Genomic DNA, 144,179 nt, shown 5'->3' on the forward strand with positions numbered 1-144,179 from the left:
ACCAATCTCTTAAGACATCAGAAAGTCCCTCTTTGAAATCACAATGCTGCGAGAGTTTGCGCAGTTCAGCCATATACTCAGATATGCTTTCTTCCTTTGTTTGATTCCTTTTATGAAATCTGAATCTTTCCGCTATCACTAGTGGTGCGGGGTTTAAGTGCTTCTGCAATGTCTCAACAATGTCTTTGTATGACTTGCTCGACGGTTTGGCAGGGCTCAGGAGATTACGCAGGAGATTGTAAGTTTTCGCTCCCATTAGACTGAGGAGGACGGCACTTTTTTTTCTCATCCTCGATATCATTAGCGTCGCAGTATAACTCCACTCGCTCTATCTATGAATCCCAGCCTTCACTTGAGCTATCAAACTCCTCTACTTTCCCAACGTAAGCCATTTCAGACTTGAAATCCAGAATGTTATCCGTTTATCTGAGTTATTTCACTGTGTGCTATGCAGTTACTCACGGATCCTTTGCTAGTTTTCATTTCGCCTCTTGCTTTCGTTTCGCCTCCTGCTTTGTTTCGTCGTTTCTCCTTCCCTCCGGTTTAACTTTTCATTTCGTGCAGTTGTTTAGGGTCCGAATTACTCGTCGCCAATTTGTTGTGTCTTTACTCCAACATAATAAATTATCCAACTCGGAGGTAGCATGAACAATGACTTTTACTTGGCTTCAAGTCTCTATTACATATCACTGCGCTGGCAGATAACCTATATGTAAACATGGTGGCTAGGGGAGTGGTTCCGCTGAAGTAAATAGATCCACTTATATACTACACTCCTCCCCTTTTAGATTAATGCTACATAACTAAGGTAACATATCCAGAACATTGCCAGTGCATTTAACACAATGTGGTATTCAGTTGACATACAGTACAACCCCTGGCAAAAATTTTGGAATCACTGACCTCGGAGGATGTTCATTCAGTTGTTTAATTTTGTAGAAAAAAAGCAGATCACAGACATGACACAAAACTAAAGTCATTTCAAATGGCAACTTTCTGGCTTTAAGAAACACTATAAGAAATCAAGAAAAAAAATTGTGGCAGTCAGTAACGGTTACTTTTTTAGAGATAGATCCACTTACGAGGCCTGTGAGAAAAGTAACGGACCTTTTTAATTTTTTCAAAAACTATATGGATTTGATTCATATGTTTTTACGTCAGCCAAGCTTGAACCTTTGTGCGCATGCGTGAGTTTTTCCATGCCTGTCGGTTGCGTCATTTGCCTGTGAGCATGCCTTGTGGGAGGAGTGGTCCAGCCCCCTCGTCGGATTTTCATTGTCAGGAAATGGCGGAATGATTTGGGCTTTTTTTCCCATCAGAATTTTTCAGAAACTGTTAGAGACAAGCAGCTGGAAACCATTCGAAAAATTTATCTGCTTGCGGTGGAAATTTTACGGGCTTCACAGAGAATCAGGACTGTTACTACAGCTTTAAGGATGCCCCACAATGGCGCACGGCGCGCTGCGCTCCGAGCCGCCATCGAGAGGCAGAAAACACCACATAATTTCTAAACGGATGGCTGTGTGGAGCTGGGACCGTCGTGAGCAATTTCTCTGGTTATCACAAGAGCTGGACATCAGCCATTTTCTGGCAGATTTCACTTTAACAAGAGATTTTGTCATGGAAAGCCACGCAGAGGCTTTGTGCGTCAGGGCCGATTCGCTGATCGAGCGAGACAAAGGAACACCTCTGTTTCGGAGTGCCAGGGGACAAGTTGGGACATGCCCAGCTCTCCACAATTTCTCTTATACTCACTGGGCTGGTAAGCATTGAAAGCCGAGATAGGCATGTCCCAACTTGTCCTTTAACACTCCAAAACGGAGGTGTTCCTTTGTCTCACTCGATCAGCGAATCGGTCCTGACGCGCGAATCCTCCGCGCGGCTTTCCATGACAAAATCTCTTGTTAAAAGTGAAATCTGCCGGAAAATGGCTGATGTCCAGCTCTTGTGATAACCACAGAAATTGCTCACGACAGTCCCGGCTCCACACAGCCATCCGTTTAGCCTCTCGATGGTGGCTCGGAGCGCGGTGCGCCGTGTGCCATTGTGGGGCATCCTTAAAGCTGTAGTAACAGTCCTTATTCTCTGTGAAGCCCGTAAAATTTTCACCGAAAGCCAGATAAATTTTTTGAATGGTTTCCAGCTGCTTGTCTCTAACAGTTTCTGAAAAAATTCTGATGGAAAAAAAGCCCAGATCATTCCGCCATTTCCTCGCAATGAAACAACGACGAGAGGGGTGGAGCAGTGCTCACTCAAAGCCTGCCCACAGGCGAATGACGCAAGCGACAGGCGTGGAAAAACTCACGCATGCGCACAAAGGTTCAAGCTTGGCTGACGAAAAAACATATGAATCAAATCCATATAGTTTTTGAAAAAAATAAAAAGGTACAATACTTTTCTCACAGACCTCGTATATATATATATATATATATATATATATATATATATATATATATATATATATATATATATATATATATATATATATATATATATATATGTGTGTGTGTGTGTGTGTGTGTGTGTGTGTGTGTGTGTGTGTGTGTGTAATAGATCCACTTATATACTACATATATATAATAGATCCACTTATATACTACATCTACAAATGAGTTATAAAACAAATTTAACCTTCACTTTAGTTAAGCTCACATGAAATACTTTACTAACAGCTTGTAAAGGCTTTATAATAGTATTTTTAAGTTTACTAATGCATTAATAAGGATTTATAAATGGACAAATAAAAGTGAATTGGTCAACTGTTTGAGATTGTTATTAAAATATATATTAAGCATATACAAATGCGTTATAAAACAAATTTGTACTCTTTACAACTGCATACTTATAGTGATGGGTAAAGAGACTTGGTACAAATGGTACATAAAGGATACTTTGAGCATCAACTAATGGTTTGTTAATGCTTAGTAAAGGCTTAATAATTTGTGAGGAGAAAATGTAAAGACAATAAAAATATGATTTGTAAAGTATTTTTTATCACTAATGAATAATGTCTGATTTTACATTTGTAAAGGATGAACTATTAATCATCAACTTTTCTTAAATGGTTTATAGAAAAGTAAAAGAAACATGTAAATGTTTTATAAAGACATTACATATTTTGTTATTAATAATTATTAAGCCATCTATTTATGTTCTTACCAATGAGTAACTAATAAAAAAGCTTTGTAAATGTTTTACAAGTAGTTACTTAAACATTTACTTACACTTTATAAATGCTTTACTAATGCTTGTCAAGAAAGATGACTTTAAGCTTACTTTTAGCTTGTTTTCATCTTGGAATATAGTACGTGCCATTGGATTAATATACATGCTGTTGGATTAAACTGGACAGTGTTTGGTACTTTCCCGGAGTAAGTGAGGTCATACTGGACTTTTCCATTGCAGATGGGGAGGCCCATGGAATGAACTCAGTGGTGAAGACGATGGAATATGTCTAAGATGATTCTAAAATGACAAGTATGATTAAATGAACTATTAATGTAATAAAATTAAGAGTTGATTAGAAAAAGTATGTTACATATAAGTGAAATGAATGATTGAAGAAGTTGTTTTTCATTGCAGTCAGAAGAAAGAGGAAGTGAAGTTGTTTTTCATTGCAGTTAGACAGAAAGAGGAACTGAAGAAGTTGTTTTTAGTGCAGAGTTAGAGAAAAGAGGAAGTTAGTGATGTCGTAAGCAAAGCAAGAGAAGCTGATGATAAACAACTGATCAAATGATTAAGATGAAAATGAATAATAAGGAATGAAAATGTTTGTACATGATCATATGAATTGTTTTTATGTGAAAGAGAGTTGTAATGAAATGATTGAATATGATTGATGTGATTCTAAAGACATGATTTAGAAAAACGAATTCTCAGAAAAGTTGAAGTGTTAACAGAAAAGAGGAACTTGAGAAATAAGTTACTGGCAAAGGGCTGCAGATGGCTTCCAGTAAGGGACGGAGAAGGGAGGAGGTTTTGAGTCACCAGCGTCCCCATGGTAACCAAGCTCATCTAAATACAAAGAATCAACCTCATATATAAACTGTAAAACACCAGGAAACGGGGTTATTCATCCAGGGAGAGGTGCTGTTGTCACTTCTCCCCTGCTACGAGGAGATCACAAGACTTGACCATCTTGTGAGCAGCAATTGGAATCGTGGAGTGAGAGGATTGGAGCCATAAGAGATCATTTGAGAGAGTTTTCAACTCCCACTCAGGCCGTCCAGTCACGGAGTAGCAGAGCATTGGAGAATAATCACTGGCCTTAAGTCTGAGTGAGGAAGTTTCAACGTTTTCTCTCTCAAGGAACATCACATCATACCAGAATGGATTAGATCAACTTTTGGTTGATTGAAGAAGGAATAAATTCTTATGTGGATTAATTTCCTGAAGGATTACAACATCCCACAAGGATCGTGGTCAGCTAACAACTAATAGCTGATGAAGAGGAAATCAAGTTCATTGAACTGGGGATTTTAACATCAAAAACCTCCTTCCCTCACTCCTAGAAAAATTGTTAAGAAGTTAATCCAGTCCAGTCAGAGTGAGATCAGACAGCATTATTGAATCAAAAACAAAAATCTCTGCCAATCATTATTCTGATTATATTTGAATTTCTGTTGTGAAATTATCATCATATAACCTATTTTGATTATGTTGTCGGCACTTGCAAAACCTGCAATAAATTTCCAAGCATGCAGTTAAAGTGTTAAGGCTCGGACATTGGATTTATTGATTCTTCTTAAGGTGTAAAAGTTAAAGTTTATTGGGTGTATAACATCAAAAAGTGCTCTAAAAGCTTAGTCTGGTTTTTAATGAAATTAACGCATCCTGGGGACTCGCTGTACGAGTCACTAAATTCAAAATCTAGCAACATTCCAAGAGCCCTGATCCATAAGAGGAGAGCTGCCGTTAACGGGCGTGGCCGGCTCATATCCTGGTTCCAGAGAAGGCTATTCGACCGGGGTGCGAGATCAGCGTCAGCGGGGTGGACGTCCGGATGGAGGCAGTGAGCGGCTAGATGAATCTCCTCGCCACCAGCTTGAACAGCCTTTGTGCAGCCCTGCCGGGTAATACCCGTGGAGACACGAAGGTCGGACCCCAGAGACGGAGAGCTGGTTTTTAGTACACAAACACATTCATTGGAGGGTGAACGTGTGCCGCGTGTATCTAAAAAAATAATAACGGGATCTGACACGTGGCACCCGAACAGGGACCTGACGAAGTGTAGTCGGGTCTGAGGAAGAATCCTGGCCAAAGGAGAGTCTTTGCCATTGGATAGGTGAAAAGCCCCTGAGTGGATCACCAAAGGAGACAGTGTTGTGGAGAGTGTCGGCTGATGGCCTGTATAGGTCCAGTAACGGCTTGAAACATATCTGTTTTCCAGAGGTGTGAAAGTTTGGAGGCGACCACCAGAAGGACGAAGTAAAGACAACAGGAGCAAGTATCCCAGGGAGCTGGGATCAAGGACGAGAAGCAGACGTGTCACTGCTGGATCGTCTGAACTGGGACGAGAAGCAGACGTGTCACTGCTGGATCGTCTGAACTGGGACGAGAAGCAGACGGAGATAGCCCGCTGGATCGTCACGAAACGACGAGGAAGGGAAGCAGGCGAGGGAGCCTGCTGGATCGGATCGTCAAGAGAGCAGGTATGAGAGTATACCGTGCAAAATGGTGATCTACAAGAGAGAATAGGATCATCAACCCGTGAGGTTCCTGAGGGGAGAAGCGGGAAAAGGAGCAGCTGATTTGGAATTAACCTCTGGAATTAGCACTGAATAGCCAAGTAGTCTGTCACTCATCCCTGACTCAAGGCGCCAAGAGAGGCTTTGAGAGGCAGATGACTCAAGACGACAAGGACCATAGCTGAAGTCAAGGAGACGACAGTGGTGGAATCGACAATCTCAGCAACCGAGAGAATAAAGGGAGGATAATCATTACGAAACAGTAAGGTTAGTGTTAAAAACAAGCAGTGAAAATATGGCTGAAGAAGAGTCAGGACCTGTAGCAACCCGTGAATCCGAACATGACGAGGAAAAAGAAGTGAATATTCGGCCACACAGAGTGGTATTGTATGGACGAGGATATGATTCTTGGGCAGAAACAGTTCAAAAATATGTCAGAGATCAAAGTGTAGAAACTGATGAAGAAAGTTTCAAAGAAGCTATGGCAGGAACAATACACACATTAGGGATATATTATCCAGGTCAGCATAAGGAGGGGCAAATCCTGGCCGTTTTGGAAAGCCCACCAGTCCCAAAAGACAAAATGGGGACCAGAGTGTGGCTTGAGTGGTGGTGTAAACTTCTTGGAGAAGAGTGGAAAAGAGGACAAATCACCACCTTAATAAGTCCTGAGAAAAGTTATGACTCCGTAGTAAAAATGACAGCTGGGTTGTTGGGAGTAGAGACGGTCCTGGTTGATGTTAAAGCAAAATCAGCGTCCATGTATGCTGAGTTTAAGTCCATGGCAGAACGGCTAAAAGGGTTAGGAAGAATGCTTAAGGAACAATATCCTATAATGGAAGATAGGAATGGAAGTCAGTTCTTCGACAATGAAGACGAGAGCAAGATAAATTTCCAGGCCGAACCCGAACGAAGTGATGAGGAAAACAAGCCAGAGGAAAGTGGAGGTGAATTGACATCCCCGGGAGGTCCTAATTCTGGAGTAAATGGTCAAGAATATAAAAGCCCGGACCAGCTCCACACAAGCTTTGACCCGGTGTGGCAAAATTTGCCCTTAGGAAGTGTGAGAGGAACAACCTCAACAGTTAAAAAACAGACAGAACGCCTGATTGAACAGGATAAAAGACGAAGAAGCGTTCAGGGAGTATCTGGACAGATATTCCATCAATCGCCGGAATGTGGGCCCAGAAGCTTGGGACAGCTTAAATCTGAAGAATGTGCTGCCAGACCAAGTTACCATATTAAAGAGGAAGGGCGCTCGCAGGAAATCTTTAGAAAATCTAAAGCAAAAACCCACCATGTATACATTGAATCTGACTACATGGAAGACTTGAACCCTATGCCCGAAGGAACCAAAAAAATGGTGACCCAAGATGGAAGATGGGCATATCATTATTTTGGCAGTCCTTGGGATATAGATGGAGATAGTCTCATTGTCTTCACAAATCACAGACTGAAAATCGCCAATCGAAAATTCCGAGCAAAGCTCAAGAAGCGGGCAGGCAAAGAATATCAAGAGGAGCTTAAGAACATAAAGGGGAGAAGTCTGGATGGAAAATCGATGGTGATAACAAGCGCACCACGAATGGATTATCATGCACTCATACATGTGCCCTTTGAAAGCTACCCAGGGAGAGAAAATTCAATCGAATACATGGAGAAAATGTTGAAAACTCTGGGAACAGCTATTGATTTGGCCAAAGAACGCCAGCATCGGCGAGTGGTGATATGTGTGGACGGATTACGATCTGGACATATGACGTGGGAAGAGGCAGAAAAGGTTGCCATGGCAGCCGTGAACCTACACATGCGTACCCCAGGAGTATGGGGATCAATGAGAGAAATAGTGGTGATCACTAGCAATGAGCAGGAGCAAGATCGAGTGAGAAGGGCACTTGAAGCGGTGAACCTAGGACCAAATAGAGCAGGTCCAAAGAAGGGTGCAGCTGGAGCAAGTGGAGTGGCAACTAGTCCCCCATTAGTGATGCAGCCCATTCCCATGGCGACAAGTGAGAAAAGATCAGTACATGCTGTAGGAGTGCAGCGATTAAGGATTAAAACCCCACGACCAACATTAAAACAAGTTGCAAGTGGGCTCCAGACTATCATACACCCCACAGGCTCCCAATCTCAGATGAGAGAGCCTTTCCGGGCTCCTCCACCGGATAATGGAGAAGAGGATCCTATATTCATTCCTTTACCAGTCGGAAATACTGAAGCAACCGGGTCACCCCAAAAGTCAGAACAAAACGGGGACCCACAACCACAAGACCCAAGTCCTCCCCATGAATCTGATATGGATGAGGACCAGGAAAGAGAGTCTGAAGAGGAGATCAATCCACAAGACTCAGAAGAGGATGAACCGCTATCTGTGGTAGGGGAAAGAGAAGTCTCACGCCCAGAACTACGAACTGGACGCTATAGAGGACGAAAGAAAGAAGTTGGGGTGTATAATGTGCGTGTAGCCTCAGAGAGAATTGCAAGAGATGTCAGGGTCAACCCAGTGGAGACCCGAGATAAGCGACAAACCTATGCTCCAGAAGTTGGACAAACTGGGTATGACATCCCAGAAGAGTGGATAGAGCGACAAGAGGAAAAGAAAACTCTCGAGGTAACAGCTACTGTTGGAGAGTGGGCTAATATACTAATGTGGCCTTTCTATCCTACATTAACTGCCTGTAAAGAGTTAACAAATAACTTCAGAGTCGCCTATTTAGGCGTTGCCCATGATGTGATGTTGAGAAAACTAAAAACAGCAGCTTTACGCTGGTCACGGCAAGTGTTGAGAGAAACCAATGAAGAAAATCTGGATGATGAGGGAGAAACAATTCCACCATTGTCAGGATTACAAGCAAGCCTCCCACATCAGAACTTTCCCGCTGGATCTAGAGAGCAAAGTCTGCCAGCAATTCAAGCTGAAATTCAAGCAGACGGCAGGGAATTCCGTGAATTCAAGAAATTAAAAATGCTGGTGAGAGAGAAAGAACCAAATGAAGACCTAAAGGACTATTTGAAAGACGTGTGGCCCCTTATTGACAGAGCTTCGAACAGTGAAGAGGGTAAATCTATGTGGCTAGCCCAAGTTACCAGTCAACCCATCAGTCGGGGTGAACCAGCACGAAACCATTATGCCAGGTTAGTGTTGGAAGATCCCAACGATGAAGATTCCCATACTGCTCGAGCTAAAGCTGGACTAGACAAAGGTCAAACATTGGTTCAAGTTTGGCATGGGCTGAAACAGACGATTTTGCCACAACGCTATGTTAGGGCACTGAGAGAGGTCACTAAAGGAAGAAGAGGGGAGATAACTTTTGTAAAAATGCCCATAGACGGCACTACAGTCCCACAAATGGATGTGGTGGTAAAGAGCTGGGATTTGGAGCAGCAGTTCTATGAAGAAAAGAGGAAGAAGGAGAGCACACCGAGATCAGGACAAAAACAGGTGGGAGTGGAGAAAAGAAATTCAGTGCCTAAACCACCACCTCCTCAGTCACATCAAACACCACAGAGGAATAATCAAAGGCCTCCAGCTGGACAATGGAGCTCTCAGCCGAGAGGTCCACCACCTCCACCACCACAATCGTGACCTACACCTGCACCTCGTAGTGGTGGCTATCTCCCTAAAGAGGAGTACGACAAATTAACTCCAGAACAAAGAAAAACCCTCCAGGAAGTCCGCCAAGCTACAGCGGCGGCTGGAGGGCAAAAGAAGTAATGGCTTCGGAGGCGCGGGTCACGCTAGACCATGCCTACTGGGAAGGGGACGATATCTACACTGATGTGGATGGAGAACCGTACCTAGTGGACACGGGAGCAGAGGTGTCCATGACCCGCAGAAACCTTGTCACCATAGGATACCTATTGATACAGTATGCAAATGGGGCAATGGAGAGAACACCATTTGGAATATGGAAAGGGATAGTTTGGTTAAAAGGCCCCTTTAATTTGATATCAGTCAAGGATTTGAGAGAATTGCATCGGCCCAAAAGACTTCGAACTCTAATAAGACGACGAGTGAAAAAATTACAAGCAAGAGTTGTACGAATGGGTATAACTCCAATTGGAAAGAGTCCGGTAAGCTGGTACAAAGAAGTGGATGTACCAGCTGTCACAGAAGAAAAAATTGAAGAATGTGATTTCTCTGAAGTAGGGAAAGAAAAATTGAGGGAAATTATCTCCGAAGCTAAAGTAGCACAATTTAAAAATGACTGTGGAGATTTGGGGACTAAACACATTCATGTCATCGAAGGAGGAGTACATCCACCGGTGCGACAATATCCCTTGAACCCTGGAGCGGTTGAGGAAATGGATAAAATAGTAAAAGAATTGGAAGCTTTGGGGATCATTCGAGTAGAATTGAATCCGATCACTAACAGCCCCATCCAAGCAGTTAAGAAGCCAGAGTCGGCAGGAGGAGGCTGGAGACCAGTAATCAACTTCAAGGCTCTCAATCGACGAACAATAGCCAATAGAGCGAGTTTGATAAATCCCCAAGGAGCACTGAAAACGCTCCAAATTAAGAAATACAAATCATGCATTGATCTGGCAAATGGATTCTTTTCCCTGCGATTAGCAAAACAGTCACAAGGGAAAACAGCATTCACACATAAGGGGAAAAGTTATGTGTGGCAACGACTCCCGCAGGGATACAGAAATTCACCAAATGTGTTCCAAGCAGCAGTAATGGAAATATTGAAAGATTTGGGAGTAACAGTCTACATCGATGATGTGTTTATCGCAGATGATGATGAAAATGAACACCTAATGCGGCTGCAAAAGGTGATACAGAAGCTCACAGAAGCTGGATTAAAACTCAACCTGAAGAAATGTCAGTTTGGACAATTCAAGGTTAACTATTTGGGATTCCAGGTATCATCAGACTTGGGACTCTCAGAAGTATACCGAGAAAAATTGAGTCAGATTAAACCACCTCAATCTGAGAATGACCTACAGAAAATATTGGGACTGTGTAACTATGTGAGAGATCACGTTCCACACTATCAGAAATACGCAAAGCCCCTTTATGCTCGTCTCAAGAAGAAACCTAATGGACAAGAGAAAAAGCAATGGATTTGGACAGCTACAGATCAGAATTGCTTGGAAAAGCTAAAGCAAGCCATTCAAGACGCAGTTAGGCTGGAGCCGCGTAGTCTGACTACTCGTCTGTTAGCCGAAATAAGCTGTGAAGAAGAGGATTCGGTGGTAAAAGTGAGCAATGAAGGAGGGGGTATGGTAACATTGTGGAGCTATACTCTGTCTTCGATTGAGAGAAAATATCCACCGGAAGAAAAAGAACTGGCAGTCCTGGCTAGATATTGGAGTGCGTTGAAAGAACTTGCACAAGGTCAGGGAATAAAAGTTATCACTCAAAGCCAAGTTCACCGGTTCCTAAGGAAAGGAACTATTGAGAGTACTGAAGCCACAAATGCCAGATGGGGAAGGTGGGAGGACATCCTGCTAGACCCTGAGCTGGAAATTGGGCCAAAACAGTCGGCGACAAAAAAGTTACCGAAGGAGAGGCAACTCCCTATGGAGCCATATGACTGGACTATGTACACTGATGGGTCGAAGAAGGGTACAGACAATATAGCTTATTGGGGCTATATTCTGAAGTATCAAGATAAGGAGAAATATCATCGAAAAGGTCAAACGCCAGGGAGTGCCCAAGCTGGAGAAGTAACAGCAATACTGGAAGGACTCTTGGAGTTAAACAAGAGGAAAGTAAAAAGGGCTAAAGTGGTTACAGACAGTCATTACTGCGCACAAGCCCTGAAAGAGGACTTATCCATTTGGGAAGAAAATGGATTCGAGGGAGCTAAGGGGAAGCCTGTAGCTCATATGGATTTGTGGAGGAAAATAGCCGAGTTGAGGCTAACAATGGACTTAGATGTGGTACATCAGAAGGCCCATGTAAAAGAAGGAGCACATTGGAGCGGGAACAAAGAAGTGGACCGCTATGTGCAGCTGAGAAAAGTCGTCGTTGTCGGGATCGAGAAGTGGGAACAGACACCCAAGGGAAGGGTAGTTCCAAAAGAGTCCGTGAAAGAAGTGGTGCTGGCCGTACATGAAGCGCTTGGCCATGCAGGCACCATTCCCACACGGAAGGAGCTGGAGAAGCTGCAACTTTGGATTCCGAGAAACCAAGTCTGCCGAGTTCTCAAAGACTGTGAGGTATGTGGTCGATACAATGCAGGACGACGAGGACAAAGGGTGGATGGTTTCACCATAAAGAGTACTGTTCCATGGGGATCAGTATGTATGGATGTTGCCGGGCCCATGGGGGTGACTGGTAAGAAAGGAGAAAAGTATCTGTTGGTGCTTGTGGACTCTATGTCAGGCTATGTGACTGTTAAGCCTGTGAGAAAAGCCAATGGCAGCAGTGTGATCAGCATGTTGGATCAAGTGTGTTCAAATCTGGGGATACCTAAGGAGCTGAGAACGGACAATGGGACACATTTCCGTAACGCTCAGGTCGACCAGTGGTGCCAGAAAAATGGAGTAATGAGAATTTACTCGCCCCCATACACCCCACAAGCAAATGGAGTTGTGGAAAGGGCTATTGGACTGGTGAAAAACTGGATTGGAAAAAATGCTAACACGAAGGAATGGAGTACTAAGGCCCTGGAAATTGGACAGGCCCTGAATGACCGCCAACGTGCTGGCAGGCCCACCCCTTCGCAAGAACTGAACCAACGCCCATTTTTGACACCGGAAGTGGGGCGGAGTCAGACTGAAAGGGACAGAGAACCAGAACCAAAGATCCCATTCAAGGTTGGACAGAAGGTGTGGGTGAGAGCTCGAGATCACCCAACCAACACTGCTGTTAAACCTAAGTATGAGACCACAGATACAGTAGTGAAGATACTGGACAGTAACACAGTAGAGTTGAAGAGGAAAGGAATCCAAGGAGTGGAGCAGCTGAAGCCAACTCCTAACTAGACGAAACCAGGAGCTAAACATGGCCAAAAACACCCAAGATCTTCCACCCTTCGTCAGAATGGCCACTGTCAATGGGGTGGTTGCCTTAAGAAGAACAAGAGAAGGCCTCTGGGCAGGCAGAGCCCTGAGGATACTATATCATGCAAAGAAAGGATTTTTATCTAATGAAAAGGAGTTATTACAATGGAAAAAAGTTGAGAATCACTGTGTGGTTTGCCGCGGAGAAGTACAGCTGACGGTCCAATGGTTGGGACCTGGGGTTAGAAAACCCCCAATTCCAAATGGGGCAAAAAATGAATTCAAGCAATTACTTCACAAGCCGGTGAAGGTTTTGGATGCCCTTGTATGTGGGTTATGCCGACTAACCCACTTGCCAAGAATGGTCTTTTACACCCAGTGGGACTTAGGTGGAGACAATGTGGATATGCAGGTGTGTTCATGCTATTGGAATGGACGTGACATTGAGTATTGCCTGGTGTGTAAAGCAAGAACTCATATGGGAAGACTACTGCATGTGGCAAAAGCAGATGGATGGCAAGTGAGAAGGTTTTTGGACCCTCTGAGGACCTTTCACACCAATGAAGCCTGCTGGGCTAATCCTGCAGCAACAACTGCGCTTGATCAAACTGAGGGGAATCAAGGCAGCGGTGACGTGAGTCCAACGGCACCAAGTGTCTATCTGATGTTGGACACAACTAGAGCAGGAGGAAGTGATCAAGCTGCAGGAGGCAGTGAGCGGCTAGACGAATCTCCTCGCCACCAGCTTGAACAGCCTTTATGCAGCCCTGCCGGGTAATACCCGTGGTATCAGAGATGTGAAGGATGCATACCAGATAAAAATAGAGAGACACCTCATGGACAACAACTCGCGGCAGGTGTGGCGGGGAATCCAGAGCATCACAAACTACAAGGGCCGCAACACCCCCACCATTAGTGCTGCTGCCTCACTGGCAGAGGAACGAAAGAGCTTTGCAGGTTTGGAGTCCTGAAGACAACCGACGCCCCCACCTGCCTATAGCAGAAGCTCAGTGACTCTTCAACATGACGTGAGGAGAGTACAGTTGGTAAGTCAGAGGGAAGCCACCGGACCCTGTGCAAGTCAGCTTTCCGGGATCCTCACTACAATCGTCAAACTCTCCCTGACTCAAGCCACTGTCCCTACCTGCCTGAAATCAGTCACCGTCATCCCTGTCTCCAAGGCATCAGGCAACAATGACCTCAACAACTGCAGGTCCATCGCCCTAACATCAGTAGTGATGAAATGCTTCGAGGGGGCATGGTTCTGCAGCACATCAAAGCCTGTCTCCCTGTTACATTTGATCCCCACCCGTTTGCCTATAGGAGCAATTGCTCCACTGATGATGCTATTGTCATCACCTTACATACCATGCTGAGCCACCTGAAGCATCCTGGCAACTATGTAAGATTACTCTTTATAGAATATAGCTCAGCAATCAACAGTATCACTCTGGATATTCTGATAAACAAACTAGACCAGCACCTTCTAACTGTGCCCGGATTAAAGGCTTCCTCTCAAACAGACCACAGCATGTGAAGCACGGCCTCCCGCCCCCGCCACCCACACAGGCTCATCACAGGGCTGTGTGCTGAGTCCACTCTTGTACACTAATGACTGTATACCCCATCATTCCACAAACACTATCATTAGGTTTGTGGATGACACAACAGTGATCGGACTCATATCGAGGGGCGATGAGACCGCCCACAGGGAGGAGGTCCAGCACCTGTCAGAGTGGTGTCAGTGCAACAACCTAGTACTGAACACCTCAAAGACAAAGGAGGCCATCACAGACTACAGCAGAAACCGTGGGGATTATGCCCCTATCAACATCAACAGAGATCCGGTGGAGAGAGTGTCGTGTTTTAGGCTTCTGGGAGTCTACATCCAAGAAAAATTCTCCTGGTCTACCAACACCTCAGCTGTTATAAAGAATGCCCAGCAGGGACTGCACTTCCTGAGGCTTCTGAGGAAGACCAGACTGGAGCAGAAGCTGCTGGTGTCCTTCTAGCATGCCGCCATTGAACGTGTGACAACATATTGCGTGACAGTGTGGTTTGCCGGAAGTACAGCCATGGACTGAAAAGCTCTGAGTGATAAACACCATCCAAAAAAAAAAAAAAAAAAAATCAACCCATTGGCTCCTCCCTACCTCATCTTGAGGAGATAGCTACCTCCTGCTGTCTCAAACGATCCAGAGCCATCCTCTGAGACCCCTCTCACCCAGCATATCACCTGTTCAGCCTGCTCCCCTCAGGCAGGAGATACATGTCTATCAGAGCCTGAACTTCCATGATGACAAACAGTTTATTTCCCTGGGCTGTGAGAACATTAATCACTCATGTGCAATAACTTGACATTACATATGCAATAACTCTGAACACCATGTGCAATAACTGGGCTACACTCAAACAAATATGTGCAATCTTTTTCCGTGTCTTATCTAAAATGTATATGTATTCTTTTTTATCTTTTCTGTTTCTCAAACTCAGTTGTGGAGTGGCACCCCTAATCACGTATGCGTACAATGACAAATAAAGCTTCTGTTCTAACAGCCAGGCAGGGAATCCTAGCCAACTACTAGTACAGACTGACTAAAATGGTCATTTTAAAAAGGTAAGAATTCATAGTCTTTAAAATGGTTAAAAATTTATTTTCTACATTTGGCTATTTGTTGTTCGGTCAAGCAGTATAAAGTGTTTATCTCAGATCCACAGGGTGCTGTTAACCTGATAGGATTGTTATGTGTCGGACGCAGCCCGGAGAACCGACCAGCGTTTGAAGGACCCAGTATAAAATAAGCAGAGCACGGTACAAAGGATAACAGAGTTTAATGAACATAACAGTGATGTGAAAAATATAAAAGTGCGCGGTCTGGCGTGGTGGATTGCGGTGCGCTCCCAGCAGCGCTAACGGTCCGGAGCCAGAACTGGTTCGGACCCAAGGACCCCGCCGACACCCCCCAGGTGGCCGCGACAAACCGAGTCTGTGAAAGAAGGAATCATTATGTGAGTCCACACTCAACACACAGAGAGAACGCTCAAAAGGTGCACAAACAGCAAACACTTCCTGGCTTAATTACTAATCAGCTTCCCACCCTGCAGGCATGGAACATCCAGTTCACAAAACTCCACTGCAGTGGAAGCTGATTTAAACGACCAACATACAGCTCAATATAATAAGGTGTGAGGGACACCACATTTACTGACTGTATAAATGTTAGTCACAAAATCTAACGTACCTCAGGAAGTGTGCTGACGAGCGTGAGACCTCACCCCCTCCTCTTTCACAGACCATGCATCAAACCTGGACGTTCTCTGCATCCACTGATGATGAGATGGCTCCCGAGACGACGATCTCACCCGTCTGGTCACAAGGTCGAGTCTCTGGCAAATACACACTGTGTACTCCAGTCTTAAATGCCACCATGTTCCAATCCATGAAGATGCACCACAGCTGTGAGTCCTGACGAGCCGCAGGTGATCAGGGTGAGGTCCTGATAAACTCAGCTACACAGCCACTCAGTCCCAAATGCAAGCCACCTGGAAGGAAAAACAAAAGACAGAAACAAAAAGGCAGCCAGGCCCCCCAGCCATACAACAAGGATGAGATTAACTGCTTTTGTTTCTGGCCACATACGAAATCACTTATTCACTTTATCACTTATTTTCCTCATTACAGTAAAGTCGTCACTGAGGAAACATCACTATGTCACTCTGGTGATTTTATTTCTCTCCACATTTGAGGGGCGTAACACACCTGTTGCTCTGCTCATTATACATCACCATTTAATTTCATCACTGGTTTGCTGGTTTGCTATTCTTGTCTCGCTCTGTCATGATGCATATTACAAAATGGCCAATGCACATCCAAAATGTCCTTGTAGCTAACTGATCTTTACCTAACTGCTTTCCAAAATGGCCGACGCATATCCAAAATGTCCTTGTATTTGGCAAGACCGTCTGATCTTTTTATAGCTATCAAATTGGTAAAACCATCTGATCTTTTTTATAGCTGTCTAATTGATAAAACAAAAGTATTCACATCTATTTGGATGGCATGATGTAACGCTATGATTTGTTGCATGACACGCAGACATAAACTATAAAATTTTTACATACCGCCTTTAACACAATGTGAGCACACCTGTAACTGCCTACTTCACTTTGCAGCCAATCACATAGCCACTGATTCAAGACAGGCTAAGGACCGCCCACATGGGGCCGGCCCTGACTCAGGAATAAAAGTTAGCGCAGAAGAAAAATCTAGGCTCTTTGTCCAGATCTTGCATGTGATCTGTTCGAAGACCCCAGTGCTGCTAGATGACTCTGTAATCAGTGTAGACATCTTTCAATGCAACATCTAAACTTTGAAGTCCATTTCCTGTCCAAATCTTTTTGAGATTACTCACCACAGAAAAGAACCAGCTCTATTTGCCTGTGTTCTGCGGTTCTACCTGTGTTCTTGTGCTTGATTCTCCACTCAACTCATTGCCTCTGTCAGGTTGAACAATTTCTTCAAATTTTTTTTTTTTTTTTTTTTGGTGGGGGGACTCTCATTGTCCACTCCACTAAATAAAATCACTTTTTTCCACTTCAATTTTGCAAGGTACCGTCTGCTTTTTTTTTGCTTCAATAACTGCTAATCACAACAGGTGCAGCTCTTTCATTTGCCTGGTACAAGCCAGGCCTGTATGGTAGGATGGCCAGATGGAAGCCACTACTTAGTAAAACACACATCGCAGCCCGCCTGGAGTTTACCAAAACACACTTGAACTACTCTCAGGCCATGAGAAACCAAATTCTCTGGTCTGATTGAACTCGTTGGCGTGAATGCCAGGCATCATGTTTGGAGGAAGCCAGGCACCATCCCTACAATGAAGCATGGTGGTGGCAGCATCATGCTATGTGGATGTTTTTCAGCAGCAGGAACTGTGAGACTAGTAAGGATTGGGGGAAAGATGAATGCAGCAATGTACAGAGACATCCTGGATGAAAACATGCTCCAGAGCCCTCTTGACCTCAGACTGGGTTGATGGTTCATCTTTCAGCAGGACAATGACTCTAAGCACACAGCCAAGATATCAAAGGAGTGGCTTCAGGACAACTCTGTGAATGTCCTTGTGTGGCCCAGCCAGAGCCCAGACCTGAATCTGATTGAACATCTCTGGAGAGATCTGAAAATGGCTGTGCACCAACGCTCCCCATCCATCCTGCTGCAGCTTGAGAGGTGCTGCAAAGAGAAATGGGCAAAACTGCCCAAAGATAGGTGCACCAAGCTTGTGGCATCATATTCAAGAAGACTTGAGGCTGCAATTGCTGCCAAAGATGCATCAACAAAGTATTGAGCAAAGGGTGTGAATACTTATGTATACAAGACTTCTTAGTTATTATTTTTAATAATTTTGCAATGACAATAATTAAAAAAAAAAACCTTGACATTATAGGGTGTTGTGAGTAGAATTTTTATGAAAAATGTATTTACTCCATTTTGGAATAAGGCTGTGGTATAACAAAATGTATTAAAACTGAAGAAGAAGATTGTGGTGTCCAAAGGAGACCAGTAGAGGGTGCTCAGCCCAAATGTTTAAAACAGACTGGTCTACTGTGCTTCAGTGAATGGATGTAGACACACATACAGTAGTGGCCGCACTGAAGATGGCGTAAAGTTTATTCGATGGAGGAATGGAGTTTCGAATGGGACAACGAAAGCTTCGACGAATACGTCAACAGATTGGAGCAGTTCTTCCTGGCAAACAGCTTGAAAAGTGAGATAAGCAGTCAAAGGCAGTATTCTTGACAGGGGTGCGTCAGACGATGCACAACTTACTGTGATTTGACTGTGCCGAAAAAGCCAGCTGAATGTGAGTTGAAATAATTATTTGACTTACTGAGAAAGCATTACGTGCCAAAGACGAATTACATTGCAGAGAGATACAAATTCAACACCAGAAAGTAAATGGGCAAATCAATCAGTGACTTCATGGCAAGTTGCGCAAATTGGCAGCACCAGTCAATTTGGGACTTTTCTGATTGAGGTGCTGAGAGACAGATTCGTTTGTGGTGTGAAAAATGAAAAATTACATGAATGCCTGCTAACCATTACTCAGGAAAGAATTATCACTCACCGAGCCTGGTTTTTGAGATGACTGAACAGAATGCAGTAAATTGGTCCGACAGAACCGGCAGAGCTAAAGTGTTTTTTAAAGGAGAAAAACAAAGCCAGCTGTGTTTCAGGTGTCAGAGAAGTGAACACACACCAGATAACTGTTGTTTTAAAATGGTACAGTGCAAAGGATGTTTGAAGTTGGACATATTGAAAAGGCATGTTTCAAAAGACAACCTAAAATGGTGGGAACTTCAGTGAAAAAGAAGGGTGGAGCCAGACAGCTGAATGCCAATCATCTATCGTGGACTGAGTGAGGAGAAGGAGGCATGGAGCAGATGACAGGACCTGCCCAGACTGACAGCTCACCAGAGGAGGAGTCCGTGTGAGACAGCCCACAAAGGGAGAGGTTTCTGCACCACGAGTTATCTTAAAATGCTAAACAAAGGAGGTGTGATGAAATGCATGCAGGAGAGGCAACACTCAGCAAGAGGCGGAGATGAGAACAATTCAACGATGATACCATCAACTCTACAGCTGCACCAGAGGGGGCGCCAGACCTACAGCTACAGACATTAAGAGCACCAAAGGTCAAGGTTAAGGTTAAAGTAAAATCAGAACCACATGGTAAAACAAAGAAAGGTACAAAGAACAGTTTGAATTTATTTGATGGAAAAACAAAGGGTGATGACAAACCATATTTTGTGTACCTTGAGTTAAATGGTAAGAAGCTGAAAATGGAATTGGACACTGGAGCATCCGTGTGAATAATATTTGAAAAAATGTACAGATGCAGATTTTCGAGGTGTAAACTGGTACCAACCAGCTGTGAGCTAAAACATACAATAACCAACCATTGGAAGTGAAAGTTCTTTTTCAAGTGTCTGTAAAGTGTCATGGTAACGCTTCATGTGCTGTGTGGGACTGTGGGATGTACTCTGAGGTGTTTAGTCATAACCTGGGGAAAGTCAAAGGCATCAAAGCCAAATTGCAGGTTGCACCAGGGGCTGTTCCAAAGTTTTGCAAAGCTTGGCCTGTGTCCTACATGATGAAGGATGCTGTGGAAGCTCAGTTGAATAAAATGGAAAAAGAAGGGATCATAACGACAGTAAGTTACAATGAGTGGGCCTCACCCACTGTGAACATTTCCAAAGTGAATAATTCTGTTGGAATTGTAGGGATTACAAGGTATCAATCAACCCATGGTTGGAAGTCTATCAATATCCCATTCTGAAACCACAGGATTTTTTCACAAAACTAGCAGGTGGTGACAGATTTACGAAGTTACACTGTAAAAAAAAGACTGTTGTTTTTACAGGGAAACACTGGCAGCTGTGGTTACCAGGGAATTCCTGTAAAACAATACAGCAGTTAAATGTACAAAAAAGAGAGCTCTTGTTTGTATATTTAAGTTTGTTTAATGTGAGTCAGCCGTGGTTCATTCACTGTAAATCCATTTACATATTATGTCTGTAATGTTATCTACTGTGCTGCTGCATTTTTACAGGAATTCCCTGGTAACCACAGCTGCCAGTGTTTCCCTGTAAAAACAACAGTCATTTTTTTTACAGTGTAGACTTGTCCCAAGCGTATCAGCAGGTGGAACAGGATGATAATGATTCGAAACAGTTCTTGACCATAAACACTCAAAGACTTACACAAAGTGAGTAGGTTCCTTATGGGGTTGTGAGCGCATCTGTGACATTCCAAAACCTAATGGATCAAGTGTTGCAAGGGTTAGACGGAGTCATATGTTACTTGGAAGACATATTGATTATTGGAAAGAACCATGAGAGGCACAAGAAAAATTTGGAAGAAGTGCTAAAAAGGCTGAAAACTCACAACCTGCAAGTAAACAGTGACAAGTGTGATTTTTTTTTTTTTAACACTGTGTGTCATGTTTGGGACACATGATTGATGATGAGAGGATATACCTTTTGCAGGAAAAAATGTGAGGCTATTTCCAAAGCAAAGACTCCCAGTAACATGACAGAGTTGAGGTCATTTCTTTCCTTATTAAGTTACTATGGGAAATTCATACAGAATTTGTCAACAGTGACAGCACCAATGACAGTGTTGCTACATAAAGATGCTAAATGGCATTGCGATTCGTGTGATAGGGCTTTTGAGGAAGCTAAAAGCTGATTTCAAATCTAGTCTTAGCACACTACAGTCCGTATCTGCCACTTATCACGCATCACCTATAGGGACGGGTGCTGTGATTTATCAAAATGTTGGATGGAAGTGAGAAACCCTTTTGCTTCTTGAATGCTAACTAAAGCAGAGAAAAACTATTCACAGATTGAAAAAGAGGCATTAGGCTGAATCTTTGGAGTGATAAACTTCAATGATTATCTTTTTGCACATAAATTTATGCTGATCACAGGTCATAAGCCATTGTTGAAGATATTAGTTTCAAAAACTTAGGTACCACCACTGGCAGCTGCAAAAATGCTGCTTACTCTTATGAGATAAAGTACAAACCATCTGAACAACATGGAAATGCAGATGCATTGTCGAAATTGCCGATCAAAGATGATGATTTTATTAGGTCAAGTACTGTGATTAGGGTTTCGTACATTGACACCTTATCGATCACAGCGCAGCAGATTGCCAAGGAAACTATGAAAGATCCTATACTTAATGCGCTAATTGTGAAAGTTTGAGCATTAACTAACACGCGCTCAGTCTTTTTCTGAGCGTCCCACACATTTAAACATTTCTAAACATGTGCAATATGTGTTTCTGTTTGTGCGGTATGTGGTTCTGAGTGAAGCAGTGGTCAATGTGAAACCTTTCCTGATCTCATAATTCCAAGATCTTTTCTCATGCTTATGAGATGTCGTAATTACGAGAAAAGATTTCATAATTATGAGCCCCTCTATGTCATGACAAAGAGGGGCTCATTGCAGGGCATATTTAAATATTAATACCAGTACCATCACCAGCTGACTGAAGTCTATTGAGAGGTCTTATATTTTCTTTATATCTTATTTATTTACCTCACATTTTATGTTTAACTGTTTATTGCATGGCAGCACAGTAGCTTAGTGGTTAGCACCGTTATCTCACAGCAAGAAGGTTGTGGGTTCATGTCTCACCTGTGGTCTTTCTGTGTGGAGTTTGCATGTTCTCCCCTTGTTTGCGTGGGTTCCCTCCAGGTGCGCCGGCTTCCTCCCACATCCAAAGACATGCAGGTTAGGTGGATTCAAAACTTGTCCGTAAAGGTGCGTGCGGGTGTGAATGTGTTTTTCCAAAATGTAGCCCTGCGATAGACTGGTATCCTGTCCAGGGTGTACCCTGCCTCACGCCCTATGACTGCTAGAATAGGCTCTAGTCCCACCGTGACCCTGAATTGGAGTGAGCGGGTTTAGTGAATCCATGGATGGATATTGATTGCATTTCCATTGCATCTTTAGTACATACTACCCCAGTGTTTTTTTTAATTGCACTTTATTGCATTTAATGGACCTGGCTACTAAGATAACTTAATTTCCCTCAGGGGATTAATAAAGACAGCAATCAAATGAATTATACATGCCCCATCATGAATCAAGGAGATAAAATTCCCTTTTAAAATATGTACTCATACATACAAACATACATACAGCTGCCTATTGTGTACAAGATTAATTGAAGTGATCAGACAAAACATGAAATACAAGTCTGCAATGAAATAGAAGTCAAAGTAATGGGCCTTTCACATTGAACGCGTCAGCGCAATGCGCCAAAGCTTCCCAACGTGTCATGACGTCAGACGTGTAGAAGCATTTTTAGGTCCTTATTTGAACTGTGTATTCTCTGATGAACTATCAAGTGTCCTGATCTAAAGTGTATATCCTCTGGTTGAACTAACAGGTGTTCAACCTAAAAAGGGCTCCATTGGTCACTCGGCCTGTCAGGTACTTTCCAAGTTGGCAGCAGAGTTGGCTGATATCCCAGCAGTAATGAGCCAGCAGGCCAGGTGCGGCGAGCCTCAGGCCAGCTGCACCTGTGGCAGATGGTGTTTTTTAAAAAAATCAGTTGTAAATCCTTCAAGTTTTAATGGGAGCATTTGTCACATTGAAATAATGACCTAACACCTGCTTAGGGTTCACCAGAGGACGCTTCCAATAGAAAACCATGTTTTGGGAATGAAATAAATAAAAAAGGCGAAGGAGGAGTGATGCCCGCGGGTCTCCAATATATAGATGAGCGCGGTTGGAGCATATTCAGTCTCTCTAGAGGGCTCAGTTTGTACAAGCTCTGTTTTGAAAGCTTGAATAAACTTAACAACTCTGTGCATTTTGTCTTGCTTGAGGCTGAATTATTCTAAAGTGTTGTATCCTTTTCTTGCAAACCACCTGCAACCCGGTTTGGGTTATCTAAAGAAGGCATCCTGAGACGACCAAAAAGAAGGGCCACGTCAGACGCTTCGCTTCGGAAGCGGCAAGGTTGCAGAGTTTGCTTCATCACACTCTGGCTGTTTCCACAACCTGAAAAAAGCACTCAGCACTTGAGCAAACCCACTCAGTCCGAAATCTCCCACTTTTTGGATATATGCGAAGTCCCATTTTGCCCAACGGAGTTTAGTTCTGCAGCTTTATCGAGGTAAGAATAATATAAAAATAAAACGTGACGTTTACTGAACTGCTGTGAAGGTTTAATGATCAGCTAACATTAGCTTAGTCTTTTAGCACAGTTGATCTGAGTGAACGCTTTAATTTGTAAATGGTTCAGTCTTTTTTATTTTTACCAAATAAAGCTACAGCTTTTTTTGGAGTCTACAAAAGCTCAACTTTAAATAGCTTTTTTTTCCCATCGTTTTTTCTGTTTTTTTTTTTTCTTTTTTATATATAACGAACCCCGACTATAAATACATTTATTCTATATGACTTGTTGTGATATTGGTAACATAACTATGGGACAAAATTTGCAAAAATAATGTCAAGTTTTTGATATTTTAAGAAACTTTATTTCTACGTAGGTCGCCATTGTTGTTTGTTATGCAATGCATTCTGGGAAGTGACGTCAAATGGGGGTAGAGCTTCCCGTGTTTACATAACAACTAGCGGTGATTAGCAACGATGAGCTCCTCTGTTCACCCTTTTCAGTTCGAACCAGAGCGTGAGCTGCAGTGTGAGGAAGAGAACTTTGAAAATACTGTCAGAAATGAAGATCAGCGCTCTGATCAAGCAAGAGTTGGCCATTGTAGGTGGTGTCTGTGTGGGGGCTGCTTGCCGATGCTGACAGAGAATGAGAGTGTTACTCGTGGATGATTTTTCTTCTTGCGGGGAAATATGATGGGCACTGCATCTGGTTTAAGACGTTGTTTGTATCCAGAAGTACCAACAAGCTCCCTCATTAGCTGAGGTCGATGAAAAGCCTCAAATGCATCTGCGTTGAAGTGACGTGAGCACAGCCGCGGGTCTTTCGGCAACTGCACTCTTCCACAAGCATCCTCCCACTTTTTCCTTAACTTTCTTTCTTTTGGAAAGCAATGAAGGCTTACCTCGCTTTCTTTGTTGCCCTTAGACTGAAAATTGCATCCAAAGCCGCGCAATGCGGCATTTTATCTCGGTAGAAGAACTAGCTTTAACACTGTTTTCGCTTGCATGAAAGATTTCAGAAACCTTTCCACGTCATCACCCCCAGAATGCCTTGCTCAGGCAAAAACATGGCGGCCGCGTTGTATTTAAATACGTGATAAATAAATGCTATTTTTATATCATTCAAGACTTGTTTATGCACTTGTAACTATATATTATACTGTAATAGCAGACGTCAGTGTTTCAATTTTTTGACAAATTTGATGTTATAGTCGGGGTTCCTTTTTAGTGTTTCTTTATATTTTAAGACAGATTTTTATTTGTCCCAATCAGGAACATTTGCTGTGCAGACAACCTAAATATAGATGCACTTCAAAAACTTCCATTGATGAGATGAACACCATGAAGTCCAGTCAAAGGAAAACATCTCTGCTCTTCAGCAAAACCACCAGAGTTCAAAGCTGCAGAAGAGACCTTCATCTGGTCCCGAGAATCCAGCATAACATCATCTGCTTCTAAATAAAAGGCTGTTTCAACAGCAACTATTTTATTATTTTTTAAAAAGCTGATCATTTTATATTTTAACAATAAATGAACAGTTCATTAAAAATGTCCATGACAAAGTCAAAAGACATTTACACAAGTAGAAGCTCTCCACTTATTGTGCTCAAATTCATATTTTAGAAATGACTCTGTCCTGATAACAACATTAAAGGCAATTACATATTTTGATGTAATTACAAGTTGAAATGACAAAAAAAAAAAAAAAAAAAAATCATAAGGTTTATGTCACAGAAATCCTACTTTACAATCTCACTGCAGTCATTGTTAAATTATTTCCTGTTGCATTTATAATAAACATTTGTATTTTCTTACAAACAACAAAAAACATTTCCAAGCATTTTCTTCAGAAAACTGCTCTATAAATGAGCAGTTCTGTGACACGTTTCTGTTTCGTACAGATCAGTGGTTTCTGCACCGATCTGTTTCATACAGATCAGTGATTTCTGCCACTAGTTTTCCGTGTTTTGGCCCGACGCGTCGTTCCTATTGGACAGCGCGAAGCTACGTCACAGCTCGGAGTGTCGAAAGTTGGACTGGGTTGAACTTTAACTACATCAGCCTGTTGACAAGAGGCAATACGTGCTCCCGTCAGAAGTGTCGCTTTAGCTCAGCTTTTGATGCGACGCTTCTGATGCCTCTAAACAGCAATGCGTCTCATTGAAAATAATGCTTTTTAGACCGATTCCTGACGCCTCTGACGCTTCTGACACTTTCAGTGTGCAAGGCCCATAAATGTAAGAATCCCTGCCTTTTTTTCTTTTTCCATACTTCCTCAACCTTTTCTGATTTGAGGTTATAGAATAATAATAATCATATATTATATAACTGCTGAGTGGATCTTTGTAATTTGATTGGTGTTTTTTATGTCACATGACATGGATTATTCGTCACATTTGTGTTGCATTGCATTTAGAGTCCAATGTGGTTCCATTTAGAGTGCAAATTTGGTTCCATGCGTTTGGTACCATTGCACTCTGCACACACACGTGTGCACACACACAACGCATTGCATGCACATACAAAACAAATCCACTGTGCTGTCTGGAGGCTGTTAGCAGGAAGTTAGAATGAAAAGCTGGACTAATTTCTAATGTGATTTTTTTTCATTGCACTGAGGATGTACACAGTCTTTCTTTTTTGTAGTACATGCGCACACAAGCGCCAACCCGGTTGTGTGAGTGAGCGCGGACATGCACGGGACAACAACACTAGAGACATGACGATTTGATTGAGCGAACTGACAGTGTTAATTCTTGTAACACACACACACACACACACGCACACACACAAAATCCAATCCACTGTAAGCCGTCTGGATGCATGAAGAGCTGTTCAGATGAAAAGCGGAAAAACATGTGATTTTTGGCTGGACTGAGGAACGACACACAGTCTTTTTATGGAAGTCCGAAGTCAGTGCACTGCATCACCGGACTACATGTCACAATTTGGACTTCTGTTTCTAAATTAATAAAATATCAAATGACAAGGATCTATTTTAGCCTTTATATAAAACAAATGTCAGGATGTGTGTTTCTGCCTGGTCTTGTTTTCATGCTTTTGCCACATTTCTGTTTCTCTTTAGGGTTACTCTCTGGCTGGGGTCCTCCTGCTTCATCCTGGACCCTGGTCTCATCCGTGCCTTTCATGTTGCCAATTCTGCTGCTCCTGGGCCATCTGGAGCTGGCCCCCATGGGGGGGGGGGGGGGGGACTGTCAGGATGTGTGTTTCTACCTGGTTTTGTTTTCATGCTTTTGCCACATTTCTGTTTCTCTTTAGGATTACTCTCTGGCTGGGGTCTTTTTCCTGCTTGAGTTTATCTATCCTTGTCTTTCTTGTCTGTCCCTCCTGTTTCTTGGTGGTGGGCGTTTCCCTCTTTCTGGTCACACCCTCATTCTGGTGCATTCCACACACACCTGCTCCCAATCTTCACCTCATTACCTGGGTGTATTTTAGCTCCTCATTTTGCCCTGCTTTCTCAACAGATTGATGTGTTCTATGTCTTCTCTCCAGCTCTGTATCCATTGTTCTCGGCCTGCTTGCCACCCGTGTTTTTTGACCCCCTGCCTGTACTCTCGGCCACACGCTTGCCTGATGCTCTTGCTTTTGCTTATCTTGTTGGACTGCCTACCTGTGTACCAGATCCAGTTTTCCGTCCAAGTAAACTGCTTTTACTTACAGAGCCTTGAGTCCGAGTCCTGCATTTGCGTCCTGCCACAACTGTTTACCAGCCCTCTGCACTCAGCTCTCCCACCCGGAGTGATTCTCCGGGGAAACTGGTGACGTCCTGCCGTTCATAACTCAGTGCGATTCTCTGGGGAGACTGGTGATGTCCTGCTGCTCATAACTCAGTGCGAACTGCATTTCAAATCAATGTCCTCTATGTTTCCGCCAGACAAAACCAAGATCGCATACATGATCTCACATCTATCCAGCCGGGCTGCAGGGTGGGCAACAGGAGAGTGGAGCCATCAGGCGCCATCTAGCTCCTCCCTCCCGGCTTTTACTACAGCCTTACAGCAGGTATTCCAGCATATGTCTCCGGGGCACAAGGAGGTGCGCTCCCTTCTAAGGCTTCTACCAGGGGCTGGCCCCCGACATCCAGGAACAGCTTATTTCCACCGACCTTCCCCAGGATTTGGATGAGCCGATTGCCCTCACCATCCGGATCGACCGGCACTTATCGGAACGTTCGTGCCGCGAGCCTCGTTATGCACCTCGATGCACCTTTACACCTAACCCCAGACCATCGAGCACCCACCACGCTGACACTGAGACAACTCGTCAGGGACCCAATGAAGTCATGCAGCTGGGCCGAACACGGCTTTCCCAGGAGGAATGTCACCGCAGACGGGATGATGGACTTTGTTTTTACTGTAGACAATCGGGTCATGTGGTCTCTAGCTGCCCAGTCAGGGGTGCCGCTGTGAGGTCTTAGGTGTCTGTGCGGGTGAGTCATAGTTAAGTTTCCACCTCGACTTCTCAGAATTTAATTTCTGCTAAATTGGAATCTGATCACTGTTCTGAGTTAGTGTACGTCTTTGTGGATTCCGGCTCTGACGCCAATTTAATGTTATCTCCTCTTGCCAGGTCACTGCACCTTAAGTTGCTTCATTTTGGGCACCCTCTGGTGGTCAGGGCGGTGGATGGTCACATAAGACAAATTACGCACAGAACTCAGTCTGTCCGCCTCACAATAAATAAGAATCATGTTCAATCAATTAGCTTCCATGTTTTTGACCAAATGACTCACTCCATAATCTTGGGGCACCCCTGGTTGCAAGGGGTTCCTTCTGTTCTGAGAAATGTTTAATCAAATGTGAATCCCAGCAATAACCAGTTTTTTCAGATCTTGAGGGGGTCCCTTTTTGTTATCTTGTCCTAGCTCCTGTGTTTAGCAAAGCTAAAGCTAAACCGCTCCCGCCTCACCGTTCTTACGATTGTGCAATAGATCTGTTGCTTGGAACCGGTCTGCCTCGAGGTAAATTGTATTTACTGTCCATCCCTGAATGCACCGCCATGGAGGAGTATATTCAGGAGTCACTTGATGCCAGTCCCTCCTCCTCACCAGCTGGGGCAGGATTTTTCTTTGCTGAAAAGAAGGACACGACTCTGCGTCCGTGTATTGATTACTGGGGATTAAATGATATTATAGTCAAGAACCGCTACCCGCTGCCGCTGATGTCGTCTGCCTTTGAGTCACTAGAGGGTGCCAAGATATTTACTAAGCTAGATCTGAGAAACGCGTATCATTTAGTCAGGATTAAGCAAGGGAATGAGTGGAAAACTGCCTTCAATACCCCTACTGGTCACTATGAGTACCTTGTGATGCCTTTTGGGCTTACCAACGTGCTGGCAGTGTTCCAGAACCTAGTTAACAACGTTTTGCGAGAATTCCTTAACAAATTTGTTTTTGGGCGATATTCTGATCTTCTTGCCAGACCTTGAAACCCACACCCGGCACGTGCAGACCGTGTAACAAACCCTCCTTCATAATGATCTATATGTCAATGCGGAAAAGTGCGAATTTCATAAGTCAACAATATGTTTCCTATGTTTTGTCATTGCTGAAGGGAATATCTAAATGGACTCAGATAAGGTGGCGGCAGTGCGGGACTGGGCGTGCCCAGTAGTCGGAAAGAGGTTCAGGGGTTTTTAGGGTTCGCAATTCTTAATTTTAGCTCGGTTGCTACACCCCTTTACAATGTGACCTCATCTCTCCAGGCATTTAAATGGACTCCGGAATGTGACAAGGCCTTCAGGGTCCTAAAACAACGATTTTCAGCTGCCCCGGTGCTACTCCTTCCTGACCCTGCGCGGCAGCTTGTGGTTGAGGTCGATGTTTCAGATATTAATGTGGGAGCGATCATGTCTCAATTGAGTCCCACAGACAGACAGCTGCATCCATGTGCCTATCTGTCTCGTAAGTTGTCTCTGGCGGAGTGCAACTACAGCATTGGCGACCGTGAACTGCTGGCGGTTAAAGTGGCCTTGGAGGAGTGGCGACACTGGCTTGAAGGGGCACAAATGCCATTTCTTGTGTACAGTGATCATAAGAACATAGCTTATTTACGCACTGCAAAACGCTTGAACACTTGTCAAGCTCGGTGGGCAATCTTCTTCAGTAGGTTCAATTTTGTCCTCATGTATCGACCCGGAACTAAGAACAGCAAACTGGACACGTTGTACGGACAATTTGATGGTCCTGACCCTCCTGCATAGTCTGGTAATATTTTAACGGCCTCATGTTTTGTTTCGGCCATCACGTGGGACATCAAGTCTCAGGTTAGAAGCGCTCTCGGTAACGAAGCAACTCCAGTTGGCTGCCCGTCGGGGAAGTTATTTGTCCCAGTCACTCTTAGAGAGGAAGTTATTGAATGGGGTCACAGCAGCCTGTTTTCCTGCCATACAGGTATCAAAAAGACCTTGTTTGTGGTTCAACAGTGGTTTTGGTGGCCTCGTATGGTTGCAGACGTTGCCAAGTTTATTAACGCCTGTCAAGTTTGTGCTATGTATAAATCATCCACTCATCCTCCTGCCGGGTCTTTATTTCCCCTGTCTATTCCTAGGCAACCCTGGACTCATATTTCTCTAGATTTTGTCACTGGCTTTCTGCCCTCAAAGGGACATACTGTGATTCTAACAGTTGTAGATCGCCTCTCCAAGATATGTCATTTTGTGCCTTTATTGAAACTGCCTTCTGCTAAAGAACTTGCCGAGATAATGCTTACACATGTCTTCCGTCTCCATGGCTTTCTGCAAGACATTGTCTCTGACCGGGGTCCACAGTTTATTTCCAGATTTTGGTAGAGTTCTGCCATCTCCTCAGGGCCACCTCCAGCCTTACGTCTGGGTACCATCCCCAGGCTAACGGTCAGTCTGAACGGTTTAATCAAGAGTTGGAAAAGGGTCTCAGAATTCTATGTTCACAGCATCCATCCACTTGGTCCTCACAACTATCTTGGATGGAATTAGCTCACAACAGTTTGTCGTTAGCTTCCTCCGGGTTTTCTCCAGTCCATGTGGTTTACGGTCATCAGCCTTCTCTGTTCTCTCCCACTGTCCTTCATTCCCCAGTTCCGTCTGCTCTCAGTTTGATCATCAGGTGCCAATGAACCTGGGAGCGGGCTCGGCGAGCCATGGATCGCTCTTCAGCCCTTTATAAGATGGCCGCCGACCGTAAATGGTCCATTGCTCTGGCTTATTCTGCGGGACAGAAGATTTGGTTGTCCACGCCTCACTTGGGGTTCTGTGCAAAATGGCTCCCAGGGTCGTCGGTCCCTTCCCCGTGTCTAAGATCATTAATCCCGTTTTTACCATTCAACTTGGCTTTGCCTCATTGAATGGTATGTTCCAGCTTTCACCTCATGAAATATTTGTACCACTGAACTCATAAACATTCATTATTTGTATCATGTACAACTTTAATGATGAAGCACAGGACACACAGGGAAGCAGGATTAGTCAGAAAATTGGGATTTCTTTATTGGTTTGATTTAACTGTGGCATACAGAGTTCCCAGCAGGTTTCAGGGTACCTACAGGTCACAATGTCTTTGAAGCAGTGGCATAGATAACTTGAAAGGGGGTAGATTTGTGTCGTCCATTTTCCATTCTGACATCAGTGAAGCCAGAGTCGGTCAGAGCTGCCATGTAGAGCTCCGGGCGCCAGTTCTCCCCTGGCAACACTCCCATTGATGCAACAAAAGACACGGATGACAGCCTGAGTGTGGTCACCATCAGACCTCCTGGAATGATCAAAAGAGTAACAAAGGTATGCGTGGCCTGTGATAACAGGAAATGTTGTCTGTCACACTGTGACAGATTGAGGATACGTATGAGTAATTTATACCAAATTTTGAAGCCGTTTGTATCGGTTTTTGTTCTGTACATAGTGTAGCAGATAAGTACGTCTTTTGACCAGAATTGTTCACTTGGTGACAGCATCAGATTTGGCATGAATGTTCTTCATAAATTAGTGTTTGAGAATAAATTGCTAGCCACTTGAAAATCCAATATGGTGGCCAGGTAGGGGTCAATGAAAAATTACACAGAGGTCAAAATTTAAAAATGTCTGAATTTGTCTGATCATAAATATTTCAAAAATATATATAGTTTGGCCTATCTATGACTGACTGCTATGGGGTAAAAACAGCAACAATCGTGACAAAGGTCAGTTTCAGTTTATACAGGAATCAAAAGATGAAGTTGCTCCAACTTTTGTAAAATGTGATGCAAATTATTGGTTGAGTTTAAGGGTTTTAAAAAGGAACAGTTTGCACCATGTGTCGTGCTCAGTTGTCACATTACAGGGTCACATATGTCACATGCCATAGAATCCAATGTACACTGACATTGTTTTAAATTTTCTTTGCAAACCAGGTATTCAACACAGTCAAAACTATTCCATTTATTAATCCTATTAGTTCAACTAATAATTTGCACCACCTTTTAACCAAAATTTTAACTTTTGACTCCTGCACAAACTGAAATTGACCATTGTCACCATTCTTTATGTTTTTACCCCATAACTCCATAACATTCAGTCATAGATCGTCCAAACTATACCTTTTTGGAATCTTTGTGATCAGACACATAATGTGGTATTGATTTCGGTAAGTGGCCAGCACTTTTTTCTCAAACACTAGGTACTAGAATGGGCCCTAAAAGAGAAGGTCTTGATGTGTAGTATATCTTTCTGTAAAACTTTCATTGCATACCTGGTTTCATCACCCGGTGTAGTTCTGTGGTTCCCTTCTTGAGGTCAGGCCAGTAGTAGTAGCAGTTACAGTGAAAAATTTTATCCACTGTGTTGTCTGCTATGGGCATTGGTGTTACACTGCAGTGATGCAGGGTCACTTTCCCGCTGGCAACAAGGTCTTTCATAAGCTCACTTGCCATCTTAAAAAGAGAACATAATATTGATTGAAATATTTACCAGTGTTTTCCCCATCTACATTGCCATATTATACACACATGCACACACGCACATGCACACACAGAGCAGCTTGTCAACCACTTTACTGAGAATAATCACTTGAGCCACTACAGTCTGCATTAAGAATGCATCATTCCACATAGATAGCTTTGACTAAAGTGGAAAATGACCTTCTGCTTGCAATGGTCTCAGACACCACTACAGTTTAGTGAAAAGCTGTATGTCCAGCAAGTTCTTTTAAATTTGGACAACACTGAAATGATGGTTCTTGGTCCAGTGACACATTGACATCAGCTTGACCAGCCAACACTTAACCTAGGTTTGTGTATCATAAATCACATTGACAAAGTGAGGAACCTTGGGGTGATTTTTGATCCCATGTTGTCCTTTGACCAAAACATTAGAGATAATACAAGGACTGCTTTCTTCCACCTGCGAAATAGGTCACCTTCAAAACCTAGGCTATGGCTGATGCAAAGACTCTGATCCATGCACTTGTTTCTTCAAGAATGGACTACTGCAATGTTTTATTCTTTGGTTTACCACATCTAACATTAGATGTGTCCAACTGGTTCAAAATGCTGCTGCCAGAGTTTTGACAGGAAGCAGAAAGTTTGACCACTATACACCCATTTTTGTGTCTCTTCACTGGCTTCCTGTCACTGTGAGGTTTGATTTTAAGGTTCCGTTATAAAAAATGATTTACGGAGTAGCACCTTTCTACTTAGCTGACCTAATTACACCCTATGTATGAGGTCTGTGAGAAAACTATCTGACCTTTTTATTTTTTTCAAAAACTATATGGATTTGAATCACGTGCACTTGCATCAGACAAGCTTGCACCTTCGTGCGCATGCGTGAGTTTTTTCACGCCTGTCGGTTGCATCATTCGCCTGTGGGCAGGCTTTGTGGGAGGAGTGGTCCAGCCCCCTTGGCGGATTTTCATTCTCAGCAAACAGCTGAGCTATTGCCGCTTTGTTCCATGAAATTTTTTTCAGAAACTCATGGCTCATGGCGCGGCAGGACAAAAAACACCTCCGTGTTGGAAACCATTTGTAAGATTCAGACGGCTTTCGATGGTTTTTCAGTCGAGTGAGTATCCGAGAAACTGTTTAACAGCTGGGCATGTTCCAACTTGTCCTGTGAGACTTCCAACACGGAGGTGTTGTTTGTCCAGCGCCATGAGCGGCTGCGTCCCGACGCGCGAATCCGTCCGCATGTCTTTCATTACAAAATCTCCTTTAACAGTGGAATGTGCCGATAAAGTGGTGATCCCGACCTCTTATGAAACTTCTCTGCTAGTCACACGACGTCCTGCATCAACAGAGCCTTAAATTTGTTAGTGATCTGCTCGTTTCAGCCTGTCGATGGCCGCTCGGGGCGTGGCGCGCCCTCCAGCGCTGTGGGCCGTTTTTAAACCAGTTTTAATGGTCCTTAATCCGTGTGATACCGATACAATATTCACCGAAAGCCACCTGAATCTTCCAAATGGTTTCCAGCTGGCTGTCTGGCAGAGTTTCTGAAAAAATTTTCATGGAACAAAGCGGCAGTCGCTCCGCCATTCCTAAACAATAAAAATCTGCCGAGGGGGGTGGACCAGTGCTCACTCAAAGCCTGCCCACAGGCGAATGACATAACCGACAGGCGTGAAAAAACTCATGCATGTGCACGAAGGTTCAAGCTTGTCTGATGCAAGCGCACGATTCAAATCCATATAGTTTTTGAAAAAAATAAAAAGGTCGGATACTTTTCTCACAGACCTCGTACCAGCCCGGGCTCTGTGTTTTCAGGGTACAGGACAACTTGGTATCCCTAGGGTGAATAGAAAGTCTGCAGGCCACAGATCTTTCTCTTATCATGTCCCTGTTTTGTGGAATTATCTCCCTACAGAGATCAAACAGTCAGATTCTGTAAAAACATTTAAGTCCAGACATAACACACATCTATTCTCTTTCTTGTATGGCTAGCATACTGGCATAATATGGAACAATGCTTCCTATCCCTTTAACTCATCTTATTAGCAAAGAAACAGGTCTTGGCCTCACTTCATCTAAATTCTGGGTCTGTTAATGAAGCTCAGTTGTAGCTGCCGGTGAGCACCTTAGTATTCTCTCTGCTTCCCTGTCAGTTTACTCCTGGTGAACTCAATTGCTGGTGCAATTTTCCAGCCCGCTGATTCTGAACTTTTTTCTCTGTTCAAGGCACTGATTATGTCACACAATGCTGACAGCTGCACACCACAGGGCATTGCATTGACCATGAAATGCCCTGGCTGAAGCTGATGGAGCACACTGCAGTCTGCTTTTGGAATACACTCTAACAGGGTGACATGCCCAGTGATGACATGATGGATGGATACCAGTGTCACAGACCAAATGGTCTCATCCCTAAAAATCGGTCCGTTTGCCTTCACTGCGCTTGCGTCATTTGGGACCACAGCAGCTCGCCTGAGTCTGACTCTCTTCACCCAAAGAGATCAAATGGATTAAAGGGATTATTAACCATCAGATGACAAGGTAAAACCTCTTAAATCATTCTAAAGTCAGTAAAGGCCATTTTAAGCAGAAACGAGGCGAAACTCAATGACACTTTGAAATGACCGACACGCAGTGAACACATCAGCTAGCAGCTCGTGTAGCCACAGCACTCTGATCGCTTCATCTGTCTTTTATTATGAAATAATGCTGAATTTATGTGGAAATGATTGTTGTACAAAAGCTTCAGATGTCTGTCACTGAGATAGATGATGGCTGGAGGGCAGTTTTAAGCAGAAACCAGGTGATAATCTGTGGACTGCGGCTAATGATCCATGCGCATTGAAGGCAGGGTGGAGTGATTTTTCGGGCAGACTGTTCGGTTGGCGACAACAGCCCCCACTCCAGGGTGCTAGATGATCCCCTGCCAATGAATCTGTGCCAGGGTTGACTAATCTCATGCATGTGGTGTGACAGTCACACTTTCAGCATCAAACTCACGCTCTCACGCACAAGCAAGAAATGTCACGTCAAAATAAAAATTTCTCACATTAATTTTCTGTTGATTAAGGCGATCCTTTCATCCTTTCAAATTTTAGGTCTATATCTCAAAGAGAGTGGTCTACATCCAGTTGCAGTCATTTTTAGCCCAGCATGACATTTATGAAAAATTTCAGTCTGCCTGCAAACCCAGACATTGCACCAAAACTGCTCTACTGAGAGTTTTTAATTATTTGATTTTAGCTGCTGACTTAGGTAGTCCTGCCACCCTGATGCTTTTAGATTTGTCAGCTACCTTTGACACAGTGGGGCACGTGATTCTGCTGCATCATCTGGAGCAGAGTGTGGGCATTACAGGCTCTGCTCTCACCTGGTTCAGTTCTTACCTCACAGAGTGGAGCTTTTCTGTGCAGCTGGGCCACTTTTCTTCAGATGTGGCCCCACTGACCTGTGGAGTCCTTCAAGGCTCCATTCTCAGTCCTATTCTTTTCCTTTTATACATGTTGCCTCTTGGCAGTATCTTTCAAAAATACCAACTATCTTTCCATTGCTTTGCTGATGATGTCCAGATTTACCTGCCACTAAAGTCATTAGGCAGTGACCCAATGCAGCCATTATAAATCAATCAATCAAGATCTTTATTGTCATTATGCAGGCATAACAAAATTTTGCACACTCCCAGCAAGGCACATAATTATTGGATTGTCTGAGTGGAGTCAAATCTTGGAAAAGTGCTCACTTATTAAATCTTAATGAATCCAAGACGGAGGTTATCCTGTTTGTCCACAGCCTGCTCTGCTGATGTCCTGGGTCCCCTGGGTTCCAACATTCACTCCTGTGTGAGGAACCTTGGGGTGATTTTTGGCAGCCATTTTAAATTTGATAAGCAGATCAGTCCTGTTGTTAGAACAAGTTTCTTCCAACTCCGTTTCTTAGCCAAGTCCAAGCCATATTTCTCTAGGACTGACCTTGAGAAGGTTATCCATGCCTTCATCACAAGTAGACTCGATTACTGTAACTCTCTGTTCGTTTGCTTGGATCACACCTCTCTAAACTGCCTTCAGCTTATTCAGAACGCTGCTGCTCATCTTCTCTTGGGAAAGAAAAAGTCTGACCACATTACGCCGGTCTTGACTACTCTTCACTGGCTTCCAATCCATCACAGTGTTGATTTTAAACTTCTTTTATTGTTTTTAAAGCCCTCAATGGCCTTGCCCCAGTGCATCTTTTGGAGCTTCTTTTTCCTTACACCCCCACCAGAGCCTTAAAGTCTTCTGATCAACTGTTGGTGGAGGTGCCTAAAACCAGATTAAAGATGAGAGGTGACAGAGCCTTTGCAGCGGCTGCCCCCAGGCTCTGAAATAGTCTCCACTTTAATATTAGATCATCCCTGTCCCTAGAAACTTTTAAATCCTCTTTAAAAACCTGTTTCTTTTCTCTGGCATTTCCTAAATGAGTGATTACATCTCTGGTTCACCTTAGTATTCCTTCTATTTTTCCTGTTGCTTAATGCTGCTTTATAATTGTCTAGACTTTCAGTAGCATGGCCCAAGCAGATTGTCACCCCTGAGTCTGGTCTGCTTGAGGTTTCTTCCTTAAATCATCAGAGGGAGTTTTTCCTTTCCACTGTTGCCTGTGGGCTTGCTCTAGGGTTTGGTAAGGTTAGACCTTACCTATGCGATGCAGCTTTGTTGTGATTTGGCACTATATAAATAAAATAAATTAAATCAAATTAAACTATTTCCTACTACTTTTTACTCTTTATGTTACTTTGTCTTTCATTTGTTTTATTGCCTGTTTTATTGCTATTTTTAATTTATTCATTTGCAACTGGGCTAACTTGGTGCCCATTTTTAAATTATGTACAGCACCTTTGTCGACTGCTGTCATTTTAAACATGCTTTAGAAAAAAGGTTGAGTTGAGTTGAGACATGGGAGCTGCAGCAACATCAGAAAGAAGGAGCATGATAATATGAAGTTTAAAGGGCTGAAGGAACAACTGGAGCAGATGTGGAAGGTAAAGTCCAAAGTGGTCCCAGTGGTAATAGGTGCACTAGAAGCTGTATTGCCCAAATTGAAAGAGTGGCTCCAGCAGATTCCAGGCACAACATCAGAGGTCTCTGTCCAGAATAATGCAGTCCTAAGAACAACTACAGTACTGTGCCTCTGGTACTGTGCCTCTGAGTTTGAAGAACACACATGCCAGAGGGATATATATATATATATATATATGTATACTAACATTTTGCCCATGGGGATCACCGGGCTTTCGTCAAAGTCAGCTTTATTGTCAATTCTTCACATGTACCAGACATATAAAGCAAAAGAAATGACGTTTCCCACCATCCCATGGTGAAATATTCCTGACAGTAAGGTAGTCAATAAGACAAACATAGCTAGCATTCAAGTAAACAATAATAAATAAGAAGCTGATGAAGACACAAAATGAAGACACAAAAAAAAGAATTTTGCAATGAAGAACTACGAGCACACTGTTCACTGAGATAAGTGGCAGCTAAAATTAAACTAGTGCAGAGACAGTCAAGGCAACTCAGCCACATGGGGTGTGCAGCCAGTACATTCCAGTGCCGGTCCCAAGCCCAGACCACCAATAACCAGCAAAAATCTATTTAAGCATAAAAATTCAAAAAGAAAAAATAATATAGCACCTTCAATTGCACCACAGACTAAAACAGTTAAATGTGGTCTATTAAACATTAGGTCTCTCTCTTCTAAGTCCCTGTTGGTAAATGATATAATAATTGATCAACGTATTGATTTATTCTGCCTAACAGTAACCTGGTTACAGCAGGATGAATATGTTAGTTTAAATGAGTCAACACCCCCGAGTCACACTAACTGTCAGAATGCTCGTAGCACGGGCCGTGGCGGAGGATTAGCAGCAATCTTCCATCCAGCTTATTAATTAATCAAAAACCTAGACAGAGCTTTAATTCATTTGAAAGCTTGTCTCTTAGTCTTGTCCATCCAAATTGGAAGTCCCAAAAACCAGTTTTATTTGTTATTATCTATCGTCCACCTGGTCGTTACTGTGAGTTTCTCTGTGAATTTTCAGACCTTTTGTCTGACTTAGTGCTTAGCTCAGATAAGATAATTATAGTGGGCGATTTTAACATCCACACAGATGCTGAGAATGACAGCCTCAACACTGCATTTAATCTATTATTAGACTCTATCGGCTTTGCTCAAAAAGTAAATGAGTCCACCCACCACTTTAATCATATCTTAGATCTTGTTCTGACTTATGGTATGGAAATAGAAGACTTAACAGTATTCCCTGAAAACTCCCTTCTGTCTGATCATTTTTAATAACATTTACATTTACCCTGATGGACTACCCTGCAGTGGGGAATAAGTTTCATTACACTAGAAGTCTTTCAGAAAGCGCTGTAACTAGGTTTAAGGATATGATTCCTTCTTTATGTTCTCTAATGTCATATACCAACACAGAGCAGAGTAGCTACCTAAACTCTGTAAGGGAGTTAGAGTATCTCGTCAATAGTTTTACATCCTCTTTGAAGACAACTTTGGATGCTGTAGCTCCTCTGAAAAAGAGAGCTTTAAATCAGAAGTGTCTGACTCCGTGGTATAACTCACAAACTCGTAGCTTAAAGCAGATAACCCGTAAGTTGGAGAGGAAATGGCGTCTCACTAATTTAGAAGATCTTCACTTAGCCTGGAAAAAGAGTTTGTTGCTCTATAAAAAAGCCCTCCGTAAAGCTAGGACATCTTTCTACTCATCACTAATTGAAGAAAATAAGAAAAACCTCAGGTTTCTTTTCAGCACTGTAGCCAGGCTGACAAAGAGTCAGAGCTCTATTGAGCTGAGTATTCCATTAACTTTAACTAGTAATGACTTCATGACTTTCTTTGCTAACAAAATTTTGACTATTAGAGAAAAAATTACTCATAACCATCCCAAAGATGTATCGTTATCTTTGGCTGCTTTCAGTGATGCCGGTATTTGGTTAGACTCTTTCTCTCCGATTGTTCTGTCTGAGTTATTTTCATTAGTTACTTCATCCAAACCATCAACATGCTTATTAGACCCCATTCCTGCCAGGCTGCTCAAGGAAGTCCTACCATTATTTAATGCTTCAATCTTAAATATGATCAATCTATCTTTGTTAGTTGGTTATGTACCACAGGCCTTTAAGGTGGCAGTAATTAAACCATTACTTAAAAAGCCATCACTTGACCCAGCTATCTTAGCTAATTATAGGCCAATCTCCAACCTTCCTTTTCACTCAAAGATTCTTGAGAGGGTAGTTGTAAAACAGCTAACTGATCACCTGCAGAGGAATGGTCTATTTGAAGAGTTTCAGTCAGGTTTTAGAATTCATCATAGTACAGAAACAGCATTAGTGAAGGTTACAAATGATCTTCTTATGGCTTCGGACAGTGGACTTATCTCTGTGCTTGTTCTGTTGGACCTCAGTGCTGCTTTTGATACGGTTGACCATAAAATTTTATTACAGAGATTAGAGCATGTCATAGGTATTAAAGGCACTGCGCTGCGGTGGTTTAAATCATATTTGTCTAATAGATTACAGTTTGTTCATGTAAATGGGGAATCTTCTTCACAGACTAAAGTTAATTATGGAGTTCCACAAGGTTCTGTGCTAGGACCAATTTTATTCACTTTATACATGCTTCCCTTAGGCAGTATTATTAGACGGTATTGCTTAAATTTTCATTGTTACGCAGATGATACCCAGCTTTATCTATCCATGAAGCCAGAGGATACACACCAATTAGCTAAACTGCAGGATTGTCTTACAGACATAAAGACATGGATGACCTCTAATTTCCTGCTTTTAAACTCAGATAAAACTGAAGTTATTGTACTTGGCCCCACAAATCTTAGAAGCATGGTGTCTAACCAGATCGTTACTCTGGATGGCATTTCCCTGATCTCTAGTAATACTGTGAGAAATCTTGGAGTCATTTTTGATCAGGATATGTCATTCAAAGCGCATATTAAACAAATATGTAGGACTGCCTTTTTGCATTTACGCAATATCTCTAAAATCAGAAAGGTCTTGTCTCAGAGTGATGCTGAAAAAGTAATTCATGCATTTATTTCCTCTAGGCTGGACTATTGTAATTCATTATTATCAGGTTGTCCTAAAAGTTCCCTAAAAAGCCTTCAGTTGGTTCAGAATGCTGCAGCTAGAGTACTGACGGGGACTAGCAGGAGAGACCATATCTCACCCGTGTTGGCCTCTCTTCATTGGCTTCCTGTTAATTCTAGAATAGAATTTAAAATTCTTCTTCTTACTTATAAGGTTTTGAATAATCAGGTCCCATCTTATCTTAGGGACCTCGTAGTACCATATTACCCCATTAGAGCGCTTCGCTCTCAGACTGCGGGCTTACTTGTAGTTCCTAGGGTTTGTAAGAGTAGAATGGGAGGCAGAGCCTTCAGCTTTCAGGCTCCTCTCCTGTGGAACCAGCTCCCAATTCAGATCAGGGAGACAGATACCCTCTCTACTTTTAAGATTAGGCTTAAAACTTTCCTTTTCGCTAAGGCTTATAGTTAGGGCTGGATCGGGTGACCCTGGACCATCCCTTGGTTATGCTGCTTTAGACGTAGATTGTGGGGGGGTTCCCATGATGCACTGTTTCTTTCTCTTTTTGCTCCGTATGCATCACTCTGCATTTAATCATTAGTGATCGATCTCTGCCCCCCTTCACGGCATGTCTTTTTCCTGGTTTTTTTTTCCCTCAGCCCCAACCAGTCTCAGCAGAAGACTGCCCCTCCCTGAGCCTGGTTCTGCTGGAGGTTTCTTCCTGTTAAAAGGGAGTTTTTCCTTCCCACTGTGGCCAAGTGCTTGCTCATAGGGGGTCGTTTTGACCGTTGGGGTTTTTCATAATTATTGTATGGCCTTGCCTTACAATATGGAGCGCCTTGGGGCAACTGTTTGTTGTGATTTGGCGCTATATAAGAAAAAAAGTTGAGTTGAGTTGAGATAAATGAGGATGGTTGCGTCAGGAAGGGCATCCGGCGTAAAACAAGCCAACCCAAATATGCAGACTAAGAATCTAATTTCCATACCGGATCGGTCGCAGCCCGGGTTAACAACATCTGCCACCAGTGCTGTTGCCCAACAGGGTGCCGGTGGAAATTGGGCTACTGCTGGGCGAAGACGATGAAGAAGAGGAGGAGAACGTTTCCACAAACAGCAGGAGAAGAAGAAAACTAGAAGGGTGGAAATGAGAGTGGGGACTTTGTTGAATGTTGGTAGTATGACTGGTAAAGGGAGAGAGCTGGCTGATATGATGGAGAGGAGAAAGGTAGACATATTATGTGTGCAAGAGACCAAGTGGAAGGGAAGTAAGAGCAGGAGCATCGGCGGTGGGTACAAGTTGTTGTACCATGGTGAGGACAGGAAGAGAAATGGTGTTGGGGTCATTTTAAAGGAAGAGTATGTTAAAAGTGTGTTGGAGGTTAAGTGAGTGTCTGACAGGGTGATGAGTGTGAAGTTGGAAATTGAAGGAGCGATGATGAATATCATCAGTGCATATGCCCCACAGGTAGGTTGTGAGATGAAGGAGAAAGAAGATTTCTGTAGTGTGTTAGATGAGGTGGTGGAGAGTGTAACCCAAGTATGAAAGAGTGGTGATAGGAGCAGACTTCAATGGGCATGTTAGTGAAGGGAACAGAGGTGATGAGGAAGTAATGGGTAGATATGGTATCAAGGATAGGAATGAGGAAGGACAGATGGTAGTTGTTTTTGCAAAAGGATGGAAATGGCTGTGGTGAATACCTACTTTAAGAAAAGGGAGGAGCACAGGGTAACATATAAGAGTGGAGGAAGGTGCACACAGGTGGACTACATTCTAGGAGATGCAAGCTAAAACAATCAGAGACTGTAAGGTGGTGGCAGGAGAGAGTGTCGTTAGACAGCATAGAATGGTTGTTTGTAGGATGACTTTCGAGGTAAAGAAGAAGAAGAGAGTGAGAGCTCAACAAAGGATCAGATGGTGGAAGCTGAAGAATGAAGACTGTTGTGTGAAATTTAGCAAGCAGGTGAGAGAAGCACTGGTTGGAGGGGAAGCAATTTTGGACAACTGGAAAAGTACTGCAGATATGGTGAGGGAGACAGCTAGTACTGGGTATGACATCTGGACAGTGGAAGGAAGACAAGGAGACCTTTGTGGTGGAACGAAGCGGTCCAGGAAAGCATAAGGAGAAAGAGGTTGGAGAAAAAGTTTTGGGATAGTCGGAGAGATGAAGAAAGTAGACAGGAGTACAAGGAGATGTGACGTAAGGCGAAAAGAGAAGTGGGAAAAGTGAAGGAAAGGCATATTGCCAGCTGTACAAGTAGTTGAATAGTAAGGAAGGAGAAAAGGACTTGTACCGATTGGCCAGACAAAGGGACAGCGCTGGAAAGGATGTGCAGCAGGTTAGGGTGGTAAAAGATGCACATGGTAATGTGCTGACAAGTGAGGAGTGTGTGCTGAGAAGGTGGAGGGAATATTTTGAAGAGCTGATGAATAAAGAAAATGAGTGAGAGAAAAGGCTGGATGATGTGGTGAGAGTAAATCAGGACGTACAAGAGATTAGTAAGGAAGAAGTGAGGGCTGCTATGAAGAGGATGAAGAGTGGAAAGGCAGTTGGTCCAGATGGCATTCCACTGGAGGCATGGAAATGTCTAGGAGAGATGGCAGTAAAGTTTCTAACCAGATGTTTAATAAAATCTTGGAAAGTGAGAGGATGCCTGAGGAGTGGAGACGAAGTGTGCTGGTTCCTGTTTTCAAGAACAAGGGTAATGTGCAGAGCTGCAGTAACTACAGAGGCATAAAGTTGATCAGCCACAGCATGAAGTTATGGGAAAGAGTAGTAGAAGCTAGGCTTAGAAAACAGGTACTGCTGTGAGCAGCAATATGGTTTCATGCCGAGAAAGAGCACTACAGATGCAGTGTTTGTTCTGAGAATACTGCTGGAGAAGTACAGAGAAGGCTAGAAAGAGTTACATTGTGTTTTTGTGGACTTAGAAAAAGCTTATGACAGGGTGCCAAGAGAAGACCTGGGGAACTGTGGTATTGTATGAGGAAGTCTGGAGTGGCAGAGAAGTATGTTAGGGTAGTGCAGGACATGTACAAGAATAGTGTGACAGCGGTGAGATGCGCAGTCGGAATGACAGACTCATTCAAGGTGGAGGTGGGATTACACCAAGGATCAGCTCTGAGTCCTTTCTTGTTTGCAGTGGTGATGGACAGGTTGACGGATGAGATCAGACAAGAGTCCCCATGGACTATGATGTTTGCAGATGACATTGTGATCTGTAGTGAGAGTAAAGAGCAAGTTGAGTCTAGTCTGGAGAGGTGGAGATATGCTTTGGAGCGAAGGGGAATGAAAGTCAGTAGAAGCAAGACTGAGTACATACGTGTGAAAGAGGGAGCCCAGTGGAATAGTGCAGTTACAAGGAGTAGAAGTGGTGAAAGTAGATGAGTTTAAATATATGGGGTCAACTGTTCAAAGTAATGGAGAGTGTGGTAGAGAGGTGAAGAAGAGAGTGCAGGCAGGGTGGAGTGGGTGGAGAAAGGTGGCAGGAGTGATTTGTGACTGAAGAATATCAGCAAGAGTGAAGGGGAAAGTTTACAAGACAGTAGTGAGACCAGCTATGTTGTACGGTTTAGAGACGGTGGCACTAACAAAAAGACAGGAGGCAGAGCTGGAGGTGGCAGAGCTGAAGATGTTGAGATTGTCTTTGGGAGGTGAAAGAATGGACAAGATTAGGAATGAACATATCAGAGGGACAGCTCAGGTGGGATGGTTTGGGGACAAAGTCAGAGAGGCGAGATTGAAATGGTTTGGACATGTGCAGAGGGACCCAGGGTATATAGGGAGAATGATGCTGAGGATGGAGCCACCAGGTAGGAGGAGAAGAGGGAGGGCAAAGAGGTGGTTTATGGATGTGCTGATTGAGGACATGCAGGTGGTTGGTGTGACAGAGGAAGATACAGAGTACAGGGTGAGATGGAAACGATTGATCTGCTGTGGCGACCCCTTGGTGATGAGACCCACCAGGGTGGTGTCGTCGTGTGATATAACTGATATAACAGGCCGTGTGATATAACTTGCGTCAAAATGCATAGAACACTGCCATCTACTGGCAACCGGTTATATCACAGTGTTGTCGACCGCAGGATTTTAAAATTATCTGTAGTTTCCAAAACCTGAGAGACCACACACGTGGAGATAACAACAATCATAGATCTGACAGGTTTAGTTGTACAGTGTGTGGTGTCAGCCATACGGTAAAAACAACACATATGAACAGATTTCACACACAAACATTCCCAGGTCAAACACCTCACTTTCTGATTGGCTGCATGTCACATTTAGCTCCTCACATCCTTCTGAGCAGATCAGAACACTCTTACAAACCACACACGGCCGGAATATCAGATAAGATTATATTAGTATTATCACGATTGTCGGGGTGTCCTTAAGATTGTTGGAAGAGGAAGATCGGGTCGATATCGGTCTAATTATCTGCCATGTGAACCAGGCTTGATGTTATGACGCCTCATGGAGTGACTGATTGATCTGTTATAACACCGCACCGAGCCGCTAACTGATCAGATGTTATGACACCTCATGGAGCGACTGATTGATGCGTTATGACACTGCACTGAACATGTTTTCACTATTATTTGACTTCTTTGTGTGACAGGCATTGTTATTCAAACATTCAAAAGGTGATTCCTATTGCCACACAATTCCAACCACACACCAGAAAGTTTTTTTGACAGTTCGGGTTATTGAAAGAAACCCTTGTCTCCCTAACCGGATAGAGTTGTGATGTCATCACGCGTGCACTTGGGCGCTGTCTAGTGGGATCTTGAAAATTTCTTTTTTTATACAAATGAAAAAAATGACATATTTTACAAAAGCACATTTATTTGTAAACACCAACACGTTACATTGATTCACTTGTGTTGGTTTTTACATAGAATGAATGACTCAACCAATCAGTATGAGCGGAGGCTTAGTTACCCATAATCCCCTTTGGGGATCTGTGTGTTAATGTTCAAATCTTCAGAATTAGTGCATTATTTTAAATTAACAGATATGTGTTATATATCACTTTGTACATTTTAAGAGTTTACATTAATGTAGTTATTCTATCTGGAATAATTTTATTTTTAAAGCAAAACCATAATTCAAACCTGCTTTCCATTTCAAGACCTCTGCCTCATCTCGGGACCACTTTCCTACAGCAGGGGGCAGAGCACACAAAGACAAGCACTGGCTTATTGGCTGTTTGGGTTTCTGATCGCCATTGATTCTATCAGGAGCTTTGGCTGTGTTTAAACTCAAAATCAGGTGTTAAAAGTTATCAGTTATCTGTAGCTTCCTTTAGGCAGTTTATCGGTTTCGCGTTAAAAAAGATAACTTTTCAGGTAGCTGATTACCAGTTATGGAAGCTAACTTTTTGGTTAGCTTGTGGCCACCACTGGCTATGACAATGGCCTGACATTGGGTAGTGTTTATAAAATAGGTAACATGAACCACAAAAACATTTTCTTTCAGGTCAGCACAGTGGATTAGTGGTTAGCACTGTTGCCTCACAGCAAGAAGGTCATGGGTTCGATTACCACCTGTGGCCTTTCTGTGTGAAGTTTGCATGTTCTCCCGGTGTTTGTGTGGGTTCCCTCAGGTGTTCCAGCTTTCCCACATTTAAAGACATGCAGGTTAGGTGAATTGGAAATGTCAGAATTGTCCAGGTCTCCTTGCAAAAGAGGTCTCGATCTCAATGGGACTAATCTGGTTAAAAAAAAGGTTAAAAACATTTAAAACCCCAAACTCCCATGGTGCATTGCAGCACAATGTTCACTGTCCAATTTCCATTTAGCTAATATTGCAAATTTCTCCAAAAATATTAGTCCTGTCAACTTCCCATATTCGCAGTGTTCATCCTTTACCCAAATACATAAGCATACTGTTATGGTTTAAACCACTGAGAAGACAAAGACTGAACCCGATGCAAGCAGCAGACACAGATAGGTTAGTCTAACAACCTAACAAACTAGTGTTTTATTTTCCAGATGATAATGAAGGTGAACATAGTCCCAGGCAGTGTTGCCACAGTTACTTTGAAAAAAGTAATCCAATTACTTTACTGATTACTCAATTTTAAAAGCAACTGTTAGATTACTAGTTACTTTCAGCAGCTACCGACAACACCCCCCGCCACCTCAACATAAAATGATGATCAGTTTTGCCTGTTTTGAAAATGATAACCTGCTTTGCCAGTACTCCACTTTATAGTCACCCATTCTTGACTTCAATTAACATAAATACTTGGTTTATAAAAGAAAATAAAGACATATTTCTTCACCTCATATTTAACTGTTGACAGCACTGTAACAGTAAAACTTTCAATTTCTAACTATTAAATTCTTTTTAACATTTTTCTAACATTTAAATTGTCTCTGAACATTTTAATTATTGAAATTATTATTATTGAAATTATTATTATTATTATTATTATTATTATTATTATTATTATAAGTAGTATTAGTAGAGTAGGAGTAAAAAAAGGCTTCAAAACTGGTCCTATAATCTAGGGGTGTTGTGAGGGTGTCCCTGCCCCCCTCCATGCCCCCTTTCCATCTGGATTCACCCCTGCTTTGGTGCTTGAGCAGGAAGAATGGATAACATATATTCATCCAGAAAACACGACCAGATTGACAGGCAAGAAGCTGTATCAGCGTTTTTTACATCATGTCATCCCCAGAAAGAGAGTTCAGGCACATCTGGGTGGAAATAGTGTTATTTGTTAACGTGTCGCGGATCAGCTGTTTTTAGCGAGGACACACAGAGCGGCTTGGTGCAGAGTTTTAAATAAAGGAGAAAAAAAACATAAAAATGTCTTTGTCTGCTGTCACCACTGTCCTTTGAGAGATGATGACTGTTTATTCAACTCATAGTTGCTGCAGAAAACCGCGGATGAAAAGCTTGCAGCTCGCTGAAAGTGGATGAAGTGGGCAGTTCAGTCAAACCTCGACCCCTGCCCACGGGCCAATTTAATGCTGCGATCGACCTGCAATGCAAAAATGATAGTAACGCACAGTGACATGGAGAAGTAACTTTAATCTGATTACTGATTTGGAAAGATTAACATGTTAGATTACTTGTTACTGAAAAAAGCAGTCAGATTAGAGTAACGCGTTACTAAATAATGCATCACCGGTCCAAGGTGACCCAATCCAACAATGCAGCACGAGTCTTTAACAATGTGACCAAAATCCAAAGAATCAAAAATGCAACAAGAGTCTTTGTAATGTGACAAAAATCTAAAATGACAATAAGAACCAAAAATGCAGCAAGAGTCTTTAGTCATGAGACCAAACCCAAAGTGACAAAAAACAACCAAAACCCTAACAGTTACAGTGGAATAAACACACAATATGACAAGAGCAACCAGAGATTTCTGACATCCACCAATCCTGATCCAGTTCACCTCCAAAATTTAGTGGAGTCTTCCATGCCCTAATATTTGTCTGTGGTACAAATTTGGTGAGAATCCGGGAAGTAGTTTGACATAATTCTGCGAACAGCAATCCTTCAAAGCCTATATAAAGTGAAACTTGATCCAGAATCCGGATCTGAATCCTGATCACCTCCAAAATGTAATGGGTCTTCCTTGGTCTAATATCTATCTGTGGTGAAAATATCATCAAATCCATGCAGTAGTTTTAGTGTAATCTTGCTAAAAAAACAGACAAATAAACGCAGATGCAAAAACCCAATTGTTTCAACTGACAGAGAGAAAACACACTTAGAAGACAGCGTGATTTCAGAAGGACTAACAGACTGCAGGGCCCAGCATGAGAATAATCTTGTTGTTAAGTTTGCAGAAGATACAGCAGTGATCGGGCTCATTAGCCAAGGGGATGAGACAGCGTACAGACGAGAAGTGGAGAACCTGACATGGTGGTGCGGAGACAACAACCTCATCCTCAACATCCAGAAGACCAAGGAGATAGATGTTGACTTCCGCAGGTCAGCCCCCAGCACCCCCTCCCCCCTCTTCATCAACGGAGCTGCAGTGGAGATCGTCTCCTCCATCAGGTATCTTGGAGTCCACCTCTCCAACACTCTCACCTGGCACACCAACACCATGGCTGTCATCAAGAAAGCCCACCAACGTCTCTATTTTTTGAGGAAATTGGGGAAGGACCGGACTGAACACAGAGGTCCTCAGGGCCTTCTACAGCTGTGCAGTGGAGAGTGTCCTGTCCTGTTGCCTCCCTGTGTGGTATGGTGGCTGCACGGGGGCAGAGAAGAAAGCGCTGCAGCGGGTGGTGAAGTCTGCACAGAGGACCATCGGATGCAGCTTACCACCCATTGAGGACATCTACATCTCCAGATGTAGAGACAAAACCACCTGCATCCTCCAAGACTCCACCCGCCCTGCGCATAGTCTGTTCACACCCCTTCCCTCTGGAAGGAGCCTGCGGAGTATCCGGGCAAAAACGTCCAGACTGAAAAACAGCTTCTACCCAAATGCTGTCAGACTGTTGAACAGTTCAACATCCACCACCGAACTGTGAACATTGCACTAACAAGCACATAGTCACCTTCTTAATACTCTAACGCTTCTGCTGCTGCTGACCGTGTGCCTTGTATGCCAACCCCTGTGCCTTCTATGGCCACAGGGGTTCGCATATTGTACATTGCAAAAGTTTATATTGAAAGGTTTATACAATAGGTTAGGTTAAAAAAATTGTCCCAGTTAACTACACCAAGACCTGGAGAAACTGCATTTCTTTCTGCCTGTAAGGGTCGAGTGACAATAAAAGTGAGTCTGAGTCTGAGACACAATTGATCAGCGTGAGGAGGCAAACAAATCAGGCTCAAAAGCAACAGAACTAATAAGCCATCCATCTCACACTCTCACTGCACTGTGGGAGAGGAGAGAGGTCATCTGACCCAAACACAGCCAATGCATGTGAGTGACTATTTAAATCCAAGCTATTTCTTTCTCTGGTTATCAGTATTTTGTGTCTGTCTATTGTCAGCAATCACGGTAATTCCATCTCCAATAGCATATCTTATTAAAGTTGTTGCAGTCAAAAAGCTTATGGTTGGATTTTGGGCTCGAGCTGCCATCTGTCCCAGCCCCCACCTCTCGCCCCCCCAACGGTTTTTTTAGGACTATATTAGAGGTAAACAGAACAAAGGAATACAGTGACAAATCTCAGTATCTAGTATAACAAAGAATCAGATGTAACAATGTAGCGATGATAAAAAAAAAACACCTCCAAAGAAATACAATCTACATTACAACATTTCCTCAATGAGTCGGGTGGTTTTATCAGTTATAACGCGGTCTGAAGCATTTACTTTGAAAGTTACTGTTCAAAGTGGGCCGGGTCACTGGATACCCCAGCAAGTAATAATGGAATAGGACTGCAGTTCTATTTTGTGGGTTTTCTTCTCTTAACCTTAGTCATGATTAAGAGGGACAGCCAGGGCATTGGTATTCAGCCAGCAGATGGTGAAATTCTTGGACAAAGAATGTTTCATTAATAAAGAACGAAAGTCAGAGGTTCCAAGATTATCAATAACGTCGTAGTTCCGACCATAAGCAATGCCAACTAGCAATCAAGGCAGCATTATCCCATGACCCCCTGGGCAGTAGGTCTGGGTACTGGTGTGAGGACACCGAGAAGACGGGGAGATGAAGGGCGCCACAAGGAGCCTGCGGCTTAATTGACTCACACACGGGAAACCTCACCCGGCCCGGACATAGAAAGGACTGACCGATTGATCGCTCTTTGGCTCCCACTGGCTCCTGTCGGTGTTTAGTCTTACCATTCTTAGTTGGTGGTGCAATTTGTCTGGTTAATTCCAATAATGAATGAGACTCCGGCATGCTAAGTAGTTACTTCTTAGAGGGACAAGTGGTGTTCAGCCACACAAGATTGAGCAAAAATATGTGGAATTGTGACACGAGTGAAGAAGAAAGCAGACATGCAAACTCCAGCCATATTGTTTTAAGCCTGCAGCAAACCGTTGTTTGGGCCTGTGACCGTTGACCCGAAAGTGCTATAGGTTTTCCTAGACATGCACACTCATAACTGTGAGATGGCTGATTAATCACTGGTGATGACAACTGAAAACTGAAACACTGGAACACGGGAGGAAGTGAGAGAATACACAGGGAAGACATGTCATGTAACAACACAAACCGAACACCAGAGGGTGGCAATCCAATATACACAGAGCTGAACAGAAAGCATAATATTGCCAGTATTTTACCAAAGAAAAGCCATAAGAACAACCTGAAAAACCAGAGACCACTGTAAAGAACAGCAATACAAGAATACGAATAGATACAAAAATACACTGACAAACCAGGTAAAAGGACAATAAAACCCAAAACTAAGAATTTTCACAACTGAACTCAGAAGGAAAGGAGTGAGAACAATAAGACATATCTGACCATTAATAATTACACAGGAAAACTGCTGAACACTGAGAATATAAGCAATAAGGACTGTGGACAGTGAAGACTGTTAGATCAATTATATTGTCAAAGACATGTTTATCGTTTATTATCGTCTATTAACATCTGCTCATTTGCAAATAGTTCTTTCTGTATGTTAAGAATCTGCAAACTGTTTTTCTTTCAGATATTCACAGCTGCAGCCTGTTTGTAGTTTTTAGCAAACTTCAGCAAAAACCTCTCACTCTGTACCTAAAAATCAGGAATGATTCAGTTGTTTTCACTAATGACACAATGATTCAGTTGTCACTCTGTACAAATTCAGGATGATTCAGTTGTTTGCAAACATATCTACACATGACACATGAATGATTCAGTTGATTACAAATGTATCTGCACAAACATGTTGTGATGATGGAATCAACTCACTCCTCTTATCTTTTGTTTCTTTTTTCAATAAAAGGGCCATGCAATGAGGAGACATCAGAGAACTGCACGAGGCTGTCAGGGTCTGTGTGTCTCCGCTTTGCAAAGCCCACTAAAGACATGTCGTCTCTGTCTGGTTCTTTTCTTATATGTCTAGCTGAGAACAAACCTGACAAAGACCAAGAGACAGGACCATACCAAGACAAGATGACTAAGACAGAAGAACATGCACCTACACACACACCTCAACCACAACACGGGTGAAAACACACGGCGCAGGCAGTCCCCACACAAACCAGGGAGGTGGTGTGCCTACAGTTCCCCCCAGACACATCCACCAGACATTGCCCAGGAATGCGCGCATAGATAATACCAAACCCCAACAGACAGACAAAAGGGACAGAAAATACACAGACCAGCCTAACAGGGCACGCCCCAACACATACCAAACAGCAAATGTCAGCTCTCCCCACTTTGTCCGTCACCTATAAGCCATACACACGCACGCACAGGCCACTTAATTTGAAGACTCTGGCTGTAATAGGACTGGACTTATGCTGAACACAGACAGAGGGACAGAGGGACAGATGCAAAGCCTGAGCAATACCTGATGGCCATGTTTTATTGTCTCAGGTAATAAGCGGGGATTAAAGGCTTAACAAGGATTAACAGGCTTAACAGGTGTAACATGTCATTCTGTATCTTGCCTTTGGTGTGACAGAGACTATTATAAGCTTTACTGACCGTTTCATGTCTCACCTGGTGCATGTACAGAGAGTAATCCACGCCGATCAGGTGACCTGTGGGCCCTGTGAGTAGCTTGGCTGCTGACTGCAGACCCAAACCAGGGCCGTGGCCCACTTCCAGCACCGTGTCCCCTGGTAGGATCCTGCTGAGCTCCACAGCCTTTTCCTCAAGAAGAGTGTTATGAAATTTGAGAAACCTTATGATAAACCACCCTGCCACTGTTCGTGTTGGGTGGGCAAGATGCTGCCCAATTTTTTTAGCCCACATCACTGTGGAAACAGAAGACAAAAGAAGATATTATGGCATCTACCCTGTGCATGTGACATCATAGGACAATAAAATACATGAGTGAATGAGTGAGTGATTCCATCACAGCCACTGTGACAATCATTTAGTGTTGTTGCTGGTGACTATCAAACAGTGGTGGGCACAGCTAACCAGAAAGTTAGCTTCGATAACCATTAATCCAATAATTGAAAAGTTATCTTTTATGATGCTAAACTGTTAAAAATTTATCTTTATTACAGATACCCGATAACTTTAATATTTATTCGGACCCAGCCACAACAGATTACACTGTTGGCTTCTGATAAATCGGTTTCACTTTCACTTTTCGCTGCTGGGTAAATTCAAGGATCACAAACACATGAGAATGAATGAATAAAAAATAAAACTCCAAACACTGTCATCATCTTTTAAAAGCAGTAAAACAGTGTATTAGAAGTCACACTTTATCTGTGTTGCAAGGGTTAGACGGAGTCATATGTTACTTGGAAGACATATTGATTATTGGAAAGAACCATGAGAGGCACAAGAAAAATTGGAAGAAGTGCTAAAAAGGCTGAAAACTCACAACCTGCAAGTAAACAGTGACAAGTGTGATTTTTTTTTTTTTAACACTGTGTGTCATGTTTGGGACACATGATTGATGATGAGAGGATATACCTTTTGCAGGAAAAAATGTGAGGCTATTTCCAAAGCAAAGACTCCCAGTAACATGACAGAGTTGAGGTCATTTCTTTCCTTATTAAGTTACTATGGGAAATTCATACAGAATTTGTCAACAGTGACAGCACCAATGACAGTGTTGCTACATAAAGATGCTAAATGGCATTGCGATTCGTGTGATAGGGCTTTTGAGGAAGCTAAAAGCTGATTTCAAATCTAGTCTTAGCACACTACAGTCCGTATCTGCCACTTATCACGCATCACCTATAGGGACGGGTGCTGTGATTTATCAAATGTTGGATGGAAGTGAGAAACCCTTTTGCTTCTTGAATGCTAACTAAAGCAGAGAAAAACTATTCACAGATTGAAAAAGAGGCATTAGGCTGAATCTTTGGAGTGATAAACTTCAATGATTATCTTTTGCACATAAATTTATGCTGATCACAGGTCATAAGCCATTGTTGAAGATATTAGTTTCAAAAACTTAGGTACCACCACTGGCAGCTGCAAAAATGCTGCTTACTCTTATGAGATAAAGTACAAACCATCTGAACAACATGGAAATGCAGATGCATTGTCGAAATTGCCGATCAAAGATGATGATTTTATTAGGTCAAGTACTGTGATTAGGGTTTCGTACATTGACACCTTATCGATCACAGCGCAGCAGATTGCCAAGGAAACTATGAAAGATCCTATACTTAATGCGCTAATTGTGAAAGTTTGAGCATTAACTAACACGCGCTCAGTCTTTTTCTGAGCGTCCCACACATTTAAACATTTCTAAACATGTGCAATATGTGTTTCTGTTTGTGCGGTATGTGGTTCTGAGTGAAGCAGTGGTCAATGTGAAACCTTTCCTGATCTCATAATTCCAAGATCTTTTCTCATGCTTATGAGATGTCGTAATTACGAGAAAAGATTTCATAATTATGAGCCCCTCTATGTCATGACAAAGAGGGGCTCATTGCAGGGCATATTTAAATATTAATACCAGTACCATCACCAGCTGACTGAAGTCTATTGAGAGGTCTTATATTTTCTTTATATCTTATTTATTTACCTCACATTTTTATGTTTAACTGTTTATTGCATGGCAGCACAGTAGCTTAGTGGTTAGCACCGTTATCTCACAGCAAGAAGGTTGTGGGTTCATGTCTCACCTGTGGTCTTTCTGTGTGGAGTTTGCATGTTCTCCCCTTGTTTGCGTGGGTTCCCTCCAGGTGCGCCGGCTTCCTCCCACATCCAAAGACATGCAGGTTAGGTGGATTCAAAACTTGTCCGTAAAGGTGCGTGCGGGTGTGAATGTTTTTTCCAAAATGTAGCCCTGCGATAGACTGGTATCCTGTCCAGGGTGTACCCTGCCTCACGCCCTATGACTGCTAGAATAGGCTCTAGTCCCACCGTGACCCTGAATTGGAGTGAGCGGGTTTAGTGAATCCATGGATGGATATTGATTGCATTTCCATTGCATCTTTAGTACATACTACCCCAGTGTTTTTTTTAATTGCACTTTATTGCATTTAATGGACCTGGCTACTAAGATAACTTAATTTCCCTCAGGGGATTAATAAAGACAGCAATCAAATGAATTATACATGCCCCATCATGAATCAAGGAGATAAAATTCCCTTTTAAAATATGTACTCATACATACAAACATACATACAGCTGCCTATTGTGTACAAGATTAATTGAAGTGATCAGACAAAACATGAAATACAAGTCTGCAATGAAATAGAAGTCAAAGTAATGGGCCTTTCACATTGAACGCGTCAGCGCAATGCGCCAAAGCTTCCCAACGTGTCATGACGTCAGACGTGTAGAAGCATTTTTAGGTCCTTATTTGAACTGTGTATTCTCTGATGAACTATCAAGTGTCCTGATCTAAAGTGTATATCCTCTGGTTGAACTAACAGGTGTTCAACCTAAAAAGGGCTCCATTGGTCACTCGGCCTGTCAGGTACTTTCCAAGTTGGCAGCAGAGTTGGCTGATATCCCAGCAGTAATGAGCCAGCAGGCCAGGTGCGGCGAGCCTCAGGCCAGCTGCACCTGTGGCAGATGGTGTTTTTTAAAAAAATCAGTTGTAAATCCTTCAAGTTTTAATGGGAGCATTTGTCACATTGAAATAATGACCTAACACCTGCTTAGGGTTCACCAGAGGACGCTTCCAATAGAAAACCATGTTTTGGGAATGAAATAAATAAAAAAGTCGAAGGAGGAGTGATGCCCGCGGGTCTCCAATATATAGATGAGCGCGGTTGGAGCATATTCAGTCTCTCTAGAGGGCTCAGTTTGTACAAGCTCTGTTTTGAAAGCTTGAATAAACTTAACAACTCTGTGCATTTTGTCTTGCTTGAGGCTGAATTATTCTAAAGTGTTGTATCCTTTTCTTGCAAACCACCTGCAACCCGGTTTGGGTTATCTAAAGAAGGCATCCTGAGACGACCAAAAAGAAGGGCCACGTCAGACGCTTCGCTTCGGAAGCGGCAAGGTTGCAGAGTTTGCTTCATCACACTCTGGCTGTTTCCACAACCTGAAAAAAGCACTCAGCACTTGAGCAAACCCACTCAGTCCGAAATCTCCCACTTTTTGGATATATGCGAAGTCCCATTTTGCCCAACGGAGTTTAGTTCTGCAGCTTTATCGAGGTAAGAATAATATAAAAATAAAACGTGACGTTTACTGAACTGCTGTGAAGGTTTAATGATCAGCTAACATTAGCTTAGTCTTTTAGCACAGTTGATCTGAGTGAACGCTTTAATTTGTAAATGGTTCAGTCTTTTTTATTTTTACCAAATAAAGCTACAGCTTTTTTTGGAGTCTACAAAAGCTCAACTTTAAATAGCTTTTTTTTCCCATCGTTTTTTCTGTTTTTTTTTTTTCTTTTTTTATATATAACGAACCCCGACTATAAATACATTTATTCTATATGACTTGTTGTGATATTGGTAACATAACTATGGGACAAAATTTGCAAAAATAATGTCAAGTTTTTTGATATTTTAAGAAACTTTATTTCTACGTAGGTCGCCATTGTTGTTTGTTATGCAATGCATTCTGGGAAGTGACGTCAAATGGGGGTAGAGCTTCCCGTGTTTACATAACAACTAGCGGTGATTAGCAACGATGAGCTCCTCTGTTCACCCTTTTCAGTTCGAACCAGAGCGTGAGCTGCAGTGTGAGGAAGAGAACTTTGAAAATACTGTCAGAAATGAAGATCAGCGCTCTGATCAAGCAAGAGTTGGCCATTGTAGGTGGTGTCTGTGTGGGGGCTGCTTGCCGATGCTGACAGAGAATGAGAGTGTTACTCGTGGATGATTTTTCTTCTTGCGGGGAAATATGATGGGCACTGCATCTGGTTTAAGACGTTGTTTGTATCCAGAAGTACCAACAAGCTCCCTCATTAGCTGAGGTCGATGAAAAGCCTCAAATGCATCTGCGTTGAAGTGACGTGAGCACAGCCGCGGGTCTTTCGGCAACTGCACTCTTCCACAAGCATCCTCCCACTTTTTCCTTAACTTTCTTTCTTTTGGAAAGCAATGAAGGCTTACCTCGCTTTCTTTGTTGCCCTTAGACTGAAAATTGCATCCAAAGCCGCGCAATGCGGCATTTTATCTCGGTAGAAGAACTAGCTTTAACACTGTTTTCGCTTGCATGAAAGATTTCAGAAACCTTTCCACGTCATCACCCCCAGAATGCCTTGCTCAGGCAAAAACATGGCGGCCGCGTTGTATTTAAATACGTGATAAATAAATGCTATTTTTATATCATTCAAGACTTGTTTATGCACTTGTAACTATATATTACTGTAATAGCAGACGTCAGTGTTTCTTTTTTGACAAATTTGATGTTATAGTCGGGGTTCCTTTTTAGTGTTTCTTTATATTTTAAGACAGATTTTTATTTGTCCCAATCAGGAACATTTGCTGTGCAGACAACCTAAATATAGATGCACTTCAAAAACTTCCATTGATGAGATGAACACCATGAAGTCCAGTCAAAGGAAAACATCTCTGCTCTTCAGCAAAACCACCAGAGTTCAAAGCTGCAGAAGAGACCTTCATCTGGTCCCGAGAATCCAGCATAACATCATCTGCTTCTAAATAAAAGGCTGTTTCAACAGCAACTATTTATTATTTTTTAAAAAGCTGATCATTTTATATTTTAACAATAAATGAACAGTTCATTAAAAATGTCCATGACAAGTCAAAAGACATTTACACAAGTAGAAGCTCTCCACTTATTGTGCTCAAATTCATATTTTAGAAATGACTCTGTCCTGATAACAACATTAAAGGCAATTACATATTTTGATGTAATTACAAGTTGAAATGACAAAAAAAAAAAAAAAAAATCATAAGGTTTATGTCACAGAAATCCTACTTTACAATCTCACTGCAGTCATTGTTAAATTATTTCCTGTTGCATTTATAATAAACATTTGTATTTTCTTACAAACAACAAAAAACATTTCCAAGCATTTTCTTCAGAAAACTGCTCTATAAATGAGCAGTTCTGTGACACGTTTCTGTTTCGTACAGATCAGTGGTTTCTGCACCGATCTGTTTCATACAGATCAGTGATTTCTGCCACTAGTTTTCCGTGTTTTGGCCCGACGCGTCGTTCCTATTGGACAGCGCGAAGCTACGTCACAGCTCGGAGTGTCGAAAGTTGGACTGGGTTGAACTTTAACTACATCAGCCTGTTGACAAGAGGCAATACGTGCTCCCGTCAGAAGTGTCGCTTTAGCTCAGCTTTTGATGCGACGCTTCTGATGCCTCTAAACAGCAATGCGTCTCATTGAAAATAATGCTTTTTAGACCGATTCCTGACGCCTCTGACGCTTCTGACACTTTCAGTGTGCAAGGCCCATAAATGTAAGAATCCCTGCCTTTTTTTCTTTTTCCATACTTCCTCAACCTTTTCTGATTTGAGGTTATAGAATAATAATAATCATATTATATAACTGCTGAGTGGATCTTTGTAATTTGATTGGTGTTTTTTATGTCACATGACATGGATTATTCGTCACATTTGTGTTGCATTGCATTTAGAGTCCAATGTGGTTCCATTTAGAGTGCAAATTTGGTTCCATGCGTTTGGTACCATTGCACTCTGCACACACGTGTGCACACACACAACGCATTGCATGCACATACAAAACAAATCCACTGTGCTGTCTGGAGGCTGTTAGCAGGAAGTTAGAATGAAAAGCTGGACTAATTTCTAATGTGATTTTTTTTCATTGCACTGAGGATGTACACAGTCTTTCTTTTTTGTAGTACATGCGCACACAAGCGCCAACCCGGTTGTGTGAGTGAGCGCGGACATGCACGGGACAACAACACTAGAGACATGACGATTTGATTGAGCGAACTGACAGTGTTAATTCTTGTAACACACACACACACACACACGCCACACACAAAATCCAATCCACTGTAAGCCGTCTGGATGCATGAAGAGCTGTTCAGATGAAAAGCGGAAAAACATGTGATTTTTGGCTGGACTGAGGAACGACACACAGTCTTTTTATGGAAGTCCGAAGTCAGTGCACTGCATCACCGGACTACATGTCACAATTTGGACTTCTGTTTCTAAATTAATAAAATATCAAATGACAAGGATCTATTTTAGCCTTTATATAAAACAAATGTCAGGATGTGTGTTTCTGCCTGGTCTTGTTTTCATGCTTTTGCCACATTTCTGTTTCTCTTTAGGGTTACTCTCTGGCTGGGGTCCTCCTGCTTCATCCTGGACCCTGGTCTCATCCGTGCCTTTCATGTTGCCAATTCTGCTGCTCCTGGGCCATCTGGAGCTGGCCCCCATGGGGGGGGGGGGGGGGACTGTCAGGATGTGTGTTTCTACCTGGTTTTGTTTTCATGCTTTTGCCACATTTCTGTTTCTCTTTAGGATTACTCTCTGGCTGGGGTCTTTTTCCTGCTTGAGTTTATCTATCCTTGTCTTTCTTGTCTGTCCCTCCTGTTTCTTGGTGGTGGGCGTTTCCCTCTTTCTGGTCACACCCTCATTCTGGTGCATTCCACACACACCTGCTCCCAATCTTCACCTCATTACCTGGGTGTATTTTAGCTCCTCATTTTGCCCTGCTTTCTCAACAGATTGATGTGTTCTATGTCTTCTCTCCAGCTCTGTATCCATTGTTCTCGGCCTGCTTGCCACCCGTGTTTTTTGACCCCCTGCCTGTACTCTCGGCCACACGCTTGCCTGATGCTCTTGCTTTTGCTTATCTTGTTGGACTGCCTACCTGTGTACCAGATCCAGTTTTCCGTCCAAGTAAACTGCTTTTACTTACAGAGCCTTGAGTCCGAGTCCTGCATTTGCGTCCTGCCACAACTGTTTACCAGCCCTCTGCACTCAGCTCTCCCACCCGGAGTGATTCTCCGGGGAAACTGGTGACGTCCTGCCGTTCATAACTCAGTGCGATTCTCTGGGGAGACTGGTGATGTCCTGCTGCTCATAACTCAGTGCGAACTGCATTTCAAATCAATGTCCTCTATGTTTCCGCCAGACAAAACCAAGATCGCATACATGATCTCACATCTATCCAGCCGGGCTGCAGGGTGGGCAACAGGAGAGTGGAGCCATCAGGCGCCATCTAGCTCCTCCCTCCCGGCTTTTACTACAGCCTTACAGCAGGTATTCCAGCATATGTCTCCGGGCACAAGGAGGTGCGCTCCCTTCTAAGGCTTCTACCAGGGGCTGGCCCCCGACATCCAGGAACAGCTTATTTCCACGACCCTTACCAGGATTTGGAGAGCCGATTGCCCTCACCATCCGGATCGACCGGCATTATCGGAACGTTCGTGCCGCGAGCCTCGTTATGCACCTCGATGCACCTTTACACTACCCCCAGACCATCGAGCACCCACCACGCTGACACTGAGACAACTCGTCAGGGACCCAATGAAGTCATGCAGCTGGGCGAACACGGCTTTCCAGGAGGAATGTCACCGCAGACGGGATGAGGACTTTGTTTTTACTGTAGACAATCGGGTCATGTGGTCTCTAGCTGCACCAGTCAGGGGTGCCGCTGTGAGGTCTTAGGTGTCTGTGCGGGTGATGTCATAGTTAAGTTTCCACCTCGACTTATCAGAATTTAATTTCTGCTAAATTGGAATCTGATCACTGTTCTGAGTTAGTGTCGTCTTTGTGGATTCCGGCTCTGACGCCAATTTAATGTTATCTCCTCTTGCCAGGTCACTGCACCTTAAGTGCTTCATTTTGGGCACCCTCTGGTGGTCAGGGCGGGTGGATGGTCACATAAGACAAATTACGCACAGAACTCAGTCTGTCCGCCTCACAATAATAAGAATCATGTTCAATCAATTAGCTTCCATGTTTTGACCAAATGACTCACTCCATAATCTTGGGGCCACCCCTGGTTGCAAGGGGTTCCTTCTGTTCTGAGAAATGTTTAATCAAATGTGAATCCCAGCAATAACCAGTTTTTTCAGATCTTGAGGGGGTCCCTTTTTGTTATCTTGTCCTAGCTCCTGTGTTTAGCAAAGCTAAAGCTTAAACCGCTCCGCCGCCTCACCGTTCTTACGATTGTGCAATAGATCTGTTGCTTGGAACCGGTCTGCCTCGAGGTAAATTGTATTTACTGTCCATCCCTGAATGCACCGCCATGGAGGAGTATATTCAGGAGTCACTTGATGCCAGTCCCTCCTCCTCACCAGCTGGGGCAGGATTTTTTCTTTGCTGAAAAGAAGGACACGACTCTGCGTCCGTGTATTGATTACTGGGGATTAAATGATATATAGTCAAGAACCGCTACCCCGCTGCCGCTGATGTCGTCTGCCTTTGAGTCACTAGAGGGTGCCAAGATATTTACTAAGCTAGATCTGAGAAACGCGTATCATTTAGTCAGGATTAAGCAAGGGAATGAGTGGAAAACTGCCTTCAATACCCCTACTGGTCACTATGAGTACCTTGTGATGCCTTTTGGGCTTACCAACGTGCTGGCAGTGTTCCAGAACCTAGTTAACAACGTTTGCGAGAATTCCTTAACAAATTTGTTTTTGGGCGATATTCTGATCTTCTTGCCAGACCTTGAAACCCACACCCGGCACGTGCAGACCGTGTAACCAAACCCTCCTTCATAATGATCTATATGTCAATGCGGAAAGTGCGAATTTCATAAGTCAACACTATGTTCCTAGTTTTGTCATTGCTGAAGGGAATATCTAAATGGACTCAGATAAGGTGGCGGCAGTGCGGGACTGGGCTGCCCAGTAGTCGGAAAGAGGTTCAGGGGTTTTTAGGGTTCGCAATTCTTAATTTTAGCTCGGTTGCTACACCCCTTTACAATGTGACCTCATCTCTCCAGGCATTTAAATGGACTCCGGAATGTGACCAAGGCCTTCAGGTTCCTAAAACAACGATTTTCAGCTGCCCGGTGCTACTCCTTCCTGACACTGCGCGGCAGCTTGTGGTTGAGGTCGATGTTTCAGATATTAATGTGGGAGCGATCATGTCTCAATTGAGTCCCACAGACAGACAGCTGCATCCATGTGCCTATCTGTCTCGTAAGTTGTCTCTGGCGGAGTGCAACTACAGCATTGGCGACCGTGAACTGCTGGCGGTTAAAGTGGCCTTGGAGGAGTGGCGACACTGGCTTGAAGGGGCACAAATGCCCATTCTTGTGTACAGTGATCATAAGAACATAGCTTATTTACGCACTGCAAAAACGCTTGAACACTTGTCAAGCTCGGTGGGCATCTTCTTCAGTAGGTTCAATTTTGTCCTCATGTATCGACCCGGAACTAAGAACAGCAAACTGGACACGTTGTACGGACCAATTTGATGGTCCTGACCCTCCTGCATAGTCTGGTAACTATTTTAACGGCCTCATGTTTTGTTTAGGCCATCACGTGGGACATCAAGTCTAGGTTAGAAGCGCTCTCGGTAACGAAGCAACTCCAGTGTGCTGCCCGTCGTGGAAGTATTTGTCCCAGTCACTCTTAGAGAGGAAGTTATTGAATGGGGTTCACAGCAGCCTGTTTTCTGCCATACAGGTATCAAAAAGACCTTGGTTTGTGGTTCACAGTGGTTTTGGTGGCCTCGTATGGTTGCAGGACGTTGCCAAGTTTATTAAGCCCTGTCAAGTTTGTGCTATGTATAAATCATCCACTCATCCTCCTGCCGGGTCTTTATTTCCCCTGTCTATTCCTAGGCAACCCTGGACTCATATTTCTCTAGATTTTGTCACTGGCTTTCTGCCCTCAAAGGGACATACTGTGATTCTAACAGTTGTAGATCGCCTCTCCAAGATATGTCATTTTGTGCCTTTATTGAAACTGCCTTCTGCTAAAGAACTTGCCGAGATAATGCTTACACATGTCTTCCGTCTCCATGGCTTTCTGCAAGACATTGTCTCTGACCGGGGTCCACAGTTTATTTCCAGATTTTGGTAGAGTTCTGCCATCTCCTCAGGGCCACCTCCAGCCTTACGTCTGGGTACCATCCCCAGGCTACGGTCAGTCTGAACGGTTTAATCAAGAGTTGGAAAAGGGTCTCAGAATTCTATGTTCACAGCATCCATCCACTTGTCCTCACAACTATCTTGGATGGAATTAGCTCACAACAGTTTGTCGTTAGCTTCCTCCGGTTTTCTCCAGTCCATGTGGTTTACGTCATCAGCCTTCTCTGTTCTCTCCCACTGTCCTTCATTCCCCAGTTCCGTCTGCTCTCAGTTTGATCATCAGGTGCCAATGAACCTGGGAGCGGGCTCGGCGAGCCATGGATCGCTCTTCAGCCCTTTATAAGATGGCCGCCGACCGTAAATGGTCCATTGCTCTGGCTTATTCTGCGGGACAGAAGATTTGGTTGTCCACGCCTCACTTGGGGTTCTGTGCAAAATGGCTCCCAGGGTCGTCGGTCCCTTCCCCGTGTCTAAGATCATTAATCCCGTTTTTACCATTCAACTTGGCTTTGCCTCATTGAATGGTATGTTCCAGCTTTCACCTCATGAAATATTTGTACCACTGAACTCATAAACATTCATTATTTGTATCATGTACAACTTAATGATGAAGCACAGGACACACAGGGAAGCAGGATTAGTCAGAAAATTGGGATTTCTTTATTGGTTTGATTTAACTGTGGCATACAGAGTTCCCAGCAGGTTTCAGGGTACCTACAGGTCACAATGTCTTTGAAGCAGTGGCATAGATAACTTGAAAGGGGGTAGATTTGTGTCGTCCATTTTCCATTCTGACATCAGTGAAGCCAGAGTCGGTCAGAGCTGCCATGTAGAGCTCCGGGCGCCAGTTCTCCCCTGGCAACACTCCCATTGATGCAACAAAAGACACGGATGACAGCCTGAGTGTGGTCACCATCAGACCTCCTGGAATGATCAAAAGAGGAACAAAGGTATGCGTGGCCTGTGATAACAGGAAATGTTGTCTGTCACAGTGTGACCGATGAGGATACGTATGAGTAATTTATACCAAATTTTGAAGCCGTTTGTATCGGTTTTTGTTCTGTACATAGTGTAGCAGATAAGTACGTCTTTTGACCAGAATTGTTCACTTGGTGACAGCATCAGATTTGGCATGAATGTTCTTCATAAATTAGTGTTTGAGAATAAATTGCTAGCCACTTGAAAATCCAATATGGTGGCAGGTAGGGGTCAATGAAAAATTACACAGAGGTCAAAATTTAAAAATAGTCTGAATTTGTCTGATCATAAATATTTCAAAAAATATATAGTTTGGCCTATCTATGCCTGACTGCTATGGGGTAAAACACAGCAACAATCGTGGACAAAGGTCAGTTTCAGTTTATACAGGAATCAAAAGATGAAGTTGCTCCAACTTTTGTAAAATGTGATGCAAATTATTGTTGAGTTTAAGGGTTTTAAAAAGGAAACAGTTTTGCACCATGTGTCGTGCTCAGTTGTCACATACAGGGTCACATATGTCACATGCCATAGAATCCATGTACACGACATTGTTTTAAATTTGTCTTTGCAAACCAGGTATTCAACACAGTCAAAACTATTCCATTTATTAATCCTATTAGTTCAACTAATAATTTGCACCACCTTTTAAACCAAAATTTTAACTTTTGACTCCGCACAACTGAAATTGACCATTGTCACCAGTCTTATGTTTTTACCCCATACTCCCATAACATTCAGATCATAGATCGTCCAAACTATACCTTTTTGGAATCTTGTGATCAGACACATAATGTGGTATTGATTTCGGTAAGTGGCCAGCAACTTTTTTCTCAACACTAGGTACTAGAATGGGCCCTAAAAGAGAAGGTCTTGATGTGTAGTGCTAACTCTTTCTGTAAAACTTTCCTGCAATACCTGGTTTCATAGCACCGGGTAGGTTCTGTGGTTCCCTCTTGAGGTCAGGCCAGTAGTAGTAGCAGTTACAGTGAAAAATTTTATCCTGTGTTGTCTGCTATGGGCATTGGTGTTACACTGCAGTGATGCCAGGGTCACTTTCCCGCTGGCAACAAGGTCTTTCATAAGCTCACTGCCATCTTAAAAGAGAACATAATATTGATTGAAATATTTACCAGTGTTTTCCCCATCCTACATTGCATATATACACCATGCACACACGCACATGCACACACAGAGCAGCTTGTCAACCACTTTACTGAGAATAATCACTTGAGCCACTACAGTCTGCATAAGAATGCATCATTCCACATAGATAGCTTTGACTAAAGGGAAAAGTACCTTCTGCTGCAATGGTCTCAGACACCACTACCGTTTAGTGAAAAGCTGTATGTCCAGCAAGTTCTTTAAATTTGGACAACACTGAAATGATGGTTCTTGGTCCAGTGACACATTGACATCAGCTTGACCAGCCAACCTTAACCTAGGTTTGTGTATCATAAATCACATTGACAAAGTGAGGAACCTTGGGGTGATTTTTGATCCCATGTTGTCCTTTGACCAAAACATTAGAGATAATACAAGGACTGCTTTCTTCCACCTGCGAAATAGGTCACCTCAAAACCTAGGCTATGGCTGATGCAAAGACTCTGATCATAGCACTTGTTTCTTCAAGAATGGACTACTGCAATGTTTTATTCTTGGTTTACCACATCTAACATTAGATGTGTCCAACTGGTTCAAAATGCTGCTGCCAGTAGTTTTGACAGGAAGCAGAAACGTTTGACCACTATACACCCATTTTTGTGTCTCTTCACTGGCTTCCTGTCACTGTGAGGTTTGATTTTAAGGTTCCGTTATAAAAAATGATTTACGGAGTAGCACCTTTCTACTTAGCTGACCTAATTACACCCTATGTATGAGGTCTGTGAGAAAACTATCTGACCTTTTTATTTTTTTCAAAAACTATATGGATTTGAATCACGTGCACTTGCATCAGACAAGCTTGCACCTTCGTGCGCATGCGTGAGTTTTTTCACGCCTGTCGGTTGCATCATTCGCCTGTGCGGCAGGCTTTGTGGAGAGTGGTCCAGCCCCCTTGGCGGATTTTCATTCTCAGCAACAGCTGAGCTATTGCCGCTTTGTTCCATGAAATTTTTTTCAGAAACTCATGGCTCATGGCGCGGCAGGACAAAAAACACCTCCGTGTTGGAAACCATATTGTAAGATTCAGACGGCTTTCGATGGTTTTTCAGTCGAGTGAGTTCCGAGAAACTGTTTAACAGCTGGGCATGTTCCAACTTGTCCTGTGAGACTTCCAACACGGAGGTGTTGTTTGTCCAGCGCCATGAGCGGCTGCGTCCCGACGCGCGAATCCGTCCGCATGTCTTTCATTACAAAATCTCCTTTAACAGTGTAATGTGCCGATAAAGTGGTGATCCCGACCTCTTATGAAACTTCTCTGCTAGTCACACGACGTCCTGCATCAACAGAGCCTAAATTTGTTAGTGATCTGCTCGTTTCAGCCTGTCGATGGCCGCTCGGGGCGTGGCGCGCCCTCCAGCCGCTGTGGGCCGTTTTTAAACCAGTTTTAATGGTCCTTAATCCGTGTGATACCGATACAATATTCACCGAAAGCCACCTGAATCTTCCAAATGGTTTCCAGCTGGCTGTCTGGCAGAGTTTCTGAAAAAATTTTCATGGAACAAAGCGGCAGTCGCTCCGCCATTCCTAACAATAAAAATCTGCCGAGGGGGGTGGACCAGTGCTCACTCAAAGCCTGCCCACAGGCGAATGACATACCGACAGGCGTGAAAAAACTCATGCATGTGCACGAAGGTTCAAGCTTGTCTGATGCAAGCGCACGATTCAAATCCATATAGTTTTTGAAAAAAAATAAAAAGGTCGGATACTTTCTCACAGACCTCGTACCAGCCCGGGCTCTGTGTTTTCAGGGTACAGGACAACTTGGTATCCCTAGGGTGAATAGAAAGTCTGCAGGCCACAGATCTTTCTCTTATCATGTCCCCTGTTTTGTGGAATTATCTCCCTACAGAGATCAAACAGTCAGATTCTGTAAAAACATTTAAGTCCAGACATAACACACATCTATTCTCTTTCTTGTATGGCTAGCATACTGGCATAATATGGAACAATGCTTCCTATCCCTTTAACTCATCTTATTAGCAAAGAAACAGGTCTTGGCCTCACTTCATCTAAATTCGGGTCTGTTAATGAAGCTCAGTTGTAGCTGCCGGTGAGCACCTTAGTATTCTCTCTGCTTCCCTGTCAGTTTACCTCCTGGTGACTCAATTGCTGGTGCAATTTTCCAGCCCGCTGATTCTGAACTTTTTCTCTGTTCAAGGCACTGATTATGTTCACACAATGCTGACAGCTGCACACCACAGGGCATTGCATTGACCATGAAATGCCCTGGCTGAAGCTGATGGAGCACACTGCAGTCTGCTTTTGGAATACACTCTAACAGGGTGACATGCCCAGTGATGACATGATGGATGGATACCAGTGTCACAGACCAAATGGTCTCATCCCTAAAAATCGGTCCGTTTGCCTTCACTGCGCTTGCGTCATTTGGGACCACAGCAGCTCGCCTGAGCTCTGACTCTCTTCACCCAAAGAGATCAAATGGATTAAAGGGATTATTAACCATCAGATGACAAGGTAAAACCTCTTAAATCATTCTAAAGTCAGTAAAGGCCATTTTAAGCAGAAACGAGGCGAAACTCAATGACACTTTGAAATGACCGACACGCAGTGAACACATCAGCTAGCAGCTCGTGTAGCCACAGCACTCTGATCGCTTCATCTGTCTTTTATTATGAAATAATGCTGAATTTATGTGGAAAATGATTGTTGTACAAAAGCTTCAGATGTCTGTCACTGAGATAGATGATGGCTGGAGGGCAGTTTTAAGCAGAAACCAGGTGATAATCTGTGGACTGCGGCTAATGATCCATGCGCATTGAAGGCAGGGTGGAGTGATTTTTCGGGCAGACTGTTCGGTTGGCGACAACAGCCCCCACTCCAGGGTGCTAGATGATCCCCTGCCAATGAATCTGTGCCAGGGTTGACTAATCTCATGCATGTGGTGTGACAGTCACACTTTCAGCATCAAACTCACGCTCTCACGCACAAGCAAGAAATGTCACGTCAAAATAAAAATTTCTCACATTAATTTTCTGTTGATTAAGGCGATCCTTTCATCCTTTCAAATTTTAGGTCTATATCTCAAAGAGAGTGGTCTACATCCAGTTGCAGTCATTTTTAGCCCAGCATGACATTTATGAAAAATTCAGTCTGCCTGCAAACCCAGACATTGCACCAAAACTGCTCTACTGAGAGTTTTTAATTATTTGATTTTAGCTGCTGACTTAGGTAGTCCTGCCACCCTGATGCTTTTAGATTTGTCAGCTACCTTTGACACAGTGGGGCACGTGATTCTGCTGCATCATCTGGAGCAGAGTGTGGGCATTACAGGCTCTGCTCTCACCTGGTTCAGTTCTTACCTCACAGAGTGGAGCTTTTCTGTGCAGCTGGGCCACTTTTCTCAGCTGTGGCCCACTGACCTGTGGAGTCCTTCAAGGCTCCATTCTCAGTCCTATTCTTTTCCTTTTATACATGTTGCCTCTTGGCAGTATCTTTCAAAATACCAACTATCTTTCCATTGCTTTGCTGATGATGTCCAGATTTACCTGCCACTAAAGTCATTAGGCAGTGACCCAATGCAGCCATTATAAATCAATCAATCAAGATCTTTATTGTCATTATGCAGGCATAACAAAATTTTGCACACTCCCAGCAAGGCACATAATTATTGGATTGTCTGAGTGGAGTCAAATCTTGGAAAAGTGCTCACTTATTAAATCTTAATGAATCCAAGACGGAGGTTATCCTGTTTGTCCACAGCCTGCTCTGCTGATGTCCTGGGTCCCCTGGGTTCCAACATTCACTCCTGTGTGAGGAACCTTGGGGTGATTTTTGGCAGCCATTTTAAATTTGATAAGCAGATCAGTCCTGTTGTTAGAACAAGTTTCTTCCAACTCCGTTTCTTAGCCAAGTCCAAGCCATATTTCTCTAGGACTGACCTTGAGAAGGTTATCCATGCCTTCATCACAAGTAGACTCGATTACTGTAACTCTCTGTTCGTTTGCTTGGATCACACCTCTCTAAACTGCCTTCAGCTTATTCAGAACGCTGCTGCTCATCTTCTCTTGGGAAAGAAAAGTCTGACCACATTACGCCGGTCTTGACTACTCTTCACTGGCTTCCAATCCATCACAGTGTTGATTTTAAACTTCTTTTATTGTTTTTAAAGCCCTCAATGGCCTTGCCCCAGTGCATCTTTTGGAGCTTCTTTTTCCTTACACCCCCACCAGAGCCTTAAAGTCTTCTGATCAACTGTTGGTGGAGGTGCCTAAAACCAGATAAAGATGAGAGGTGACAGAGCCTTTGCAGCGGCTGCCCCCAGGCTCTGAAATAGTCTCCACTTTAATATTAGATCATCCCTGTCCCTAGAAACTTTTAAATCCTCTTTAAAAACCTGTTTCTTTTCTCTGGCATTTCCTAAATGATGTGATTACATCTCTGGTTCACCCTTAGTATTCCTTCTATTTTTCCTGTTGCTTAATGCTGCTTTATAATTGTCTAGACTTTCAGTAGCATGGCCCAAGCAGATTGTCACCCCCTGAGTCTGGTCTGCTTGAGGTTTCTTCCTTAAATCATCAGAGGGAGTTTTTCCTTCCACTGTTGCCTGTGGGCTTGCTCTAGGGTTTGGTAAGGTTAGACCTTACCTATGCGATGCAGCTTTGTTGTGATTTGGCACTATATAAATAAAATAAATTAAATCAAATTAAACTATTTCCTACTACTTTTACTCTTTATGTTACTTTGTCTTTCATTTGTTTTATTGCCTGTTTTATTGCTATTTTTAATTTATTCATTTGCAACTGGGCTAACTTGGTGCCCATTTTAAATTATGTACAGCACCTTTGTCGACTGCTGTCATTTTAAACATGCTTTAGAAAAAAGGTTGAGTTGAGTTGAGACATGGGAGCTGCAGCAACATCAGAAAGAAGGAGCATGATAATATGAAGTTTAAAGGGCTGAAGGAACAACTGGAGCAGATGTGGAAGGTAAAGTCCAAAGTGGTCCCAGTGGTAATAGGTGCACTAGAAGCGTATTGCCCAAATTGAAAGAGTGGCTCCAGCAGATTCCAGGCACAACATCAGAGGTCTCTGTCCAGAATAATGCAGTCCTAAGAACAACTACAGTACTGTGCCTCTGGTACTGTGCCTCTGAGTTTGAAGAACACACATGCCAGAGGGATATATATATATATATATATGTATACTAACATTTTGCCCATGGGGATCACGGGCTTTCGTCAAAGTCAGCTTATTGTCAATTCTTCACATGTACCAGACATATAAAGCAAAAGAAATGACGTTTCCCACCATCCCATGGTGAAATATTCCTGACAGTAAGGTAGTCAATAAGACAAACATAGCTAGCATTCAAGTAAACAATAATAAATAAGAAGCTGATGAAGACACAAAATGAAGACACAAAAAAAAGAATTTTGCAATGAAGAACTACGAGCACACTGTTCACTGAGATAAGTGGCAGCTAAAATTAAACTAGTGCAGAGACAGTCAAGGCAACTCAGCCACATGGGGTGTGCAGCCAGTACATTCCAGTGCCGGTCCAAGCCCAGACCACCAATAACCAGCAAAAATCTATTTAAGCATAAAAATTCAAAAAGAAAAAATAATATAGCACCTTCAATTGCACCACAGACTAAAACAGTTAAATGTGGTCTATTAAACATTAGGTCTCTCTCTTCTAAGTCCCTGTTGGTAAATGATATAATAATTGATCAACGTATTGATTTATTCTGCCTAACAGAAACCTGGTTACAGCAGGATGAATATGTTAGTTAAATGAGTCAACACCCCCGAGTCACACTAACTGTCAGAATGCTCGTAGCACGGGCCGTGGCGGAGGATTAGCAGCAATCTTCCATTCCAGCTTATTAATTAATCAAAAACCTAGACAGAGCTTTAATTCATTTGAAAGCTTGTCTCTTAGTCTTGTCCATCCAAATTGGAAGTCCCAAAAAACCAGTTTATTTGTTATTATCTATCGTCCACCTGGTCGTTACTGTGAGTTTCTCTGTGAATTTTCAGACCTTTTGTCTGACTTAGTGCTTAGCTCAGATAAGATAATTATAGTGGGCGATTTTAACATCCACACAGATGCTGAGAATGACAGCCTCAACACTGCATTTAATCTATTATTAGACTCTATCGGCTTTGCTCAAAAAGTAAATGAGTCCACCCACCACTTTAATCATATCTTAGATCTTGTTCTGACTTATGGTATGGAAATAGAAGACTTAACAGTATTCCCTGAAAACTCCCTTCTGTCTGATCATTTTTTAATAACATTTACATTTACCCTGATGGACTACCCTGCAGTGGGGAATAAGTTTCATTACACTAGAAGTCTTTCAGAAAGCGCTGTAACTAGGTTTAAGGATATGATTCCTTCTTTATGTTCTCTAATGTCATATACCAACACAGAGCAGAGTAGCTACCTAAACTCTGTAAGGGAGTTAGAGTATCTCGTCAATAGTTTTACATCCTCTTTGAAGACAACTTTGGATGCTGTAGCTCCTCTGAAAAAGAGAGCTTTAAATCAGAAGTGTCTGACTCCGTGGTATAACTCACAAACTCGTAGCTTAAAGCAGATAACCCGTAAGTTGGAGAGGAAATGGCGTCTCACTAATTTAGAAGATCTTCACTTAGCCTGGAAAAAGAGTTGTTGCTCTATAAAAAAGCCCTCCGTAAAGCTAGGACATCTTTCTACTCATCACTAATTGAAGAAAATAAGAAAAACCTCAGGTTTCTTTTCAGCACTGTAGCCAGGCTGACAAAGAGTCAGAGCTCTATTGAGCTGAGTATTCCATTAACTTTAACTAGTAATGACTTCATGACTTTCTTTGCTAACAAAATTTTGACTATTAGAGAAAAAATTACTCATAACCATCCCAAAGATGTATCGTTATCTTTGGCTGCTTTCAGTGATGCCGGTATTTGGTTAGACTCTTTCTCTCCGATTGTTCTGTCTGAGTTATTTTCATTAGTTACTTCATCCAAACCATCAACATGCTTATTAGACCCCATTCCTGCCAGGCTGCTCAAGGAAGTCCTACCATTATTTAATGCTTCAATCTTAAATATGATCAATCTATCTTTGTTAGTTGGTTATGTACCACAGGCCTTTAAGGTGGCAGTAATTAAACCATTACTTAAAAAGCCATCACTTGACCCAGCTATCTTAGCTAATTATAGGCCAATCTCCAACCTTCCTTTTCACTCAAAGATTCTTGAGAGGGTAGTTGTAAAACAGCTAACTGATCACCTGCAGAGGAATGGTCTATTTGAAGAGTTTCAGTCAGGTTTTAGAATTCATCATAGTACAGAAACAGCATTAGTGAAGGTTACAAATGATCTTCTTATGGCTTCGGACAGTGGACTTATCTCTGTGCTTGTTCTGTTGGACCTCAGTGCTGCTTTTGATACGGTTGACCATAAAATTTTATTACAGAGATTAGAGCATGTCATAGGTATTAAAGGCACTGCGCTGCGGTGGTTTAAATCATATTTGTCTAATAGATTACAGTTTGTTCATGTAAATGGGGAATCTTCTTCACAGACTAAAGTTAATTATGGAGTTCCACAAGGTTCTGTGCTAGGACCAATTTTATTCACTTTATACATGCTTCCCTTAGGCAGTATTATTAGACGGTATTGCTTAAATTTTCATTGTTACGCAGATGATACCCAGCTTTATCTATCCATGAAGCCAGAGGATACACACCAATTAGCTAAACTGCAGGATTGTCTTACAGACATAAAGACATGGATGACCTCTAATTTCCTGCTTTTAAACTCAGATAAAACTGAAGTTATTGTACTTGGCCCCACAAATCTTAGAAGCATGGTGTCTAACCAGATCGTTACTCTGGATGGCATTTCCCTGATCTCTAGTAATACTGTGAGAAATCTTGGAGTCATTTTGATCAGGATATGTCATTCAAAGCGCATATTAAACAAATATGTAGGACTGCCTTTTTGCATTTACGCAATATCTCTAAAATCAGAAAGGTCTTGTCTCAGAGTGATGCTGAAAAAGTAATTCATGCATTTATTTCCTCTAGGCTGGACTATTGTAATTCATTATTATCAGGTTGTCCTAAAAGTTCCCTAAAAAGCCTTCAGTTGGTTCAGAATGCTGCAGCTAGAGTACTGACGGGGACTAGCAGGAGAGACCATATCTCACCCGTGTTGGCCTCTCTTCATTGGCTTCCTGTTAATTCTAGAATAGAATTTAAAATTCTTCTTCTTACTTATAAGGTTTTGAATAATCAGGTCCCATCTTATCTTAGGGACCTCGTAGTACCATATTACCCCATTAGAGCGCTTCGCTCTCAGACTGCGGGCTTACTTGTAGTTCCTAGGGTTTGTAAGAGTAGAATGGGAGGCAGAGCCTTCAGCTTTCAGGCTCCTCTCCTGTGGAACCAGCTCCCAATTCAGATCAGGGAGACAGATACCCTCTCTACTTTTAAGATTAGGCTTAAAACTTTCCTTTTCGCTAAGGCTTATAGTTAGGGCTGGATCGGGTGACCCTGGACCATCCCTTGGTTATGCTGCTTTAGACGTAGATTGTGGGGGGGTTCCCATGATGCACTGTTTCTTTCTCTTTTGCTCCGTATGCATCACTCTGCATTTAATCATTAGTGATCGATCTCTGCCCCCCTTCACGGCATGTCTTTTTCCTGGTTTTTTTTTCCCTCAGCCCCAACCAGTCTCAGCAGAAGACTGCCCCTCCCTGAGCCTGGTTCTGCTGGAGGTTTCTTCCTGTTAAAAGGGAGTTTTTTCCTTCCCACTGTGGCCAAGTGCTTGCTCATAGGGGGTCGTTTTGACCGTTGGGGTTTTTCATAATTATTGTATGGCCTTGCCTTACAATATGGAGCGCCTTGGGGCAACTGTTTGTTGTGATTTGGCGCTATATAAGAAAAAAAGTTGAGTTGAGTTGAGATAAATGAGGATGGTTGCGTCAGGAAGGGCATCCGGCGTAAAACAAGCCAACCCAAATATGCAGACTAAGAATCTAATTTCCATACCGGATCGGTCGCAGCCCGGGTTAACAACATCTGCCACCAGTGCTGTTGCCCAACAGGGTGCCGGTGGAAATTGGGCTACTGCTGGGCGAAGACGATGAAGAAGAGGAGGAGAACGTTTCCACAAACAGCAGGAGAAGAAGAAAACTAGAAGGGTGGAAATGAGAGTGGGGACTTTGTTGAATGTTGGTAGTATGACTGGTAAAGGGAGAGAGCTGGCTGATATGATGGAGAGGAGAAAGGTAGACATATTATGTGTGCAAGAGACCAAGTGGAAGGGAAGTAAGAGCAGGAGCATCGGCGGTGGGTACAAGTTGTTGTACCATGGTGAGGACAGGAAGAGAAATGGTGTTGGGGTCATTTTAAAGGAAGAGTATGTTAAAAGTGTGTTGGAGGTTAAGTGAGTGTCTGACAGGGTGATGAGTGTGAAGTTGGAAATTGAAGGAGCGATGATGAATATCATCAGTGCATATGCCCCACAGGTAGGTTGTGAGATGAAGGAGAAAGAAGATTTCTGTAGTGTGTTAGATGAGGTGGTGGAGAGTGTAACCCAAGTATGAAAGAGTGGTGATAGGAGCAGACTTCAATGGGCATGTTAGTGAAGGGAACAGAGGTGATGAGGAAGTAATGGGTAGATATGGTATCAAGGATAGGAATGAGGAAGGACAGATGGTAGTTGTTTTTGCAAAAAGGATGGAAATGGCTGTGGTGAATACCTACTTTAAGAAAAGGGAGGAGCACAGGGTAACATATAAGAGTGGAGGAAGGTGCACACAGGTGGACTACATTCTAGGAGATGCAAGCTAAAACAAATCAGAGACTGTAAGGTGGTGGCAGGAGAGAGTGTCGTTAGACAGCATAGAATGGTTGTTTGTAGGATGACTTTCGAGGTAAAGAAGAAGAAGAGAGTGAGAGCTCAACAAAGGATCAGATGGTGGAAGCTGAAGAATGAAGACTGTTGTGTGAAATTTAGCAAGCAGGTGAGAGAAGCACTGGTTGGAGGGGAAGCAATTTTGGACAACTGGAAAAGTACTGCAGATATGGTGAGGGAGACAGCTAGTACTGGGTATGACATCTGGACAGTGGAAGGAAGACAAGGAGACCTTTGTGGTGGAACGAAGCGGTCCAGGAAAGCATAAGGAGAAAGAGGTTGGAGAAAAAGTTTTGGGATAGTCGGAGAGATGAAGAAAGTAGACAGGAGTACAAGGAGATGTGACGTAAGGCGAAAAGAGAAGTGGGAAAAGTGAAGGAAAAGGCATATTGCCAGCTGTACAAGTAGTTGAATAGTAAGGAAGGAGAAAAGGACTTGTACCGATTGGCCAGACAAAGGGACAGCGCTGGAAAGGATGTGCAGCAGGTTAGGGTGGTAAAAGATGCACATGGTAATGTGCTGACAAGTGAGGAGTGTGTGCTGAGAAGGTGGAGGGAATATTTTGAAGAGCTGATGAATAAAGAAAATGAGTGAGAGAAAAGGCTGGATGATGTGGTGAGAGTAAATCAGGACGTACAAGAGATTAGTAAGGAAGAAGTGAGGGCTGCTATGAAGAGGATGAAGAGTGGAAAGGCAGTTGGTCCAGATGGCATTCCACTGGAGGCATGGAAATGTCTAGGAGAGATGGCAGTAAAGTTTCTAACCAGATTGTTTAATAAAATCTTGGAAAGTGAGAGGATGCCTGAGGAGTGGAGACGAAGTGTGCTGGTTCCTGTTTTCAAGAACAAGGGTAATGTGCAGAGCTGCAGTAACTACAGAGGCATAAAGTTGATCAGCCACAGCATGAAGTTATGGGAAAGAGTAGTAGAAGCTAGGCTTAGAAAACAGGTACTGCTGTGAGCAGCAATATGGTTTCATGCCGAGAAAGAGCACTACAGATGCAGTGTTTGTTCTGAGAATACTGCTGGAGAAGTACAGAGAAGGCTAGAAAGAGTTACATTGTGTTTTTGTGGACTTAGAAAAAGCTTATGACAGGGTGCCAAGAGAAGACCTGGGGAACTGTGGTATTGTATGAGGAAGTCTGGAGTGGCAGAGAAGTATGTTAGGGTAGTGCAGGACATGTACAAGAATAGTGTGACAGCGGTGAGATGCGCAGTCGGAATGACAGACTCATTCAAGGTGGAGGTGGGATTACACCAAGGATCAGCTCTGAGTCCTTTCTTGTTTGCAGTGGTGATGGACAGGTTGACGGATGAGATCAGACAAGAGTCCCCATGGACTATGATGTTTGCAGATGACATTGTGATCTGTAGTGAGAGTAAAGAGCAAGTTGAGTCTAGTCTGGAGAGGTGGAGATATGCTTTGGAGCGAAGGGGAATGAAAGTCAGTAGAAGCAAGACTGAGTACATACGTGTGAAAGAGGGAGCCCAGTGGAATAGTGCAGTTACAAGGAGTAGAAGTGGTGAAAGTAGATGAGTTTAAATATATGGGGTCAACTGTTCAAAGTAATGGAGAGTGTGGTAGAGAGGTGAAGAAGAGAGTGCAGGCAGGGTGGAGTGGGTGGAGAAAGGTGGCAGGAGTGATTTGTGACTGAAGAATATCAGCAAGAGTGAAGGGGAAAGTTTACAAGACAGTAGTGAGACCAGCTATGTTGTACGGTTTAGAGACGGTGGCACTAACAAAAAGACAGGAGGCAGAGCTGGAGGTGGCAGAGCTGAAGATGTTGAGATTGTCTTTGGGAGTGAAAGAATGGACAAGATTAGGAATGAACATATCAGAGGGACAGCTCAGGTGGGATGGTTTGGGGACAAAGTCAGAGAGGCGAGATTGAAATGGTTTGGACATGTGCAGAGGGACCCAGGGTATATAGGGAGAATGATGCTGAGGATGGAGCCACCAGGTAGGAGGAGAAGAGGGAGGGCAAAGAGGTGGTTTATGGATGTGCTGATTGAGGACATGCAGGTGGTTGGTGTGACAGAGGAAGATACAGAGTACAGGGGTGAGATGGAAACGATTGATCTGCTGTGGCGACCCCTTGGTGATGAGACCCACCAGGGTGGTGTCGTCGTGTGATATAACTGATATAACAGGCCGTGTGATATAACTTGCGTCAAAATGCATAGAACACTGCCATCTACTGGCAACCGGTTATATCACAGTGTTGTCGACCGCAGGATTTTAAAATTATCTGTAGTTTCCAAAACCTGAGAGACCACACACGTGGAGATAACAACAAATCATAGATCTGACAGGTTTAGTTGTACAGTGTGTGGTGTCAGCCATACGGTAAAAACAACACATATGAACAGATTTCACACACAAACATTCCCAGGTCAAACACCTCACTTTCTGATTGGCTGCATGTCACATTTAGCTCCTCACATCCTTCTGAGCAGATCAGAACACTCTTACAAACCACACACGGCCGGAATATCAGATAAGATTATATTTAGTATTATCACGATTGTCGGGGTGTCCTTAAGATTGTTGGAAGAGGAAGATCGGGTCGATATCGGTCTAATTATCTTGCCATGTGAACCAGGCTTGATGTTATGACGCCTCATGGAGTGACTGATTGATCTGTTATAACACCGCACCGAGCCGCTAACTGATCAGATGTTATGACACCTCATGGAGCGACTGATTGATGCGTTATGACACTGCACTGAACATGTTTTCACTATTATTTGACTTCTTTGTGTGACAGGCATTGTTATTCAAACATTCAAAAGGTGATTCCTATTGCCACACAATTCCAACCACACACCAGAAAGTTTTTTGACAGTTCGGGTTATTGAAAGAAACCTTGTCTCCCTAACCGGATAGAGTTGTGATGTCATCACGCGTGCACTTGGGCGCTGTCTAGTGGGATCTTGAAAATTTCTTTTTTTATACAAATGAAAAAAATGACATATTTTACAAAAGCACATTTATTTGTAAACACCAACACGTTACATTGATTCACTTGTGTTGGTTTTTACATAGAATGAATGACTCAACCAATCAGTATGAGCGGAGGCTTAGTTACCCATAATCCCCTTTGGGGATCTGTGTGTTAATGTTCAAATCTTCAGAATTAGTGCATTATTTTAAAATTAACAGATATGTGTTATATATCACTTTGTACATTTTAAGAGTTTACATTAATGTAGTTATTCTATCTGGAATAATTTTATTTTTAAAGCAAAACCATAATTCAAACCTGCTTTCCATTTCAAGACCTCTGCCTCATCTCGGGACCACTTTCCTACAGCAGGGGGCAGAGCACACAAAGACAAGCACTGGCTTATTGGCTGTTTGGGTTTCTGATCGCCATTGATTCTATCAGGAGCTTTGGCTGTGTTTAAACTCAAAATCAGGTGTTAAAAGTTATCAGTTATCTGTAGCTTCCTTTAGGCAGTTTATCGGTTTCGCGTTAAAAAAGATAACTTTTCAGGTAGCTGATTACCAGTTATGGAAGCTAACTTTTTGGTTAGCTGTGGCCACCACTGGCTATGACAATGGCCTGACATTGGGTAGTGTTTATAAAATAGGTAACATGAACCACAAAAACATTTTCTTTCAGGTCAGCACAGTGGATTAGTGGTTAGCACTGTTGCCTCACAGCAAGAAGGTCATGGGTTCGATTACCACCTGTGGCCTTTCTGTGTGAAGTTTGCATGTTCTCCCGGTGTTTGTGTGGGTTCCCTCAGGTGTTCCAGCTTTCCCACATTTAAAGACATGCAGGTTAGGTGAATTGGAAATGTCAGAATTGTCCAGGTCTCCTTGCAAAAGAGGTCTCGATCTCAATGGGACTAATCTGGTTAAAAAAAAGGTTAAAAACATTTAAAACCCCAAACTCCCATGGTGCATTGCAGCACAATGTTCACTGTCCAATTTCCATTTAGCTAATATTGCAAATTTCTCCAAAAATATTAGTCCTGTCAACTTCCCATATTCGCAGTGTTCATCCTTTACCCAAAATACATAAGCATACTGTTATGGTTTAAACCACTGAGAAGACAAAGACTGAACCCCGATGCAAGCAGCAGACACAGATAGGTTAGTCTAACAACCTAACAACTAGTGTTTTATTTTCCAGATGATAATGAAGGTGAACATAGTCCCAGGCAGTGTTGCCACAGTTACTTTGAAAAAAGTAATCCAATTACTTTACTGATTACTCAATTTTAAAAGCAACTGTTAGATTACTAGTTACTTTCAGCAGCTACCGACAACACCCCCCGCCACCTCAACATAAAAATGATGATCAGTTTTGCCTGTTTTGAAAATGATAACCTGCTTTGCCAGTACTCACTTTATAGTCACCCATTCTTGACTTCAATTAACATAAATACTTGTTTTATAAAAAGAAAAATAAAGACATATTTCTTCACCTCATATTTAACTGTTGACAGCACTGTAACAGTAAAACTTTCAATTTCTAACTATTAAATTCTTTTTAACATTTTTCTAACATTTAAATTGTCTCTGAACATTTTAATTATTGAAATTATTATTATTGAAATTATTATTATTATTATTATTATTATTATTATTATTATTATAAGTAGTATTAGTAGAGTAGGAGTAAAAAAAGGCTTCAAAACTGGTCCTATAATCTAGGGGTGTTGTGAGGGTGTCCCTGCCCCCCTCCATGCCCCCTTTCCATCTGGATTCACCCCTGCTTTGGTGCTTGAGCAGGAAGAATGGATAACATATATTCATCCAGAAAACACGACCAGATTGACAGGCAAGAAGCTGTATCAGCGTTTTTTACATCATGTCATCCCCAGAAAGAGAGTTCAGGCACATCTGGGTGGAAATAGTGTTATTTGTTAACGTGTCGCGGATCAGCTGTTTTTAGCGAGGACACACAGAGCGGCTTGGTGCAGAGTTTTAAATAAAGGAGAAAAAAAACATAAAAATGTCTTTGTCTGCTGTCACCACTGTCCTTTGAGAGATGATGACTGTTTATTCAACTCATAGTTGCTGCAGAAAACCGCGGATGAAAAGCTTGCAGCTCGCTGAAAGTGGATGAAGTGGGCAGTTCAGTCAAACCTCGACCCCCTGCCCACGGGCCAATTTAATGCTGCGATCGACCTGCAATGCAAAAATGATAGTAACGCACAGTGACATGGAGAAGTAACTTTAATCTGATTACTGATTTGGAAAGATTAACATGTTAGATTACTTGTTACTGAAAAAAGCAGTCAGATTAGAGTAACGCGTTACTAAATAATGCATCACCGGTCCAAGGTGACCCAATCCAACAATGCAGCACGAGTCTTTAACAATGTGACCAAAATCCAAAGAATCAAAAATGCAACAAGAGTCTTTGTAATGTGACAAAAATCTAAAATGACAATAAGAACCAAAAATGCAGCAAGAGTCTTTAGTCATGAGACCAAACCCAAAGTGACAAAAAACAACCAAAACCCTAACAGTTACAGTGGAATAAACACACAATATGACAAGAGCAACCAGAGATTTCTGACATCCACCAATCCTGATCCAGTTCACCTCCAAAATTTAGTGGAGTCTTCCATGCCCTAATATTTGTCTGTGGTACAAATTTGGTGAGAATCCGGGAAGTAGTTTTGACATAATTCTGCGAACAGCAATCCTTCAAAGCCTATATAAAGTGAAACTTGATCCAGAATCCGGATCTGAATCCTGATCACCTCCAAAATGTAATGGGGTCTTCCTTGGTCTAATATCTATCTGTGGTGAAAATATCATCAAAATCCATGCAGTAGTTTTAGTGTAATCTTGCTAAAAACACAGACAAATAAACGCAGATGCAAAAACCCAATTGTTTCAACTGACAGAGAGAAAACACACTTAGAAGACAGCGTGATTTCAGAAGGACTAACAGACTGCAGGGCCCAGCATGAGAATAATCTTGTTGTTAAGTTTGCAGAAGATACAGCAGTGATCGGGCTCATTAGCCAAGGGGATGAGACAGCGTACAGACGAGAAGTGGAGAACCTGACATGGTGGTGCGGAGACAACAACCTCATCCTCAACATCCAGAAGACCAAGGAGATAGATGTTGACTTCCGCAGGTCAGCCCCCAGCACCCCCTCCCCCCTCTTCATCAACGGAGCTGCAGTGGAGATCGTCTCCTCCATCAGGTATCTTGGAGTCCACCTCTCCAACACTCTCACCTGGCACACCAACACCATGGCTGTCATCAAGAAAGCCCACCAACGTCTCTATTTTTTGAGGAAATTGGGAAGGACCGGACTGAACACAGAGGTCCTCAGGGCCTTCTACAGCTGTGCAGTGGAGAGTGTCCTGTCCTGTTGCCTCCCTGTGTGGTATGGTGGCTGCACGGGGGCAGAGAAGAAAGCGCTGCAGCGGGTGGTGAAGTCTGCACAGAGGACCATCGGATGCAGCTTACCACCCATTGAGGACATCTACATCTCCAGATGTAGAGACAAAACCACCTGCATCCTCCAAGACTCCACCCGCCCTGCGCATAGTCTGTTCACACCCCTTCCCTCTGGAAGGAGCCTGCGGAGTATCCGGGCAAAAACGTCCAGACTGAAAAACAGCTTCTACCCAAATGCTGTCAGACTGTTGAACAGTTCAACATCCACCACCGAACTGTGAACATTGCACTAACAAGCACATAGTCACCTTCTTAATACTCTAACGCTTCTGCTGCTGCTGACCGTGTGCCTTGTATGCCAACCCCTGTGCCTTCTATGGCCACAGGGGTTCGCATATTGTACATTGCAAAAGTTTATATTGCAAAGGTTTATACAATAGGTTAGGTTAAAAAAATTGTCCCAGTTAACTACACCAAGACCTGGAGAAACTGCATTTCTTTCTGCCTGTAAGGGTCGAGTGACAATAAAAGTGAGTCTGAGTCTGAGACACAATTGATCAGCCGTGAGGAGGCAAACAAATCAGGCTCAAAAGCAACAGAACTAATAAGCCATCCATCTCACACTCTCACTGCACTGTGGGAGAGGAGAGAGGTCATCTGACCCAAACACAGCCAATGCATGTGAGTGACTATTTAAATCCAAGCTATTTCTTTCTCTGGTTATCAGTATTTTGTGTCTGTCTATTGTCAGCAATCACGGTAATTCCATCTCCAATAGCATATCTTATTAAAGTTGTTGCAGTCAAAAAGCTTATGGTTGGATTTTGGGCTCGAGCTGCCATCTGTCCCAGCCCCCACCTCTCGCCCCCCCAAAGGGTTTTTTTAGGACTATATTAGAGTAAAACAGAACAAAGGAATACAGTGACAAATCTCAGTATCTAGTATAACAAAGAATCAGATGTAACAATGTAGCGATGATAAAAAAAAACACCTCCAAAGAAAATACAATCTACATTACAACATTTCCTCAATGAGTCGGGTGGTTTTTATCAGTTATAACGCGGTCTGAAGCATTTACTTTGAAAGTTACTGTTCAAAGTGGGCCGGGTCACCTGGATACCCCAGCAAGTAATAATGGAATAGGACTGCAGTTCTATTTTGTGGGTTTTCTTCTCTTAACCTTAGTCATGATTAAGAGGGACAGCCAGGGGCATTGGTATTCAGCCAGCAGAGGTGAAATTCTTGGACAAAGAATGTTTTCATTAATAAAGAACGAAAGTCAGAGGTTCCAAGATTATCAGATAACGTCGTAGTTCCGACCATAAGCAATGCCAACTAGCAATCAAGGCAGCATTATCCCATGACCCACTGGGCAGTGTCTGGGGTACTGGTGTGAGGACACCGAGAAGACGGGGGAGATGAAGGGCGCCACAAGGAGCCTGCGGCTTAATTTGACTCAACACGGGAAACCTCACCCGGCCCGGACATAGAAAGGACTGACCGATTGATCGCTCTTTGGCTCCCACTGGCTCCTGTCGGTGTTTAGTCTTACCATTCTTAGTTGGTGGTGCAATTTGTCTGGTTAATTCCAATAATGAATGAGACTCCGGCATGCTAAGTAGTTACTTCTTAGAGGGACAAGTGGTGTTCAGCCACACAAGATTGAGCAAAAATATGTGGAATTGTGACACGAGTGAAGAAGAAAGCAGACATGCAAACTCCAGCCATATTGTTTTAAGCCTGCAGCAAACCGTTGTTTGGGCCTGTGACCGTTGACCCGAAAGTGCTATAGGTTTTCCTAGACATGCACACTCATAACTGTGAGATGGCTGATTAATCACTGGTGATGACAACTGAAAACTGAAACACTGGAACACGGGAGGAAGTGAGAGAATACACAGGGAAGACATGTCATGTAACAACACAAACCGAACACCAGAGGGTGGCAATCCAATATATACACAGAGCTGAACAGAAAGCATAATATTGCCAGTATTTTACCAAAGAAAAGCCATAAGAACAACCTGAAAAACCAGAGACCACTGTAAAGAACAGCAATACAAGAATACGAATAGATACAAAAATACACTGACAAACCAAGGTAAAAGGACAATAAAACCCAAAACTAAGAATTTTCACAACTGAACTCAGAAGGAAAGGAGTGAGAACAATAAGACATATCTGACCATTAATAATTACACAGGAAAACTGCTGAACACTGAGAATATAAGCAATAAGGACTGTGGACAGTGAAGACTGTTAGATCAATTATATTGTCAAAGACATGTTTATCGTTTATTATCGTCTATTAACATCTGCTCATTTGCAAATAGTTCTTTCTGTATGTTAAGAATCTGCAAACTGTTTTTCTTTCAGATATTCACAGCTGCAGCCTGTTTGTAGTTTTTAGCAAACTTCAGCAAAAACCTCTCACTCTGTACCTAAAAATCAGGAATGATTCAGTTGTTTTCACTAATGACACAATGATTCAGTTGTCACTCTGTACAAATTCAGGATGATTCAGTTGTTTGCAAACATATCTACACATGACACATGAATGATTCAGTTGATTACAAATGTATCTGCACAAACATGTTGTGATGATGGAATCAACTCACTCCTCTTATCTTTTGTTTTCTTTTTTCAATAAAAGGGCCATGCAATGAGGAGACATCAGAGAACTGCACGAGGCTGTCAGGGTCTGTGTGTCTCCGCTTTGCAAAGCCCACTAAAGACATGTCGTCTCTGTCTGGTTCTTTTCTTATATGTCTAGCTGAGAACAAACCTGACAAAGACCAAGAGACAGGAGCCACCATACCAAGACAAGATGACTAAGACAGAAGAACATGCACCTACACACACACCTCAACCACAACACGGGTGAAAACACACGGCGCAGGCAGTCCCCACACAAACCAGAGGGAGGTGGTGTGCCTACAGTTCCCCCCAGACACATCCACCAGACATTGCCCAGGAATGCGCGCATAGATAATACCAAACCCCAACAGACAGACAAAAGGGACAGAAAATACACAGACCAGCCTAACAGGGCACGCCCCAACACATACCAAACAGCAAATGTCAGCTCTCCCCACTTTGTCCGTCACCTATAAGCCATACACACGCACGCACAGGCCACTTAATTTGAAGACTCTGGCTGTAATAGGACTGGACTTATGCTGAACACAGACAGAGGGACAGAGGGACAGATGCAAAGCCTGAGCAATACCTGATGGCCATGTTTTATTGTCTCAGGTAATAAGCGGGGATTAAAGGCTTAACAAGGATTAACAGGCTTAACAGGTGTAACATGTCATTCTGTATCTTGCCTTTGGTGTGACAGAGACTATTATAAGCTTTACTGACCGTTTCATGTCTCACCTGGTGCATGTACAGAGAGTAATCCACGCCGATCAGGTGACCTGTGGGCCCTGTGAGTAGCTTGGCTGCTGACTGCAGACCCAAACCAGGGCCGTGGCCCACTTCCAGCACCGTGTCCCCTGGTAGGATCCTGCTGAGCTCCACAGCCTTTTCCTCAAGAAGAGTGTTATGAAATTTGAGAAACCTTATGATAAACCACCCTGCCACTGTTCGTGTTGGGTGGGCAAGATGCTGCCCAATTTTTTTAGCCCACATCACTGTGGAAACAGAAGACAAAAGAAGATATTATGGCATCTACCCTGTGCATGTGACATCATAGGACAATAAAATACATGAGTGAATGAGTGAGTGATTCCATCACAGCCACTGTGACAATCATTTAGTGTTGTTGCTGGTGACTATCAAACAGTGGTGGGCACAGCTAACCAGAAAGTTAGCTTCGATAACCATTAATCCAATAATTGAAAAGTTATCTTTTATGATGCTAAACTGTTAAAAAATTTATCTTTATTACAGATACCCGATAACTTTAATATTTATTCGGACCCAGCCACAACAGATTACACTGTTGGCTTCTGATAAATCGGTTTCACTTTCACTTTTCGCTGCTGGGTAAATTCAAGGATCACAAACACATGAGAATGAATGAATAAAAAAATAAAACTCCAAACACTGTCATCATCTTTTAAAAGCAGTAAAACAGTGTATTAGAAGTCACACTTTATCTTGGTATTATATACCATCATTTATGAACTAAAAAGCTGCTGCTTTTTTCACACGCTTTGAACCCTGATCATCAGATTATCTGAATTGTGCCCACCACTGCTATTTAATATTCCAAAGACCCATCTGAAGGCTCATTGGTCTGAAGGGAAAACCAAAACAGGTTTGTGAGGCAACAGCACAAAACCACTAAGCCACTGTGGTATCCAATTAAGCTCAGATGCATCCTGTTTCCATTGATCATCTTTGAGATGTTTCTACAGCCTAATTGGAGTCCACCTGGGGTAAATTCAATTGATTGGACATGATTTGCCATCACTTGACCCAGCTATCTTAGCTAATTATAGGCCAATCTCCAACCTTCCTTTTCTCTCAAAAATTCTTGAAAGGGTAGTTGTAAAACAGCTAACTAATCATCTGCAGAGGAATGGTCTATTTGAAGAGTTTCAGTCAGGTTTTAGAATTCATCATAGTACAGAAACAGCATTAGTGAAGGTTACAAATGATCTTCTTATGGCCTCGGACAGTGGACTCATCTCTGTGCTTGTTCTGTTAGACCTCAGTGCTGCTTTTGATACTGTTGACCATAAAATTTTATTACAGAGATTAGAGCATGCCATAGGTATTAAAGGCACTGCGCTGCGGTGGTTTGAATCATATTTGTCTAATAGATTACAATTTGTTCATGTAAATGGGGAATCTTCTTCACAGACTAAAGTTAATTATGGAGTTCCACAAGGTTCTGTGCTAGGACCAATTTTATTCACTTTATACATGCTTCCCTTAGGCAGTATTATTAGACGGTATTGCTTAAATTTTCATTGTTACGCAGATGATACCCAGCTTTATCTATCCATGAAGCCAGAGGACACACACCAATTAGCTAAACTGCAGGATTGTCTTACAGACATAAAGACATGGATGACCTCTAATTTCCTGCTTTTAAACTCAGATAAAACTGAAGTTATTGTACTTGGCCCCACAAATCTTAGAAACATGGGGTCTAACCAGATCCTTACTCTGGATGGCATTACCCTGACCTCTAGTAATACTGTGAGAAATCTTGGAGTCATTTTTGATCAGGATATGTCATTCAAAGCGCATATTAAACAAATATGTAGGACTGCCTTTTTGCATTTACGCAATATCTCTAAAATCAGAAAGGTCTTGTCTCAGAGTGATGCTGAAAAACTAATTCATGCATTTATTTCCTCTAGGCTGGACTATTGTAATTCATTATTATCAGGTTGTCCTAAAAGTTCCCTAAAAAGCCTTCAGTTAATTCAAAATGCTGCAGCTAGAGTACTGACGGGGACTAGAAGGAGAGAGCATATCTCACCCATATTGGCCTCTCTTCATTGGCTTCCTGTTAATTCTAGAATAGAATTTAAAATTCTTCTTCTTACTTATAAGGTTTTGAATAATCAGGTCCCATCTTATCTTAGGGACCTCGTAGTACCATATCACCCCAATAGAGTGCTTCGCTCTCAGACTGCAGGCTTACTTGTAGTTCCTAGGGTTTGTAAGAGTAGAATGGGAGGCAGAGCCTTCAGCTTTCAGGCTCCTCTCCTGTGGAACCAGCTCCCAATTCAGATCAGGGAGACAGACACCCTCTCTACTTTAAGATTAGGCTTAAAACTTTCCTTTTTGCTAAAGCTTATAGTTAGGGCTGGATCAGGTGACCCTGAACCATCCCTTAGTTATGCTGCTATAGACGTAGACTGCTGGGGGGTTCCCATGATGCACTGTTTCTTTCTCTTTTTGCTCTGTATGCACCACTCTGCATTTAATCATTAGTGATCGATCTCTGCTCCCCTCCACAGCATGTCTTTTTCCTGGTTCTCTCCCTCAGCCCCAACCAGTCCCAGCAGAAGACTGCCCCTCCCTGAGCCTGGTTCTGCTGGAGGTTTCTTCCTGTTAAAAGGGAGTTTTTCCTTCCCACTGTAGCCAAGTGCTTGCTCACAGGGGGTCGTTTTGACCGTTGGGGTTTTACATAATTATTGTATGGCCTTGCCTTACAATATAAAGCGCCTTGGGGCAACTGTTTGTTGTGATTTGGCGCTATATAAAAAAATTGATTGATTGATTGATTTGGAAAGACACACACACCTGTCTACATATAGAAGATCCCACAGTTGACAGTGCATGTCAGAGCACAAACCAAGCATGAAGTCAAAGGAATTGTATGCAGACCTCTGAGACAGGATTGTCTCAAGCTACAAAGCCGGTGTCGCCGACTTGAATGGTCCCCCCTAAAAAATGGTCTGCCCTGCTTTCAGTGCACATGCGTCATATGAGACCACAGCAGCACGTCTGAGACGGACTCTTTACACCCAAAGCGAACAAATGGATTAATGGGATTATTAACCATGAGATAACAAAGTAAAACCTCTTAAATCAATCTAAAGTCAATTTTAAGCAGAAACGAGGCAATAATTGGCGAGTCGTTACTGGCACTCTAAGATGACGTAGGCGCAGCAGCAGCTGCTGTGCGCTCTGATAGGTGTGCTTTCTTATGATGAAATAATGCTGAATTTATGTGAAAATTATTGTTGTACAAAAGCTTCAGATATCTGTCGCTGAGATAAATGATGACTGGAGCGCAGTTTACGGTCTGTGACACCGGGACAGGGTACAGAAACATTTCTGTTGCTTTGAAGGTCCCAATGAGCACAGAGGCCTCCATCATCCGTAAATGGAAGACATTCTGATCGAAAAGGACTCTTCCCAGAGCTGACTGCCTGTCTAAAATGACTGATCGGGGAGAAGGGCCTCAGTCAGGGAGGTGACTAAGTACCCAATGTTCACTCTGTCAGAGCTCCAGCATTCCTCTGTGGAAAGAGAAGAAACTTCTACAAGGACAACCATCTCTGCAGCAATCGAACCAATCAGGCCTGTATGGTAGAGTGACCAGGCGGAAGCCACTCCTTAGTAAAAGGCACATGGCAGCCCACCTGGAGTTTGCCAAAAGACATCTGAAGGACTCTCAGACCATGAGAAACAAAATTCTCTTGTCTGATCAGACAAAGATTGAACTCTATGGTGTGAATACCAGGCATCATGTTTGGAGGAAACCAGGCACCATCCCTACAGTGAAGCATAGTGGTGACAGCATCATGCTTTGGGGATGTTTTTCAGGAGCAGGAACTGGGAGACTAGTCAGGATTGAGAGAAAGATGAATACAGCAATGTACAGAGACATCCTGGATGAAAACCTGCTCCAGAGCGCACTTGACCTCAAACTGGGGTGACAGTTTATCTTTCAGCAAGACAGTGACCCTAAGCCCACAGCCAAGATATCAAAGGAGTGGCTTCAGCACAACTCTGTGAATGTCCTTGAGTGGCCCAGCCAGAGCCCAGACCTGAATCTGATTAAAGATCTCTGGAGAGATCTGAAAATGGCTGTGCACCGACGCTGCCCATCCAATCTGATGGAGCTTGAGAGGTGCAAACGGGCTGCCCAAAGATAAGTTTGCCAATACTGTGGCATCATATTTAAGAAGACTTGAGGCTGTAATTGCTGCCAAAGGTGCATCAGGTATTGAGCAAAGGGCATAAATACGAATGTACATGTGATTTTTTTTTAATAAAACTGCAAACATTTCACCAAAAAACATCTTTATGTTGTCATTATGGACTGCTGTGAGTAGAATTTTGAGGCAAAATAATGAATTTCATCCATTTTGGAATAAGACTAACATAAAATATGTGGAAAAAGTGAAGCGTTGTGAATACTTTCCACATGAGTTGTGAATGCTTATTTGCCTCACTGTATTTGTACTTTATTGCATAAAATAAGTATTTGATCACCTACCAATCAGTAGGAATTCTGGCTCTTACCTGTATTAACTGCACCTGTTTGAACTTGTTACCTGTATAAAAGACACCTGTGCACACAATCAATCACACTCCAACCTGTCCACCATGGCCAAGAGCAAAGAACTGCCTAAGGACACCAGGGACAAAACTGTAGACCTGCACAGGACATTAGGCAAGCAGCTTGGTGAGAAGACAACTGTTGGCATAATTATTAGATAATGGGAGAAACAAAAGATGACTTTCAATCTTCGTCAGTCTGGGGCTCCATGCAAGATCTCACCTTGTGGGGTAAGGATGATTCTGAGAAAGCCCAGAACTACACGGATGGACCTGGTCAGTGACCTGAAGAGAGCTGGGACCACAGTCACAAAGATTACATGAGTAACAAACTACGCTTTCATGGTTTAAAATCCTGCAGGGCAGCAAGGTCCCCCTGCTCAAGCCAGCACATGTCCAGGCCCGTTTGAAATTCACCAGTGACCATCTGGATGATCCAGAGTAGGCATGGGAGAAGGTCATGTGGTGAGATGAGACCAAAATAGAGCTTTTGGTATCAACTCCACTTGCCGTGGTTGGAGGATGAGAACAACCCCAAGTACACCGTCCCAACCACGAAGCATTCGCTGTTTTGCAGTTGTGAATCTCGAGCTGTCTTGTGGTCCGTCACTCATGCAGGAAGTCAGTTTGAGCAGAGTTCCAGTTTAGGGCACAATGTAAACACACCTCGTTAAGTATGGACGAGACAACATCGAGGCATGGCAGAAGTTCATCACAGGTGCTACACCTCTACTAGATAACCCTCTCAACTTGAGAGAATGTGTCATCATCATAACTGCTCGTGAACTCGCTGAATCTGCGTCATCCACATCCTCGCTAGCCATTGTTTATGAAATGCTGGAAATCTGGTAGCATCGCATTGCATTCTGGGAAATGCAGGGGGATAATGGGAAACGTTAAATTCCTGAATAGGGGTGGAAACATCATTTTTGGGGGTGCTTTTCTATAAAGGGAACAGGACAACTGCACCGTACTCAAGGAAGGCTGGATGGATATCAAATACTTATTTCATGCAATAACATGGAAATTAATTATTTAAAAATCATACGTGATTTTCTGATTTTTTTTTTTTTTTTTTTAGATTTTGTCTCTCACAGTTGAAGTGTACCTATGATAAAAATTTCCAGACCTCTCCATTCTTTGTAAGTTGGAAAACTTGAAAAATCAACAGTGTATCAAATACTTATTTGCCTCACTGTATGTACAGTCCTCCATTTTCAGAGCCCATAAGTAACTGGAAAAACTAAATACACGAGTTATTTTTAAAATACAAATAATTCATTTTACAGCCATTGTCTTTCGACCAGTCAGTGAATGATATATGAAAATTTCCAAGTCACTGAAATCTTTAACTTCATTTACAACAATCACAAACTGTGTAGTATTCTATGTTAAATCTGTATTTAATAGATAGCTCTCAAAAATGGACTGAATGTACAAGAAGGAGACTTGTGAGGGAAGTAATCAAGACAGCCCAGACAACTCTGAAGGACTTATAGGTATCTGTGGCTGTGACACTGTCATGTAACTTGTGACAGGTTACATCACCGGGCACAGGCAGCTTCATGGTGGCGTGGGACAGAGAAGGATTCTCTCTCTCTCGCTCACACACACACACACACACACACACACACACACACACACACACACACACACACACACACACACACACACACACACACACACACACACACACACACACACACACACACACACACCATAAATAAATAAATTAATTAATTCATTAATTAAAACCATCAAATCTAGCCTCAAGTCTCTCAGGTACCTTCTGACAAACTGCACTTCAGATTTCACATTTTTAAAAGAATCCTTCTCTGTCCCACTCCACCAAGTAGCTCAAACTGGCAGTGTGACAAAAGTTGGAATTTGCACCGTGTCTTTAGTCAAAGAATTTATTTTTCTTTTAGATGTGTCTCAGTGTCTTGCTGGCTTCATGCATAGTCATACTAGGGGAGCTACACCCGCCCCCCAGGACTAAACCAAACCAACTGTTTTAGGTTCCTTAGATGACCCCAAAACACAATCAGGGTGTTCCCAAAAGTAAAAACTGGCCACAAGCCAGTTATCAAAGATGGCTGCCAAAATAGTTTTTTTTCCCACTAAAACACCTTTACACAACATATAAACAACTTAAATATCACAAAGATTCAATGGGAAGACCACTGCAGGTCACAGCAAACTCATTTGTGCCTAAACTAAATTCATTCATGGGTTTAATATTCAAAATGGCGTCCAAAATGGCCACCAATAGACCCTTATCATTAAAATACACAGTAGAAACAAACAATAGACTTAATAATAATTGGTGTTTAAGTGAAAAAACCCTATTTTGGCAGCCATCTTGGACAACTGGCGTGAGGCCAGTTTTTATTTTTGGAAACATCCTGATTGTGTTTCGGGGTTATCTAAGGAACCTAAAAAAGTTGATTTGGTTTAGTCCTTGGGGGGGGGGGGGGTGCAGTGGTAGTGGTCGTAGCTCCCCTAGTATCACTCAAGTTCTGAGAACTGTAGACTAGTGTGCCTTAATTGAGAGAGTGGCATCAACTCAGAACATGGTGCCATTTCGGTTCCAACTGCGCTGAACTACTGAATGAACCATTAATGTTTTCATCATTTTTTAAAATCATTTAACCACATACAGCAACACATCCAGGTACAGGTAATATCAAAATAAACATAAAAACAGTTAAGCTATCAAATTTACAATTTATGATTTATTTAATCAATTTAAAACCTGATTTATGCTTCTGCAGCTCTGTAACTCCGTGTCATGCAATGACATGCGTGAGTTTTAAAGTTCTCCGTCTCTGGATTATGCTTTATTCTGGACTAATATGTCCCTCAGCAAGCTTTTCTTTCTACAGTCTTCACCTCCAAATCAAAGGTAAGCTGAACATTTTCCTCTTTTACTGACTTCATGCTGTAAATGTGCAGACTTTTCTGATCCATTTATAATCAGCGTGCACACTGCCAAAACAATTATAATATGGTGGCAGACAAAGGAGTAAAAGCAGAAAACTGTCAAATCATAGCCTTTTGTGTCTGATTTAACAAGTGCATGTCCAGGTGGTAGGTCTGAGTCTGAGCACAGTGTGTGAAAAAACGGTCTGGCTTTTAATCACAGAAATGACTCCGGTCCCACTTTCCTCAAATCGGCGAGTGTCAGAGCGCTGAACTTTAATTTGTACCTCTGTTACTTTGCACATCCAGACTGCTCAGGTTTTTAATGGAAATACATTGAGATCAGACAGGACATTTTATCCGATGTGAGCAAAAATCCATTATACAAAATCTGTTATATACAGTGTTTATTACATGGAAAACAATACAAAAACTTTGGTACTTTTTTGTCCGGTGACTGCAAATATCTGGTTTATCTGGTGGCGCGATGCTTGCTCATGGTACAGGGCATCCTAAACAGGAAGTGCCAAAATTCAAATCCACAGTAAAACAGGAAATGTTCAAATGTCAAACACTTCCTGGATTGACAGACGAGATCCCATGGAATCTCGCGGGAACTCAGTGGCAAGCTCACACTCAAACAGGAAGTGCCAATTTATCAGTCACAGGGAAACAGGAAATGTTCAAATGTCAAACACTTCCTGGCATGGTTGGAGCTAGAGCGGAGGCCGGGGTTTCACTTGACTCTTCTGAAATCTGATTGGACACAGATGATTGACATGTCACGGCACCACACGTCTGGTTGAAAGAGCTGCATTTTCAAATCAGTGAGTCACATTGACTGTTAGGTTCCTCCTGTCCAGTAGTTTGTGCTGTGTACCACAAAAAGTTCTAATCCACCTTAGAAGAAGAAGAAACGTTTGCTTCAGATTTGAACTGAACATGTCACTATGGACTTCTAATCACACCAAACTTATATTGGTGAGTAAATGACCATATTTTATGACAGAAATGAGGTCCAGGTTGTTAAAAGCAGCATTTCTCCTTTAAAGGAGACCTACATTGAAAAAAATGCAGTCAGATTTTTTGAACAAAAAATGACTTACATTTACACATGAGATCCTTCTGAATGTAGTAAAGTAAATCTGCAAGCCCAGATCTGTCATTCAACGGAGAAATCTTCATTTGAAAATGACAAATTTACAGCTAACATTTAGCCCTCCGCAAATTGTCCCTCTCATCATGGACGCTGCCGAGACGTCACGGACAAGACCCTATACCCAGCATGCATTGCGCCAGTTGTAATTTGTGGGTTTACGTCAGTTTGCATCTGCACCTTTTTCGTGTCTTATACGGAAGGATCTACTTTTTTTGTCTTGCGGCACGTTTGGTGAGTACACATTTTTTATTTGTGCTTGAAAATTATTTTGGGGGACTTTTTCATACGCCCGTTTGATTGAGTGATGTCACAATGAAAATCTACTGTCTTTCGCCTCCGGTACCATCGCGGGATATGGAGGCGAGACCCGCAAAGAATCCCAGTCATTAAAAATATATAAACCTCTCTCAGCGTCCATGGAGCTCTGGGGCTCCGATTGCCGAGACGTGCGGTGCTGTGGATTTTGCCGCAAGAAGTCTGTCCTTGCAGCAACAGGTGTACCGGCCGCTTCCCATTAAAACAGCGAGCGTAATCTCAGGACTTGTGCCAAGTGTGCTGCAGCTCCATTCAGTAGACAGAGAGGTGATGCCGGTGTTGTGCGCTGAATCTGGCACAACACGGGCTGCAAAGCAGACACGGGCGGTGTGAGTGGCCCGCGTCGGCAGTTAACGAGCTCGTTAACGAGCCCGCAGACTTAATAAGCGCAGCGGAGGCAGAGAGTGGGAGAGGAAGAACGGCGCCCGCTGTCGATGTCGTTGCTGATCTGAGCACACAGATCTGTATCTCACATTCATTGCAGCTTACTTTTGGATGTTGAAACCAGGACGTGTATAAGTAAGATTACTAACAGATAAAATCAATTTCAATGCGGGATCGGACTGAAGGCGGGAGCGCGTCGTCTTGTCCCTGACGTCATGGAAATGATACGGCTGTACAAACTGTTTTCACAGAGGGCTAAATTTTAGCTGCAAATTTGTCATTTTTAAATGAAGATTTCTCCGCTGAATTACAAATTTGGGCTTACAGATTTACTTTACTGCATTCACAAGGGTCTTATAAATACATATCAGCTATTTCTTTCTGAAATCTGACCACATTTATTTCAATGCAGGTCTTCTTTAATTCAGGTGGCCTTATGTACACATTTTTAAACTAAGACAGCAGCTGCTTCATGTTGGCTTATTCGTGCAGCAGATAACTGAAACAATCCTTCAAATTGTGATACAAGCATCAAATTCTGCACAAATGCAGCTGGAGCAAAATTTATGGAGCAGTTTTAACTTTTGATCCCTGTACAAACTGATACTGACCTTTGTCACCATTATTGCAGCCTTTATCTCATAACTCCATAACATTCAGTCACAGATTGTCCAAACTATACCTTTTTTGGAATATTTATGATCAGACAAATAATGTGGTGTAGTTTTCTATATGATTGGAGCATCTTTTAATTTAGACCAGGGGTGGGCAACTTGTTCCAGAAAAGGCCAAGAGGGTGCAGGTTTTCTTTGCAGCCACTGATTCCAACAGGTGATTTTACTGATTAATATCACTTTGAGCAGATGGAATCAGTTAATGAGTTAATGAGAAAAGGTTTTTGCCATGCTAATGCTCCCTTGAAGCATTTACTCAAGTATGAAGGACCTCAATGACATGTTGAGCTGCTGATGAGAATCGTTCATTCATGTCCGCGACATATGCATATTACAATGACGGTTTAGTTGAGTTTTACTGTACATGGCCCTTTGCCCACACTGATGCAGCTATTTGGAAAGGAAACCTCAACTCTCAACTGACCATCCCAACGCTTAGATGCATCCTGCATTCCCACTTTCAGGAAAAGAACTCCACAGAACTTTACAAACAGCTAGCCCAGCCCAGTCTCAAGGTTTTTCTTCGTCCTCCCATCACAAGATGATTCAAATTTCCGTGACCATTTTTTTTTAAACCCCCCCCCCCCCCCCCCCCCCCCCAACTGCACTTTTAATTACGTGCACCCGTCACGGAATGAATTAGAATATGTTTGTGCTGCCATGATGAAAATTTTGCACTTTTCATGACAAGCCCAACGCTTAAAGGGGCTTTCACAGTGGCGCATTCGTACAGCTGCTCATTACAGCGTATCATCTCTCGCTCAGAGAGAGAGAGATTTTAAATAGTCACAGATGTGATTATAGAGAGAGAGAGAGGTTTTATTCAGAGTGAGTCTCCTTATAGCGCCCTCTCGTGCGCGCGCGCTCTCCCTCTCATAAACTCCACTCGCTGCATGTCGGTGCGCTCATCAAACGACTTAGGTAAAGTTAGAAAGATATTCACAGATTCAAAGTTCACGGTTCAATAGATCTTAAGAGAAACGTTGTAGAAAGACAAACACCACTAGTTTCTAACCTCAGGAAGGTCGACAACGAGCTACAACCTTATTTTTATCCATATGAACCGTCCTCTGAGCTGAAAAAAATGTCACTGATCTGAACGGGGAGCTGGCAGAGAAACGGAAGCTTAGGGACCGTCTACAAAGTGCATACATGGAAACCCCCCCCCCCCCCCAGAAAATTATTGAATAAATCATTGTAATAAGGAGTGATATAACTAAATTCAATGCACACATCAGTGGGGTCCTGCGGATTATACTACAGAGCTCAGTTTGGAAAAATGCCATTATGAAAAACTTTGCAGAATTTTTTATTTTTTAAATTTTTAATAGCATCAAAGTCACAAGATGTGGTGTCACCAAACTCACTGCACACAACAGCCATGTCCTGTTGATTATACTACAGCACTCAGTTTGGAAAAAAGTCATAAAAAAAAAAATTGGAGAATTTTTTATTGTTTAAATTTTCAATAGCATCAAAGTAATAAGGTGTGGTGTTGCCAAATTCACTGCACACAACAGTGGTGTCCTGCCGATTATACTACAACACCCACTTTTGGAAAAAGTCATTTTAAAATTTTTGGAGAATTTTTATTGTTTAAAGTTTCAATAGCATCAAAGTCACAAGGTGTAGTGTCACAAAATTCACTGCACACAACAGTGGTGTCCTGCTGATTATACAACAACACTCACTTTTGGAAAAAGTCATTTAAAAAAAACTGGAGAATTTTTGATTGTTTAAATTTTCAATAGCATCAAAGTCATAAGGTGTAGTGACACAAAATTTACTGCAGACAACAGGGGTGTCCTGCTGATTATACTACAACACTCACTCTTGGAAAATGTAATTTTCAAAAATTTTGGAGAATTTTTTTTATTGTTTGAATTTTCAATAGCATCAAAGTCATAAGGTGTAGTGACAAAATTTACTGCACACAACAGTGGGGTCCTGCTGATTATACTACAGAGCTCAGTTTGGAAAAATGCCATTATGAAAAACTTTGCAGAATTTTTTATTTTTTAAATTTTTAATAGCATCAAAGTCACAAGATGTGGTGTCACCAAATTCACTGCACACAACAGCCATGTCCTGTTGATTATACTACAACACTCACTTTTGGAAAAAGTCATTTACCAAAAATTTTTGGGGGGAGAATTTTTTGATTGTTTAAATTTTCAATAGCATCAAAGTCATAAGGTGTAGTGACACAAAATTCACTGCACACAACAGTGGTGTCCTGCTGATTATACGACAACACTCACTTTGGGAAAAAGTCATTTAAAAAAAATTGGAGAATTTTTGATTGTTTAAATTTTCAATAGCATCAAAGTCATAAGGTGTAGTGACAAAAATTTATTGCACACAACAATGGTGTTCTGCTGATTATACTACAACACTCAGTTTTGGAAAAAGTCATTAAAAAAATTCAGGAGAATTTTTTATTGTTTAAATTTTCAATAGCATCAAAGTCATAAGGTGTGGTGTTGCCAAATTCACTGCACACAACAGTGGTGTCCTGCCAATTATACTACAACACCCACTTTTGGAAAAAGTCATTTTAAAATTTTTGGAGAATTTTTATTGTTTAAATTTTCAATAGCATCAAAGTCATAAGGTGTAGTGTCACAAAATTCACTGCACACAACAGTGGTGTCATGCTGATTATACAACAACACTCACTTTTGGAAAAAGTCATTTAAAAAAAAAACTGGAGAATTTTTGATTGTTTAAATTTTCAATAGCATCAAAGTCATAAGGTGTAGTGACACAAAATTTACTGCAGACAACAGGGGTGTCCTGCTGATTATACTACAACACTCACTCTTGGAAAATGTAATTTTCAAAAATTTTGGAGAATTTTTTTTATTGTTTGAATTTTCAATAGCATCAAAGTCATAAGGTGTAGTGACAAAATTTACTGCACACAACAGTGGGGTCCTGCTGATTATACTACAGAGCTCAGTTTGGAAAAATGCCATTATGAAAAACTTTGCAGAATTTTTTATTTTTTAAATTTTTAATAGCATCAAAGTCACAAGATGTGGTGTCACCAAATTCACTGCACACAACAGCCATGTCCTGTTGATTATACTACAACACTCACTTTTGGAAAAAGTCATTTACCAAAAATTTTTTGGGGGAGAATTTTTGATTGTTTAAATTTTCAATAGCATCAAAGTCATAAGGTGTAGTGACACAAAATTTACTGCACACAACAGTGGTGTCCTGTTGATTGTACTACAACACTCACATTTGGAAAAGTAATTTAAAAAAAAATTGGAGAATTTTTGATTGTTTAAATTTTCAATAGCATCAAAGTCATAAGGTGTAGTGACACAAAATTCACTGCACACAACAGTGGTGTCCTGCTGATTATACGACAACACTCACTTTGGGAAAAAGTCATTAAAAAAAAATTGGAGAATTTTTGATTGTTTAAATTTTCAATAGCATCAAAGTCATAAGGTGTAGTGACAAAAATTTATTGCACTCAACAATGGTGTTCTGCTGATTATACTACAACACTCAGTTTTGGAAAAAGTCATTAAAAAAATTTAGGAGAATTTTTTATTGTTTAAATTTTCAATAGCATCAAAGTCATAAGGTGTGGTGTTGCCAAATTCACTGCACACAACAGTGGTGTCCTGCCAGTTATACTACAACACCCACTTTTGGAAAAAGTCATTTTAAAATTTTTGGAGAATTTTTATTGTTTAAATTTTCAATAGCATCAAAGTCATAAGGTGTAGTGTCACAAAATTCACTGCACACAACAGTGGTGTCATGCTGATTATACAACAACACTCACTTTTGGAAAAAGTCATTTAAAAAAAAATTGGAGAATTTTTGATTGTTTAAATTTTCAGTAGCATCAAAGTCATAAGGTGTAGTGACACAAAATTTACTGCACACAACAGTGGTGTCCTGCTGATTATACTACAACACTCACTTTGGGAAAAAGTCATTAAAAAAATTGGAGAATTTTTGATTGTTTAAATTTTCAATAGCATCAAAGTCATAAGGTGTAGTGACACAAAATTTACTGCACACAACAGCAGTGTCCTGCCGATTATATGACCATACTCACTTTGGGAAAAAGTCATTTTAAAATTTTTTGGAGAATTTTTCACTATTTAAATTTTCAATAGCATCAAAGTCATAAAGTGTAGTGACACAAAATTTACTGCACACAACAGTGGTGTCCTGCTAGTTATACTACAGTACTCAGTTTGGAAAAATGTCATTGTTTAAAATTTGAGAATTTTTTTGTTGTTTAAATTTAAAATGACTTTTTCCCAAAGTGAGTGTTGTAGTATAATCGGCAGGACACCACTGTTGTGTGCAGTGAATTTGGCGACACCACACCTTATGACTTTGATGCTATTGAAAATTTAAACAATAAAAAATTCTCCAAATTTTTTGAAAATGACTTTTTCCAAAAGTGAGTGTTGTAGTATAATCAGCAGGACACCGCTGTTGTGTGCAGTAAATATTGTGTCACTACACCTTATGACTTTGATGCTATTGAAAATTTAAACAGTGAAAAATTCTCCAAATTTTTTCTGAAATTACTTTTTCCCAAAGTGAGTGTTGTAGTATAATCAGCAGGACACCACTGTTGTGTGCAGTAAATTTTCTGTCACTACACATTATGACTTTGATGCTATTGAAAATTTAAACAATAAAAAATTCTCCAAAACTTTTTAAAATGACTTTTTCCCAATGTGAGTGTTGTAGTACGAGGGCTGTCAATAAAGTATAGGTCCTTTTTATTTTTTTCAAAAACTATATGGATTTCATTCATATGTTTTTACGTCAGACATGCTTGAACCCTCGTGCGCATGCGTGAGTTTTTCCACGCCTGTCGGTGACGTCATTCGCCTGTGAGCACTCCTTGTGGGAGGAGTCGTCCAGCCCCTCGTTGGAATTCCTTTGTCTGAGAAGTTGCTGAGAGACTGGTGCTTTGTTTGATCAAAATTTTTTCTAAACCTGTGAGACACATCGAAGTGACAAGTGACAAAGTTTTTTTAATTCGGCACACAAAATATTCAAATAGAAAAAAATGAACAATTCCACAAACAAACACAGACAAAACTAGTGAGTCCGAAAGGGTGTGGGCTGAAGCAAAGCTTATTAGCGCCCACCGCTGCTAGTACAAGTCCAACAATTCTAATCAGTCATATTTACATAAATATAAATTCACTACTACATGTTGACACACAGACATACACATCAATATACTATTCACTTATAATTATATTTATATAGTACCAGATCATAAGAAAGTCGAATCAAGGAACTTTACGCCAGTAAGGACTAACCTTACCAACCCCCAGAGCAAGCACTAGGCAACTGTGGTGAGGAAAAACTCCCTATAAGGAAGAAACCTCAAGCAGACCAGGCTCTTGGGGGTGACCCTCTGCTTGGGCTGTGCCACATATACCTATATACATACGTATATACTTTACAAACATAAATATATACATACATATACACAGTCACTTATATACATATACACCTACCCATATCTATATATCTACATATGCATATACATACCCACACATTCAAATATACAATAAGTCCCACTTATAAATTGAACATTCCATATAAATCAAATTATATTTGCTTCTTTATGATACTTAGACATAATGTTCTTTTTGAGTAGTTTCTTAAATCTCACTAAGGTACTACTCATTCTAACCTCTGTTGAACATTTGTTCCATTTCCTCACCCCAACCACAGACACACAAAAACCCTTTACATTTGTTCTTACTGGTGGTTTCATAAAAATTGCACAACCTCTTAAACTATATCTGGATTCCCTCAATCGGAACAGACTCTGGACATGTCTCGGTAAGGCTTGGTTTTTCGCTCGAAATAAAGTTTGAATTGTAATGTAATCGACCAAATCAATGAATTTTAATAAATTTAAAGACACAAATAGAGAATGAGTTGGTTCACAATATTGTTTATTGCAGATGATTCGTATGGCTCGTTTTTGCAAAAGGAATATTGGATTGGTATTTGATTTGTAAGTGTTTCCCCATGACTCAACACAATATGTCATATATGGTACCATCAGAGAATGATATAAAGTAAGTGACCCTTCTTGCGGCAGTAGGTCTTTGGCTTTATACAAAATGGCTATAGTTTTTGACAATTTTGATTTCACATAATTTATATGTGGTTTCCAGCTAAGTTTATTATCAATTATAACACCTAAAAATTTATTCTCTGTTACTAACTCAATTTCCTTATTGTTTATAGTTAAATTTTTACATTTGGGTGCCTGTTTATTTCCAAATATAATACATTTAGTTTTCCCAAGGTTGAGTGACAACTTATTAGCGTCAAACCAAACCTTAAATTTTTCCAGTTCTTTCTCCACTATGTCCAGAAGCTGTTCAAGATTTTCACCGCTACAGAACACAGTTGTATCATCCGCAAAAAGGACACATCTCAGTGAACTCGACACCCAACTCATATCATTTATATAGATTATAAACAACAAAGGACCCAGCACTGAGCCCTGCAGCACCCCACATGTGACATCCCTGAGTTCAGAATTTGTATTATTGAATTGAACATACTGAAATCTGCCTTGTAAATAACTAGCTATCCATTCATATGCCAGACCTCTGATTCCATATTTCTGCAGTTTACTTAATAGTATTCCATGGTTAATTGTGTCAAACGCTTTCTGTAAATAAAAAAAAAAACACCTATTGTGTATTGTTTATTATCAATTGCAGTTGCTATACTTTCCACAAAGTCCATCAAAGCATGTGATGTAGTTCAAGACCTTCTGAATCCATATTGTTCTTCACAAATGATGTTATGCTTCAGTAAATAATCATTTAATCTTTTAGCAAATATTTTTTCCAAAATTTGGAAAATTGTGGCAGGAGTGATATAGGTCTATAATTAGAAAATGTGTGTTTGTCACCAGTTTTAAACAGAGGAATTACTTTGGCTATTTTCATTTGAGAAGGAAATTTACCAGTACTTAGTGACATATTGCAAATATAATTGAACGGTTTTACTATACAATCAATAACTTTTTTTAATAAAGCCATATCCAAATTATTAAAATCAGTCGATTTCTTACTTTTTGAACCATGAACCAGATCAAGTATTTCCCTTTCATGAGTACCACCAATGAACATTGAAACAGATTTGTTAAATGTTGAATTATTTACCCAGAAGTTATTAGTTGATGAGTCAATCTTACTGGCAAGATTTTTACCCACATTAACGAAGTATTCATTAAAGTGTTCAGCAATAGACTCGTCGTTATCAATCGTGATGTAGTTGTTACTCTGAAAAAATGAAGGATAATCTCTAGTTACTCTATTCTTTTTACTATTTCATTTAATATGTTCCATGTGTTTTTTATGTTATTTCTATTTTGACAAGTAACTCATTATAATATGTTTTTTACTGAGTCTCATGATATTGATTAACTTATTCTTATATGTTTTATACTTACTTTCAGCTTCCTTAGTTCGTAGTTTTATAAATTGTTTATATAGTACGTTTTTCTTTTTACATGCCCTCTGAAGTCCCTTAGTTATCCATGGTTTGTTGCTATATTGATTTCTATATATTTTGTCAACAAATGGACAGTGTTTATTATACAAACTGGAAAAAATGGAAATGAAAGCATCATATGACCTGTCAACATCATCAACAAAAACATCTGACCAATTCTGACTTGATAAATCCTCCCTTAAATTATCAATTGTTTCAGGTGTTACTTTTCTACTCATGAATTTGATATTGCTTCGATACTTACAACAACCCTCCAATGCAAAGACTGAGAAAACTGGCAAGTGATCACTGATATCACTGACCAGTAGTCCCCCACTAAGATTACCGGATATAACGTTAGTTAAAATATTGTCAATGAGAGTTGTTGAGTCCATAGTTATTCTGCTAGGATGAATGATGGTTGGAAACAGTCCTAAACAGTACAAGGTGTTTATAAATGAGGTAATTTGTGGATGATTGTGAGGGTTTAAAAAATCTATATTGAAATCTCCACAGACAAATAAATGCTTATTTCTGTTGATTTTGTTGTACATTCCTAAGATAATGTCTTCAAAGGTGTCAATATTTGTCCCAGGAGCTCTGTAAATGCAACTAACAACTATGTTTTTGGAGTTTATAGATGTCATTTCTATGGTAACACATTCCATGATGTTGTCCACTGTAAATGACATGTTGTTAATGAGTTTACAGTTGTAATCTGACCTTACAAACAATGCAACGCCTCCGCCCCTTCTCGTGTGCCTATTAACCAGGAACAATTCATAACCATCAAGATATACCAGATCTTTATTATCCTCATTTAACCATGTTTCTGAAATTGCAATAACTGAAAAACGTTTTTTGGATGTTTTCAAACAATCATTAATAGTGGACAGATTACGAGAAAGACTTCTGCTGTTGAAATGTATAATTGAAAAATTTTCATCATTGATTTTATAATTTTTGAATTGTTCTTCTGTAAAATATTTGCACTGTCTCACAATATTCTCACTGAAAAAGGTATCAGGATCATTTTCAGATTCGAAGGGGTGGTTAGCAGAGTTATTATAATTAAATGTATCTAGACAGAGCTCCTGGACAGAAATAAACGGATCATTATCCTTAGTCATTATGTCTCTCTTGTCTCCGGGTGTAGATGATGTGGATGAGTGGGTTGCTCCAGTCTGCATCATGGTGCTGTGATGTGTTTGAGTCCTCATACCTATTGTTCATATTTGTCCAGCTCCTTGATGTTCCTTATTGCCATGACTTTTGCTTGTTCTGGTGATCCGTTCAGTTTGATGAATATTTTACAGTTTGAAGTCCATGTGTGCTGGATTTTTCCGTTTCTTTAAGAAGCGTGCTTTCCTGGCGATGTCGGCATTCCGTTTGGTGAGATGTTCATTGATGAATACGTTTGTCCCTTTCAGTTTTCTTCCTTGTTTTAACAGTGCTGTTTTGTGTTTTCTGTTGATGAATCTCATGATGACGGTTCGTTTATCACCGTCATTTCTCCGGGGCAGAGGGTGGCACGCTTCAATGTTATTTAAATCCATTTCTATACCTTTAGATAGGAGGAAATCAGCAACCTGTTTTTCCACAGAGCTGACCTCCTGTTCACTGGGCTCCCCTCCGCTCTCATCTGTTACCGCCCGTGCGTAGGACCGTGGTTTGATGTGAAGACCTGTGATGATGACGTTGTTAATTCTGGTGTACTGCTCCAATTCAGCCACTCTATTTTCCAGCTGCACCAGATGCCGGTCTTTCTCGGCGTTCTGGAGCCGTAATGCCTTCACCTCCTCCACCAGATCCATGATTGATTTCTGTTGCTGCTTCACAACAGAAATCTCCTCTGATAGAAAGTCCAGAGATTTTTTAATATCGTCACCTTCCTCCGCTGTCAGAACCTTCTTAGGCCCCATGGTCGGCTTATGAGCAGCTTGTCGATCGCCGATGTTAACAGCCTGCGTTGTTTGTCACCGGGATGGATCTGCACTGCGCTGGTGCCGCGCGGCCTCAGTGTTTCCGCGCTGATGGATCCACGGTGGCTGCACGAGGCCTCGGGGAAGCGGCACTCGTGACGCGCGGCTTTAATGACGCAGCGCGCGGCCTCAGTGAATTCACCACGTTGGGCGGGCCTCGGATGTTGTTGCTGTCCAGTCGCGGGGCTATGTTGCCGGTTGAGGTGGTATTCCCACTGTCCGGGTTGGCAAACACCGGCGTGGCAGATGGCAACTACAAACACCACCTCTGAAAACTCAGGTACAAACTTTTTGCAGCTCGCTCTGACGACACGCAGCTCTGACTGACTGTGACTGACGCAGCTCCTGTGAGACACATCGAAGTGGACACGGTTCGAAAAATTAAGCTGGTTTTCAGTGAAAATTTTAATGGCTGATGAGAGCTTTTGAGGTGATACTGTCGCTTTAAGGACTTCCCACGGTGCGAGATGTCGCGCAGCGGTCCCAGGCGCCGTCGTCAGCCTGTTTCAAGCTGAAAACCTCCACATTTCAGGCTCTATTGATCCAGGACGTCGTGAGAGAACAGAGAAGTTTCAGAAGAAGTCGGTTTCAGCATTTTATCCGGATATTCCACTGTTAAAGGAGATTTTTTTAATGAAAGACGTGCGGACGGGTCTGCGCGTCGGGACGCAGCCGGCGCGGCAGCACAGGAAAAACACCTCCGTGTTGATAACCATTTGTAAAATCCAGGCGACTTTTGATGGCTTTCAGTGGAGTGAGTATATGAGAAATTGTTTAACAGCTGGACATGTTCCAACTTGTCCTTAAGGCTTCCAACAGAGGTGTTTTTCCTGTGGCGGAGCGTCGCGGTGGCTGCGAGCCGACGCGGCAATCCGTCCGCACGTCTTTCATTAAAAAAAATCTCCTTTAACAGTGGAATATCTGGAAAAAATGCTGAAACCGACTTCTTCTGAAACTTCTCTGTTCTCTCACGATGTCCTGGATCAATAGAGCCTGAAATGTGGAGGTTTTCAGCTTGAAACAGGCTGACGACGGTGCCTGGGACCGCTGCGCGACATATCGCACCGTGGGAAGTCCTTAAAGCGACAGTATCACCTCAAAATCTCTCATCAGCCATTAAAATTTTCACTGAAAACCAGCTTAATTTTTCGAACCGTGTCCACTTCGATGTGTCTCACAGGTTTAGAAAAAATTTTGATCAAACAAAGCGCCAGTCTCTCAGCAACTTCTCAGACAAAGGAATTCCGACGAGGGGCTGGACGACTCCTCCCACAAGGAGTGCTCACAGGCGAATGACGTCACCGACAGGCGTGGAAAAACTCACGCATGCGCACGAGGGTTCAAGCATGTCTGACGTAAAAACATATGAATGAAATCCATATAGTTTTTGAAAAAAAAAATAAAAGGACCTATACTTTATTGACAGACCTCGTATAATCAGCAGGACACCACTGTTGTGTGCAGTAAATATTGTGTCACAACACCTTATGACTTTGATGCTATTGAAAATAAAAACAATCAAAAATTCTCCAAAATTTTTAAAAAGTACTTTTTCCCAAACTGAGTGCTGTAGTATAATCACCAGGACACGACTGTTGTGTGCAGTGAATTTGGCGACACCACATCTTGTGAGTTTGATGCTATTGAAAATTTAAACAATAAAAAATTCTCCAAAAATTTTTAAAATGTCTTTTTCCCAAAGTGAGTGTTGTTGTATAATCAGCAGGACACCACTGTTGTGTGTGCAGTAAATTTTGTGTCACTCCACCTTATGACTTTGATGCTATTGAAAATTTAAACAATAAAACATTCTCCAAAATTTTTGAAAATGATTTTTTCCAAAAGTGAGTGTTGTAGTATAATCAGCAGGACACCACTGTTGTGTGCAGTGAATTTTGTGTCACTACACCTTATGACTTTAATGCTATTGAAAATAAAAACAATCAAAATTCTCCAAAATTTTTTAAAAATTACTTTTTCTCAAATTGAGTGCTGTAGTATAATCAACAGGATACGACTGTTGTGTGCAGTGAATTTGGCGACACCACACCTTATGACTTTGATGCTATTGAAAATTTAAACAATAAAAAAATGCTCCAAAATTTTTGAAAATGACTTTTTGCAAAAGTGAGTGTTGTAGTATAATCAGCAGGACACCACTGTTGTGTGCAGTGAATTTTGTGTCACTACACCTTATGACTTTGATGCTATTGAAAATAAAAACAATCAAAAATTCTCCAAAAATTTTTAAAAATTACTTTTTCTCAAACTGAGTGCTGTAGTATAATCAACAGGACACGACTGTTGTGTGCAGTGAATTTGGCGACACCACATCTTGTGGGTTTGATGCTATTGAAAATTTAAACAATAAAAAATTCTCCAAAAATTTTTAAAATGTCTTTTTCCCAAAGTGAGTGTTGTTGTATAATCAGCAGGACACCACTGTTGTGTGCAGTAAATTTTGTGTCACTACACCTTATGACTTTGATGCTATTGAAAATTTAAACAATAAAAAATTCTCCAATTTTTTTTAAATTACTTTTTTCCAAACTGAGTGCTGCAGTATAATCAACAGGACACGGCTGTTGTGTGCAGTGAATTTGGTGACACCACACCTTGTGACTTTGATGCTATTGAAAATTTAAACAATAAAAAATTCTGCAAAGTTTTTCATAATGGCATTTTTCCGAACTGAGCTCTGTAGTATAATCAGCAGGACCCCACTGTTGTGTGCAGTGAATTTGGTTATATCACTCCTTATTACAATGATTTATTCAATAATTTTCTGTTTTTTTTTTTCCATGTATGCACTTTGTAGACGGTCCCTAAGCTTCCGTTTCTCTGCCAGCTGCCCGTTCAGATCAGTGACATTTTTTTCAGCTCAGAGGACGGTTCATATGGATAAAAATAAGGTTGTAGCTCGTTGTCGACCTTCCTGAGGTTAGAAACTAGTGGTGTTTGTCTTTCTACAACGTTTCTCTTAAGATCTATTGAGCCGTGAACTTTGAATCTGTGAATATCTTTCTAACTTTACCTAAGTTTAATCACTAGACCATCACCTCCCTGAGACTGTGCACAAAGATTTGTGATGCAAGTTTTAAATCTAAAACAAAAAGTGCTCTTGGCATCCTGAGAGTCAGAGTCAACACTTAAGTAGCATGTGTGAACATACCTTTGTTGTCTCCAGAATGACCATGTGAGAGTAGACGTGTAGCCTCGATCAGTTCTCGATACTGAAGCCTCTGATGAGCTTGTGCAAGAGAGGCAGTCAAGCCAGTCAAACGTGTCAGTACAATACAGTCAGGAGACCTGTCATCTGACACCTGTCTGAGGCTTTTTTTTGTATATAACATACGAGTATACATATCAAAAACAGAACCACACACACACACACAAAAAAACAGAAAAAAACCCCCCTAGAACTAAACTATAAACACTGAGCAATCTGAGTCACAAGTTATTAAATTGGGGGAAACAAACATGCAGTTTAACAAAAACACATACAAACTTATTCAGTAGGGCATCCCCGGCTCATTTGACCCCTGCATATCGTGGGATTTGACCACTTACAACTCCTGTTGCGCAATATATACACATCATTAGTTCACACGGATAAATGGTGTACTGTTTTATCGGCTGCAATCACCAAAGCAGTCGCGAAAAGTATTTTTGTTTTCGGTTCCCAGTGGAGAAGAAAAGACGAGGCAAATGGGAGACATCGTGTCGGTAAGTGTTAGCCTACACCGCTAACCAGAGTAACTCCGTTTTCTTGCCTGCAAAACTGGCTCGACACATTTGTGCTCCGGGTCATAAACAACCCCCAACACGTCCACTTTCCCACCGTATCGTCACTTTTTCTATGCATTTTCACTTTCTTTGTGTGTAATTTGTTCAAAAAAACCATTGAAAATACTGTGGTTTTCCCCACAGAAGTAGAGAAATTATATCATATGCATCATATTTTACCCCTTTAGCACCCACCCTCAAATGAGACTGCAGTGTCCAGTTAGAAGACCCTAAGGTTCTCCACTTCAACAAGCCTGTGCTCCTCTGCAAAGTATCACTTAGATCGCTGGGCACGTATTCCAGTAGAGGGTGCCATAAGTCCAAATAGTTATCATCATTACCTCTTAACTTTGCACTTAGCATTTCCATTGGTAACACAGTGGTTCCTCGTTTATCGCGGGAGTTATGTTCTAAAAATAACCCGCGATAAGTGAAATCCTCGAAGTAGTCAGCACTATTTTTTGCAATTATTATAGATGTTTTAAGGCTGTAAAACCCCCTCACTACACACTTTATACACTTTTCTCAAACAGGCATTAACATTTTCTCACTTTTCTCTCCTGTGTAAACACTCTCTTTTTTTTCTGGGTGAGAAGATTAGAAACAGACACACGCAGAACTCTCCCTTTGCTCACTGCCTCCGGAGGTACGGATGTGGGACCCGCAAAGAATCCAAGTCCTCTCTCGGTGGCCACGGAGCTCTGCGGCTGCGGTCAACATCCGCATCAAAACAGCGAGCGTAGTCTCTGGACCTGTTGCCAGATTTGGCGCAGCTCCGCACAGCAGACAGGAGGGTGGTGTGAGTGGCCCGCCTCTGTGTGTACCGAGCCCACAGACTCAGTAAGCGCATCGGAGGCTGTGAGAGCAATCGTGGTGATGCTGACCTGTGCCGCCACCGGCCTGCCTGATAAGGACGCAGAACACAATGCGCTGTTAAAAAAAAAAAACATGCAAAATTGCACAAAAAAAAAAAAAATCGGCGAAACTCCAAGGCCACGAAAGGTGAACCGCGTTATAGCGAGGGACCACTGTACTCTGAAAATTGTTATACCATTGAGTTACTGTTGGTGGCTTATGCTTAATCCAGTTAACCAAAATACATTTTCGCGCCAAGAATAAAAGTTTTCTTAATAATTTTGACTTATTTTTGTCCGTCAATTTATTGCAAGATGGCAGCCCTAATTACAGATTCTCAACTTCAGTATAGCACTGATTTCCTTAGTTACACAAGACAAATATTTAGATATATTTGGACAACTCCATAAACAATGCAAATATGTCCCATTAGTTACTTTGCATTTAAGTCAGAAAGGCGACGTATGTGGGTCTGTTTTGTTAAAAACAAAACAAAAAATGGTGTCCTATGCTGTCTGTGCAGTATTTTATACTGAGTTTCTTTGTGTTTATTACTAAGAAATAATAAATGTGTGGATTGAATAGTCTTTTCCATCATAATGACGTTGAAGATCTAACTCCCGTTGTTCAATCACTTTACCAATATTATGTCCATTATAATCTACACAAGACTGATTGATGATAGATTTCTTAACAACAGTGTTGCCACAGTTAATATGAAAAAGTAATCCAATTACTGGTTACTGATTACTCCTTAAAAAAGTAACTTAGTTACTTTACTGATTACTCAATTTTAAAAGTAACTAAGTTAGATTACTAGTTACTTTATTAGTTATTTTCAGCAGCTGCCGACAACACCCCCACCAACTCAACATGATAATGATAACCTTATTCACCTGTTTTGAAAATGATAACATATTTCACCTGTTTTGAAAATGATAACCTATTTAGCCAATACTCACTTTACAGCCACCCTTTCTTTCTTGACTTCAATAAACATGAATACTTGTGTTATAAAAATAAAATAAAGACATCTTTCTTGACCTTATATTTATTGTGGACAGGACTGTAACAGTAAAACTTGCAATTTCTAACCTACATCTATAAATACAAAAGGCAGTCTATGTATGTAATTCATGTATGTATGTGGCACGGTTTGTGTTTGGGGTGAACTCTGCAATGTGTGGCCTGAGACAGGTCACGTTTGATACGCGGGACCTTCACAGCAATCATGCCCGTATATAGAGGGGGTTCAGGGGGTTCAACCGAACCCCCCCCCCCCCCCCGAGAATTCTGCTGATTTTTTTCTGGTCTGGATATTAACATTATGTATTTTCTTTTCAATGATAATAAGCAACAAGCACTAACTGTTACACAGCTATTATCACACACCCTCACGTTTCAATTTCCTCTGCCAGAGTAATCCCTTAAGTGATGAAAGGGGAAACTGCTAGATAAACTTTTTCCATGGGGGTTGAGAATTTTTGCTCCCTGGTCCCTATCCTCCTCTGATATCAAACAGATTAGTAGGCTTGTAAATACCCATGTAGACACACAATTACACTTGTCTGGTTTATAAAAACATGTTTGTATGTATAAGCTGAGAAATAAAGGGAGCTTCTCCTTCCTGTTGTAAATACTGTAAAGGTGCAAATATTCACGTGGGATTTACTATGCAAATTTCGCGAGTTAAACAAGGTCGCCAAATTAAATACCGCTATTTTAATACATAACGTACATATTCATAATGTAAACGCGAATATTAATACCGCTAAATACGAGGTCTGCTAGAAAACTATCCGACCTTTTTATTTTTTGCAAAAACTACATGGATTTGAATCATGTGCGCTTGCATTAGCCAAGCTTGAACCTTCGTGCGCATGCGTGAGTTTTTTCACGCCTGTCGGTTGCGTCATTCGTAACCGACAGGCAGGTATAAAGTTTGCATTAATGTTATCTTGGTTCTTCCTGGGTGGTTCTTATGGCAACTGATCCAATCCCAAGCAAGGACTATTTGTATATAAAAATGTATTTCCTAAAATGATACATTTTGGGTTTCAAATGAAATTTATGTAGCTTTTTACCCCTCGAAATCCTCAAAAAGCTTCTGCTTTGGGGGGCTTCGCCCCCGAGCCCCCCCACAAGGGCATTGCCCCTCGACCCCACCGGGGGCCCTGCGGCCCACTGGACCCCCAACTCAAGGATTTGAACCCCCCCTTTCACATTCCTATATATGGCCCTGGCAATAGGTATGTTTTAAGAAATAATCACGTGAGCGGCTGTATTTTTCAGTTCATCTTCTTTAGAAGATCAGCAAAACATCACAGATCTACTTGACCCTCGCAGCCATAGGGCATCCGGGTACTTCCAGGCGGGTGATAACTGCATTAGCATGAGCCAGGGAACTAGTGTATGGAGTGTATGGCCTTCACAGCCAACCAAAAATCAACTGAAGTTGAGATGTCAATTTTGAAAAGAAAAGAAAAAAAAATAAATAAATCCTTCATCGTTCATGGCAGAATGAATGGCACCATTTCATTGAAATATTGGCCTTTCATCCGCTTATAAAATATCTTTGTTTGACATGCAATCTGCAGCTGTTCAGTGGACATTCCCTACCCTACTCAGTTTTTCTAAAAACGATCAAAATACTTAATGGCAGCATGAATTACAGTGAGGAAAGTAAGTATTTGAACACCCTGTGATTTTGCAAGTTCTCCCACTTAGAAATCATGGAGGGGTCTGAAATTTTCATCTTAGGTGCATGTCCACTGTGAGAGACATAATCTAAAAGAAAAAAAAAAATCCGGAAATCACAATGTATGATTTTTTAATAATTTATTTGTATGTTACTGCTGCAAATAAGTATTTGAACACCTACCAATGTGCAAGAATTCTGGCTCTCACAGACCTGTTAATTTTTCTTTAAGAAGCCTTCTTATTCTGCACTCTTTTTCTGTATTAATTGCACCTGTTTGAACTTGTTACCTGTATAAAAGACACCTGTTCACACACTCAATCAATCACACTCCAACCTGTCCACCATAGCCAAGACCAAAGAGCTGTCTAAGGACACCAGGGACAAAACTGTAGACCTGCACAAGGCTGGGATGGACTACAGGACAACAGGCAAGCAGCTTGGTAGAAGACAACAACTGTTATGGTTATTTATTAGAAAGTGGAAGAAACACAAGATGACTGTCAATCTCCCTCAGTCTGGGATTCCATGCAAGATCTCACTTTGTGGGGTAAGGATGATTATGAAAAAGCTCAGAACTACACAGGAGGACCTGGTCAATGACCTGAAGAGAGCTGGGACCACAGTCACAAAGATTACATTAGTAACACATGATGCTGTCATGGTTTAAAATCCTGCAGGGCAGCAAGGTCCCCCTGCTCAAGCCAGCACATGTCCAGGCCCGTTTTAAGTTCACCAGTGACCATTTGGATGATCCAGAGGAGGCATGGGAGAAGGTCATGTGATCAGATGAGACCAGAATAGAGCTTTTTGGAATCAACTCCACTTACCATGTTTAGAGGATGAGAACAACCCCAAGAAAACCATCCCAACTGTGAAGCATGGGAGTGGAAACATCATACTCTGGGGGTGCTCTTCTGCAAAGGGGACAGGACGACTGCACCGTATTGAAGGGAGGATGGATGGGGTCATGTATTGCAAGATTTTGGCAAACAATCTCCTTCCCTCAGTAAGAGCATTGAAGTGGGTCATGGCTGGGTCTTCCAGCATGACTATGACCCCAAACACAATTTGTCTTATACTCGCTTGACTGGTAAGCCACTGAAAGCCGAGATAGGCATGTCCCAACTTGTCCTCTGACACTCCAAAACGGAGGCGTTCTTTGTCTCGCTCCATCAGCGGCTCCATCATGACGCGCGAAGCCTCCGCGCGGCTTTCCATGACAAAATCTCTTGTTAAAAGTGAAATCTGCCGGAAAATGGCTGATGTCCAGCTCTTGTGATAACCAGAGAAATTGCACACGATGGTCCCGGATCCATACAGCCATCCATTTAGAAATGAAATGGTCATTTCAGCCTGTCGATCGCGGCCGTGCGCCATTGTGGGCCGTCTTTAAAGCGGTAGAAACACTCCTTAATCTCTGTGAAGCCCATAAAATTTTCACAGAAAGCCATGTGAATTTTCCGAATGGTTTCCAGCTGCCTGTCTCTAACAGTTTCTGAAAAAATTCTGATGGAACAAAGCCCAAATCATTCCGCCATTTCCTTGCAATGAAAAAACGACGAGAGGGGTGGACCAGTGCTCACTCAAAGCCTGCCCACAGGCGAATGACGCATCCGACAGGCATGAAAAAACTTACACATGCGCACGAAGGTTCAAGCTTGGCTGACGTAAAAACATATGAATCAAATCCATATATTTTTTGCATAAAATAAAAAGGTCGGATACTTTTCTCACAGACCTCGTATTTTCTAAAAAGGTCTCATTAACAGGAATATAGATGTTATTTTAGAAATAGCCTCACCTCAGGGTTTTGGAAAAAACAAGAAAAAAGAAAATCAGAAGGTTATCCACTTCAAACGGGGCCTGCATATTCAAGATTTTGTGAATAGCTCTGATTTTCAGACAAAACCTCAAGAGCCGTGCAGAGCGTGAGGCTAACTTTAATAACTTTCATTTGTAATGGAAGCAAAAATCAAAAATCTGAGACACCAAACTTGGCATGGTGACTGGGGACACCAAGGGGGAGGTCACTGGGGCCCTTAGGTTAAAAGCGTATGCAAACACACACACACACACACACACACACACACACACACACACACACACACACACACACACACACACACACCACACACACACACACACACACACACACACACACACACACACACACACACACACACACACACACACACACATTCTTATATATTAGATTACGACCTGCTCCACTGTGCACAGCCATACGAATTAAGCAATCAACACCAAACTACAGCTGCATGCAAAAGTTTGGGCACCCCTGATAATTTTCATGAATTTCCTTTTTAAATCATTGGTTGTATGGATCAGAAATTTCAGTTAAATACATCATATAGCAGACGAACACACTGATATTTGAGAAGTGAAATGAATTTTCTAGTATTTAGAGAAATTGGGCAGGTGCATAAATTTGGGCACCCTTGTCATTTTATTGATTTAAATACATTTAGCACTAATTATTGGATGAGTGGGTTGCTCCAGTCTGCATCATGGTGCTGTGATGTGTTTGAGTCCTCATACCTATTGTTCATATTTGTCCAGCTCCTTGATGTTCCTTATTGCCATGACTTTTGCTTGTTCTGGTGATCCGTTCAGTTTGATGAATATTTTACAGTTTGAAGTCCATGTGTGCTGGATTTTTCCGTTTCTTTAAGAAGCGTGCTTTCCTGGCGATGTCGGCATTCCGTTTGGTGAGATGTTCATTGATGAATACGTTTGTCCCTTTCAGTTTTCTTCCTTGTTTTAACAGTGCTGTTTTGTGTTTTCTGTTGATGAATCTCATGATGACGGTTCGTTTATCACCGTCATTTCTCCGGGGCAGAGGGTGGCACGCTTCAATGTTATTTAAATCCATTTCTATACCTTTAGATAGGAGGAAATCAGCAACCTGTTTTTCCACAGAGCTGACCTCCTGTTCACTGGGCTCCCCTCCGCTCTCATCTGTTACCGCCCGTGCGTAGGACCGTGGTTTGATGTGAAGACCTGTGATGATGACGTCGTTAATTCTGGTGTACTGCTCCAATTCAGCCACTCTATTTTCCAGCTGCACCAGATGCCGGTCTTTCTCGGCGTTCTGGAGCCGTAATGCCTTCACCTCCTCCACCAGATAGATCCATGATTGATTTCTGTTGCTGCTTCACAACAGAAATCTCCTCTGATAGAAAGTCCAGAGATTTTTTAATATCGTCACCTTCCTCCGCTGTCAGAACCTTCTTAGGCCCCATGGTCGGCTTATGAGCAGCTTGTCGATCGCCGATGTTAACAGCCTGCGTTGTTTGTCACCGGGATGGATCTGCACTGCGCTGGTGCCGCGCGGCCTCGGTGTTTCCGCGCTGATGGATCCACGGTGGCTGCACGAGGCCTCGGGGAAGCGGCACTCGTGACGCGCGGCTTTAATGACGCAGCGTGCGGCCTCAGTGAATTCACCACGTTGGGCGGGCCTCGGATGTTGTTGCTGTCCAGTCGCGGGGCTATGTTGCCGGTTGAGGTGGTATTCCCACTGTCCGGGTTGGCACCGGCGTGGCAGATGGCAACTACAAACACCACCTCTGAAAACTCAGGTACAAACTTTTTGCAGCTCGCTCTGACGACACGCAGCTCTGACTGACTGTGACTGACGCAGCTCCTGTGAGACACATCGAAGTGGACACGGTTCGAAAAATTAAGCTGGTTTTCAGTGAAAATTTTAATGGCTGATGAGAGCTTTTGAGGTGATACTGTCGCTTTAAGGACTTCCCACGGTGCGAGATGTCGCGCAGCGGTCCCAGGCGCTGTCGTCAGCCTGTTTCAAGCTGAAAACCTCCACATTTCAGGCTCTATTGATCCAGGACATCGTGAGAGAACAGAGAAGTTTCAGAAGAAGTCGGTTTCAGCATTTTATCCGGATATTCCACTGTTAAAGGAGATTTTTTTAATGAAAGACGTGCGGACGGGACTGCGCGTCGGGACGCAGCCGGCGCGGCAGCACAGGAAAAACACCTCCGTGTTGATAACCATTTGTAAAATCCAGGCGACTTTTGATGGCTTTCAGTGGAGTGAGTATATGAGAAATTGTTTAATAGGCAGGACATGTTCCAACTTGTCCTTAAGGCTTCCAACAGAGGTGTTTTTCCTGTGGCGGAGCGTCGCGGTGGCTGCGAGCCGACGCGGCAATCCGTCCGCACGTCTTTCATTAAAAAAAATCTCCTTTAACAGTGGAATATCTGGAAAAAATGCTGAAACCGACTTCTTCTGAAACTTCTCTGTTCTCTCACGATGTCCTGGATCAATAGAGCCTGAAATGTGGAGGTTTTCAGCTTGAAACAGGCTGACGACGGCGCCTGGGACCGCTGCGCGACATATCGCACCGTGGGAAGTCCTTAAAGCGACAGTATCACCTCAAAATCTCTCATCAGCCATTAAAATTTTCACTGAAAACCAGCTTAATTTTTCGAACCGTGTCCACTTCGATGTGTCTCACAGGTTTAGAAAAAATTTTGATCAAACAAAGCGCCAGTCTCTCAGCAACTTCTCAGACAAAGGAATTCCGACGAGGGGCTGGACGACTCCTCCCACAAGGAGTGCTCACAGGCGAATGACGTCACCGACAGGCGTGGAAAAACTCACGCATGCGCACGAGGGTTCAAGCATGTCTGACGTAAAAACATATGAATGAAATCCATATAGTTTTTGAAAAAAAATAAAAAGGACCTATACTTTATTGACAGACCTCGTATAATCAGCAGGACACCACTGTTGTGTGCAGTAAATATTGTGTCACAACACCTTATGACTTTGATGCTATTGAAAATAAAAACAATCAAAAATTCTCCAAAATTTTTAAAAAGTACTTTTTCCCAAACTGAGTGCTGTAGTATAATCACCAGGACACGACTGTTGTGTGCAGTGAATTTGGCGACACCACATCTTGTGAGTTTGATGCTATTGAAAATTTAAACAATAAAAAATTCTCCAAAAATTTTTAAAATGTCTTTTTCCCAAAGTGAGTGTTGTTGTATAATCAGCAGGACACCACTGTTGTGTGTGCAGTAAATTTTGTGTCACTCCACCTTATGACTTTGATGCTATTGAAAATTTAAACAATAAAACATTCTCCAAAATTTTTGAAAATTATTTTTTCCAAAAGTGAGTGTTGTAGTATAATCAGCAGGACACCCCTGTTGTGTGCAGTGAATTTTGTGTCACTACACCTTATGACTTTAATGCTATTGAAAATAAAAACAATCAAAAATTCTCCAAAATTTTTTAAAAATTACTTTTTCTCAAATTGAGTGCTGTAGTATAATCAACAGGATACGACTGTTGTGTGCAGTGAATTTGGCGACACCACACCTTATGACTTTGATGCTATTGAAAATTTAAACAATAAAAAAATGCTCCAAAATTTTTGAAAATGACTTTTTGCAAAAGTGAGTGTTGTAGTATAATCAGCAGGACACCACTGTTGTGTGCAGTGAATTTTGTGTCACTACACCTTATGACTTTGATGCTATTGAAAATAAAAACAATCAAAAATTCTCCAAAAATTTTTAAAAATTACTTTTTCTCAAACTGAGTGCTGTAGTATAATCAACAGGACACGACTGTTGTGTGCAGTGAATTTGGCGACACCACATCTTGTGGGTTTGATGCTATTGAAAATTTAAACAATAAAAAATTCTCCAAAAATTTTTAAAATGTCTTTTTCCCAAAGTGAGTGTTGTTGTATAATCAGCAGGACACGGCTGTTGTGTGCAGTGAATTTGGTGACACCACACCTTGTGACTTTGATGCTATTGAAAATTTAAACAATAAAAAATTCTGCAAAGTTTTTCATAATGGCATTTTTCCGAACTGAGCTCTGTAGTATAATCAGCAGGACCCCACTGATGTGTGCAGTGAATTTGGTTATATCACTCCTTATTACAATGATTTATTCAATAATTTTCTGTTTTTTTTTTCCATGTATGCACTTTGTAGACGGTCCCTAAGCTTCCGTTTCTCTGCCAGCTGCCCGTTCAGATCAGTGACATTTTTTTCAGCTCAGAGGACGGTTCATATGGATAAAAATAAGGTTGTAGCTCGTTGTCGACCTTCCTGAGGTTAGAAACTAGTGGTGTTTGTCTTTCTACAACGTTTCTCTTAAGATCTATTGAGCCGTGAACTTTGAATCTGTGAATATCTTTCTAACTTTACCTAAGTTTAATCACTAGACCATCACCTCCCTGAGACTGTGCACAAAGATTTGTGATGCAAGTTTTAAATCTAAAACAAAAAGTGCTCTTGGCATCCTGAGAGTCAGAGTCAACACTTAAGTAGCATGTGTGAACATACCTTTGTTGTCTCCAGAATGACCATGTGAGAGTAGACGTGTAGCCTCGATCAGTTCTCGATACTGAAGCCTCTGATGAGCTTGTGCAAGAGAGGCAGTCAAGCCAGTCAAACGTGTCAGTACAATACAGTCAGGAGACCTGTCATCTGACACCTGTCGGAGGCTTTTTTTTTGTATATAACATACAAGTATACATATCAAAAACAGAACCACACACACACACACAAAAAAACAGAAAAAAAAACCCCCCTAGAACTAAACTATAAACACTGAGCAATCTGAGTCATAAGTTATTAAATTGGGGGAAACAAACATGCAATTTAACAAAAACACATACAAACTTATTCAGTAGGGCATCCCCGGCTCATTTGACCCCTGCATATCGTGGGATTTGACCACTTACAACTCCTGTTGCGCAATATATACACATCATTAGTTCACACGGATAAATGGTGTACTGTTTTATCGGCTGCAATCACCAAAGCAGTCGCGAAAAGTATTTTTGTTTTCGGTTCCCAGTGGAGAAGAAAAGACGAGGCAAATGGGAGACATCGTGTCGGTAAGTGTTAGCCTACACCGCTAACCAGAGTAACTCCGTTTTCTTGCCTGCAAAACTGGCTCGACACATTTGTGCTCCGGGTCATAAACAACCCCCAACACGTCCACTTTCCCACCGTATCGTCACTTTTTCTATGCATTTTCACTTTCTTTGTGTGTAATTTGTTCAAAAAAACCATTGAAAATACTGTGGTTTTCCCCACAGAAGTAGAGAAATTATATCATATGCATCATATTTTACCCCTTTAGCACCCACCCTCAAATGAGACTGCAGTGTCCAGTTAGAAGACCCTAAGGTTCTCCACTTCAACAAGCCTGTGCTCCTCTGCAAAGTATCACTTAGATCGCTGGGCACGTATTCCAGTAGAGGGTGCCATAAGTCCAAATAGTTATCATCATTACCGCTTAACTTTGCACTTAGCATTTCCATTGGTAACACAGTGGTTCCTCGTTTATCGCGGGAGTTATGTTCTAAAAATAACCCGCGATAAGTGAAATCCTCGAAGTAGTCAGCACTATTTTTTGCAATTATTATAGATGTTTTAAGGCTGTAAAACCCCCTCACTACACACTTTATACACTTTTCTCAAACAGGCATTAACATTTTCTCACTTTTCTCTCCTGTGTAAACACTCTCTTTTTTTTCTGGGTGAGAAGATTAGAAACAGACACACGCAGAACTCTCCCTTCGCTCACTGCCTCCGGAGGTACGGATGTGGGACCCGCAAAGAATCCAAGTCCTCTCTCGGTGGCCACGGAGCTCTGCGGCTGCGGTCAACATCCACATCAAAACAGCGAGCGTAGTCTCTGGACCTGTTGCCAGATTTGGCGCAGCTCCGCACAGCAGACAGGAGGGTGGTGTGAGTGGCCCGCTGCTGTGTTTACCGAGCCCACAGACTCAGTAAGCGCATCGGAGGCAGTGAGAGCAATCGTGGTGATGCTGACCTGTGCCGCCACCGGCCTGCCTGATAAGGACGCAGAACACAATGCGCTGTTAAAAAAAAAAAAAACATGCAAAATTGCACAAAAAAAAAAAAAAATCGGCGAAACTCCAAGGCCACGAAAGGTGAACCGCGTTATAGCGAGGGACCACTGTACTCTGAAAATTGTTATACCATTGAGTTACTGTTGGTGGCTTATGCTTAATCCAGTTAACCAAAATACATTTTCGCGCCAAGAATAAAAGTTTTCTTAATAATTTTGACTTATTTTTGTCCATCAATTTATTGCAAGATGGCAGCCCTAATTACAGATTCTCAACTTCAGTATAGCACTGATTTCCTTAGTTACACAAGACAAATATTTAGATATATTTGGACAACTCCATAAACAATGCAAATATGTCCCATTAGTTACTTTGCATTTAAGTCAGAAAGGCGACGTATGTGGGTCTGTTTTGTTAAAAACAAAACAAAAAATGGTGTCCTATGCTGTCTGTGCAGTATTTTATACTGAGTTTCTTTGTGTTTATTACTAAGAAATAATAAATGTGTGGATTGAATACAGTCTTTTCCATCATAATGACGTTGAAGATCTAACTCCCGTTGTTCAATCACTTTACCAATATTATGTCCATTATAATCTACACAAGACTGATTGATGATAGATTTCTTAACAACAGTGTTGCCACAGTTAATATGAAAAAGTAATCCAATTACTGGTTACTGATTACTCCTTAAAAAAGTAACTTAGTTACTTTACTGATTACTCAATTTTAAAAGTAACTAAGTTAGATTACTAGTTACTTTATTAGTTATTTTCAGCAGCTGCCGACAACACCCCCACCAACTCAACATGATAATGATAACCTTATTCACCTGTTTTGAAAATGATAACATATTTCACCTGTTTTGAAAATGATAACCTATTTAGCCAATACTCACTTTACAGCCACCCTTTCTTTCTTGACTTCAATAAACATGAATACTTGTGTTATAAAATAAAATAAAGACATCTTTCTTGACCTTATATTTATTGTGGACAGGACTGTAACAGTAAAACTTGCAATTTCTAACCTACATCTATAAATACAAAAGGCAGTCTATGTATGTAATTCATGTATGTATGTGGCACGGTTTGTGTTTGGGGTGAACTCTGCAATGTGTGGCCTGAGACAGGTCACGTTTGATACGCGGGACCTTCACAGCAATCATGCCCGTATATAGAGGGGGTTCAGGGGGTTCAACCGAACACCCCCCCCCCCCCCCCCCCCCGAGAATTCTGCTGATTTTTTTCTGGTCTGGATATTAACATTATGTATTTTCTTTTCAATGATAATAAGCAACAAGCACTAACTGTTACACAGCTATTATCACACACCCTCACGTTTCAATTTCCTCTGCCAGAGTAATCCCTTAAGTGATGAAAGGGGAAACTGCTAGATAAACTTTTTCCATGGGGGTTGAGAATTTTTGCTCCCTGGTCCCTATCCTCCTCTGATATCAAACAGATTAGTAGGCTTGTAAATACCCATGTAGACACACAATTACACTTGTCTGGTTTATAAAAACATGTTTGTATGTATAAGCTGAGAAATAAAGGGAGCTTCTCCTTCCTGTTGTAAATACTGTAAAGGTGCAAATATTCACGTGGGATTTACTATGCAAATTTCGCGAGTTAAACAAGGTCGCCAAATTAAATACCGCTATTTTAATACATAACGTACATATTCATAATGTAAACGTGAATATTAATACCGCTAAATACGAGGTCTGCTAGAAAACTATCCGACCTTTTTATTTTTTGCAAAAACTACATGGATTTGAATCATGTGCGCTTGCATCAGCCAAGCTTGAACCTTCGTGCGCATGCGTGAGTTTTTTCACGCCTGTCGGTTGCGTCATTCGTAACCGACAGGCAGGTATAAAGTTTGCATTAATGTTATCTTGGTTCTTCCTGGGTGGTTCTTATGGCAACTGATCCAATCCCAAGCAAGGACTATTTGTATATAAAAATGTATTTCCTAAAATGATACATTTTGGGTTTCAAATGAAATTTATGTAGCTTTTTACCCCTCGAAATCCTCAAAAAGCTTCTGCTTTGGGGGGCTTCGCCCCCGAGCCCCCCACAAGGGCATTGCCCCTCGACCCCACCTGGGGCCCTGCGGCCCACTGGACCCCCAACTCAAGGATTTGAACCCCCCCTTTCACATTCCTATATATGGCCCTGGCAATAGGTATGTTTTAAGAAATAATCACGTGAGCGGCTGTATTTTTCAGTTCATCTTTAGAAGATCGGCAAAACATCACAGATCTACTTGACCCTCGCAGCCATAGGGCATCCGGGTACTTCCAGGCGGGTGATAACTGCATTAGCATGAGCCAGGGAACTAGTGTATGGAGTGTATGGCCTTCACAGCCAACCAAAAATCAACTGAAGTTGAGATGTCAATTTTGAAAAGAAAAGAAAAAAAATAAAATAAATCCTTCATCGTTCATGGCAGAATGAATGGCACCATTTCATTGAAATATTGGCCTTTCATCCGCTTATAAAATATCTTTGTTTGACATGCAATCTGCAGCTGTTCAGTGGACATTCCCTACCCTACTCAGTTTTTCTAAAAACGATCAAAATACTTAATGGCAGCATGAATTACAGTGAGGAAAGTAAGTATTTGAACACCCTGTGATTTTGCAAGTTCTCCCACTTAGAAATCATGGAGGGGTCTGAAATTTTCATCTTAGGTGCATGTCCACTGTGAGAGACATAATCTAAAAGAAAAAAAAAAATCCGGAAATCACAATGTATGATTTTTTTAATAATTTATTTGTATGTTACTGCTGCAAATAAGTATTTGAACACCTACCAATGTGCAAGAATTCTGGCTCTCACAGACCTGTTAATTTTTCTTTAAGAAGCCTTCTTATTCTGCACTCTTTTTCTGTATTAATTGCACCTGTTTGAACTTGTTACCTGTATAAAAGACACCTGTTCACACACTCAATCAATCACACTCCAACCTGTCCACCATAGCCAAGACCAAAGAGCTGTCTAAGGACACCAGGGACAAAACTGTAGACCTGCACAAGGCTGGGATGGACTACAGGACAACAGGCAAGCAGCTTGGTAGAAGACAACAACTGTTATGGTTATTTATTAGAAAGTGGAAGAAACACAAGATGACTGTCAATCTCCCTCAGTCTGGGATTCCATGCAAGATCTCACTTTGTGGGGTAAGGATGATTATGAAAAAGCTCAGAACTACACAGGAGGACCTGGTCAATGACCTGAAGAGAGCTGGGACCACAGTCACAAAGATTACATTAGTAACACATGATGCTGTCATGGTTTAAAATCCTGCAGGGCAGCAAGGTCCCCCTGCTCAAGCCAGCACATGTCCAGGCCCGTTTTAAGTTCACCAGTGACCATTTGGATGATCCAGAGGAGGCATGGGAGAAGGTCATGTGATCAGATGAGACCAGAATAGAGCTTTTTGGAATCAACTCCACTTACCATGTTTAGAGGATGAGAACAACCCCAAGAAAACCATCCCAACTGTGAAGCATGGGAGTGGAAACATCATACTCTGGGGGTGCTCTTCTGCAAAGGGGACAGGACGACTGCACCGTATTGAAGGGAGGATGGATGGGGTCATGTATTGCAAGATTTTGGCAAACAATCTCCTTCCCTCAGTAAGAGCATTGAAGATGGGTCATGGCTGGGTCTTCCAGCATGACTATGACCCCAAACACAATTTCTCTTATACTCGCTTGACTGGTAAGCCACTGAAAGCCGAGATAGGCATGTCCCAACTTGTCCTCTGACACTCCAAAACGGAGGCGTTCTTTGTCTCGCTCCATCAGCGGCTCCATCATGACGCGCGAAGCCTCCGCGCGGCTTTCCATGACAAAATCTCTTGTTAAAAGTGAAATCTGCCGGAAAATGGCTGATGTCCAGCTCTTGTGATAACCAGAGAAATTGCACACGATGGTCCCGGATCCATACAGCCATCCATTTAGAAATGAAATGGTCATTTCAGCCTGTCGATCGCGGCCGTGCGCCATTGTGGGCCGTCTTTAAAGCGGTAGAAACACTCCTTAATCTCTGTGAAGCCCATAAAATTTTCACAGAAAGCCATGTGAATTTTCCGAATGGTTTCCAGCTGCCTGTCTCTAACAGTTTCTGAAAAAATTCTGATGGAAAAAAAGCCCAAATCATTCCGCCATTTCCTTGCAATGAAAAAACGACGAGAGGGGTGGACCAGTGCTCACTCAAAGCCTGCCCACAGGCGAATGACGCATCCGACAGGCATGAAAAAACTTACACATGCGCACGAAGGTTCAAGCTTGGCTGACGTAAAAACATATGAATCAAATCCATATATTTTTTGCATAAAATAAAAAGGTCGGATACTTTTCTCACAGACCTCGTATTTTCTAAAAAGGTCTCATTAACAGGAATATAGATGTTATTTTAGAAATAGCCTCACCTCAGGGGTTTTGGAAAAAAACAAGAAAAAAGAAAATCAGAAGGTTATCCACTTCAAACGGGGCCTGCATATTCAAGATTTTGTGAATAGCTCTGATTTTCAGACAAAACCTCAAGACCCGTGCAGAGCGTGAGGCTAACTTTAATAACTTTCATTTGTAATGGAAGCAAAAATCAAAAATCTGAGACACCAAACTTGGCATGGTGACTGGGGACACCAAGGGGGAGGTCACTGGGGCCCTTAGGTTAAAAGCGTATGCAAACACACACACACACACACACACACACACACACACACACACACACACACACACACACACACACACACACACACACACACACACACACACACACACACACACATTCTTATATATTAGATTACGACCTGCTCCACTGTGCACAGCCATACGAATTAAGCAATCAACACCAAACTACAGCTGCATGCAAAAGTTTGGGCACCCCTGATAATTTTCATGAATTTCCTTTTTAAATCATTGGTTGTATGGATCAGAAATTTCAGTTAAATACATCATATAGCAGACGAACACACTGATATTTGAGAAGTGAAATGAATTTTCTAGTATTTAGAGAAATTGGGCAGGTGCATATATTTGGGCACCCTTGTCATTTTATTGATTTAAATACATTTAGCACTAATTATTGGAATACAACTCCCACCTCCGGGAGAGCTTCTCCCACATCCCGGGGGAGGTTGGAGACATGGAGTCCGAGTGGAACATGTTCTCCACCTCCACTGTTGATGCGGCCGCTCGTAGCTGTGGTCGCAAGGTCTCTGGTGCCTGTCGCAGCGGTAATCCCCGAACCCGGTTGTGGATGCCAGAAGTAAGGGATGCCTTCAAGCTGAAGGAGTCCTACTTGTCTTTGTTGGTAAGTGGGACCCCGGAGGTAGCTGACAGGTACGGGCAGGCCAAGCATGCTGCAGCCCGTGCAGTCACAGAGGCAAAAACTCATGTCTGGGAGGAGTTCGGGGAGGCAATGGAAGAGGACTATCGGTCAGCCTCGAAGAAATTCTGGCAAACCGTCCGACGCCTTAGGAGGTGGAAGCAGCTCTCCACCAGCACTGTGTACGGTATGGGTGGGGAGCTGTTGACCCTGACTGGGGATGTTGTCAGGCGGTGGAAGGAATACATAGAGGCTCTCCTTAATCCCATCTTCAAGTCTTCCAAAGAGGAAGCAGAGACTGGGGACTCAGAGGCGGACTCATCCATCACCCAGGCCGAAGTCACCAAGGTAATCAGAAAGCTTCTCGGTGGCAAGGCACCTGAGGTGGATGAAATCTGTCCTGAGTACCTTAACTCTCTGGATGTTGTGGGACTGTCTTGGTTGACACGCCTCTGCAACATCGCGTGGCGGTCAGGGACAGTGCCTCTGGATTGGCAGACAGGGGTGGTGGTCCCTCTGTTTAGGAAGGGAGACCAGAGGGTGTGTTCCAACTATAGGGGATCACACTCTTCAGCCTCCCCAGTAAGGTCTCTTCCAGAGTACTGGAGAGGAGAATTCGACCAATAGTCGAACCTTGGATTCAGGAGGAGCAGTGTGGTTTTTGTCCTGGTCGCAGCACACTGGACCAGCTCTACACCCTCCATCGGGTGCTCGAGGGTTCATGGGAGTTCGCCCAACCAGTCCACATGTGCTTTGTGGATCTGGAGAAGGCGTTCGACCGTGTCCCTCGGGGCACCCTGTGGGGGGTGCTCCGGGAGTACGAGGTCCGGGGTCCTTTGCTAAGGGCTATATGGTCCCTAAACAGCAGTCAATCCTGTTTTCAGTGCACACTGGCGTCCGCCAGGGCTGCCCTTTGTCACCGGTTCTGTTCATTACCTTTATGGACAGAATTTCTAGGCACAGCCACGGTGTAGAGGGGGTCCGGTTTGGGAACCACAGAATCTCATCTCTGCTGTTTGCGGATGATGTGGTTCTTTTGGCTTCATCAAATCAGGACCTTCAGCGTGCACTGGGGCAGTTTGCAGCCGAGTGTGAAGCGTCCGGGATGAAATTCAGCACTTCCAAATCTGAGGCCATGGTTCTCGACCAGAAAAAGGTGCTTTGCCCTCTTCAGGTCGGCGGAGTGTCCTTGCCTCAAGCGGAGGAGTTTAAGTATTTCAGGGTCTTGTTCACGAGCGAGGGATGGATGGAGCGTGAGATCGATAGACAGATCGGTGCAGTGTCTGCAGTGATGCGGTCGCTGTATCGGACTGTCGTGGTGAAGAGAGAGCGGAGCAGGGGGTCAAAGCTCTCGATTTACCGTTTGATCTACGTTCCGACCCCCACGTATGGTCATGAGATTTGACTCATGACCGAAAGAATGAGATCGTGAGTACAAGTGGCCGAGATGAGTTTCCTCTGCAGGGTGGCTGGGTGCTCCCTTACAGATACGGTGAGGAGCTCGGTCACTCAGGAGGAGCTTAGAGTCGAGCTGCTGCTCCTCCACGTCGAAAGGAGCCAGGTGAGGTGGCTCGGGCATCTTTTCCGGAAGCCCCCTGGACGCCTCGCTGGAAAAGTGCTCCAAGCATGTCCTCTTAGGAGGAGACCTCGGGGAAGACCCAGGACAAGCTGAAGGGACTACGTCTCTCGGCTGGCTTGAGAACGCCTTGGGGTTCCCCCAGAGGAGCTGGGCGAGGTGTGTGTGGATCGGGAGGTCTGGGCGGCTTTGCTTGAGCTGCTGCCCCCGCGACCCAACTCCGGATAAAGCGGAAGAAAATGGAATGGTATTGGAACATGAAATTGGTTTGGTAAGCTCATTGAATCCAATCATGAGAAAAGGTATTTAAGGTGGCCATTTGCAAATGTTTCCCCTGTTTGCATCTCTTCTAATGAGTGGAAACATGAGAGCCTCTCAAATGACCTGAAAACAAAGATTGTTCAACATCGTGGTTTAGGGAAAGGATGCAAAAAATGTCTCCATAAAAATGGAGACAAACATAATTTTTCGAATTACAGGCCAGTGTCATTGCTTCCACAGTTTTCTAAAATTATGGAAAAAGTTTTTGTGACAAGGTTGGACAAATTCATTGAGAAACATCATATTTTAAATAATGCTCAGTATGGATTCAGAACAAAACATTCGACAGCTATGGCAATTATGGAATTAACAGAGAAAATATCAGCAACAACAGATAATAAGGATTATTTTGTAAGTATTTTTATCGACCTGAAAAAAGCTTTTGATGTTATCGACCACTCAAGATTGTTTCACAAGTTACAACAATATGGAATTAGAGGTATTGCACATCAGTGGGTAAAAAGCTACTTAGAAAATAGAAAACAGTTTGTTCAGATAAATAATACTAAATCAGAATTGTGTAACATTATTTATGGAGTACCACAAGGGTCCGTACGTGAACCCAAACTGTTTATTTTGTATATCAATGACTTTGTGAATGTATCTAAAGTACTTGGCAGCATATTATTTGCTGATGATACATTATTTTACTCTGGATCAGATATACAGGAAGTAGTACAAGTGATAAATACAGAGTTGGAAAAAGTTAAACATTGGTTTGATATAAACAGATTGTCACTAAATCTTAATAAGACAAATTTCATATTGTTTAATGACAGAGTGGAAAAAAAAATTATGTGTCATTAAAAATAGATGGAATGGACATACAAAGGGTAAAAGAAATGAAATTTCTAGGAGTCATGATTGCTGAAGATCTTACATGGAAGTCACAAATAAATTACACAAAAGGAAAAATAGCAAAAGCCATTGCTGTTTTGCATAAAGTAAAATTTTTGTTAAATAGTTATGGTTTATTAACATTGTACAATTCATTGATTGTCCCATATTTAACTTATTGTGTAGAAATCTGGGGATCAACATGTAAAACTTATACACAACCATTATTTATTCTGCAGAAAAGAGCTTTAAAAATGATTAGCAATAGTCCTTTTAGAGATCCATCTAATCCATTATTCATTAAGTATAGGGTACTTAAATTTCAGGATTTAGTTGATTTGAAAATATTACAAACAATGCACCAGGCTAATAAAAATACCTTACCAATAAACATTTAAAATATGTTTGAAAAAAGAGTAAGTAGTTATAATTTGAAAGGAATAGAAGTCTTTAAAAACCAAGATTCAGAACCAAAGTAAAGGAACGGAGTATTGCAGTGAATGGTGTAAAATTATGGAACAACCTCAACAAAGAAATCAAAGAATCAAAGTCACTTAAATTATTTAAAAAACGTATTAAACTAGATGTATTAAGTAAGTATGAAACTATGAAATAAGTCAGTGGGTTGTGACAAAGTCTAAAATGTAACCTGTTAAAAATGTAATCTTTTAAATAATGGCTAAAATTATGAAATAAGTCAGTGGTATGTGACAAAGTCAAAAAATATAATCTGTTAAATAATGCTGAATTATTTAAAATTGAAAGATTGTATTGTAAAAAGGGGCAGAAAATATAAGACTTGTTCTTCCCTCTGCTCCTTTTCATTCAATGTCTTGTAATATATTCATTTCTGCTTTTCTGTTTTTCTTTTAAATGAATGAAATAAATATTGAAAAAAAAGCTATATCAGAGATTTCTGCTGTCAGTTTCCACTGTGAGGAACATAGTGAGGAAATGGAAGACCGCAGGCACAGTACTAGTTAATTGCTGATGTGGCAGGCCAAGAAAAACCTCAGATAAGCTGAAGCGAAGGATGGTGAGAACAGTCATAGTCAACCCACAGAACTGCTCCAAAGACCTACAACATGATCTTGCTGCAGATAGTGTCTCTGTGCATTGTTCAACTACACAGTGCACTTTGCACAAAGAGATGCTGTAATGCAGAGGAAGCCTTTTCTGCATACACGCCACAAACAGAGTTGCTTGAGGTATGATAAAGCACATTTGTACAAGTCAGCTTCATTTTGGAATCAGGTGCTGTGGACTGATGAAACTAAAATTGAGTTATTTGGACATAACAAGGGGTGGTATGCATGGTTGAAAAAGAACACAGTATTCCAAGAAAAATGCTTGCTACCTACAGTAAAATTTGGAGGTGGTTCCATCATGCTGTGGGGCTGTGTGGCCAGTGTAGGTACTGGGAATCTTGTTAAAGTTGAGGGTCACATGGATCCAGTCAATATAAGCAGATTCTTGAGAACAATGTTCATGAATCAGTGACAAAGTTGAAGTTGCACCGGGGCTTTATCTTTCAACAAGAGAAGGACCCTAAACACTGCTCAAAATCTACTAAGGCATTCATGCAGAGGAACAAGTACAATGTTCTGGAATGGCCATCTCAGTCTCCAGACCTGAATATTATTGGCAATCTGTGGTGTGATTTTAAGCGGGCTGTCCATGCTCGGAAACCAACAAACCTGACTGAACTGGAGTTGTTTTGTAAAAAAGAATGGTCCAAAATACCTTCAACCAGAATCCAGACTCTCATTGGAAGCTAAAGGAACTGTTTAGAGGCTGTTATTTTTGCGAAAGGAGGATCTACTAAATATTGATGTATTTTTTTTTTCTGTTGGGGTACCCAAATTTATGTATCTGCCTAATTTTGTTTAAAGAATTATTGCACACTTTCTGTAAATCCTATAAACTTTATTTAACTTCTCAAATATCACTGTGTTTGTCTGCTATATGATATATTTAACTTAAATTGTTGATCCAAACAACCAATGATTTATACAGGAAAATCATGGAAATCATCAAGGGTAATATCATGAGTCACTTTTGTGTGGATTAAAGTCACTAACTGGGACTCGTCTTGTTGCTGTTCCGTTGTCACAGCTTCAAACGCTGCGTGGCTCTCTGCTGAGACAGAGTCCGCTCGGAATTAATAACTTCAAAACAAATTGCCGCTTTAAATAAAATGACACCTCTTACAAATGTTGCAATGCAGACAATAAACTACAATCGACTAAAACGTTTTTTCCTCCCAAAATGAGACGTCCTGCATTCTTTATAAACCTGACCTGCAGCACAGCTGCAAGAGCTCAGCTCATAGGTATGGAAAGACATTCATGCCAATAATGTCTGAAAGGAAATGCTTTTGACAAAAACTAACAATTTCATATTTATTTACTTTAAGACTCAATAAAATGTTGTTCAATTTCAATTTAATCAGCTTATAAAGAGCCAAATTACAACAAAAGCCATCTCAAGGTGCCTCACACAGAACAGTTCAACATAAAAAATTAAAATAAATAAATAAAAATAAAAAATTCAAATACCTAATTAAAAACAGAAGCAAAAGAATAAAACATAACAAAATTAAAACTACTCATAAGAAAGAGAATAAAAATAGGTTTTAAGTCTTGACTTAAAAATGTCCATGGACTCCAACTGCCTCACTGAGGGCCATGTACTGGCTAACCCAGAATGAGATTGCCCACTCAACAAACTTCTCCAGCCTTCTGGACATGATGAAGGGACTTGGGCTGTCATACCTGGCTTTTCCCCTTTGGGTACCCCTAGAATGGCCAATTTTTATCTTCAATTTTCAAAAGCTTCCCCCCTTCTGCACCATCCACCCCGCCCTCCCCCCAGTCACTTCGCTCCCTTGAAATTACCACTACGCTAAAATTTTATCCTAGCTAGAACCCTGTACACCTTAACAAAAGTGACATGAAATATACAGTGACATGCCTAAAATTCTTCTCCATTACCTGTGTGTAGAACGGGTAACTCAGCTACTTGTTTATGAACAGGCATGCACATAACTGGTACTCATGGTGCTTGTGCATGCTAAAAATAAATGATGCGCAACAGAAAACACAAAGGAAGCACTTCATAGGTGGAAAGCAATGATAGATTGTAGGAAAAGTGTTTCCCTCTGTGTGCTGTCTGCTGCGCATCAATGCTTTTTAGCACACATGAGCATCATGAGTACCAGTTATGTGCTCCCGTTTATATGTAAATGTAACTATTAAATTCTTTCTAACACTTTTCTAACATTTCAATTCTCTCTAAACATTTTAGTTGTTGAAATTATTATTATAAGTAGTATTAGTAGTCACCTGTGGCCTTTCTGTGTGGAGTTTGCATGTTCTTCCCGTGTTGGCATGGGTTCTCTCCGGGTGCTCCAGCTACCTCCCACGTCCAAAGACATGAAGGTTAGGTGGATTGTAAACTTTACAATTGTCTGTAGGTGTGTATGCGGGTGTGAATGTGTTTGTTTGTCTATGTGTGGCCCTGCGACAGACTAGTGTCCTGTCCAGGGTGTACCCTGCCTCACGCACCATGATTGTTGCAATAGGCTCCAGCCCCCCGTGACCCTTAATTGGACCAAGCAGTTGAAGATGAGTGTGTGTGTGTGTGTGTGTGTGTGTGTGTGTGTGTGTGTGTGTGTGTGTGTGTGTGTGTGTGTGTGTGTGTGTGTGTGTGGTATTAGTAGTAGTAGTAAAAAAAAAAAAAAAAGGCTTCAAAAGTGAAACTTTAATCTAGGGCTGTTGTGAGGGGCCACATCCCTGCCCTGCCCGTGCCTCCTTTCCATTTGAATTCGTCCCTGCTTTGGCGTTTGAGCAGGAAGAATGGATAACGTATATTTATGCAGAAAACACAATCAGATTGACAGGTAAGAAAGTTTTATCAGTTTTTTTTATGTCATGTCATCCTCAGAAAGAGAGTTTAGGTGCATTTGGGTGTAAAAAAAAAGTGTTACTTGTTAACGCATAGTGGATCAGCTGTTTTTAGGGAGGACACACAGAGTGGCTCAGAGTTGTAAATAAAGTGTAAAAATGCCTTTGTAAAGCTCAGTGCAGGTGTGCTGTTGTCACCACACTTTGAGAGATGATGACTGTTTTTTCAGCTCAGAGTTGCTGCAGAAAAACGCGGATTTCAGTTTGCCGAAAGTAGACAAAGTGGCCAATTCAGTCGAACCCCGACCCCCTGCCCATGGGCTAAGTTCAATGGTGTGATCAACCTGCAATGCAAAAATAATAGTAACACACAGTGACTTAGATAGTAAGTCCCTTTGGCTGCTCCCTTGTTTGCACTCAGGATCGCCACAGCAAATCCAAGGTGGACCTGCATGTTGAATTGGCACAAGTTTTACGCCGGATGCCCTTCCTGACACAACTCCACATTACATGGAGAAATGTGGCAGGGGTGGGATTTGAACCCGGAACCTTCTGAACTGAAACCAAGCACATTAACCACTTGGCCACCACCCCTGCACACAGTGACATAGATAAATAACTTTAATCTGATTACCGGTGAAGAGCCATGAAAACCAGTCCCCATCAGGAGTCAGGTCTCACACAGGACGGTCAAGTTATGTACTGCTTTAATACCTCCATCAACGTCATTTGTGGGCATGAAAATGCAGCACATTTCTCCAACAATAGCACATACACAACCAGAGGCCACAGTAAGTTGATCCAAAACAAGTCGATCCTGCATTTCCATCCAGTTCCTGTTGCATACCATTTAGGGCTTCAACATTGGTATTAACAAAATAACTGAACCTGTAGTTCAGTGTTTCCACCCTTAGCATTACTTTCGCTATTCCCAGAAAAGGAAACAGTGACAGTACTTCTCTGTCCATTGTCCACAGTTTAGCCTCTTGTGGCACATCTGAGCCCCAAATGGAATTGTGTGGAGACAAATCTCTCCTTTGACAGTCATTACCAGAGAGATGAGCTGCAACTATGTAAGAGTGCTGAGGAATAGTAAGTTGTGCACATCTGCCAATCCAACCTACAGGGAGAGTCAAATAAGCCGTATGTCCACACAACCAGTACAGATTCATCTGTGGCATGGTCCCCATAAGGTCAGGGGCTGAAAAATAAACACATTGACCTTTCTGTGACGCTTGAGTCAGATCAAAACTACCATTTCTGTGCTGGGTACATGGACTATAAATATTCTTGCAGCAGAAGACGGGGACTTACCCCATCTCTGTACCTGAACCTATTACAAGAAGCTTAAGCCCCCGTCACACATAGCAAGAATGTGGAGGAGCCATTCCGACACGGCAAATATTTTCATAATCCAATGCAGTCAGCAGAAAAAGAGGTGTGGCCAGCCATGGCCCATATGCATTCGGACTGCCTTGTGCACACATGCAGATTGCAACCCAAACATATTTCAGACAACAGTCAGATGACACAGACTGCTGTCAGATGGCACCAACATTGAAATTGTTCGCGTGTACGTGTGTAGAACAGGTGAGTCGAGTGATGAGTGTGTGTCCACTCACAATGGCTGAAGGAGTGTGTGCAGCAAATCCAACAACGTTAAGACCCTTGGAGTCCCTGTACAAAAGGGCTCTCAAAATCCTCGATCAAAAAAGCATGCAATTGTTATGGATTGGGTGCGGGATTGAAGCCAGACCCAGAGTTTGAACCGGACCCAAATGCAAGAAGCACAGAAGGAGGGAATGAATAACTGATATTTAATTACACACAATTAAACAGAACAAATTATAAGTAAAGTGGTCTGTAGAGCGGAGGACACAGCCCGCTCCAGGCGGTAGAACAGCTGGAAGCCACAGCGAGAACTGGACCAGGAGGGGAGCCGGCACCAGGTGGCCGTAACAGAGCTGAGTTTCTGAGGAGGAGAGGCTGAGGTGAGTACAAACAATTTATAATGCAGACCGTTATTTTAAAAGTGTTCACAGTCAGATTTACACAGCAAACACTTCCAGGCTGAGTTTAGGATCAAACACTTCACCGACAGGTGCAGAGCAGAGAAAGCTCCAGATGCAAGCTGCAGGTAGAAGCTGATCAAACAAATTGGCATAGCAGCTCAAACAGGGAGGCGCGAGGGAACGCCAAAAGTTGTAGGCTCTATAATGAGAGATAGGATTACCTCAGGACGTGTGCTGTCTGACAGCTGAACAGTAGTCATCCTCAGCAAATCCTCCTCTTCACCAGAAACATGATCATCAAACACGAGTCGGCTTCAGCATCAATGTAACATCATCAAACTTCAAGTCTCTGGCAATCAACAACTGCATCACCAGGCTTTAAATGCAGCAGCTCCTGATCAGGTGGAAACGAGCTGCAGCTGAGGTCTCCAGATGCTCAGCTCTGCTTGCGTGCCTCCTGGTGGGAAATAAAGAAAACAACAGCCAGACAAACAGCCCAGGCCATGACAGTACCCCCCCTCACGGGGAGCCTCCTGGCGACCATACAGACCCGAAACAGGAAACGGCACATCCCTCCAGGGTCCATGGCAGAGACAAGGGCGGAGCCAGGGACGGAGCCATGTGGCCCGACGGTCCATGGCGGAGAACATGCGGTGCGACCATCCAGGGTCCATGGCAGAGCCAGGGACGGAGCCATGTGGCCCGACGGTCCATGGCGGAGAACATGCGATGTGACCATCCAGGGTCCATGGCGGAGCCAAGGGCGAAGCCATGCGGTCCAACGGGAAAGGCCAGCGACAATAAGACATGGCTGTAGAGCGTTTGCTGAGAGAAAAAAAAAAATGCAGTCCAAACACCCAAAAGAGTCCCGTAAACCAGTTCAAAAATAAATCAACAAAAAGTAATCCAATGCCCCCGGACAACATGCATGGTCCAACACCCCCCCAGAGGACATTCACAATCAAACCCTGGGAGTAATAACCACAGCCGAGGAACAATTGAGGTCCAAAGTCACTTGCGGGAGCATCCAACGCCTCCCAGAGGACATCACAATCAAACTCCCGGAGACAGCCCCACGACTAAGTCAGACCAAGCCCTGGCCACCCACGGCTAGAAGGACCAAACAGTCTTTTTCCCCCCAGAGGACATTTACAATCAAACCCTGGGGGTGAAAACTGGGAGAAAACAAAAAAATGAAAAAAAAAAATGACCCATAGCCCCCCAGAGGACATTCACAATCAAACCCTGGGGGGAAAACAAAAAAACGACCCATTGCCCCCCAGAGGACATTTACAATCAAACCTTGGGGGGGGGGACTGGGAGTAAACAAAAAATGGTCCAACACCCCCCAGAGGACATTTACAATCAAACCCTGTGGGTGAAAACTGGGAGAAAACAAAAACAAACAAACAAACAAACAAAAAAAAGACCCATTGCCTCCCAGAGGACATTCACAATCAAACCCTGGGGGGGGAAACAAGAGGACATTTACAATCAAACCCTGGGGGGAAAACTGGGAGAAAACAAAAAATGGTCCAACACCCCCCAGAGGACATTTACAATCAAACCCTGGAAGGTGAGACCAAAAAAAAAAAAAAATTCTTACAGGAAATAATCATGAGTTCACCTGAGTCCAAAGAGCTGCGCTTCCGCCAGCCTGTATGTCCACTCAAACAGACCACCAAACATGCTACAAAACTACACAAAAGGAACAACAAAGAATTCAACCCCTAAACCACAAAACAACCCACACTAAAAAAACATAACAGACCAATGAAAAACTAAGTGATAATTGGTCTACATCATCAAGTTCAGAAAAGGAATTTTTTTTTTTTTTTTTGGAACGTTGACGATAATTTGGCCCTGCTGAGCTGCTTAGGCTCGTCAGCAGGGGGAGCCAGAGTGCCGGATGGGGGAATCCCTGTGGAGCCCGGGAGAAAACCAATGTACACTGCATCAAAAATGATGAGCAGGTTTCTATGCTACCAGCATATGGCTCTAAGCAACTAATTAAAGGTTCAGGAGCTGGAACTACGGATGTGGAATCTACCTGCACGGGAGGAGGTGGGGCCGCAGCTGGAACTGCAGGGAGCGGGACGACCCGAGCTGCGAGCTCCGCCATGCGAGCGCTGGCATGTTCAACCTGGGCAGAGAGCGTTTGCAATTGATCCCAGAATCCAACACCTGTTGCATTTTTCCCTGAAACCGAACCGACTCTGCTTCCGCTGGGTCCATTTTATGGCCAGAGACTTCTGTTACGGATTGGGTGCGGGACTGAAGCCAGACCCAGAGTTTGAACCAGACCCAAACGCAAGAAGCAGAGAAGGAGGGAATGAATAACTGATATTTAATTACACACAATTAAACAGAACAAATTATAAGCGGTCTGTAGCGCGGAGGACACGGCCCGCTCCAGGCGGTAGAACAGCTGGAAGCCACAGCGAGAACTGGACCAGGAGGGGAGCCGGCACCAGGTGGCCACAACGGAGCTGAGTTTCTGAGGAGGAGGAAAGGCTGAGGTGAGTACAAACAATTTATAACGCAGACCGTTATTTTAAAAGTGTTCACAGTCAGATTTACACAGCAAACACTTCCAGGCTGAGTTTAGGATCAAACACTTCACCGACAGGTGCAGAGCAGAGAAAGCTCCAGATGCAAGCTGCAGGTAGAAGCTGATCAAACAAATTGGCATAGCAGCTCAAACAGGGAGGCGCGAGGGAACGCCAAAAGTTGCAGGCTCTATAATGAGAGATAGGATTACCTCAGGACGTGTGCTGTCTGACAGCTGAACAGTAGTCATCCTCAGCAAATCCTCCTCTTCACCAGAAACATGATCATCAAACACGAGTCGGCTTCAGCATCAATGTAACATCATGAAATGTCAAGGCTCTGGCAATCAACAACTGCATCACCAGGCTTTAAATGCAGCAGCTCCTGATCAGGTGGAAACGAGCTGCAGCTGAGGTCTCCAGATGCTCAGCTCAGCCACACAAACAGCCCAGTCCATGACACCAATACCACCATTGTCATATATTGAGCAAATATGCCATACTCAGTTTTGAAAATCTTATCTTTCTCCATGAGGTTCAAATGGTATACAAAATAGTCTATATTCAAGCTCCGCCACCTCTCAAGAACTTCATTCACCCGTCCTCTGATACAATAACAAGGGTAACGAGCAACCACTCAGAGGCAGTGCACTATTCCCAAATGTAAGTCTGCATTTGCACAATCAATGTTTCCAAAGAATTGGAACATACTACCAGAAGAAATAAAAACACAACCAGACTTTGACATTTTCTGTCGAGGTAAAATCATGGCTCCTCCAAAACCAAAGATGCAGGCACTAAATATATAGCACTGCTAAAGGTAACATTGAACATGTGTAATAAGTGTTCTGACTTTGCATAGTAATTGACAGATGAATGAACTGCATGAATGGTGAATATCTTTTATAAATGATTTGATATTGTACAGTAATTGAGAGAGTGACCTAGATGAATTTATAAATGTCTTGATAATTTTGATGTTTTGATATTGCATGACATGAGTGACATGGATGAATTATGAATGATTGTTTTAAATGTTCTGTTATGGCACAGTATTTTAGAGATGAATGACATATGAATGAATTCAGTATTACATATTTTATGAATTTAGTATTACATAATTTGTAGGTGTTGTTTGTGTTGTATTTAATAGCCCTATGTGTATCCCCCTGACCCTCAAGGACTACAGATGGAAACATCTCTGCTCAATGAGCGTAATGTAATTGTATGCTGTCCTTGCACAAATAAATGAAATGGAAATGGAATAGGTGATCAAAGCAGTGTGCGAGTGTGTGGCCGAAATGTTCGCTCAGCTGCGTGTATACGAGGTCTGTCCATAAAGTAACGGTCCTTTTTATTTTTTTCAAAAACTATATGGATTTCATTCATATGTTTTTACGTCAGACAAGCTTGAACCCTCGTGCGCATGTGTGAGTTTTTCCACACCTGTCGGTGACATCATTAGAGAGAAAACTGACCCACCTTTCGTCAAAAAAGTGACAGCTGCCAATCAAAATCGGCCACGTCACTAAGCCCCGCCCCCTCTCTGACGTCATAGCCAATCAGAATCGATGACGTCACTAAGCCCCGCCCCCTCTCTGACGTCATAGCCAATCAGAATCGATGACGTCACTATGTCCCGCCCCTAAGCCCCTCCCCTAGTCCCGCCTCCAAGCCCCGCCCCTTATGACGTCACAGCCAATCATAATCGATGACGTCATTATGCCCCGCCCCTAAGCCCCGCCCCTGATCCCGCCTCCGAGCCCCCGCCCCTTATGACGTCACATCCAATCAGAGTCGATGACGTCAGTATGTCCCGCCCCTAAGCCCCGCCCCCAGCTCCTCCCCTAGTTCCGCCCCTGGCTCCTCCCCTAGCCCCACCCCCAAGCTCCTCCCCTAACCCCGGCCAAGCACCGCCTCCAAGCCATACCTCCCCTCCCACCCAGGGTCTAATATTTTAATGTCATTTTATTTCATGAATTAAAGAACGATTAAAAATACCTAGATCTTTTTAATGTATTAAAGAATTAACTAATTCTGAAATAATTAAACATAAATCACTGTCTATTATTTAATGCCCCTTTAATATCTTTAATTCTTAAATTATTACGTTTCCTTTTCTGTTTTTTAATTCGTAAATTAAAGAAGGGGAACAAATACCCGTCTCTCTCGGCTGTAAGTCTTTGCAGCAAGACGGTCAAATACCCACGCATAGAGCCGCTCGCGGAAACATGACCCCACGGCTGTAAAACCTGTTGCAGACGCTGTGTCTGTGTGAGTGCGGTTGTGTGTGCGTGTGTGTGTGTGTGTGTGTGTGTGTGTGTGTGTGTGTGTGTGTTGTGGCGGGACACCCGCTGAGCGGAGATGCTGCCCCGAGGTGATGAACCCGAAGAACAATAAACAATGCTCCTTATCACTCACGCCAGATGATGTTTTCTTTTAAGATATTAGCCGATCGATCATGGGGCGCGGGACACCGCTGAGCGGAGATGCTGCCCCGAGCCCGAACAATAAACAATGCTCCTTATCACTTACGCCAAACGGTGTTTTTAGAGCAAAAGGTAAGGAATTACGCCCCGCGGACGAAGAAGGGTTTAAAAATCCCCTTTCGACGATAGAGTGACATACAGCATTCACCATGGCGAGACGAACTCCGATCCTCCGCTACATCTGCGAGACCCCGGTTAACATCACCATGACAACAGAAGGCTCGCTTGCCCCAAAAAAAGCGGGAATGTACGTCAGCCGTCTGAGCCAGCCGATACCGGAGGAAGATCTGACGTACAGCCTGGAGGGGCACGAACGTTTAACTTACACGTTCGACCCGTATTATGCCCAAGTAAGTTTCTTCACTCTGGCCGAGGGTGAGACTGCCACTCGAGGAACCCCACGGGTGGCGCTTACTTCCGCCGATTGGGGTGTCTTCTCCGCGGCGGCGGGCTCGATGATTCGCGACACGGTCAACCCTGAACCTCCAGGAGATCGGACGCCGGAAAAGAAGAAAACACGCTTCCAACTCACCTGGCTCAGCGCCCAGGGGCCTCGCTATAGGGTGATATTCCAGCGTGGACCTCCTGACACTGTCTCTGAGGGTGAAATTAAGTTGGAGCGGGTTAGTGCCAGCGGCCACGTCAGAAGCGTCACAGCTGCGGCTGAGAGCTGGCATGAGATGTTCAACACCTGCAACGACAGGATTACGGGCCTCTTTACAAGGTGCCTGGCCTGGAGGGACGTTATCGAAGTCCGAAAAAACTTGGCCCCTCTTTTTACTTAAAAAAAATAAATAAAAAATAAAATAAAAAATAAATAAAAAAAATAAAAAAAATAAAAAAAACTCTGACGTAGCTCCTCCCCGCATGCACGGGATTTCTATAAAAACCAGGGGACCACATCTCATTCAAGCATCGGACGACGAACCAGCATGAGCTCCTCAACCTCTCCCATTGCAGCGGCCGACGACATCGCTTGTGACTGCGCGCTCGACTGTGGAAGAGACCGGCCCTCCCTGAGCCAGGCTTCACGGACCCGCGGTGGGTACGAGAGCCCGTGGGGAGTTCAGCTCGAGGCGGTCTGGGGCGAGATCCATCCTTCTCACGCGCTTTCCAGCCCGGGAGGCGTGGGGTCTCTTCCCGCTGTCACGGAGGCCGCGAGTCCGCGGGAGGTACAAGACCTCGAGCCGGCTGAGAAATACGCCACATCTTTCGCATCTGACCGGCCTGACGGGTTCCTGTCAGAGGAATTCCTGAAAACGGTGAAAGTCGGCGTGGCACACTTACTTTTGGCTGTGATCAAAGTTACAGACAAAAACTCTGTTACGGGTGTGAGATCGATCACCCCAGCCAGCGCCAGCACGAGTGCCTGGACCCGTTAAATGAATATTTCTTTACCGGACATTTTGAGAGATTAATGGTGAGACTCTGGAGACCGACCTTCATCCCGGCTGTGGTAAAGCTCCTAGCCCAGCGCTTCCTCAACCCATCGGCTGCGAGGGTTCAGGGGGTGGTAGAAAACATCCTCACTGAGCTGAAATACACTGATACTTTTGAAGCAAAGATCAACAAACTGTACACATGTTTCGGTGAAGACGCAGATCTCGACCTGGAGGGGATGGTAGCCGTCTATAACCCAGACGACTGAAGAAAAACCTGCTTTTTTTTTTTTTTTTTTTTTTTTTTTTTTTTTTTTTTTTAAATATCATTATATTGTTTTACAGTCATGGGTAATTGTGTGATGATTCTCTTTCAAAGCTTGCGGGAAGTTTATATTATACGTGGACTCTCGTATAAGCTGGAGCGGGTAGTCATTCGCAGGCTGGAGATCCCAGACGCCCCGCCTTTATGCGCTATGGAGAGGGTTTTCGACGTTATCAGACGTCGCCCCGGGCCCGGAGTCTGGACAGATCATATCTACAGCGCGGCTCTCCATTCATCTGAAAAATCTCTGTACAACGTATTACTGAAAATCTCTGTTTTGACCACTGACGATTTTACACGGTGTAATACGATGCATCTGCTTACATTATACACTCTGTTTGTGGATGTGATAGCGTGCCGGGTGTGAAACAGATGGGGGTGTCCAGAGGGGAGATTGTTCCTACACTTTTACAGCTGAATACTGAAATAAACCGTAAATGCGGGGGAGATGTATTACTGAGAGTTTTCCAGTTTTGTACGTGAACGTATGCTTTTTTCCTTCACGTATGCTGTGTTTAATAAACATGAACAATTGCTTTTTTCTCTGTGTGTGACTTTAATGAATGTAATAAAGCACATATTCTAAACCTTATACGGCCTGTGTTCTTTCCTATAATATTGTTGAAAAAAGGGTGAAATGTTTTACAAATCAAATTTATATAGCGCCAAAACCACAACAAAACAGTTGCCTCAAGGCGCTTCATATTGCAAGACAGAGTCATACAAACGAGGTTTTGGTGGAAAAAAGGTGCTCGTATGAATTAATGAGGGGTTTTAACACGGTCTTATTAAAAGCTCGAGGCTGCTCTGTGAGCGCTCTCCGCGGTGCTGAATCAGAGTTCAATTTAAAACAAAAGACTAATATTTATGGTCGCTAAAACATATAAAAATGCAAAAGGACTATCCGGTTCATCATTCTGAAGAGATCCGTCTTAAAAGATGGGTGATGAGGGTTTAATGAAGGATGTATATTATAGTCCGGTAAATCCGGGGAGTTTTGGAGGGCCGGAGCGTTTACGCAGGGCTCTGCATGATCAACACAGCTCTAAAATTCGTATGAAGCATATCAGAGATTTCCTGTCGGGGGAAGATGCATACACATTACACAAACCTGCCAGGACGCATTTTCCAAGAAATAGAGTATTTGTCACAAACCCGCTTAACCAATTTCAGGCGGATTTATGCGACATGCAGGGGTTATCAGATTTTAACGACGGGTACAAGTACCTGCTGACCGTTATCGATATCTTCTCAAAAAAAGCGTATGCCAGACCTCTGAAGTCAAAGCAAGGGCGCGAAGTCTCACAGGCCTTTGCCTCACTCTTAAAGCAGAGCGGGGTGCCTCTGAAGATGCAGACTGATGCCGGGAAAGAGTTTTTTAACAAACCGTTCAAGGATTTAATGAAAAAACACCGGATTCTACATTTTGCCACCGCAAGTGATCTGAAAGCCTCGGTTGTCGAGAGGTTTAATCGCACGCTAAAGATGAGAATGTGGAGATATTTTACTGCTAAAAACACGAGAAGATACATCGACGTCCTACCGTCTTTACTCACGGCTTATAACGAGAGTTATCATAAAAGCATTAAGATGAGGCCGAATGAGGTTAATGATCGAAATGTCGATCAAGTGTTTCAAAATTTGTATGGGGCATCCACCCTACGCAGGAGGCCTGTGAAGTGTAAATATAAGGTCGGAGATATAGTCAGGGTCTCCAGCTCAGGGGAGTTTTTGATAAAAAATATGAACAAAGTTTTACGGATGAAATGTTCACGGTGTCAGAATGTATACAACGTACGCCGCCCGTTTATAAATTGAAAGATTATGACGGTTGAGATCATTGAAGGCTCATTCTATGACCGGAATTGCAGAAGGTTAAAATAGCAAAAGACAGACCGTATCAGGTTCAAGAAATTATTCGTGAACGTTTTACCAAGGGAAAGAAATTGTATTTGTCAGATGGAAAAATTGGCCCGAGAAATTTAACTCCTGGGTTCCCGCGGACCAGCTGATGGCCGTATAAATATGAGAACTTCCATCTTCAACCGACATATGAGAAATGGATCGGGATCTGAAACACGGATTTTATATGACTCTGCCTTCAAACGCCAGCCTAAAAGTATTCCCGGACAACACAATTTCATGCTACCAGGTGGACTTGGCTCGACACCTGGATCTAGAGGGTGACTGGGATGTGGCGCTGACGGAAATTTGTTATCCGCACACCTGGTTAAATATCCCGGAAAAGCCTTCCTGTACGTTCCAGGTGATGAAAATTACGGGCAAGAACAACTCGCCGTTCACTCGCGATATTTTGACACGGGATATTATGATAACTTTGAGGTTATTGCAGGGCTGATAAACCCTCGTTTGAAGACTATAGATCCGAATCTGACTTTAAAATATGACGATATCCAGAAAAAGTTTCTGTGGGAAGGAGACGGTACCAGCCAGGTATATTTTGAAGCCCCGACGGCGTACATGCTGGGGATGCACCCTAATCAATGGCTGAGATGCGGACCCGGGGTCACGAGCTGTCCCCGCTACCCCGATATAAAAGCAGGGATGTATCACCTGTTCTGTTATACAGACGTTGTACAGCCTCAGGCGGTGGGTGACGCTTTTGCTCCTCTCCTCCGAGCGTTCGAAATTGGAGGTCGTTTCGGGGAAATAATTACAAAGAAATTCAACCCCGCTTATTACATCCCGGTCTCCAAAAGACATATTGAGACAATACGCATCGAAATCAAAAGCGATCAAGATCAAACGGTGGATTTCAGATACGGTAAAGTGGTTGTGACATTACATTTTAAACCGGCGGGATAAAAAAAAAATGGCTGGGGCAGCGCACAAAGCCGACATTTATAGATTTGTGCCTTACTATGAAAATCAAGTCGGGAATGGCCTTCACGGCTTCCACGGCGCTCCTGTTATGTACGGGCGCGGGCTCGGGAACATATTTTCGAAACTGTTCAAATTTGTGTCGCCGCTGATTAAACAAGGATACACGATCGCCAAACCTCACCTGAAAAACGCAGCCCGAAGCATCGCTTCCGACGTAGTGAGCCGCGTTGTTGAGAGGGCCGGACGGAGTCAGGAGCCCGAGCAGCAGCGGGGGTCCGGGATCATGGTGCTCTCAAGAAGGCCCCGGAAACGCCCCCCGGGGAAACGGGTCAAAACAGTTAAAAAGCGAAAGACCCCCGGAAAAAGCAGAACAGTTCGAAGGAAGCATAAGAAGAGGAGGTTGTCCGGGGATATTTTCTCTTAAACAATGTCTCTTTTGCGAAATAATTCCCCCGAATGCACCATGAGCGAATTGGATTTATTCGCCGTCCCCGGGACCCAGCTGTCCATCGAGCAAAGCCAATACGTTGAAGTCAGCCCGTTATCAGCCCTGACGGACATGGGCCCTATCGAGTTTTTTATCCCCGGAGACGGTGAGAGGTATTTAGACCTCAATAATACGCTGCTTTATCTGCGAATGAAAATTACAAACGCCGACGGGACTGACCTGGCTAATGACGCCCGCGTGGCGTCATAAATTATCCTCTCAATACGATTTTCTCACAAGTCGACGTGACTCTGGGTGACCGGCTGATTTCCCAGTCCAGCGCGACGCACCCGTACAGGGCAATGATTGAGACGCTGCTGAACTTTTCCCCGCTTCATTGAAATCGCAGTTCACGGGCGGTTTGTTTTACAAGGACACCCGGGTCAGCACAATTCGACCGCTGTGGATGACGCGGGCCCGAATAAAGGCCTCGTGAGCAGAGCGCGCTTTAGCGCCGAATCGCGTGAATTTCAAGTTCAGGGTCCGCTGCACGCGGACATATTTTCTGCGAGAGGCTTCTTCTGAATAACATTGATCTAAGAGTTAAATTAATTCGAGCCAGCGATGCTTTCTGCCTGATGGGGCTGGCGGCCTCCACTTTCAAGCTGAAATTCTGGGCGCGTCCCTATTCGTTAAGAAAGTCACCGTATCCCCTGCAGTGAGATTGGGCCACTCCGCGGCTCTCATGAAAGGGAACGCCGTGTACCCGTTATCACGAATCAACGTTAAGACTTACGTGATCCCCAGCCATTCCAGGATATGCAACCAGGAGAACCTGTTTTTAGGAACCATGCCCAAATATGTGGTTCTGGGTATGGTGAATCACAATGCATTCAGTGGGAGAAGAGATCTGTCCCCGTTTGAATTTGCACACTATGACCTGGAGTACCTCGCACTCAGTCAAAACGGGAGACAGCTGCCGGCTAAAGCTTTCCAGCCTGAATTTAACAACGAACTCTCTGTCAGGGAGTTTTACAATCTCTACACCGCGACCGGACGACACCTCAAAGACCAGCCTCTCTGTATAGACCGGGAGGATTTTGCGCGCGGCTACGCGCTGTACGTCTTCAATTTAAACCCGGAGGAGGACAGCGGCGCTCTGAGCCCCGTCTCCACAGGCACCCTGCGACTTGAAATGAGATTCAGAGTCGCGACTCCGCATACCACCACGCTGATAGTGTACGCGTGTTATGATTCTCTCCTGGAGATTAATTCCAAGCGACAGGTCCTTGTGG

The 144,179-nt window shown here is 42.5% G+C and overlaps 1 protein-coding gene across 1 annotated transcript; it reads right to left on the reverse strand.

Annotated features, from left to right (window-relative positions):
- Positions 1-30,799: 30,799 nt before the first annotated feature.
- zgc:194242 (uncharacterized protein LOC100005854 homolog) lies at positions 30,800-52,206 on the reverse strand. Its single transcript, XM_034172513.1, has 3 exons — positions 51,928-52,206; positions 32,059-32,239; positions 30,800-31,086 (listed from the first exon to the last, which is right to left on the reverse strand). The coding sequence occupies exons 1-3, from the start codon at positions 52,180-52,182 to the stop codon at positions 30,884-30,886; spliced, it is 639 nt and encodes a 212-aa protein (XP_034028404.1). The 5' UTR covers positions 52,183-52,206; the 3' UTR covers positions 30,800-30,883.
- Between the last annotated feature and the right edge of the window lie 91,973 nt (positions 52,207-144,179).

Source organism: Thalassophryne amazonica, chromosome 6 (assembly GCF_902500255.1).
Source record: "Thalassophryne amazonica chromosome 6, fThaAma1.1, whole genome shotgun sequence".
NCBI lineage: Eukaryota > Metazoa > Chordata > Actinopteri > Batrachoidiformes > Batrachoididae > Thalassophryne > Thalassophryne amazonica.

Excerpts from the sequence above, each read along its gene's own strand:
- zgc:194242 (XM_034172513.1), bottom strand. The coding sequence starts at position 52,182 with ATGTGGGCTAAAAAAATTGGGCAGCATCTTGCCCACCCAACACGAACA. Across the intron at positions 32,240-51,927 it reads ACTCTCTGTACATGCACCAG|ATGGCAAGTGAGCTTATGAA; the intron begins GTGAGACATGAA and ends TCTCTTTTTAAG. Across the intron at positions 31,087-32,058 it reads ACACCGGGTGATGAAACCAG|GAGGTCTGATGGTGACCACA; the intron begins GTATGCAATGAA and ends TGATCATTCCAG.